The sequence below is a fragment of the Cyanidioschyzon merolae genome, chromosome 16, assembly GCF_000091205.1.
Source record: "Cyanidioschyzon merolae strain 10D DNA, chromosome 16, complete genome".
NCBI classification, from domain to species: Eukaryota; Rhodophyta; class Bangiophyceae; order Cyanidiales; family Cyanidiaceae; genus Cyanidioschyzon; species Cyanidioschyzon merolae.
The window spans coordinates 90,248-202,404 of record NC_010142.1 but is presented as its reverse complement, the minus strand read 5'-3'; the positions used below and the strand labels follow the sequence as shown (position 1 = coordinate 202,404).

Genomic DNA, 112,157 nt, shown 5'->3' with positions numbered 1-112,157 from the left:
TTGGTTATCGAAAAAGTGTCCATCGTGCTGTACCCCGCCTTAACGTTCCATTACCCATACGTCCTCTCGGATATACTGGTCGTTTCGTGCGTTCTAACTTGCGCCGAGTACCTACCGTGAGCACCCGCCGTAGTGCCTAAACTACTGGAGCGGATGCATCATAGAGACAAAATAGCTTTGCCATACCAGTGAGGGCATTGGCTCGAAGCGTCGTTCAGCTGACTTGGACTCCGAGTGCATAATGACTCTGGGAGCCAGCAAGCTGCGCAGACATACGTACTGCCTGCGGCAGCGCGAATCAACATACTAGGAGTCCACCGCGAACAGGATGACGTCCAGACGCAGCATAACTGCCTCTAGTCCCAGAATAAGCCGCTTTGGAGACGAGATACGCAGGCATTGCAGCGGCATCAGCCACGTTAGAGGCACACCGGGCACCAGGCTTGCAGACTCGTCTGGCTCGAGGGACCTTCCGCAGACAAGCTAAACTTTCCACAATATGGAAATCTTTTCGCCCTTTTATCGTTTACAGTAGAGACGGAAAGAAATTATTATTTCGTTGCTAGTTAGGGGTTGGTTTATGTTCTTTTTTCTAAATAGTGCGGTGGATAGCGCTTCTTGGAGATCAGGGCCGCAAGAGATACGGCGTGCAACTCGCCTTTGCATGGAAACGCGATCATGATCATTCGTCGACTTGTTGTTCTAACGTACAAGTTGCATTTGCTTTTAAGTCGTAGCAAAGTATAGTTTTCAGATCAATTATGTTTCAACCCTCAAACAAGTCTAGTCAAGTGCTTTTTCGCAGTACATAACAGAAGGGTTCAAAGAGCGTTCTTTTTAAAAAAACTAAAAAAGGAGAGTTATGAAAAAGCTAGTCGACGATCCTGGAGGCCCAGTGTCGCCGGCTGCCAGAAAAAAACAAAAAAAAATCCGAGTCCAGAAGAGCAGGAAAAGAAGTAGAAGCAAAAGGGGTAGGCCCGACGTCAAAAGCTGCGCGAAAGACAACTGTGCGACGAGACGGGGGTGAAAGCCGGTCTTCTTAAACATATCAAAAATCCGTACAAGGAAAAGTTGCGAGACGCTATCAGAAACCGTGTCGATTCGTACTCCAAGAGTTTTGTCAAGGCGTCGTCAGGACTGATGCATTTGGCGAGGGAGATGTATGAAGACGTGACGCACATGGAAACAGTCGAGGTTCCAGACGAGTTGTTCGACACGACCTTTATTCGTCACCTGATGCTTGGCACAGGGGGAACGCGGACGGAAAATGAGCGAGTGCACGCCCTCTGCCAAAAATACTCCTTTTACATCTCCAACGGTATTTGATACAGGGGTGACCGGGATATTTACGACTATGGGGCGATGAAGTGCATCACGAACCTGAAGAACCATTTGACAACGAACCTCGAACGTTTCATGATACGCGCCGTGGTTGCACTCTACCTGGGCCTATCTCGCAATGGGAAATGTGCGATTATCAATGGCGTCACGAAAGATCGTAAGCGTGAAGATGAGGTCGAATTCGTTGACAAGAAAGCGTCAAACTAGTTCACGAATGAAGCTTCTGTAATGCGTGCGGTTATACAAGAGCATCGTGCGGTACTAGGGTTTGCGAATCCAGCAGAGAACGTATCAGAGTTGAAAAAAGATAAGGAAAGATACTATCGCCTCGTCCTGCGCTATTTCCTGTTTTTGGACCGAGAGCTCGATCCCAAGGCAGAGATGAAGCTGAGTGAGGAAAGCAATGAAGAGTGGGAGAGACGGAAGGCTGTCCTAATGGGGAAGCGGTTCAACATGGTTCCAATGTGCAACATCAAGTCACTTTTTATGACTATCGACTCCAGAATCCTTCACGGCATCATGAAGGAGATCAGTCCGGAGTTCAGTGTCAACAGGGAGGAATTCTCCGGTGAAAACCGGGAGACGCACTGGAAGAATATCTTCGATTTCAAACGTCTCAAAGTGAGCAAGCAAAAGGTATTCACTGGGATCATCGAAACCGATGGAGTAGCCTAGTGTGTAAACTATCGGCTGTTGAAGAAAGGTCGTCCAGTTCCGCCCTCGGCGAACCATGAATATGAGAAGGAGGCGGATCCTGCGACACAGGAGGTGCAGGATAACGACCATGTCGTTGACGCGGCGAAGCATGATGAAAAGAAGGATTCGGATCCTGCCACACAGAAAGTGCAGGATAACGACTTTGTCGTTGGCGCGGACCCCGGGAGCACTAACATCATTACCATCGCAGTACCCAGGAGTGCGGAAGCTCGTACTGACGGCAACTTACTTCAGAAAGACATGCGTCTGTTGAGGTTCTCGAGAGCGAGATATTACCGAGAATCCCGTATATTGAATACGACGAAGAACATCGAGACTTGCAATTCAGGAATGAAAGAGCACCTGGAAACTTTGAGCGAGGTGACGAGCCGAGGAGCGGACTTTGATGCTTTTCGGAAAATCATGGAAGTTCCTGTTGCTCACTGGAAGCCGCTGTGGGAGGAGTATACAAAGCCCCGGTGGGCTCGTTTGCGAATGAAGCTATACTGTGGTAAGCAGCGTGCATTCGCGAATTTTTCAATCAGTTGAGTGCCTTCAAAGAGGATCAAAGTCAGAGGCTCGTTGTGGCATACTGAGCAGGGCGTTGGAAGACCCAAAAAGGAACTACGCCAGCTCCAACGACAAGAACGTACAAGGAGTGTACACGGCGTTTCGTTATGATACCGATAGATGAGTTTCGAACGTCTTATACACACCATGAACTGGGTTGTACACTTCAGAGAGTGGAGATGGAAAAGTGTCAGCGGAACCCTGAGGATATAAAAAAATACGGACCGCTGACGGAAGAGCAAATGAAAAAGATGGCGAAAGTTCGTGGACTACTTGCATTAGTACGTACAACCAACGGAAAGAAACGGATTGAGTTTGTGAATCGTGACTTCAATGCTGCGATCAATGTAAGATCTGCAGTGCTCGAGAAAAGACCCCGAAGGTCCACAAGAGTGAACTTTATTGGACAACCTCTAAAAGTGGAATTATATGAGAAGAAGTTGGAAGCAGTAGTGGGTGCCGGTCGAGAAAGGCTGGGAGGCGTCTGCACGTCAGTGGCAGACGTCGTGTTTACGGCGGGTTTCTCGCCACTACTGTACTGCCGACCGCAGCGTCTCGACTGTGCCGCCAGAAGCATTTGCAACTGGAGCGCATGCGAGCCACTGCATGCGTCAAGGGATACTTGGGGTTCTTGCTAGCACCTAGGCTTACGACGACAAGGCCAGTGAGCCAAGGCCTTGTTCGGGGACGACGAACAGCGTCTGTGCGGAGCGAAGCTCGCACTGCGCGACGAGTCAGCCGGGGTACGCGCTTGCCGTCTGCTAGAAGCACGTTTCAACAGCTTCAAATGGTTCGTACGGAGTCTGCTATGGTTGAACTCGGCACGGTTATGCCGGCGTTTGCTTTACCCGACGTAACTACAGGAGAAATCGTGTCTCTCGATTCGCTCTACGCGGACAGTCCGCCGCCGAAAGCCCTCGTTGTGGTGTTCTTGGCTGCGCACTGTCCTTTTGTGAAGCACATTGCTGGCGAGCTCTCTCGGTTGAGTGCAGATATTAGTTCTGGAAAGTTTGGCCCGGTGAAAATGGTTGGCATCAGCAGTAACTTTGTCGGAACACACCCGGACGACGCACCGGAGCGTATGGCGGAGGAAATCAAAACGCGTCGCTATCAGTTTCCGATTCTCTACGATGAAACACAGGATGTTGCTCGTGGCTGGAAAGCCGCGTGCACGCCCGACTTTTACCTTCTGGATCACGAGCGCAAGCTGTTCTATAGGGGGCGTTTGGACGGCAGTAGACCCGGAAACGATATTCCTGTGACAGGTGAGGACCTCCGGAACGCCATCCAGTTATGCGTGAATGGACAGTCACCTCCGGAAAATCAACTGCCGAGCATCGGATGTAGTATCAAGTGGAAGCCGTCGTAAACACTCAAGTGGAATGATACTTTACATGGATTGAGCGCAAACGCCAGGCGGCTGCACACGACGTGGGTTCGAAGCAGTCGCAGCACGCGTCGGCAACGTCTTGCACGGCGAGCGTCTGTCTCGAGAAGGCTCCCGGAACGGTACGCGAGGCCAATGGTGTCGCTGATACTGTTTGAGGATATGTCCTAGACAGGTTTTGGACAAGCTCGACGTACTGGTTCCGTGCAGTTCCGGGGCGAGTGTCGTGATTGAAACGTAGGTGCGCGAGAGCCCCCAACGAATGTGCGTTGGAAACTGCTCACAAATGCTGGTGCTTTCCGCAAGCACCTGATTGCATGCAAGACACTTAATCGAGACAAGGCGGGCTGCTCTCGTCAACTCGGTTGGGAGGTTGGCAGGTTGCGGTGCGCGCTAAGCTCAGCAGTCAGCAGAGCAAGCCGGCGGCCGGCTTGCTGCTCGTGTGCGTCGCAACCCGTTCGTGACGCGTACAAGCCACCGCGACGTTCGCGCTCCACTCAAAATCGAGCGCTCTACTATACAAATGCTACATACATGTGGGAACGATATAGACAAGTACGAATAAAGTGTACAAACCGCCGTTCCAAGGCTATGTGATCCAAGCGCACCTTCGTCTCTGGTTGCTGAAGGACACTGTGTTCTTTTCATTGGATTTTTCGCGAACAATGCAATTATGAAGCCTGAACGCTGTACTGTACACATGAGAATAATATACAATCGAATGCCGCGGTCTGTGACCGCCTCACATGGCGACCATCAGCAACACCACTTCGACAACGTGCGCGATCAGACTCCAGTGCGAATCATCGGGAATGAGGTTGCTTCCGACCAGCTCCTGGTACATGTCCAATAACACGGAGAGCACTGCAAAAATGGGGTGCCGAATAGCAAGTGGCCGAATACCCAGCTCGCCGGCCCATCGCGCAAGACCTTCGGCTCGCGCCGGAGCCAGAATCATCGTCAACAATAAGGCGTACATGAGGAGTCGCCGGCGGCGCGTCTGCAGCAAAAAGCTGAGTGCACGCTCTCCCATTTCCCAAACCGTAGCCGAATCGTTCACCTCATGGTGCTCTGGATTAGGTCGCTCGACGCTCTGTTGCATCGGAGACGCTCGTTCCCAGATCCGCTCCAGCTGTTCTCGAGAAGAGGGCATCACTGCAAGATCATCGGGTGTTGTGGAGCCGCTTCGAGGGCTCCGCGGATGCAGTGATACCGAGATCTGCATCTGATTCGATTCAAAGGGATGATCCGATTCGGAGCTTCTCGTACCAGTCCGGTTCCATTTTCGCTGTCGGAGGATGTAGCGAAGACGCGCCACGCGTTGAGAGACTCGACGAGCGTACTGGGACCTCGATCGCACACCTGACGGGAGCAGCGCCAACAAAAATAACTGAACTTCCAGCGGCACCAGTCGTGCCAGACGTGGGGAACGTGGCAACTCACCATGTAACGCTGAACCTGGATCGCTGGAAGATGCTGAAAAACTCGTATCCAACGGCAGCTGGAGGTTGTCCTTTTCGCCGCGATCAGAGAGTACATGAGACTCCGTCCTCAAGTTCGCGACCCGATTGACGCTTTCGGAACAATCTTGCTGCGTCGAACTCATAAACCAGCGGACACGTAGACTGCTGGCGCGCACCTTCGTATCGCTGTTCGGGGCCGTCAGCGACGACCGCGCCACCTGCCAGTACCTCGAGACCAATCGACTACTTAAAGCGCGTTCCTCGGTTACCGCAGATCCCAATTTCGCAGATCGAGTCCACCCAAGCGGCGTCACTGCAAAAGCGACCTCGAACGGAACACGCTTCACTGCGGGATCGCACGTGACAGCGTGTCCACAACGGATCGTGTTGCTGCCCGAGTCGCTACTCATCTTCAGCAGTTCGATGCGCGTGTCCGATCTACACAGCGTTCAACTATACAACACGCTCTTGCAAGCCCTTTTATCAAAGTGTCTTTCCAGGTCAACTCGTCACTATAGCAGTAGGCGTCAAGGATGTGTCACGGGTAGAGTACAAAGAACCGCCACTCAAATACTTTGGAGCGCTTGCTGGCGTGCATTGCCACGCGCTCAACATGGACACGTGTCCGCTACACGTGCGATCCTGCAGTGGCGCGTGCGTGCTTCTGCGCGCATCGGCACACTGCCGCGGGCGCAACGGCATCGCGCCTGATACGGCGCGCGTGACGATGGCAGCAACGACGTCATAGAGCATACCATTTTCGGCAGCATTGCGCACGTGTGCCTTCCTTCTTGGGGAGGTCTATGATCACGCGATCGCTTTGGGTAAATTGTTTTCGGCACGTGTGCCTCCTTTCTTGGGGAGGTTTATCATCATGCGATTGTTTTCGGTGCATTGTTTTCGGCATGTGCGCCTCCTCTCCCAGGTTGCTTTTCCATCACGCGATCGTTTTCGGTGCATTGTTTTGGAAAAGCATCCTCCGGAGGACACGCTAGCCTCTCGTTGCTTGCAGTGTTGGTCAGCTCGGCTGCAAGTCGTTCTCGATATGGACAGCGCCGCGGTGCGGCCTTGGTATCGATGCAGCGCACCGAGCGTGCCATGTGCCGCCACGCCGGTGCTCCCGCAGCTACCGCATTGGTTGGCAGGGAACGTGCGTATCGACACGCTTCGACAAGCGCTCAACATGACTTGGGATGGCGCGAATGCGTGAATGCACTAGCAGCCTTGCGCTTCAATGTGAGGCGGTCGACGTTATCGCCCTGGCCGCTTCCATACAGGCAGTGAATCCGTCTGGGCGATGCAAGTCGGGAACAGCGTGCGTCTGTGTTCGTATCAGTGCGATGCGGGCTGCGGCGAGAGTCATCAAAGTCCCGTACCTGCGTTTGCCGCTCGTACAGGTCAACGTGTTGCTCTTGGACTCGTGTAAAAAACGTGTTACAGGCAGAGCCCGAACACCTATTTTCATTGGTTCATCTCGGTGCACTAGAGTGCGCTTCCCTGGCGGGACCTGGTAAAGGTTTAGCCTGTTTCCGTCAAGTCCCAGCCGCGACTTGCGTAGCATACTTCGGGGCCTTCTGTGCTTCTTCCGTTGAACGCGTTCGGACGCGCAAAGTACTCGTAACGATCGGACGACTGTTTATCCAATTGGTCGACTCCCATGCGACGCATTTCCGTGCGAGACCGGAGCGGCTCTGGGCACTGGACGTGAACCTTTCTTTGCAATCTTGCATGCGCTGCCCGCAACGAACATCCAGTCCTCAACAACTCTGCTTCTATCCCAGGGTTCCGTATGGACGATCGTGCGATATCTCCGTGGATGTCATGGCAAAGCATGATCAATCCAACACACGGACAAGCCCTACGCCCGTGCGTACCTATCAGACGATAAACGCTTCAGACTTGCTCTCGTTATCGGATGTGGGCGTCGACTCGACAACGCGGAGCACAGCGCGGTATACGCGCAGGCGATGCGGTTCGAACTCCCGGTACTCGCCATTTGCGTGTTCATCGAATATGACGAGTGTGGAAGGGCGTCCCTTGGCATGCAAATGCCACGGCGGTATATAAAAATACCGCTGCGTCGGCTGGCCATGGCCCACTTGCTCAATCGGTGCCTCCTGGTCGCCCTGTCGAAGAAAACCGTTTTTCGGCATAGTTCCGTGAACTCGCCAGTGGCGCCCGCACGGTTCTCCGTTCATATAGATCCATCCTTTTTCAACGCCGCTTTCATAGAGGTCTAAAATGATGCCCTCGGTTTCATCAGCGTTTGGCGGGGGTATCGCTAGCGATGCGCGATACCAGCGCGGCCAAGAGAATCGCCTGCCGCTGAGCGCGGCTTTCTGAGGTGTCCACAGATACGGATACGCGTCTGCGTCGCCCTCTATGACACTCCGAATGCGCTCTCCGCGGAGACCGGCAGCGAAGCCAACAACGAGCGCATCCCGCCACTCGTCATCTGCGAAGGTGACATCGGAGCGGTACGATGCCCGGAGAAGGCCTTTGCGTTCACGAGCCATGCCGTATCCCGGTGGCAGTTGCCAGTCGCCCTTTACCATGCCGAGAGAGCTCACCAGCACGACATATTCCTCGTGACAGTCGATCGCACCGACCTCTACAATACCGTACCCGTACTCCGTGGAATTCCATGCGTTCGGAAAGCGATCCTCTACTGGCGGCTCTGGGCCGGCGGCGGCCCACTCGAGTGGCTGCCGCTCCGCGTCGTCGCCTTGATCGACCGCTTTCCGCCTCCATACTCGCCCGAAATCGGCGACCTCTAATTGTAGTAGACCGCTGCCTTGCGCTGTAGGGCATCGCAGTATGTACCAGGCATAGTCGCTTGTGCCCGCTGTAGCGTCCACAAGATCCGGTATCGTAGCCAGCGTAGCCGATGTATCGGATAGGGCTGCTCGCAGCGGTGGTGGCTCGGGGAGCATCCGCCACCGGAGGTCTTGGCCGGTATCCCTACTCGCAGCGTTCACGATAATCTCCCGCAGCTCCAGAGCGAGGTGCACGCGAATGTCGGCCGAGTCAAATACACACCGAACACTTTCTTCCGACCTGTGATCCGCATCACCTGAAACCGTTGATCGTTCATAGAGGATGGCGCGGCGTTCGCCCTCGAACACCTTTAGCTCCAAGCGGCTCATATCTAGAACACCATCGCGGTCGCTTAGGAAAGGTTGAATGCTTTCGTGCAATCGTCGCAGATGGCGGCTCTTGGTCGTCTCCATGACATACTCATTCAGTGGCGCATCATAGTCATAGGAGGTAGCCTGCAAGTACATGGTGTTCTCCCGGCGCCAATTGGTACCTCCAAAGTACATGTAGTAGTTAATGCCTGCACCGCCTGCGGCCAAAAAGCGCAGCACGGCGTACGCGAGGTCTGCCGCGTCGCGTCGATGATGCGGCGCTCCCCAGACGTCGTACCAGCCGGTCCAACATTCTGTCCACAGTAGTGGTTGCGGATTCGCCCCCTGAGCACGCCTTAACGACTCCACATGCTCATGTGCATAAAAAGCATTGATGGTCTCGATGACGCGTCCAGACTCTCGCTGGCTGGCGCCGTAGCACATAACCAGCGGGACACCGAGCGCCAGTTGGTTCGCCAACGAGGCGATCCAGTCGAGGTATTGCTGACCATCAGGGCCGTAGCTCTCGGCGATCATGGCGTATTCATTTTCGATCTGTGCCAAGATCACGGGCCCGCCTTGCGGAGCGAAAACTCGTGCAGGTTTCAGCACATGATCCACGAGATACTTGAGCCAGCGTTCCACCTGCGCGCAGTACGCTGGATCCCAGGTTCGAAAGCGCACCGGCTTGGAGCTACCCTTTTCACATACTTGGCGTAACCACCATGGAAAGCCTCCATAATTCACTTCCGCACATACATAGGGGCCCAGCCGGAGGATCGCGTTTAAACCGTGCAACTTTGCGCAGCGGAGGAAGCGCACGAGGTCGCGCGGTCCACTAAAGTCTGCTCGCGGCTCCGCGTCAGGCATCTCTGGAGGCTCAAACTCATGATCACCCCAGAAAACATATGTCTCTACGGTGTTTAGCCCATCCCGTCGCATGCAGCGGAAGATCTGCGGCCAAGCGGACGGATGCGAACGCACATAGTGCACTGCCCCCGAGAGGCAGAAGAACGGCTTACCGTTAATGCGCAGCGACCTGGAATCGTATGTGATCTCGCGTCGCTCACTATTCCAGCTCATCAAACGCGTTCCCTCACTTGAAAAAACGACGCCACGCTCCTACAAGGTCCAGGCTTAGCATTCGCTTGACCGCGAGATAGCGGCTGCGGGATCGACCGCCACCGACGACGGGCGACGCAACAGCCACCACACATTACAGCGCGCTGGAAGCGGCGCTGAGACTTTTGTGCCTGCCACGTATACGCAAGGCAGATGCACTACAGCGTTATTGTATCCGCACGGGTGCATGAGAAGGCAAACATGTATGGAATCAGTGTCGCTGTCTCTTTTTGGTATTAGATCGACGAAGCTGACCAGATGGCAGCGATGCCTTGGCGCTGTCGAAGGCACGTAACGAGACCGTCGTGCTCCAGCAGACGCCTGTCCGTCTCAGGGGCTCCCGTGCAGTCTTCTGGTCGCGAGCTGAGGTTTGACCCAGCGACATATCGCCGTGTCAGCTTAAAACGGAACACTGAACCGTTCGCTCCGTCCCTGCCTTTTGATATGTTTTCTAACATTTTGAGATATACAGCCACTGCTTTCTAATTGCGGCAATAGGTGCTCGTGGACTCATGCGTCGTTTTAGGATTCACGGTGGTGTTTCCGGAGTGGCCCTTTTCGACAGTTTGCCGCGGAAGTTCGTTATTTGACAAGAGTAGAGAGGATTCCCTTTGCCTTCGAGCGAGCGTTCGTAAAATAAACGATAACCTCATCCCGTTCATTCGTCCAAGCCTCGACGCATCTTGCTTCTTAAGTGTAGCATGCTCAAATCAAGCATTCTTCAAGCTTTCGATTCCTTTGGTCTCACGGCAAATTGTTGAGGCAGTACTGCGGGATGCTGAACTGGCGACAGCACATAATCTCGACGCTGTCCTTTGGCGACTTGTTCACAAGCTCATGCCGAGCGTTTACTGAACTTGTCAGGTCAAGTAATCTATTCTGTTTGAAAGCCGAATCCTCCTCTCTTTGAGGGTTTTAAACGTGCGGCACTCGACAGCAGCGTAATACCTCTCGTGGGATGTGCACCCAGGGGCTCCTGTATCTTGTCTTTCCATGGAAAAGGCCCTTGATCTTGGACTTGAATCATCGCAGCGATCGCTTGCAGTTGATAGTGCGTCACCGCTTTCCGTGAAGGAAGCGTAGACCGGTCGAAATTTTCTAGACCGTCTCCAGTCTTGATTTTCCTTCCGGTACTTGTTTCATCATGGAGAATGTCGCTTTCGAATTATCGTCTATCGGCTGGGATAGCATGCGCATCTGCATGCAACGAACAGCGCACTCGCCGAGGAGATCGCACCGAAGAAGCGCTTGATAATGGGATATGGTACCGGGCGCGGAAACGGAGGAATGCATCGATCGGGACCTGGTGTGCCAGAAAGGGGCACGCACGGAGCGATAAAGCAAGCGTTTATGCGCGACAGGGCTGCACTTGGAGGACGAGGAAGCATGGTGGACGTATGGGATCACCTGAGCAAAGTCAAATGTCGCTGATGGGCATCGCCCACGGTGACTGTTCAGAAAAAAGAATAACATGGAAGGCGAAGCATACATCGCAACTTCCGGCTCCACGTCAAATGCGTAGAAAACACTCGGATGCGGGGAAATAGTGACCTGGAACGCTACCATCATCACCCAACAATTCCTGAAAACCGTGCTGCAGGGAAAGCAGAGAGCGGCCCAGTTAAAACCAGAGACAACAGAGAAAGAGGAAACAGTCTTAGAAAAGCCTGCAAAAGATGTTTTTGTTGGCAATAAGAAGACACACAAACTTTTCTGTGTTCACCAGAGTTCGTCGTCCCGTTCCATTTTTTCTGATATGGGCGTCGTTCCTCTCGGTACCGAGCCTACAGCAGACGCACCCTCCGACCCTGGATGCGTAGCTGCCGCTTTGCTCGCCCGGAGGCTGACTGGGCTGGCAACTATCTGGCGGGCATCAGCTCGAGGCAGTCGTCGCTGCGAGCGCGCGTCGCTTCTGGAGGCCTCTCGCCGCGACGCAGCACTCGGAAGAACCACGAGCTCGCCTCCAGCCGAGCGCTCGGAGCCAGTGTAGTCCGCCTGCGGTGCTCTTGTCCATACAGTGTTTTGTGCAAGTATCGTTCGTCCCGCGGTGCTTCCAATACGGCGTTCGCAGAGAAGGAACTCGAGCTTCCTCTTTCAGCTAAGAGCCGGCCGTCGTAACGCAGCGGTGAGGCACTGTGTCCCGTGCATCGCACCCGAAAGGTTCACTCCATCAGGCCTCTGCACGCTGCTGTGCTCGCAGGGTGAAAGTATCTGTGGTAGACGTTATCAACACGGATATATCTTAGGGAACGTTGTGCATAACGCGAGACCAGAGTCACGCAGTGTACCAATACAACTTGTTTATCCAATCAATTGCTGCCGTGTATCCCTTAGGGCGTGTAACGTTAGATCGTACGACCCTAGAAAACAGCAACGCTCCCTGCTTTGCGTAACCATACGCTCGTAGAATCTTCGTGTAGCGTCTTACAATCGAAACACCCTCCACCGTCTCATGCGTCCCTCATGGGCTCGGAGCTCTTCGACGATTCTCTCGCGATGCCGCTGTGGCAAATGCGCCCGAAACGCCGCAACCGCACTCCCGCCATCACCGCATTGCAAAATTTCGACTCTTCCAGCGCTCGTCCAGCTCAGGGCGCGGCAAACAATCCCCGCCGATCCGCTGTCAGATGCACCAATAATGCGGCGCGAGAGATGCACGTGCGCGTCGCGAAACCGCGGCACAGACAGTGTGGCCGTGTTCAAGAGAAAAATTCTTCTTCCTGGAAAATTCTGTTTTCTGGGCAGAAGCGCCCCGCAAGCTTCCACAATCTAAGGATTACTGAAACAAACCCTGCGCGGGATTCAACTTGAAATACAGCGCTATCGCAATGACAGGGAGGAAGTCCGTACGACGGCTTCTCGTCATATTCTGTTCGTGCCTAGTGGGGTTTTCCGCGGTGCTAACTATTTGGCGCCAGTCGTTCTTTTTTTCGGTGCGAAGCGGAAAAGCGTTCATTGCTGGTCCGAAGCAGCTGCAGGCACGAGCAGAACCCGCGGCTAGGGCTCCTATGCTATGTTTTGGCGCAGAGTTCGAGCACCACGGCTTCACAACTCGTCTCTTAGCAAGCATCGACGAGCCTGTGAAGCACGTAGTCGTCGTTCTCGCTGGAGAAGATCCCTCTATCTTGGAACTGGAACAGACGATACGTCAGGACTACCCATTTTGTACAATAATTCGCAAGAAACAACGCATCGGTAATGTTGGCATCTGGAATACGTGCATGCGCTATATGCTTGATGTAGCGAAGGTGCCGTGGGCGCTGCTTCTGAACAACGACATCATGATGCCACCCGGTTCCCTAGGAAATGTTTCCGTGGAAGCGCAGAGAGTTGTACAGAATCCGGAGTTTTGTCTGGGGCCCACAAAGTTGCGCAACGTGAGAAAAATGCTATGGTCTGCGCTGGTTGTCTCACGAAGAACGGCGCAGATTGCCGGCTTCTTCGATGAAAACATTTTTCCTGCGTATTACGAAGACAATGAGTTTAGTATTCGAATACGGAAGATTCACGAAAGCGGCACACCCTGCCGCCTCTTTCCAGTACGTGTCCGTAATACCTTCCATCACGGTCCAGCGGACTCGCCGGATTACATTTCCGGTACGGTTATTTATTACAACGGCGGTGGCGACCGATCAAAGAAGGTCATACAAGATCGGGCAAATGCGTGGAATCCGCACTATGTGGCTCTTAAATGGGACTGCCCACTTTACTTGTGGGAAAAGTGCAAGAACATGCATCCGTTCGGTCGAAGTGATTTGTCTCCAAAAGATTGGGCTTTTGATCCGGGTTATCGGCATTGCCTTGAAACGGGCGAGTCTGGTGGTCAGTTCGGCTGCCGCTATAACGTAAGTGTATTGCCGAGAGAGCCGGCTTCCTCTCAAATTTCGAGAGTGAGCTAGTTGCGCCCTTTCGTTTTGCGTTATGGACAACGCCGCTTATGTAATGCCACTGGTAGCGTCCATGCTATCTTAAAGTATGCAGGAGCACACACATTTGTTTGTACTGGTCGTGAAATTTTTTGAATCAGGCCTGAACTTGAAGCACGTCGTTCGAAATGAGGAGGGAAGGTTCGGTGGGCATCACTCAGGCCAGTATTCTAATGTATGAAGCGGTTATTCCGGACAATGATTCGGTGGTCTGCTGCAGCGTTGCAGTCTTTTCGTAGGGCGCGCTCACCCGTGAGCGATGCTGGAGCGCGACTGCGGCTTCGGTTGCGGCTGTGAAGCATCCTCTACTTGGCCATGCGCAACGCCAGTGAAGGAATATCGCCTTCCGCGACCTGACGGCCGTTGCGGCAGGTGCACGTGCTCGTGTTTCTTGTCTGGCCTATCAGAGACTCGCTCGCTACCAAGAATGAAGCAGCAGTTTCCGTGCTCCTGTGCTGCTTTTGCTGGAACATACAACGCCGCTGCGCACCCCAGTCGCCGAACAGACAGAGCACGCGCTGTCTCCTGCGACAGCACATCTTCACGTGTACACGCTCGGCGGCAGACGACGACCTTGCTCGCGACGCTACGCCCAAACCGTCTCTTGTGCTGGAGCAGAGCTGCGCACTTCCGTCATCCACGTCGAGCCCGACCAGACGAGTCTTGCCAAGAGCCAGCTGTCGAGTACGGAGACACTTGTCCGAGGGTTCCTGAACCTACAAATGTCCGCGGAGGGACTGATGCATTTTCCCTGTTTACCAGCAGCGTAAACGCTGTCGACATAACCCGCTCCTATCGAATGCTTATTTTCAAGGAGTTCGCTGCGCTCCTGCTTCCAGCGCGGGCATGATAAGCCTAAATGTGTCAGCGTTTCAGGGATCTCGTCTACACAGCAGGGACAGTGTGATTCGCTGCCAATCGGTTGGGCGAGACGCGGCGACGCGGGACCCGCTGCTTGTTCAGCTAGGCAGACATAGCGCTATTCGTTTGTTTTCACGCAGAGCGGTGGACTTCTGTCCGAAGATGCGAGGCACTGAGGATCTGAATAGGTTGGAAGACCGACTCCCGGAGATTCTTGAAAAAGTAAACAAGTTAAAGGAGGATGCAAACGAAGCGTTCAAGGGTTGCCGCTTCCAGCACGCAGCTCAACTGTATACCGAGGCAATTCGAGTTATCACAACAGAGGCTCTCAGCTGCGAGTCCGAGTCGCAAGCAGTAGCACTGTTGAGCGAAGGGCTGTACGAAAACGAGCACGCAGAGCCCACTGACAGCGCTACAGCAAACGGTCAGGTGAACGGCAGCTCCGCCGCGAAATCTGCAGATGAGAGCAGCCCGGCTGAGACGCTCCGCTTTCTGCTCGTTGTTCTCTTCGCGAATCGTGCGTTTACACACCTGAAAGTTGAAGCACACGGATTCGCCATCAAAGATGCCGGCTTGGCAATAAAGCTGGCGAAGAAGCCGTACCCTAAAGCGTTCTATCGAAGAGGTGCAGCGTACTTTGCCCTTGGTAAGTACAAGCTAGCTTTGGCGGACTTCCGGAAAGCGGCTGCGGCTGCACCAACCGATAAAGACGTGCGTTTGAAGATTCGCGAGTGTGAGCGGCGCCTTCGTGAAGAAGCGTTCTCAGCAGCCATCGACAGCTCTCGCGACACGCCGGCGTCGCTGTGCCGCAATATCGACGTATCAGGCATTGTGGTTGAGGATTCCTACGATGGCCCGCGTCTAGTAGCGACGCATGAGAGCAATTCCGGTCGCATTGCTGCGGGTGACGGCTCCGTCACGCAGCGGTTCTGTTCTGACCTCTTGGGACACTTCCGAGCGCAGAAGCGTCTGCATCGCAAGTATCTCTTACAGATCATTGGTGCGGCCTACGATCTGCTGCGCGGCTACCCGAACATCGTGAAGCTCAAACTAGACTCCCACGATGGGAGCACTGACGCGTCGGCAACGAATGCGCAGCAACACCGAGACTCGTTCACACGGCCTATTCCGCCAGCTGCCGCCGATAGCAACTCGTTTGTAACGAGCTCGCCGGTGCATGTTGTGCCGCAGCTCACGGTATGCGGCGATACGCACGGTCAGTTCTTCGATCTGGTCCGCATTTTCGAATTGAACGGGCTACCGAGTGCAGAGAATCCATATCTGTTCAATGGCGACTTTGTAGATCGGGGTTCCTGGAGCGTGGAGGTCGTAACGACTTTACTAGCGTTTATGGTGTATGATCCACGGTGCATGCACCTTACTCGAGGTAACCACGAGTCGCGAAATATGAACAAGATCTATGGATTCGAGGGTGAGGTCCGCCACAAATACTCCGAGCATTTTTTTGAGCTTTTCGAAGAACTTTTTCAAGCGCTTCCGCTAGGCTATCTGATCGAGGGTGCGAATCAAAAACGGGCGCTGGTCGTGCACGGGGGCCTCTTTTCCCGCAACGGAGTGAAGCTGGACGATCTGCTCCGGCTGGATCGATTTGTTGAACCGCCGAGCACTGGTCTGTTCGCGGAGCTGCTTTGGAGTGACCCGCAGAAGGAGCATGGCTGGGGTCCCAGCAAGCGAGGCGTTGGTGTCGCGTTCGGGCCTGATGTTACCAAGCGGTTTCTTGACGACAATCAGTTGGAGCTCCTGATCCGTAGCCACGAAATGAAAGATGACGGATACGAGGTCGAAGCAGACGGCCGCCTAATCACGATCTTCTCTGCACCAAACTATTGCGATCAAATGGGGAACCGCGGTGCCTTCATTCGCCTGAAACCTGACATGAAACCAGAGATCGTGCCGTTTGAGGCAGCAGAACACCCCGCAGATGTGCGTCCAATGATGTATGCGTCGGGCGGTGGAGGCCTCTTCGGCCTCGTATGAGACGCGTCAGCGGGCAGCCAAGGGTCATCGCCAACCTGCAGCAGCACACGAATAGATGAAACTCGATTCGTTAAATATTGCATAGGCATACGGTCCAAGGACTCTGGTGTGAACCTGTGTGAGCGCACCAGATGAATAGAAAGGCGACGGCAACGGACAAGACTCAGGGCACGTTCCGACGCCGCACATTCGCCCCATGGTTCCAATAAATTGGGCAATATGCTGCGCCCCTGCTGATACGTGAACTGCTCCTGTCGGACGAGCGACGACACGCTTGTGCCTCGTTCGCGGTGAAGCTCTTACGTGAAACATGAACATGTACGCGCTGGCGTCGACGTTGCGGCGACTTGCGGCAGGCAGCGCAGCGTCACATCTGCAGCTGCGTTGTTGCGATTCCGAAAGGCACTTCCTTTTTACAACACGCCACGAACGACTCGATCCGGTTGTCGTGCGCGCCCTCGTCGGGGCAGAGGCTCGAATTTCCAGATTCCCGTTCCGTGGCAGAATCCCGGGGACACCATGCGATGCCCTAGTCCTCTTTGTCAATCTTGGAACACTTATATCCAGATTTTCGTTCTCAAATGCGCGTCGCCGTGTCCCCGCCGCACGGCGTCTCGTGCGTTGCGCACCGCAGCATATTTGATTTCCCGGACGTTCCAATCTCACCGGACGGCTGGTTCAACGCAAGCGCTGCGGAGTCTGCGAACGTTGCCGTTTTGGTGCACGCCGGTCGCTGCGGTGTCTTTGAAACCATCTAGCTACTGTGAACGGAAAGCACTGGTCGAATACCGAGCTCACGTGGTCGATGTCGGAATCCGAAAATAAGGAGAACCTCTCTGGTCAGGCAGCGTCGGCGGCCTCGTCAGAACTGGGGCGCGCCTTTCCATCGAAAGTGTTTACAGACCAAGCGCTGGCACCACTTACGGATACCCAGCAGGCGCTTGGTGAACGTAAGGTTGATGACGATGCAGCATGTCTGGCAAAACAAGGCCAGACACCTGCGGAAAAACTCGTGGTCTGGGAGGCGATAGACGCCCTCCCGCGGAACACCTTTGTACTGTTGAGTGTCTTGAGCATCTTCCCTGACGACGAGAAACTCGTGCAGGCATCGCTCACGCAACTGCTCGAACTCAGTGTCCAGATTGGCGCGAACCAAGCTGGGGCGTACAACGCAGCCGTCCCCGAAGAGCAGGTCTCGCGAGCGCCGACAACCCCGTCGACAGCTGCACTGGGACTACTGCGAGCGCGCCCGTGCATCATTGCACTTGTCGAGACTTTATTTGAGTCCTGGTCGGGAAAAAACGAGCGGATTCCCCGTCTTTTATGCGGATTCATTTTCGATCTGTCAACGGTTGATGCTGGAAGAGAGGCGCTGGCGGCGCGATCGCGTCTTCTCGAACTGCTCTGCGAGGCCGTGACAACTGCATCCGCGGTGCTCCGACATCCGCTTCCGGCTACATCGGATCCGTCTGCTCGTAACGATGATCAGCTCTACTCGCTATATTATGCACTGGGAGCACTAGGTAATATCGCAGTTGCTGGTGCGCTTACACAGATGGTGCTTCAGCGTCAGATCGATCAGTTCTACCTCTGTGTCCGGGATCGCGTCGCAGAGCTGAGTGGCGTCTTCGAGGAGTCTCAGCGAGAGGTCCATTACGCGTCATCACTGGTGCATTTGGTGCTCATCGTGAAGATTCTTCGGGAAGCATTGCGGCTGCTTCTCAATCTTATGTATCATGCAGGTGCGCAGGCCGTACCACGCCATGTCCAATCCGGACTCATTGATGCCCTGGAGCAAATTCGAAGCTGGCACGTTGGAGATACTTCGATCATGTCTCTGGGCCTCGAATCAACCGCTTCTTTAGAGGACGCAACCGTATCCAAGGCGTCAATGCCGCCAGTGTTGTGGCAAGCAGCTGCTCGCATGATGCCTTTGGTTTCGCGCCTTCATCGACTTGTTGTCGAGCTCCAAGGTCAGACCATCATCACAGAAGCTGTTGACGCTGCCATCGATACAACTGCACGTGAACCCAGCACCATCCCGGTTTCCGGGGTCGATCAAGAAGAATCTGCTCCCGGGGTCTGGGGTGCGCCCATTCTCTTCATAACCATCTTTCTCGGTGCGGCAGTGCATGTGGGCGCGCATGTTCTGCGTGATCGTTGAGGCTTGGTTTTGCTGGAACCTTTCTTAACGTCATAGATTCGGCCCTGGTATTCTAGTATCCATCAGATGTTCCTAAAATCGAATCACTCGCGAACGTCATTGCGCCTGTGCGTCTTCTTTCTTCTCCTGTGCGAAACTGTGCAGATTTCCTAAGCGTGGTGGTGCGTGGTGCGCGCTAATCTTTTCTTCAGCTGCGAACGTTCCTGGTGACCCCGATGACTGCGGACCATGCGAATGAAAGGCTGCCTTGTACCACGAAACTGGTGTCTGTCGCTATCCTGTGGATGTACCGTTCCCGAGCGGCCGTCTCGGTACGTGCGTCTCTGTCAGGCCCTGGCTATCGGCGTGCCTACAGGTGCGCGACACGCCTTGTCGCAGACGGCGCTCGACCTTCCGCGAATTATGAAGCGTTTCTTCGGTCAATCTACGCTTTTCCCAATGACCCGTCATGCAAAAGCGCTACATGCGGTCTGCATACCGGAATCCCTAATCCACAACAGCCATCCGAAAGCTCATGAGATGCGCATCGCGGCAGGCGTCCGCCATCCGCACGCATCCACTGGACACGTCACGCGTTTCACGCAGCGCCACGCATCGCGGTAGGCGTCCGCCATCCGCACGCATCCACTGGACACGTCAGGCGTTTCACGGTACAGGCCGGAACAGGGACCTGCCGCATACAGTGTCATCGGCAAGGCGCGGATGCAGGCGTTGCGGGACGCCGTGGAAGAAAAACAGACAGGTTTGCAGGGCAGTTTCGGAACCGTGCAGGCAGCCGCTCTGGAGCAGCGTTGTCATACGTTACTCTTGGAGGCTGACAGGCGCGCTGTTTATGCGCTACGCTCGATGTAGTCCAACGAGTTGTTGAAGTATGCGTTCTTGGGGCGGCTACCAGCGCACCCCTGCCAACGGCGGATAACATTCTCCGAGTTCGATATCCACCACCACTACCACTACCTGCTGTGGTGACTCTTTTACGCAAGGCGTGGGATACGGAGACACTCAGGTGCGGGCTCGAGTCAAAATAAGGCCGCGAGGAGACGTCGCGGCAGCCACCAGGCCGCATCCAGCGCCGAGGCAAGCCCGAAGAATCCGAAACAAAGGAAACAGATCCATTGCAGCAAAGACGGATCCAGCGGTGCTGGAATGTTTCGCTGTGGCTGGTTTCGCGCGAAGAAGAGCATGAGCGCTATGAAAAAACCACAGGCTAGATTAAGTCCTAGGGAGGCGAACCCTTCCATGACTGCCAGGAAGCCGCGTGGGTTCATCACCGCGACTAAAGCGATGAAGCCATAGAAAAGCACATAGAGCGCATAACGCAGCGTTTTGGCGCCGGGTCGCGTCCGTTGTCCATTGGACGCGATACCCGCGCTGCTGGAGACGCTACCGTCAACCATGTTATCTACGACGCGATTCAGCGGTGCGCTCGAGTGCGGAACCGTCGGCGACCCCCATTGTCCCTGGTCTCCGTCGCCAGATTCCACTGGAAATGAGTCATGTTCCCAGGACTTGCCGTGCTGCGATGGGAGATGTGCTCCCACACTGGTTGCCTCTTCCGAAACCCGTGCGGGCTTCTCAGAAACAAACCGGACGCCGGCAACAGCAGCCGGGCCGTCCCCCGCAAACGTCGACAAGGTTTGACTTTCCAATACGCCGTCCTCGTTCAGCGTTTGGTTCTTTGCGCCTTGCTCAGCAGTTTGATGGAAGGCACCAGGCATGCGCGCCCAGGACGCCACCACTCCGTCAATCATGTGGCGCAGACCAGAGCCGATCACCAGGAACGAAACCGTAATCGACACTGTGATGAAAATATTCACGAGGACCGCAACCGCTGGCGCTGCCTGTGCCCGATGCTGCTCCAGAGCTGCAATCAATGGCACCGTACTGATCTCGCCGAGCGCGTTCGCAGCCTCGAGGGAAACGACCACTCCCTCGCTACCCTGCGATGGAGCATCCGGAGTGGCCTGAGGCACAACAGCCAAGACCGATACGCACCAGACGATATTGAGAAAATAGCAGGTGATGAGGCCGGCAATCACTGCAGCGCGATAACGACGCACTCCGCTTGCGCTTGGCTGCTCGCCCAGACGAGCGTACGTTACCGGCATGACCGTGGTGAGACCTCCCAGCGCGACAGTTCCCATGAGGAACGGCTCCAGAAAAGCGCTCCATTGGTTGCGCCAGGGATTTGCGATCTCTGCTCCAAAAACGCCCACCACGAGCACGATGACCACCAAAAGTGTAGCTTTGATTCCCGTCGCGATCGTTAGCACCGGCAATACTGCACCCAGGCAGAAAATAAGCAACGCGGTACCAACTGCACAGAAGAGTGCGATCGACCACCTCGGTGCAATGAATGCGTTCATGAGCGTCTGTTTGGACAAACGTCTCAGCGACGGTCGAAAGAGTGCAACATACGCTTGCGGCCCCGCAAGTCCGTACGATATCATAATGGAAATAAAATGGAGATAAACAGCCGCCTGAAACAGCAGTCGAAGCCAACGTTTCTGAAGGAACGCTAGCGCCATGGCGGAGAGCGAAGGTGTTGTGTGCTGCGTATCTCTATTGCACGGCGCTGTATCGACGGCCTCTTCGGAGCGGTTTGGCGACGAGGCCAGTGCACCCGTCCGGTCTGGCTCGAGGGCGCGCACTGTCGCATACGGTGGATATGCAGCGTTTCGCTCGACAGCCGGCGATAGTGTCAAGATCGTCTGGTCAGTGGGGCTAGCCCTGCGGGCCGCGGAGAGCTCCTGCGACACTGTCGACGTGCTGCGACTTCGAGTCTCCTCCGTTGTGTCGTAGTACTCCATACGATCGTGCTCGAGACGGTGCTTCGGTATCGTGGAAGAGGGAGGCATGTGATCGTTCTCAGGCGAGCCGCCCGCTCGATACTGCGTACCATGATACCTGCGAAATCCGTCCTGAGCGTGGTCTGTGTGGGTTCGACGCTCGAGTGCCAGGCTCGCCTGAGTTCTTTGCAGAAGCTCAACCGCTACGACGACAGCGCAGGCTTCTGCAACCACTGTCACTGTGAAGAACACCAGAAACGGAGCTATACCACAGCGATAGAGCGAAACCGGAAGTCCGAGCACACCTGTCCCCAAAACTGTCGCGATGCTCATGAAGTACACATAAAACCAGGTTGCAGCGCTACAGTTTGCATCCGCTGTGCCGATAAAGTCACTTGTTGGTGAAGCTCTGGCAGCGTTTCGACCGCTTCGTCCAAAGCTCTGGAACCAGGTTGGGAGCCATCGCACGCCGCCTTCGCTGCCCACTGCGTTGGCTCGGTCGCGAGAAATCTGTTCGGGAGGGTCGCATTCACGTTCTTGAACGACGCTCTCGTGGTTCATGACCTCAGTTCCTTACGCGAAAACGTCGACAACCAGACGCGACACCAGGTGCGTCCTTGTGCGCACCAGGTTGTCCCCTATGGAACGTCTGTTCACGAGGCGGCTTCCCTGAGCGCAAGTGGGCTCAGTGAGTCCCAGTGTCTCGCCAGAACGCCGGCTCTGTTTCCGGAACCTGAGGAGCGTTCAGCGCGTCTACCTTCGAAGCGTTTATTACCTCAGTCCAGAAGCCTGGACAATCGACGAGTTGCTGACTAGATAGGCCTCCGTTCAGTGAGTACGGGATCCGCTGGTGGCGCAACGCTGCGATTTCTCTAGTATTTCAGCTCAACTGTGTTGCATTCCCCAGGTGCGTGGATTCAAGTGCTTTTTTTTGCGGTCTATAGCAGAAGCGTTGGAAGTGCGTTCATTTTGAAGAAATGAAAAGACCAAGGGAAAGGTATGGACATGCAAAATCGCGGATCCTTGAGGCTCGGTGTTGCCGGGTACCCGAAAAGAAACGAAAAAATCCTCTTGTCCTTTACCATCGAGCGAAGAAGAGCAAATGTCGAAGAAAAAGAAGGAAGACAAGCGAGGAAACGTTTTTGGCCGACGGAACGATGACGAGACTGCAGAGGCGCAGAGGGCAAGAGTTTGAGGAATCCTTACACTGAGGCGGTCAACCAGCGGCAATGCATGCATGGACTTCGTGAACCGAGACTTGTACACCGTCATCAATATCAGACGACGTCTAGCGCTGAAGACGAGACCTGCGGAGCTGACGTGATCTGACTTTGTGGGCCGGCCTCTGCTGCATGAAGTGTTCAGGGAGACGCCGAAACCGATACCTGGGGGCAGGTCGAAAAAGCCTGCGAGGTGTCTACGCGTGGATATTAGTTTTCACTCGCAAGAACAGATACTAGTTCGATCCATTCTCCGTAGTCCGGCCGGCTCCATCCGCGCTGTTTTTGATGGAGAAGGACGGATGCATCGAAGCGGATGCTACCGAGTACGCGACTGCTGACGATCGCCAGGCACCATTCAACAGCTCTGCTTGGAATACCGTGATGCTGTATCCATTTAAGAACGGATTCTCATCTAAAAATAGAGGTTCAATCAGTTTGGTGGTCTTTCGGGTGCCGAGCCTATCGCAGGTTCTCGCTGTGGTGGTAAAAGCTCCTCCACTGCCGCTGCTTCTGAAGCCAGAGTGACTGTGCAGCGCCTCGACGTCCGTCTACTCGGAGCGGATCTGGGTATGGCGCATGCGCCACAGGGTGTGCGCTACGCTCATGTTCGAAGAAAATGCAATAGGTACACTGACACGCTCGAACACGTTCAAGTTTTGGTCTCTTCCAACAGACATCAACACCAGCCTTTGCATGCTTTTTTGGGACTGCTCCGGTTTCCCGTCTCTGGTCTCGGGCTTTGAATATGCTGAACGCTTTTTCTGTTTCAACACCGTGGTCAGCGGTCGAAGAAATGTTGATAGCTACGTTGAAGCACCGATTTTATTGCTTTCGGCTGTTGCCGCTGCATTTGATGTACAGGCGGAAGTTGCGATCCACGTATAGTTTACCCTTTTCATCTTCTTTGTATGCTGCATCGGTGCGCGCTTCGGAGCGGTGACACCGGGCTGTGTTCGGCTGCTCCGCCACGTCTATAACCAAACGCTTTCTTCCGCGGGCGCATATTATGCCATGGGGATACATGTTTCATCACTCAGTGCATGCCCTCGAAGGGTGCAGAAGGCTCCTTTCGATGCACTCTTCTGTTTCCTCGCCCGACGCCGTCGCTTAGGATCACGGATTTTTTTCTAGGCTATTCACTGGGCGAGTACGCTGTCCGCTGCATACACAAACACATGTTGTTCCATTTGACACGGGATTTTTGGTGCACGATGCTGTCTTTCATGAAATAAGCATCGAACGAAAAATCCAGGCTACAGAACAAGTCGAGAAATTCCGCCCGGTATACACTCCTTTCATTCAAAGCGGTGACGCACGCTCCACTCAAAGCGATCGCTGCCGGGACTTATCTACGAGCCCAAGACCCTTATCCATATAAACAGAAGAGACGGGCGCCTATAGGGGCATGTTCTGTAAGAAGCATCGTGCTTCTATGGTGGAATTCTCTTTCGTTGGCAGCCACCAGGAGAGGACCATCCGTCTTTCGATCGGAATCGATTACTTGACGTGGCAAATTCATTAAACGCTCGGCATCAGCCTGTGAACAAGATGATAAGGCTCGACCTCGAGTACTTTTTCGCATTTCAATCCAGCGACGCGAATTTCTGCGCACACGAGTTACCCTGGAAAAGAAGCATTGAAACAATGAAGAATACTTTATGTGGCGATGCTATACACGAGGAAAGGAGCAGCGTAGAGGCTTGCAGGCATGGACTGGATGATGATATCACTTAGTTTACGGACCCTGGTTCGAACGCGTCGCGAATCATCTTGATTCGGATGACGCAACGAATCCCAGCGGCACCGCGGCGAGGGGCCACTTGGAAACCACGACCGAGAACACTTAAAATTACGTACGAGCACGGTAAGCTCGAATTACTGGTCTTGGAATGTCGAGTGTGAAGATCTAAAATAAAGTTCGAAAAAATGGCAAGACAGGGGAGGGCGAGCGTTTCAGCTTCTAATTTTTATCAGACACGGGCATAGCCCGCAGGGCTAACGTCCAGAGCGGATGCTTTTCGTGCGGCCGGTGTGCGACGCTTCACGCAGTGCTGGAGCAAGTTTCTCGACATTTCATGATATATCTGAAACTTGCGAAAACAAGTGACTGGCTTGGATGCAAGACTACCCTAAACGAGTCCCAAGCCACTGTCGCTGGGGCCGCGAGCACCACGCCTCGTCAGCGCCCAACAGACTCGTTTTCCTTATGATTTCTTCTTCAATGATATCACGCAAATTGCGGAAAAGATGTGCCTGTTGCGTCCCATGACCATGACTTTGCGCCCGTCACAACCCGAAAACATGCTTCCAGAACATCACATACTTGTCTGGAGGTGATATGGCGATGCCGCAAGTGCGTCGAGTGCCCAGGTGCTTCTCAAGGATCCGAGGCAGCGCATCGCTGTATTGAGCAGCATCATGAAACAGAGACATTCCACGTTTCCACCGCTCGGTACGGACCACGTATGTACGTGAATGCGATGCCAAGTAGAGCTCGTTCGATTTGCGTGCTGCACGGAAAGCGACGCGTCAAGCAAGCATGTTGCACATGCGTTATCCCATCAGCGACAAAAGACCACAAGCAGCGACTTCTCGCTGCACCTCTGCCCTGTTTGCAGGATGCGCAGCACGTAGCCCGCCTCGCATGTGAACGCTGAGATCGGTGCGCACCTGTACGCGTCATGCAGGTGGTGCAGATCAGGGCAAAACTCTAGATACATCATTGCATCCGGTTTTCCGGTGATTTTCACGAAATCCACGCCAGATTCACGTCCCACGCTCTGCGGCAAGTGGATTCCAGAGGCATATGGCGACGCGCTTGACCGCATTGCTCGCACGCTAGGGAGAGACTCGTCTTACACGGGGATTCCATCCACTTCGCTAGCCTCCGACGCATATGCTTCATCGCGCTCTCCCTAGACCCAGTGAGCGCTTTACCAGCCTCCAGATTGGAATTGAACGACGGACCTGCCAAAGTTCTAGCTCCACCATAATGGATCTCCAGCATTGAGAATGCCCATCAGCGACCCGAGCGATGCTCTGCCATGGCATGCGATGCCATCATCCGATCCCCGTACGGAAAAGCTTTTCTGTCGTCACCTTGTATCCGCACTGGCGCTATGGACGCGAACGCGGGCGCCCGAGGCACACACTCGGCGCACGATAGAACTTGAGCAATAACCAGTACCCTCGAGGGGAACGTATCGGTAGAGGAACTTGAACGTAGTGTGAAGCATGATGGATGCTTTCCCGAATGCCGGAGCGCATCCCGCAATCGGGGATCGCTGGTCTCCGCTGTGTCTACGTTCGATGAAACAAAACAAATGCGACATATATAGACGGACATACCCTCCAGCGACGCCATCCGCGGATCACCCGAAAAACGGCGACACGGCGGGGCATGACGGCGTCCGCGCATCGATCACTGTACCAGCGGCGCTTGACCTGAACATCACTCTTCGTGTGTGTTTGTGGGTGACGCGTGCATCTGGTGTTCACAGACCGCAGCAAAACGCAGTCAGTTCGAGGACGTCCAGCGCGACTGGCGTACTGAACAGCTTCGTCTTCATTTCGTGAAGGACAGGTAACCTCATTCAAGACGAAAGTGCGCTGGTTATCGAACGGAGTCGTTCTCGTTGGAATTCGACGTTCCGGTTGACGCTGCCAACGGAAGCGTACGTTACAAGTCTGACGCTAAAAATTTACGCTGCAACGATCACGCAAAGTGCGTGACGCATACGCAATTCGTTTCAAGAAACAAGTCTCTTCTGTTCAACGAGCTTATCGCAATGAATTCTCACGTCGACGGTGCCTCTTTCGCAGAGACCGAACGGGCTGTGAATGGCGGCTCCGAGTGGTCGCACCTGAACGGTGACGTCCACGCCAGCACCTTCGCAGTGAAGGTCGGGTTGGCGCAGATGCTCAAAGGTGGTGTCATCATGGATGTTGTGACCCCAGAGCAGGCACGAATCGCAGAGAACGCCGGTGCTTGTGCAGTCATGGCGCTCGAACGCATTCCGGCGGACATTCGGGCACAGGGACAAGTTGCGCGCATGAGCGACCCCGGCCTGATCAAACGAATCAAAGCAGCAGTGTCTATCCCGGTCATGGCTAAGGCACGCATTGGGCATTTCGTGGAGGCCCAGATCCTCGAAGCTTTAGGAGTGGATTACATCGACGAGAGCGAGGTGCTAACCCCCGCCGATGACCTGCATCACATCAACAAGCACAAGTTCCGTGTGCCGTTCGTCTGCGGATGCCGCAATCTCGGCGAGGCTCTCCGTCGAATTCAGGAGGGTGCGGCTTTCATTCGCACGAAGGGCGAGGCCGGTACCGGAAACGTAGTCGAAGCGGTTCGCCATGCGCGGCAGGTCGTGGGCGAAATTCGCCGGTTGCAAACCATGGATGATGACGAGCTCTTCACGTACGCCAAAGAGATTGGGGCAAGCTATGCCCTGGTGAAACGTACAAAAGAAATGGGCCGGTTGCCCGTGGTCCAGTTCGCAGCTGGTGGCGTCGCAACGCCCGCGGATGCCGCGCTTATGATGCAACTCGGCATGGACGGCGTCTTCGTCGGCAGCGGCATCTTCAAAAGTGCAGATCCAGAGAAACGCGCACGTGCGATTGTGAAGGCGGTGGCCAACTACAATGATCCCAAGATTTTGGCGGAAGTGAGCGAAGACTTGGGCGATGCGATGGTGGGCATTGAGATGGACAAGCTCGTACAGAAATGGGCAGCTGATTCGCGGCACAAGGCACAGTGAACAAGCAGCTGCATGCATGCATGCAGGTACTACTATTTTCGTATCCCACTGCAGACGTTGCGTAACTTGAACGCATAGTGCACAGCAACCCAGACTGGTTTCATGCGTAGCATTCGAGAATCACCGCCGGTGGAGGCAGCGAAGCGGATTCGCTACCCGGGAAAGGCTGCGGGTACCGGCGCGCATGTGCCTTGAGCACGCACGCGGTGCCAGGTTGCAAACGTGGCAGTCGGCGTGAGCGTTGCCCCAAAGTCGCTGAGGGATCCAGCATGCACGAGTGTCGGGAAAGTACGTCCATCTCGGTTGAAAGTTGTAGACAAGATAAAAGGCGATTTAAATGCTCCGGGGCGTTTGCTCAATGACTAGGTGCGTTTATCGCGCGTGCCAGAGCGCCACGCACTGGCTAGGCTCGCTCCAAGGTGTCCACGGCGCGAACTTCTCCAGCTTCTGCTGATTCTGGGTAATGCTGTAGGATACGCAAGCGCACTTCACGGATGGTCTCCAGTAGCGAGGCATTTCTGCGGGCTTGCATATCATTGGAGAGCAACGGTGACTCTGGATAGAATCGCTGAAGCAGCTGTCGCCACCAGAGGTAGCAGCGATAAGCGTTCAGGTCGGGGTGCACTTCACCCCACTTAATCTCCGAGACATCACGCGGCACCCGTCGCGTTCCATCTGGAGTAACGAACTTTTCCAGAACGCCGAGAAACTGCAGATTCAAAGAAGCGGCACGGTGTGCGCTTCCCCGACGGCTAATGCGACGTGGATCCATATGGCGCTGCCATTCGCAACGGCACTGGAACTCCGAACGAGTACCTACATAGATAGCGATTCGCGTCCAGAATCCTTCGGACTCGGTGTATGCACTGCTGCGGCCTCGTTTCCGGGAAACCGCTGGTTTGCCGTTTCCTTCGAGAACGTCCATCGTTCGTGGATCTGTTGTGCCATCGAGTTGATCCGGACGGGTCGTTACATTCCCAAACTCCGACGCGGCAGCGGGCGCTTCACCGTATTTGCGCATCGCTTCAAGGAGTCGACGGCGCTCGTCAGGGGACCATCGGCCTCGCAGGCGGCCTCTGCTCTCAAACGACTGCCGCCACTTGTCCCGGCATGAGGAAGCGAAGCGGCCCACCTCCTCTGCGACTTTGGACCAACAGGGACCGTGCTGTTCAACAGCACGCTCCAACAGAGCCAGTTGTTCTTCGGTCCAATCACCGAGGTAGTTATTTCCAGCGTAGCGGCGGCGTGCCGTATCGTAGACCTGACGCCAGCTGCGACCAGGCACAAAAGTCGCGACGCGCTTCCAGATGCCACCCCAGTTGCGAAGCAGAACCTCTGAACCGGGAAGCTGGTGCGCACATGCTCTGCGAACTGCACGGGGTCGCGTCGCCAGCTCACTGAACTGTTGCGGGGTTGCTGGGAGCCCCAGCTCTGTGCAGACCGCTCGTAAGCCGTCTTCGAGTTGTTCCAGTTCTCGGTCCGTGAAGCGACCTTGCATACGAGGCCGACTCGCCCGCGCTTGCGAATCGCGTTCCTGTCTTGAGTCGCTGGGCTCGCGGCCCGTGCAAGCGTTATCAGCTGTCATGGCAGAAACCCGAGCGCCAACGCCTGGTGCGTGTGCTTCCAGTGTTGCACGTCGGCAGCGGTGCCGAGGCACCGTGCACTGCAGAGTCCGCCCCGAGGCACTCTCGCTGCGAGCTGCGTCTCTGGTGCACGACGAACCGCTCTTGGCGCGACACCAGCGCTCGACGGAACCGACGGGTGTACTTTCTGCAAACAACAGGCGTCCTGGTCGCTTCGCTTGGTTGTAGTGGCAAAACGCAGCGTGTCAGCTCTGAATACAAGCAGCCTCGCCCGCTTTCAAAGTTGCATGCTCCCTCACGCCGTTAAACGTTGATCAGCACGACACCCAACCCTGTCGTTGAATCGGATTCGTTTAGTGTGCCTGCTGCTATGAGGGCTTTTGTCCACTCGCGCTCTCCGCAACGTGCGTAGCCCCGTAGACAGCGGCTGCGTTAAGTTGCATCCCGCGGCTGTTCCGCTTTACTCGCACGCCAGCGCTGCTGAGCAGCATATGCGAAGCGCCTCTTCGTCGTTTCTCCCAGGACTTGCGGCGGCGTTTGAACGCGAATTATTAAAAGATCAGGGGTTTGTCGTCCTGAGAGGGTTTCTGGAACCGAGCACAGTGCAAGCGCTTGGAGAGGAGGCGCTGTTTACGCTTCAGTATGAAGCGGATAGTGTGACGCACACTGGCGTTGCCGGGCACGGCGGTGTTATCGCGTGCTATGAAGCCTTGCCAGCGAGCACCATCAGCGCCGCTGATTATATCACGAACTTCCGTTTGAATCCGAATGCAGACTCCACCGAGGTGCTCAGCGTGTCGAGGCGACTGGCGGCTCTGGCCGCTGAGGCGCTCGCCTGTTGCTTCGGCTACACGGCGCTAACGGAGGTGTTTCTCTACAATGAGCAGTTTATTTGCAAGCCGCCCACACAAACTATTTACTCAGCGTTCGATATTCATCGAGACCGAGATTACGATGTTGAGGACAAGTTTGCGTCAGTGGTAGGCACTGTTGCGGTCTGGGCGCCAGTCTCTGGGACGGTGTCTCGCTTAAACGGTGCGCTGTGCATGGTGCCACGCACGCACGAAGCTGCGTTTCTGGCGTTCCTGGAGCGTTTGGGCGGCTCGGCGAGTCGGCCGAGCGCTTTCGTGACTGAAGCGCTCTGCAAGGCGCTGATGACAAGTGCAGAGGCGCCAGTGGCGGCATCGCAGGCGTCACTACTTATGCTCAGCCCGGGCGACGTTGTCGTTTTTGCGGACGACGTCTGGCATTGGTCGTTACCTTATCGACTGGAAAGCGGCGGCCAGGTGCCAGAGTGTCCACAAGCACCCCGTGCATCCGTTCTCCAGTCTCGTGTCGCTTGGATGGCTCAATACTCAGGCGATGTCATTCGCTCGAGACGTCGTGGCGGTTCTCCAGCGGCGCTTGCCGTGCGCTTGCCGCTAGGCTGCGGAGAATCGCCTCTGCCCGGAAGGAATGAGGATGGATCGAGCCAGCACCACTGTACGAACGTACAGACATAGACAATTCGATGAGAACATTTTCAGGCTAGGAATTTCGCATTCACTTACAAACAGAGGACTATTTAGGGAACTCTGGATCATCGGCAGAGACATCGACTTGTCGTTTGCCCGCACGACTCAGTCTCCGCAGGGTCACCTGTTGATGACGCCACTCTCGCATTGGCATTGCCGGGAAGCCAGCGTACACAGCATGACCCGGTGCATTGCGCGTGAGCACGCTATTCGCGGCCACATCGACATGGTCACCGATTTCGAGGTGATCAACGGCTCCGCTGCGTCCTCCGAAGCGGCAGTACCGACCGATTTTGGTGCTCCCCGCAACACCGGCTTGCCCGCAAATAAATGTATTTGCGCCAACTTGAACGTTGTGACCAATCTGAACAAGGTTATCGATTTTAACGGCATCCTCAATCAACGTGTCACGCCAGCTGCCCCGATCAATGCACGTATTGGCCCCGATCTCAACTTCGTTACCGATGCGCACACTGAGTTCTTGGGGCTTTTTCCGGACTTTGCCGGTCTGTTGGTCAACTTCGAAACCAAATCCGTCCTGACCGATAGCTACCCCGCTATGAATCACACACCGGTCACCGATATCGCAGTTCAGCAACGTTACGTGGTGGTAGATGCAGCAGTCAGCGCCGACGGAAACGCCAACGCCAACAACGGAGTGAGCACCGACGCGGGTCCGAGGCCCGATCCGTGCACGCGCCATCACGCACGCGAAAGGTTCTAAAATAGCGGAGTCATCCACTTGCGCTGTTATGTCAACGACTGCATAGCTGCGCGTTAGTCGGTACTCTCCCTCCATCCATAAACGAACGTGAGCCCGTGTCAAGTCCGCGGCAATAGCTCGAGCGCAACCGATGGCCTACGCTACACTGCGCGATCTGGGGTGCCGACGCGGCCGCCGCAATGACTGCAAGTCGCTTCTCCGGGCGATGATGAGGTATTGGAAGGAGAGCTCACTGGGAGCTAGGCAGGTAGGTAGGCAAGTAGACGGACACTGAGACGCTGGAACGTCGAAGTAACCAGTGACGCGGATTGCGTATGATCTGCAGCGCTGTAGGTGTCAGTCTTCTTGTGTATTGGGCGTGTGCGCTGTCGCTGACAGTTGGCAAAATCTGGAGTACGCGACTTGACGCGTGGACCCGGTATGGCGGCCTACGGCACAGCGAAGACGATACCCTGGACCAACGGAAAACGCAAAGGCGTTGGGGCACGCTTTCTCGTGCGCAGACTTTCCGCGCATTTTACTTGGTAGCCTTCATCTGGAACGGCGCTTTGCTCTACCACACACGACTTGCGAACCTCTGTCGATATAGTGCGCGAAGAGAACAGGTCAGCTGTAGCTGCGCAACTGCGTATGGTTGGGTAGCGACCCTGTTCCAAGTGCACACCCTGCGACGTCTCGGTGAGAGCTATTTTATCCATAGCTTCACCGAACAAAAACTTCCGCTCGTCCTTACTGCCGCCGGGCTATCTTTTTACGTATCTCTGCCGATACTCTGGGTGTGGGGTCGGAGCTGCTGTCATCATCATGGCCAGTGCCTGAGTGATCTAGATCTGCTGCCGGCGCTGCACATGCGGAAGCAAAGCACAATACCGCTCACGTTGCTTCTCATCTGTTTCAGTGCCGCCAACTTTGCGCAATTCTGGGCACACTACGAGCTTGCTCGAGTTCGCAAGGCGCACAAGCGCCCACGCTCTCACTACGCTGTACACGACGCTGTGTCGTGTTCTCCGAAGTACGCGATTGTGACGCGGGGGTTATTTCGCTGGAGTACGTGCCCCCATTATCTCGCTGAAATACTGATCTATGGCATTCTGATCGGCTATCTGGTCGTTTCGGGGTGCGTGGGGCTATGCGCCGCCCTGCCTGGCATGGTGATGCTTTTCGTGGCCACCAATCTGGGCCATACAGCGGTGCTCAGCAAGGAATGCCTCAGGCGACGTTATCCGCTCGTGGAATTTGTTCAGAAACGTCCAGCGCTGGTCCCGTGTCTCCTCTGAGTATACCCAGTGGTATCGAATCATGGGATACCATCATGATGTAATCGTTGCTCAGGGAGATCGTTCCCGATGTATAGATAAATATGGCGCTCCAGCTTTGCGGGACCGTTGACTCGTGGTATGCGATTACCTTGCTGCAAGCAAGAATCCGGCACCTTTTTTCTAGATACTGATGTTTTTGCAGTGGAAGATGCCAGTGTTTCAGCAGAATACGAACATTAAGTACGAAACAGTTTTCTCGAAAAAATCGCTCGAAACCAATCCGCCGAAAGCTCCAAAAGTACGAGACATTTCCGAATACTGATCGAGGCGTTCAAGTATCGCGGGAGAAGGCGCTTGTGCGCATGGTCTCTGGTCGAATCACACCATAGCAAGCCTCTCATCTTCAACTGCATCGCCATCTGATGCTCGATCAGCGTGCCCTTCGCAATCTCGTGCATCCAGCTCTGTTTCACTGTTCGCTTCTTCTCTTCCTCTTCCAGCATGCACAAGTGCTCGTGGTGCGTGTATGGCGTCCTGAACGCATCGATGGAAATCTTGCGGAATCGATTCCTCCACTCTTGGTACACTCTGGTCAAAGGAGCAAGAGTGCAGCCCCTGAGCGTCACCGCACGTCCAGAGCTATAGTCTGTCACTGAACGACGCAAATTTTCGGGGACTTCCTTTTCCAGCTTATTGAATAAGACAACGAATGCATGTTCCTTGCCATCGAGCAACCGCAACCGATCGCCACCCAGCACGATCTCATGAACTCCTGCCAAGCATCGTACGCATGCGGCATTTGGTCGCTCATTTACGCTCTGAATGAAGCGTACAGAGCGTACGGCTCTCCTCGATTCGGTTTTCAGTGCATCGAGATGAGTCCTGACGCCATCATCCCACTTGTTGGTGTGCCTCGTGGCGTTCATCATGCTCGGAACTCGATGATACCGACCTCTGGAGAATCAGGTCGTTTTGCATCTTCTGTCCCGAGCGTCACTTGACGCACGAAAACTTGATGAGAAAATTCCGGAGAAATGTGTAAAGCTGGCAGCCCTACGTCCGCAACGCATGCGAACAGTTGGTTGACGAGGTGTGCCGAGGCGCGGGAAGCCGGACGAGCCTTCCTCGAGTGAGCAGCTCAACGGCTCGCAATGATGCCATGCACCTCACGTTTCGGAGGATGCTCCCAATATCTTTGATTCAGTAGAGGGTTCTTGACACCGGTTCCAGGCTGTTCTTCCCGCTCAAACAAATCTTCCTTCCTGTCCCTCGTTGTTCACTTTTCTGAAAATTCCTTCTCCTTCTCCATCTTGCTAGCTTTCTTCTTCACCCGCCAAAGTGACACAGATGTTGTTGAGATACTGGATATCCGTTTTATGGGATTCAGACGCTCTGGGAAAACGTTGGGACTGAGCCTCGCCTGCCCTACGTACGCATCTTCGATTCCTCAAGTACCTTTACATTACCTCCTCCGTGGGCAGCCCGAACTTGAGCGCATGCGCGCCTTGCTGCTGCCTGCCACGCACATGCAGGACACATTCTTTTACGTAGAGTTTCATAGGATCCATTTTGGGTGCACGACATTCTCGCTCATGACTACATGAAGCGTACTTCATCCACCTGCTGACCGTAGAATGACGCACATTTAAATGCCAGGCCGCTTGTTCGCATGCGGGCAGCGACATCCTACAGTCTTTCAGCGACCTCTCTCCAATCTAAAGGATAGATTCCTTTTATGGAGTAACTGCGAGAAACACACAAGTACATGCAAAAAGTGCATGATGTTGCAGGCGTTCTGCGGAACGCACGGCTCCGAGTTTAACCCACGACGCCTGCAGACACTGTGACCACTGTAGACTTCGGTGCCGGAGCCACCGCTCTACACCGTGTCTGAAGCTAGTTCCCAGGTGGTGGAAGCAGTGAACATGTGCTAGGATCAACTGCCGTAGCCAGGGTGCTGACCCATCTCATACCGCATGCCCGGTAAGTGCTGGCGACTCTGCCGCTTAGGCTTACGAGCAAATCGCTCCAAACGATTGCACTCGGTTGACTGGCAGGAGCGATATACACGAGCACCCCAGTGACGCCCTTTTCGCAGCGAGGTCGCCGCAGTCGTCGCGTGTACACAGCCTCGTATCAAGCGGATCCCATGAGCGCTATTGGCGATGCGGTCTCCGAAAAACTGGTGTCCCCAGGCGCCTGCAGATCGATCTCACGAAGCAGCGTTGTCCCGATCATTTCCTTCCGATCCAGCGGCTGCGCCATTCGGATCAGAAACTCTTGAATGATACCCAACGCCATGTCGGTGCTGAGGTCCACTTTGCCCTCATCGAGATGGCTCTGAATCCATAGCGGCAGTTTGCTCCGATTCTGCGCCCGATTATAGCGACGATCTGCCAGAATCATGAGTCCGTAATCCACTTTAGAACGGATAACCCGTCCCATGCATTGCGCAGCCTGTCGCATCGCGTCAAACGTTAAAAAGTCACCCTCGCGTATCTGCAGGTGCTCGCGAAGAAACTCCAGCCGAGCGCGCAGGACACGACTTTCTGTGTACTGGAACGGCACGCCGATTATGACGACGCAGCGCCCATAGTGTCGGTCAAAATCGATTCCTTCAGCAACTTTTCCCCGAGCAACGCAGAGAAAGATCGCTCCTCGGCCGCTATCACAAGCTCGTCGGTAGTTCTCCAGCGCAACCGAACTCTCAAAAATGTCCGGCGTCTCGATGAAGACGAGCTTGTGCTCTAGCAACTTTTGAATAATTCCCATCTGGTGCCACATCTGCACGACGCTTTCCAGATAAATGTAACTCGTGAAAAATCCAACGACGCCATCTGGTACGACGCTGGCCAGCTCGACCAGTAGCGCACCATAGTTGCGAATGACGCTCGGATCTCTGCGGCTATCGTATTTGCTGCTGATCGCGATCTGGTCGGAGCCGCGGGCGATCACCATCGGACAAATGGACGCCCGGTGCAGCGATATGTTCAGCGAGTGTGCGACCGCAGGTCGGAAGCCCAGGATACGCGCATAGAGATCCAGGGGTGAGATCGTTCCCGAGGTCAGAATCACCGACTGGAAACGGGTGAAAATTGGTCGCATCCCGATAGAGGCATCCAGACAACTCAATTGCAAGACAGGATCCGGCACGTTCGGGGCGCGCTCATCGTACGGTTCCATGATCACGGAAAAGCCCTGCGAATAGGTTCCAAGCAGCGTTGCAAAGTGTGCAAGCTTTTGGAGCGACACAAAATCGCGAACATTGCTGATTTCCAGCGTTTGCAGCAGTGACGCAAGCCGATCCGAACAAAACCGCAACGGTTTCGAGTCAGGGATCTGAACTGACGGCATCAGAGCATGGAGGAAATTCCGAGGTGTATCCTGGGTCACTTGCGTCGATCGCATTCGTTGTCGGAAGAAATCGATCAATCGAAGCAGAAACAAGAGAAAGTGTTCACCTCGTCGGATATTGCCCGGGATGGTCTCCTGCAAAACATCTTCTGGAATGACGGGCGAGGCTTCGATTGTGAAGGCGTCCACGTCCGCGGGCCGTCGAATGCCTTGTAGGATGCGACGGTATTCCTCAAGGAGACGCCTTTCGTCATGTGTTCGAATTTCTTGGATCCGATTGCGCAAGCTTACAACGTTTGCTTGAGCACGTCGCAGGTCGTCCAGTCGAAGACTCACGCTCAGCGCATCGATGCAGACATTATCGATATTGTGTGCCTCGTCGAAAACAACGATACACTCACGGGAGAGTTCTCGCGAAATGAGGCCTGCAATCTTCGGATCCAGCAGGTACTGATAATTGTACACAATCACATTGGCGAAATTCATGGTATGTCGAACCGTGTAGTAGGGGCACCAGCCCCGCTCTCGACCGATCTGGAGTACCTTCTCGAGCGTGTAGATCCCCGAAGGTAGGATCGCATCGTTGCCTTCCCGTCGATAGCCCTCGTAGAACTGGCATAGCGTGGTGGGTAGGTCTTCAAGGTCGGGGTTCTTCTCAAAACGAGCGATTGCGGCCGAGTGAGATTCCCGAACCCAACTCGCGGTGAGTGATCGGCAGAGCGAGTCGGCCTCTTCGCGACTCTCGGCCTTGGAGACTGCCGACTGCAAACACAGGTTCCGTCGAGTTGTGAGGCCTACCGCCAAGACCGCGGCAGCCTGGTCGCGTTTCCCTGCCTTTTCAAGTTGCGCGTCGCGGTACCTGATTACGACCTCCAGCTCAGATAGGACTTTCTCCAGTTCTCCAACAGTGCGCGTGCAGTAGATCAGCTTCCTAACCTCTCTGTGGGCAAGCTGGTACGAGGTGATGAACGATAAAAGGGTCACCGTCTTTCCCGTGCCGGTCGGCATTTCAAGAATGCAGTGCCCATTCGAGTCGAGCGCACGCTTCAACTCGCGCATATACGCGTACTGCTCAGGATAGACGTAGTCGTAGGGAAAGTAAACCTTGACATTCTCTACATTGAAGATCATCCCGCAGAGAATGCAGGTCTCTATTTAGAGCCTTGTTGAGCTGGTGCATAAAAGCACAAACGACGCAGCATGAAGACCAAGTGTGCAGCATAGAGTCCGCGTGAGCCGCACGTCCCGCATGAAGCGCGATTCGCTGCGTCCACGAGTGGTGTCTTGGAACGGATCCATCGAAAACTTGAAGAATGCTCGATTTTTAGCGTGCTACATATACGAAAAGGAGACGAGTGGAGGCTTGCAGGTATGAAGTGGATGATGCTATCGGTTCCTTTAAGCGGCACTGCTCGAGGGCGTCGCGAATGATGATCTTGGTATCGGAGACGTCACGAATTCCAGCGACAGAGCAGCATGGGAGCTCCTGCGACTAGACGACCACGAAACCGAAATCTACGCATGATTCGGCAAGCCCATATATCTGCACTTGTAGTATCGAGGCTGTACATCGGCAAATATTTCAGAAGAGATGCGCAAGCCACGAACTGAGCGAGCAGGTCGGTATTCCATTTCAATCTGACACCAATGTGGATGCTCCCTGACGCTTCTGTCATTTTGCGCGGGTCGCTGCGCACAAACATCCACGGCATCGTCTGGCGAACAGACGCACGTGAACATCCTCTGCAATACCGTTCGGCGATATTGGTCTTTTTGATACCCAAGGCTGTGATCTTCTGTCGCGAACAATCGCCGTTTCAAGTCCTGCTTTACGCTCGGTATCCTGTGGACTGTGAGCGTTTCTCGGCAACGCGGCGCGGGCAATGCAACCTTGAGCACGAGTCCTCGCGAAGCCGGCCAAGTCATTGGACAGCATATCACCTGCACCTGTCTTTGGATGCCTTGAATGGGCTCTCGGTGACACGGTCGCTTCCAGAAGATCTGTCACCACAGAGTTGTCATCCAGCTGCTCTAGTCATGATTCAGTCGCTCGCCTTTGAATAAACTTTCGCTTTTTTCGTCTCGATGCAGATGCCTTCACGTGGGACGCTGCAGAGTGCTAGTGATGGCGTTTTCGTGCCGTGCCACCGCAGGGATCCCTCGTGCCGACATGCGCGCTTCCGGTGCGACTAGTGCCTTAAATGGCGCCAACGAGTACCGACGTGTCGATCGCGAAAGCACGCAACAAAATGGGAGAACTTTAGAGCATATAGACTGCATATGTACGTCAACGTGTATGAGACATGTCTAGACAAAGAGATCCCGTAATCGATTTCCATTCGAGCAGTGGAGCTCGCCGCATCGAAACCTTCAACACTGCGGAGGTTCCAGGACGATGCATCTCACCAGAATCCGGCTGGATATTCGATGCCTTTTAGTAACCGATAAATGGATCAGCAATCCGCCTTCCATCCATGTACGCTACACGAAGCACAGATCAGACTTGCCTCCAGACTAATGGTCAGGTCAATACCATATCGCGGATCTTCCGGGTGCAGAGCCTTTCCTGAACGCCCGCTGCAACATTCTATGCGACGCCGCTGCGGCGTTTGTCTCACAGAGACGGAGCGGCTATGCGGAACCTTGTCGGTTGTCGGCTCAAGCAAACGCTCTGTGAAAGAGCCGCGTACCGGCGCGTCTTTATGCACGAGTGGTGGGCGCACTGAAGATACCGGCGGCAAGCTCAGCGAATTGTCAATCCAAGCTGGCATTGTGAGGGCGCCCGCAAGCCTCGGCCACTACCAGCCGAGCTCTATTCAACCAACAAAACGGTTGTACGAAGGAGGAATCCCTGGTCTGGAGCCTCTGTATTCTACGTAATCGACTTTTCGTTTCTTTTCATCAGGAATTCTCCATCCGGAGCTGCCGAGCTCTTTTCAACCAACAAAACGATTGTACGAAGGAGGAATCCCTGGTCTGGAGCCTCTGTATTCTACGTAATCGACTTTTCGTTTCTTTTCATCAGGAATTCTCCATCCGGAGCTGCCGAGCTCTTTTCAACCAACAAAACGGTTGTACGAAGGAGGAATCCCTGGTTTGGAGCCTCTGTATTCTACGTAATCGACTTTTCGTTTCTTTTCATCAGGAATTCTCCATCCGGAGCTGCCGAGCTCTTTTCAACCAACAAAACGATTGTACGAAGGAGGAATCCCTGGTCTGGAGCCTCTGTATTCTACATAATCGACTTTTCGTTTCTTTTCATCAGGAATTCTCCATCCGGAGCTGCCGAGCTCTTTTCAACCAACAAAACGATTGTACGAAGGAGGAATCCCTGGTTTGGAGCCTCTGTATTCTACGTAATCGACTTTTCGTTTCTTTTCATCAGGAATTCTCCATCCGGAGCTGCCGAGCTCTTTTCAACCAACAAAACGGTTGTACGAAGGAGGAATCCCTGGTCTGGAGCCTCTGTATTCTACATAATCGACTTTTCGTTTCTTTTCATCAGGAATTCTCCATCCGGAGCTGCCGAGCTCTTTTCAACCAACAAAACGATTGTACGAAGGAGGAATCCCTGGTTTGGAGCCTCTGTATTCTACGTAATCGACTTTTCGTTTCTTTTCATCAGGAATTCTCCATTCGGAGCTGCCGAGCTCTATTCTACCGACAAAACGATTTGCATGACGAGGAATCCCTGGTTTGGAGCCTCTGTATTCTACGTAATCGACTTTTCGTTTCTTTTCATCAGAAATTCTCCATCCGGAGCTGCCGAGCTCTATTCAACCAACAAAACGATTGTACGAGGGAGGAATCCCTGGTTTGGAGCCTCTGTATTCTACATAATCGACTTTTCGTTTCTTTTCATCAGAAATTCTCCATCCGGAGCTGCCGGTGATCGCCGCGAGCAGCTGCGATCCGCAGAACGGTTGCCGTGGCCTGCGGCGCTCGCTACGAGCATCGGCTCGAAGGCGGTTTTACAGTCTCTTGTGGTACACGTGTACGAACGTAAGTTTTGGCTCGGATTGTATCCCTCTTCTCGAACAGGTGTCTACTGGAACCGATTGAGCCTTCTTTAACTAGGTATTACCGGATATTCACTTGAACTGAGGCTCTGTAGGGTACTCTTCAGCGTCTAACCGGACGAAACGATATAGGTTCAATTCAGTGCCTCGCTCCGGCACGCAACACCAGAACTCACTCTCGACCGCACAACGTCCATGAGTTCAAAAGAGAATAAAAACGCCTTTACGAAGACAACTGGAACTGTCATTGCAGTCAGCGCCGGAGCTGCTACGACCACTGGCGTTGATGCGCTTTCGCAGCTAACGTTTACGGAGAAGTTGCTGGCAGGGTCCTCGGCTCGTGGTGTTGCGCAGACCCTGCTGCACCCAATAGATGTGGTGCGTACCCGACTTCAGGCCCGGGGTGTTCGTCGAGACTGGTCACCGCGGGTGTTTATCAAAGGCGTGATACCGCAGGTTGTTCTCGCGGTGCCAGCGGGCGGCGTGCAGTTCGTTGCGTACGAGTGGTGCAAACAACGCCTCACCGAGCTGCTACTGCCGCCAGCTTCGCATACCAAACAAGCGTCAACAAAAGTTACGTCTTCTGGTCGCAATCATGCCTGGCGACAGGTTGTGGTGGATTTGGTCTCCGGAGCTGCCGGCGCTTTCGCAGCATCCTTTATTCGAGTGCCGCAAGAAGTGCTCAAACAGCGCATCCAGGCGGATCTATATCCTCACATCGGGGTCGCGCTGCCCACCATTCTCCAGAAAGAAGGATTCGGTGGCCTATATCGTGGTTACTGGGCAACGGTTTCTCGTGATGTTCCTTGGAACGCGCTTTCCTTTCTATTTTTCCTCCAAGAGTCGCGCCTTTTCGAACGGATTCAGAAACGCGCTCCGAACCGACAAGAAAACCTCGTCCTAGCCGCAATAGGAGGTGCAACTGCGGCCTTAATGCTCACACCCGTAGATGTCGTGAAGACCCGTCTGATGACCCAAGGCGCTGACGGCACGTATCGCGGCATTCTGCCAACTTTCCGCCGCATCATTGCAGAGGAGGGTCCGGCAACGCTCATGAAAGGCTCCGTTCCGCGAGTCATGTACCTCGCACCGCTCGCAGCGATCACACTCACAATCTACAATGCCATCGGTAGGAAACTACTTGAGGCGCGGAAGCGCCGGGTGGTGACGCTGGCTCCCCGTTTCCGCGGAATAGGCCACGGGTACCAGGTGGCCTGCGCAAAGCGATCGCTGTTTGTCTTTGAAAGGAATTTGCCACAGTGTTCAGCACAAGTGAGCTACACTCTCTAAACGCCTGCGCTAAGCACTTGTATCGCAGGTGTGCGGGGTGTCGCGCTCGGTCGTTATCCGCAAGAAAAAGCGATTACCTGAACTGGACGGCGTCTGCTGGACCAGAATGGCCTCGGGCATCATCGAGGTGTACCCACGATTTTAAAGAGTACCAGAAGAGAAACTCGCGTTTCACAACAGCGGATTCAACCGAATGCTTGCCTCAGTGGGTGCTTCCACGCACCACCACGACACTTGTCCGCATCGAAGGAGGCAGTCGCAAACACGCGTTCTGTTTGCCGGTGTCGAGCTAGCTGCTGTGCGCAAGCCGTGTTCCAGTGTGTCCCGACGCCAGTGCTCGCGATTGTCCACAAAGTTTTGACCTCTCCGGCGGCTGATGAATCGGACAACCGCAACGGTTCTTGCGCCTGATCAGCAAGACAACTGTTGGTGGCGTTTGCCAGCACGCAAAGCAATGCACAACGGACTCGGAGGCACGTGCTCAGGAGATCCACTCCATCGTACGGTTTTCGTTCCAGCTCCAGTCACTTTCAGTCCTATGCATGAGCCGGTCGTGTTAGATAAAAAGAAGCCAGTGACTAGCTACCGAAGCAGAGCGCACTGCGTCGAGTATGCGTGCTGCTGTTTTCGCTCGAATCGGCCTCAGGTAGAGTCGCACGGTGGCAAGCGAGAAGTATGCAGCTCGATCATCTGCAAGCCGGGACGATGCGTTTCATATCGCTTGAAAAAGTCCACGGTTCATCCAGAATCCAAGTTCCGTTCCAGCCGCAGGAGTAGCCCTCAAGGGAAAACGTGCCTCGTTCACGTGAGAATCGTCCAGGTCCACTCGGGAAAGGGATACCTCCGAGGCGCACCCCAACATCCATAACTTCATAACCGACCCAAAATGGTCGAGTGGCCTTCGTCGCCCATCCCTTGCCGCCGGCATCCTGGCTGGAGCGACGCCCTCAAAACCCTTGCGGTAACATCCTTTCCGCAAAAGAGCATCCCGCCCCGCTGCAGACCTCGCCTCGATCCGCGTGGAAAGCTCGTTTCGAAACCAGCCGCAAGCGACGGCATTGGAGCACTCCAGCATCTTTCTCAGAGTCGTTGGTCTTCCGTGCGGTGCCCTGCAGAGCCAGCAGCTCGGTTTGACGGCATCGATTCAGGTTTGCGCTTGCTGCCATCGCCGCGGTGCCTGTCCGGTCACTAACGAATACACTAACACACTCCCAATGACGAGAACGAGTCCAGCCACTACGTACGCAGGGCCAGCACCACTATCCCATTCCTCTTTGCCTAGACCTTGGCGCAGTGCACGGCGACGTCGATAAAAGTTGATCAATCCGTACATCACATAGACGAGTGCAACCATCCATATCGCTAGACAGAGCAGGATCTTTCCGGTTCCAGGTCGACCGCTATCGTCAGAATAAAAGCTCAGAATAAACGTTCCCATCGCTCCGATATGAAAGCCAGTAAAGAGCCACTTGAAAAAAGTGCGCTCGTTGGCCATATGCGTCTTGAGGTCGTCCCCTTTGACTGGCTTGCGTGCAGACTCTATCGTATCATAAGGACACGCTTCAATATCGTCGACGTCGCGCTCTTTTCGTTTACTCTTCTTTTTCTTTTTCTTTGCTCCAGCGTCACCGTCGTCTCTTCGATCGTCTTCATCGGTGTCGCGAGTAAGCTGCGTGCTGTGCTCCGGTGGCGTCGAACTCGTTCCTGCGATAGGTGTGCGACTTCGCTCGCCCAGTACAAAGTCCGTTACAGTCTGGGCAGCGCGTTCCACGAAGCTCGATCCAGTCGAGTTCGGCCCGGTCTTCGGCCACATGTGCTGGGCGTGCTCGGGATTTTCGTCGTCGGAACCTGCCTCAAGGTCGTCCTCCTCGAAGTCGTAGTCGAGGCCGCCTGTGATCTGGGCACTGGCGGCTCGACCAGGGGCCGCGCGTGTACCTGCACCCTCCGGAACGCCTTCTGGGCTACGTTGGCTGAGCAGAGGCGTCTGCTCCGACATGATCGCACGCTCTGCTACGTCGCTATCCGGTGCACAAACTCACTGATAGGAACCGTCTCCCAGAAGCACCGCCACTGGGTTGAGGGTCAAGGTGCGAGCGCCACAGCGGGCGCATCTCGGGCGCTGCAACTCGGTGGCAACGTATCCGGCTGGCGGCTTGGTGTGCAGCACAGCAGTTTAACTTCGGCGACTCGTTGAGGATGCAATGCGTTTACAACGACAGAAGAGACAGGAAAAGCATGTCAAGTTTTATGCGACGCGGTTTGGGTACCGCCCGCCTTTTCGGGTGATCCTCGACAGCGCGTTCCTGGGGGAGCTGGTGCAGCGCCGCTCGAGCAAAGCGCTTCCGTCGCTGTTTATAAGGGTGTTCGGGAAGAACCAGGTACGTACCTTGGTAACTACGTGCACGATGCGAGCGATTTCAAGGAAAATTAAGATTGCTGATAGAGAAAATCAGACGGGTAAGGTTCCGCACTCCACAGGTGGAGGCGCAGAGGTCCAGCGTTCGTCTGCTGAGCAAAAACGCGTGGGCGATCACTGGCGACGGGTCAGTTGGCTAGCTCGTCAGCTGGAGCTCCTCCCATGTGGACACCCGAAACACAAGGAGCTTGATCCTGGTCAGGAACACTTTGAAGCGGACTGCATTCAAGCCTGCGTCGAGCGTGGCCCCGAGACTGCGCAGCAGGCGGGACTGACACGCTCCCGAGGCCGTTTTGCGGTAGCGGCACTGGATAGCACTCTGCGATCGCGCTTGAAGGCGACGGCTGGTACGATGTTGCTCCAATTGGCTGTTTTCAGTGGTGGCTTGCACGTCCAGATAGAGCCGCCCTCAACGGCTTGTCTTCAGGAGGCGCGCGAGCAACATCAACGAGTGTACGCGGCGACACCGGCCGAGGTAGCGGCTGCGCATGAGGCTCAGCGGGCGCTCCAACAAAGCAGCAGTCCGGCAGCGTCTGGTTATAGGTTGTCACTTGCAAAGGTGAACGAACCCGCAGCGGCTTCAGAGCTGCAGGTGCGTACTGGCGAGTTGGGCACGAATCCCGACGCTTCGCGTGCGCTCCCGGACTCGGCCAACGTGGCGCGTGTTTCACGTCCAAAGAGGACAACAAAGCTGCCCTGGATGGACGCCAAAACGAATATTACGAAAGCTTTCAAACGAAACAAGTCGCGGGGCCCGAATCCGCTATCGCGAAGAAAACCGCAACGGAAGACTTGAGCGATCTCTCTCGCATCCAAGGGTAGCTGCGCTACAAGCCGCGATGTACGTCCCGCCACGCTGAGCAGCTTTGTGAATGCCGTCTACATGCTGCGTGTTTCTAAGGTCACGCGAGTTGAACTGAGTCCTGAAGCCGGCCAGAGAAAACGCCATCGCAGACGCTGCACATATCAAAACTTCGTATGTGCTTCAAAGGTGCTGCGCGGACCTCGGAGCAGTTATCCGGATACGGGACATGTTCATCTGGCATGCCAGTATGTGCAAGATGGCGGCAGCATCAACGATCCTTTTATCTGGTGTTTTTTGCATCGGGAACGGGACCAGAAGACAACGCTTGAGCCGCGCACACCAGAGCATGCGTACCACCACAAGTTGCATGCTAGGGGCCTGATCGTAGCGATATCGGCTGAGCACGCTTTCCACAGGAATGGTGTATTTGCAGCGGCGACAGGTATTCCAGCAAGACGCATGCACGCTCGCCCGTTCTCGTATCCGGTCAGGCGCTAACGGATCGAAGACCACGCCTCGCTGGATGGACATGCGGCAGGAACGTCCCATACGTGCCTGTTTGGCGCTAGACCCGCTGGCATCGCTGCAACACACACACACACACAGAGACAAGCTGACGCCTGGCGAGCAACGGAGCGCTCTCCGGCTGAGCGTGCAGCGCGGAAGCAAGGCGCAACAGCACCGCGTGCGTGCTCGCAGTCCATGGGAAGCGTTCGCGTTGAATTCATCGATGTTACGCCATAAGCAAAGTGCTGCATACGTGGTCGCTGTCCATAAAGTTCATCTGTGACCTATTTCCCTCCATTACCCATTTGTGCCGACCCGTCGTTCAGACACCCGTGAACGCCCCATGGAGGACGCCTGCTACCAGACAGCGATCGCGACAGCACCGACGCATACCCCATCTCAGCGAGCATGTGCAGTGAGCTCGGCTTTCGCAGGACCACTGGATCAAGCTCTCTAGCCCAGACGAGTAAACTGAATTCCACTCACTGCAGCGTCGAAGCAGCTACGGGGATAGAGGTGCCTCTACCGCGGGTTGTAGGCTGCAATCGTGCATCCGGGGTCATTCGGATCCATGCAGGAATGCGACACCACGAACAAGGCACCGTGCTGCGAACTTACATCGTACATGGTCAATGGAACGAAAATACACCACGAATGTGTAAGGCACATGAATAACTAGGCGCAGACGCATACCTGTCGTTTTCGACCAGCCCACTGCTATTGGCATCAGTTTCTCCCTGTTCACTTCGAGCCGGAGAGATTGCCCCGCAAAACTGGATCGCGTCAGCCCCGCGGGTCCTGTATCCAGCACCGAACATCGTCTGATATTGATGGCGGCATTAGAGGCTCGATTCACGGACTCCATGCGTTTCTTGGCCCCGTTGGTTGTACTAACCCATGCGAGTAGCCCTCGAAGTTTCGCCCTCCTTTCCATTTGCTCTTCCGTCAGCGGTCCGTACTTTTTTATAGCCTCAGGGCTCCGCTGGCACTTTTCCACCTCTGCCCTCTGAAGTGTACAGCCCAGTTCATGGTGTGTAGACGACGTTCGGAATCCATCTACAGGTATCGTAGCGAAACTCCTTGCACACCCGTTATACATTCTCGTCGTTGGAGCTGGCGTAGTCCCTTTTTGAGTCTTCCATCGTCCTGCTCCGTATGCTACTACGAGCCTCTGACTTTCATCCTCTTTCAAGGCGCTCAACTCATTGAAAAAATTCGCGAATGCCCGCTGCTTCCACTGTATAGATTCATACGCAGACGAGCCCACCGGGGTTTTGTATATTCTTTTCACAGCGCCTCCCAATGAGCAACGCGAACCTCCATGGATTTCAGAAAAGATTTCAAGTCCGCTCCGCGGCTCGTCACCTGGCTCATAGCTTCCAGGTGCTCTTTCATTCCTGCATTCCACATCTCGATGTTCTTCCTCGCATTCATTATACCGGATTCTCTTTAGTCTCTTGCTCTCGAGAACCTCCACAGACGCATGTCTCTCCGACATAAGTTACCCTCGTTACCATCTTCCGCACGCGTGGACACAGCGATGGTTATGATCTTTGTGTTTCCGGGGTCTGCGCCAGCGACAAGTCGGTATCCTCTATGTCCTGCGGCGAAGGACCCGCCTCCATCCCATCTTTATGCTTCGCCGCGCCAACCATAAAGTCGTTCTCCTCCACCTCCTGCGTCGCAGGATCCGCCTCCTTGTTTTCTTCATGGTTCGCCGAGGACGAAGCCGAGGGCCGAACTGGACGGTCTGCCTTCAAGCGCCGATAGTGTCGACATATGGATACCCCATCGCTTTCGAACATCCCCGTAAATTCCTTTTTCTTGCTCGTTTTGAGAAGTTTGGAATCGATGATACTCCTTCAGTGAGTTTCCCGGTTTTCGCCCGTAACCTCGTTCGTGCTGACACCTAACCCCGAACTGATCTCCTGCATGATGCCGTCAAGGGCTCTGGAGTCGACTGTCACAAAATGTGACTTGATCTCGCATAACAGAACGACGTTGAAGCGCTTCTCCAGAAGCTCAGCCTTCCGCGTATCCGACGCTTCATTTGCATCCACACCCTGCTCATTTTCGGCCTTGCGTTCGAGTTCTCGGTCCGAAAAACACGAAATAGCGCAGCATGAGGTGATCCCATCTTTCTTCATCTTCTTTCGATCCTGATACCTTTTCTGCTGGGTCGACTAGCCCCAAGACCGCATGATGCTCTTGAATAGCCGCACGGATTACAGAACCTTCATTCTTTCTTCTGCGTGATGTCTTCTTTTCGACAAATTCGATCTCCCACTCATGCCTACTATCGATCGTGATGCCACCGACGATGGCCCGTATCCCTTTGCGAGACAGGCCCGGGTACAGCGCAAAGATGGAGCGTATCATGGAGCGTTCGAGTTTCACGATCACGCGATTCTCCAGGTTCGTGAGGTGCTTCATCGTCCCGTGTTCGTAAATACGCGAGTCAGCCTTGTATCGAGCACCCTTCAAGCGGCATTGGGCGTAATTTTCGTGGAGAGCGTGCACATGCTCATTTCTCCTCGACGTTTCCCTGTGCAAACCATCAGGTGACGAATAAAGCTTTCGCTGAAAAATCCTCCGGAGCCTAGACTGTTTTGATATCCGTCACATCGCGATTTATGTCCTTCACTAAATGCATTTCTCCTGACGACGCCTATATAACACTCATCGATTGCGACTCGACACGGTTTCTTGTGGACTCTTGCAACTTTTGCTTGTACGGATCCTTGATATGGCCAAGAAGACACGCTTTCACGAACATCTCGTCGTTGTGTCGTCGTTCGCGCAGATCCTGACGTCGGACCACCCCACCCCTTTTTGCTTCATGGTCTTATCTTGTTCGTCTTTGCTCGGCACTGTTTTTTGGTTTTTCTGGCAGCCGGCGATACTGCGTCCCCAGGATCCTCCACTTTGATTTCCAGAACTTTCCTTTTTTATGTTTTTGAAAAAGAACGCTGTTCGAACGATTCTGCGGTAAACCGCGAAAAAGCACTTGAGTACACAGACTTGGGGGTCGAAACACAATGGAACTGAAAAGCTAGACTTTGCTACGACATCAGCGCACATACAGCTTGTCCGTCAGAGCAACAAGCGAAGTATCAAGATCGCGTTTCCTTCCAGCAGCGAGAGGCGCGTCGTATCTCATGCCTTCTAAATACGCAGTTCCGCTCATCGACCGTGCGATACAAAAAAAGCAGAAACTACCTGTTAACTACCGACTTGATGACAATTGCTTTCCCCTATATGCTAAACCGTAAAACGGGGAGACGTTTTCTCTATTTTCGAAAGTTTATCTTCTTGGAGGAAGGCCCAACGAGCCGGCCGACTCTGGTAAGCTTCTGCTTTATGCTCTCGAGATTGGCGACCGCTGTAGCGAGACCTGAACAACTCGTCCGAAACGCAGCTCATCCTATGACCAGGAGCGAGCATGCTGCGTCTGGGTGTAGCCTATGTTCCAGTTATATCCTAGTCTATCGATTCGCGCTGTCGCAGGCAGTAGGTCTGTCTGCGCAGCACGCTGGCTCCTAGAATCGTAATGAATCCTGATTCCGGTGTCAGAGGCACCACGCCTCGAGTCGACACCTTCAGCGGTACGACAAACCCGCTCTGCATCCGTGATGAATCTGCTCCAGCGGTTTAGGCGCCAAGACGAGTGCTCAAGGCAGGCACTCGGCGCACGATAGATCATATGAAACGATCAGTACATCCGAAAAATTCATGAGTCATCGAACGCGGAGGTCGGATGCAGTTTGATGAACGCGTACCAGCGTGTCAATACCCGTGCCGCTGCCTGGGATCCGCGCTCACCTGAAACGTTTTCTCCAACGCATCGCCGAAGACGAGGCGCCAACGCTCGCACGCCGCGATCCTGCGAGATCGCGGCGCTCGCTGCTGGACGTCGCGCAGCGATGCGTAGCGGCGGGTGCAAAACCGCCCCTCTCTGAGCACGCGCAGCGATGCGCGGATCGCGTGCGCCTCCGCCGGGCGCCGTCCATGAGCGGCGTCAGTGCCGACCTAGCGCCTTCCGGGCGGCAGACGCTTGAAACAAGTGCGGATACGAACGACCTTCATGATGCGGCGTGCTTGTTTTCTAGCGGGACCTTATGCACCCCGAACTCGTGATCGGACAAGCTCAAGTTGTCTGTGGCACAAAGACCGGCTTGCACGGATGCCAGTTAGTAGACGAGGGACGGAGCTTTGGCGCACCGCTGCTCGGGCGCCGCGACTCTGCCTATCCGCTGAACGTCGCGGCGACTTCAAGGTCGGTGACCGGGTGCGTGTGACGCAGTCTGTGATTATGTACCACACGCCGATGAGTAAGGGACAACCACATGATGTGCGTGGTCTCGAAGGAGTCGTAACCAAGTTCGTTGACGAGTACCAGGGGGTGCCGATCTCAGCGACTCGACCTATCCAGGTCATGCTCGAGGGTAGTAAGAAGTTTATCGCTCATTTCGAAGCGAGTGAACTGGAAAAAGTTGCTTAGGAACTACTTTTTCGTTACAATTGGGGAAAGCGGGTTCGCTGTGCACGCTGTTCAAAGCCCTGCTGACTAGGGGCGGGGCTGGCGGCTATCGACTTGCCTTTGGTAGCACGCTAGGTTGCCGTGCGCTTGTCCGTGAAACGGTCCGACGTTGTTGTGTCTGCGTCCGTTTCCCGACCGGAAGCAGGCGGCTTAGGCTCATGGTATGCGCTGGTTCCGTTGGGTACGTGCCCGTTCGCAGGCCTTGATGCAGCAGTCGTACGAGCACTTCGTCTATTCGCAGTGCCGGATGCAGCGTGGGACTCGCGGTGCGCACGCAGTTTCGCGGGTGACAGACCGGGACCCGACTCAGCGGCAGCCTGTCGTCGCCGTCGTCGATTTTCCTCGGAAATACGTCGTGCCTTTTCCTCGTGGTTTTCAGGTCGAAGCACTTCGTGAAAGATGGCTTGCGAAGCTTCAGCGACGATCGACGCAAAGTGGCGCAGTCGAGCACCAGCACCGTTCAGGGGCGACGCGGACGGTTTCCGAAGATGCCACGCTGCTGCTGCTGCTGCATGTTCCGCTGCCACCGCCGCGGACGTCGTCATCGACGACGAAGGCGATACGAACGACGAGGATTCCCATGACGAGTCCGTTGTCGTTGCGTTTCGATTGGCGGCTGGTGCAGACGAGAGCGCCGATTCGGTTCGTGATGTCGCGTACGCTGCCGTTGCGGGTGCAATGGTGGATCCATGCACTGAGCTTGTCACCGTCGCCGTCGTTGGTGCTGGGGTTGCTCCTGCTGGTGATGTAGGAATCCAAGGTTGCGTTCCAGGATCCCCTGATAAACTGTGTTGCTCGAATCCTGGTCCAAGGACTGGTGCTAGGAACACCAGAGGCAGGTGATTCCATTCCATTGCCGTTAGCGGCCGGTCTGGATCGAGGGAGCTCCTAATTCTCTGCTCAACTATTGTGATCTGTTGCAAAATATTCTGTAGCTCCATGCGGCTTAGCGGACTTTTCTCCAAAACCCACTGCTCCAGCACACGGATAACCTGGCGCAATTCAAAGTAAGCACTTTCGATCACCTCTCCTACCAGGCGGATATCTTGAGTGAATACAATATCATCCGTCGTCGATGACGCTGTTGGGATCTGTACCTGCAGGGCTGCACTGCATTTCTCGCACAGATTTCCCAGTTCGATGGTGGCCTCCTGGAAGCGGCGGAATACATCGCGTTGGAAGAGGCCGCGTTCCTCGATGTACGAGCGCAGTGCCACGATCATGATACCCAGCTCAGCGGCGATGACGATTGCCCGACCAGCAAGTGCTACTGCTGCGTTCTTCGAGAGCGCGAACGGGTACGTCGTGTATGCATACGACACGGTGCCGCGCAGTTTGCGCAGTGGTGCCAAAAGCGACAAGTTCGGAGCTGCCGCCTCTACCTCTCGAATACGTATCAAGTGGTAGTCGCTGCTCACAAAGGTAAAATGGGAGCCTACGAGTTGCTCCCCGAGTTGGGTAAGTATCGACGACATGCAATCTCGCGCGTTCAGATGCTGTTCCTCTAGGATAATCGCTACTGAATCGAGGCTGATGCTAAATTCTTCGCACACATGGCGAAAGAACAGGTATCCGGCAACGGCTTCGCTGACCAAACTATCGGGATGATCCCGGCCGCCGGTAAAGCATACTGCTGAAGGTTTGATACGTCCTGTAACCATGTGCCGGACGAGCGTTAGAATACGCACAGCGTATTCGTAGGTTATCTGGTCACGCACGAGACGCTTTCCAAAGATGACCACTACTTCGCGGAACGGTGAGTTCTGGACAACGACACTCCCGCTAAGCGACTCGCGATACGCTGCGGCAGCGGTCGGGGCTTCATGCTGGCTGCAGTTGGCTCGAGAGGCCGCGTTCTCGTCCATAGCATGGTTTCGGACCTGATTCGTGCCGTTGTGCCTGACTCCCCCCGGGATGACATCTTCGACCAGCGCGGAAACCGAGACAGGTTCCTGTAAGATGGCGCGACGCTTTGCGAGCCACGCCGCTGCTGCTGGTGCACTCGGCACCTTGGCGGCGCCCTGGTCCCAGCAAGCCGCTGGTGCTCCGCCGGCGCTCCCGTTACGTTGGGATCGCAGTAGCCTACCAGTACGCCCCGTGAGCTCTTGTAGAGAGATTCTCGGCGATACCCCGTTCGTCGGCGTGATTTTATGGTTCGCGGGCGGGGACGCGTTTTCATTCGCGCCCGCTGGTAACTCTTTTGCAGCCTCGTACTTCAAAGAAGCCGACTGCTTCTGCTCGCGACTACCAACAGGCGGCTCGTTTTCGTGGCTAGCGGCACCTGCTTGCAGACGTAGCAGTGACCTCGACGACGACGCACGCGGCTGCCTCGAGTTTGGACCAAGTCCGCTCCAAACGAGGAATGCGACCGTGTCTGCCCTCATGGCCAGGTTTCGTGCGTGCTAACTCGCCAATAGAGACAACGAGCGAGCACTTGACCCTCGTCACACAGAATACGGAACCAGTAGCTGGTCAGCGTCCCGAAACTCCGACCAACGCTTCAACAGTGCCCTCAGAGCGCGTGTTGGAAACGCCCCAGCGCAGTCCGCATTCTGTGGCCCAAGGCAGCGTCAGACGAGCGCGTTTGTGACGCGACATGCATCGCTGGAAACCGCCGCCGTCAACACCGCACGCGCGACGCGTGTCGCCCCCGTGTCCGCCTTGTCCGCAAGGTCCTACTTCGTCCATGTTTCAGCCCCGTGCCTCGCTGGCACGAGATCCCGATCGTCGATCGCGCGGTAGGCCGCTGCGCACCCGCAATGATCCCCACCGATGCGTCTCGGGCGGTGGATGCATCCTGGGCGTGGGGCACGGTTGCCGCCCCAGCCAGCATCGAGCGCATACACACCACCATTCGACTGCAGATTCGTGACCAGGTGTGGCGAGCATCGCATGTGGCGAACGCGGGTCAGCGGCGCCCTGGGTTCCATTTGGTTACCAGCCTACGCAGCCAATCGTTTTGAGCAAGCCGCTATTCGATCGGTGGCATCGAGGCAATACCAGGCACTCCAGGAAACCTGCGCATCGATGATAGCAAGCTCCATCGAGCAGCACAAGAGCATCTCACGATCCGTTGCTCAATTGTGCGCGGGCTCGTGCGGCATCGGGGCAGGCAACGTACGATGAAGCATCAACGCCAAACCTCTGAGACCGACACGCATCGGCTTGATCCCGCTTCATGTGTGTACGTGCCGGCCTTGCATGCACGGCTTCTTGTTGCTACGCGGCGCGCAAGTGCAAACACATATGTCTCGAGTACGAGATACCTTCTCCAATTATAGGGACCATGTTCGCAACCTTCCATTGCAGTGACAGCTTCTCCTGGAAGATCTCCAGGTACCGAAAGTTCCAAGCGTTCGTATGAGCGGCAGCGCTCGGTCAGGGGAAAGGTGTACGCTTCCCCAATCTCATGCAACGTGACTATGAAAGCATTAAAATACGTTTCATCCATCCCAGGTCGGCGTCGAGCGGTACCTGCAAAAGACCTTTGCTTCTCACTCTTGCTGCGTCGGTTTGAAAACCACCTGGTTTTGCGATCTGTTTCGGGAGCGCTGTGCCGCAACAAGTCCCATCCGTTGCCACCACCCTGTGCTCCAGAGGCAATTCTCTCTGAATTCTGACCCGTGTCTCAAGAAACTCGAATAGGGTCAGTGAAATGGCCAGCGTGTGGGAACTGGGCGCTGAATTGAGGCTTCGCTCCATTGCCTACTCGAAACTCCATAGGGCAGTCGCTCCAACCAGCACTATGCTCATCTCAGTGACCGGTGTAGGCAGCACGGCACATCACCGGCTTGAAACTTCAGAGTCAAACGAAACGGATCCCCGAACTCGACTTTTTCTTTTACGCAACGCGGTGCCTCGAAAGAACTCACAGCACTCCAAACCGTTACAATCCGTTTCCCGGATATTTTGGCGGCTACATCACAAATTGCCCTGCTGGCCGTTGCGCAGATTCATTCATTCTGCGCGTGTTACGCAGTTGCTGGCTGGCGATTGCCGCCTCTAGTGGTGCATCGAGTATCTGGACACGTCCCAGACACACGCACACACACCATATCAGCATACAGTGGAACGGGCTCTACGAAATTGGTCGTCCACTCTAAATTTTCGATATCTTTCAACCGTTAGGAATATCAGACTTTGTGGGCTTTGCTTCCGACTGCTTTTTTATATCTATCTGGTCTCCGGCGTGAGCGATGCCGGGCTCATTTTTTTCCACCAGCACCCTTGCCAGCGATCGAAGGATGTTGATGGCAGTATGAACGTCCCGTTTTCGCTGCGTGTTGCTCTTTTCTACGCATTTCATTCACACGTGCAGATTTCGATCTACGTTTTGTTTCCCATTTTCTTCTTCATTGAGTGCAGCCTCGATGCGCCGTTTGGTAGCAGTGACACTTGACTGTGGTCTGGTGTTCTCGTGTGTCCACGAGAGCGGGTGCTCTGAGCGCCGCCCCGTGGCACTAGAATGCTCGCTTCATCGCTCGGTAGTACATGCCCCTGGCGGGTAAAGCGTGCGCACCTCGATGCCGTCCTCCGTTTTCGCAACCGGTGCCGTACCCCACGATAACAGACTTCTTCTGGACGATCCCGTCGGCGAGTGCACTGTCCACTGCACACGAAAGCGTGCGTTTTCGTACCGAATAGATGATTGGCAGAACACAGTGCTATCCAGGATGAAACAAGTACCGGTCAAAGTATCCAGGCTGGTGCCCGAGTCGAGAAATTTCAATCCGTCTACCGTCCCTTTCATCGGTGCGATAACCCAACTCCGAATCCAAGACCGTTTCCCGTCCAAACCGAAGAGACGGGAACCTCCGAGAGCATCTCCCGTGGGAGGTACCGTGGCGGTGCTGTGGCATTCCGTTTCGTCTTTGGCGTCAAAAAGATAAGGATAGACTTCTGGATGGAATCGATCATTTGACTTGAGAAGCCCAGTGAACTCCTGGCATCATTTGGTGAACAGGTCATCCAGGAACGACATCGATTGATGGTTTCGTCGTCAATCCGACCGCGCGCTTCGCTGCGTCCACGAGTGGTGTCTTGGAACGGATCCATCGAAAACTTGAAGAATGCTCGATTTTTAGCGTGCTACATATACGAAAAGGAGACGAGTGGAGGCTTGCAGGTATGAAGTGGATGATGCTATCGGTTCGTTTAAGCGGCACTGCTCGAGGGCGTCGCGAATGATGATCTTGGTATCGGAGACGTCACGAATTCCAGCGACAGAGCAGCATGGGAGCTCCTGCGACTAGACGACCACGAAACCGAAATCTACGCATGATTCGGCAAGCCCACATATCTGCACTTGTAGTATCGAGGCTGTACATCGGCAAATATTTCAGAAGAGATGCGCAAGCCACGAACTGAGCGAGCAGGTCGGTATTCCATTTGACGCTGGTACGAGCGCAGCTGCCGCACAGCGCCGGACCCGTAGCAGCCTGCATCCGCGGATGACCGAGAATGTTTCCTTACCATTTTTCTGGTTCGAAGGAACGTTCACACTGGACCAGGAATTCCCAACTGAACGCTTGAGAGCCGCTCGCGGTGAAGCATATAGATGCAAGATGCCGCTCGGCGACAGTCCTGTAGCTGCCACGCCCGCGCGCACGCCCTCCAACGCATCGGGCCACACCGCAGACACAGTGGCCAACACTGTATCACTCTTCTGGTATCGTTTACGCGAACAAAACACACTCCCTACAGCGTTTATCAGTACCACCGGTGCACCGTTTGCAAACGTCAATGTCGGTATGCGAGCGGCTTTGGACCGGATTCTGTCCAGTGAACCGAAAAATTGGCCAAACTCTCTAACTTCAGTTAACGCAGTTGCTGGTGCCTGCAAAAGGTCCTCGGAGGCGGAGAACCTTCCGTTCCGGAACCCCGACGAGTACATCGCCTTCTTCACGCAGCTCGTCGACATAGAGGTATGTAGTGAGCTCTACAACGCGTTTGATAGTGTTCTGCGGACACTCTCCGCAGCGCTGACGCCAGAAAAGTCTGGCCTCGTGGTGCTGGTAAGCACTCGAGGCGATCCAGTTCCAGTGGAGCCACGAGGCGCCACCAAGGTATCAGCAGAGCCGGTTTCAACTCACGACGAACCGGGATCAAGTGCACTAGTGGAAGTTCCCATTAAGATTCAGAGCAAAGAAACCATTTTTGATCATGATATTCTGCTGTTGCTTCCGTGTACGCGTGAGGACCAGCGCCTTACGGGCGCTCAGCTACGCGAGATTCGGCAACAACCTCTTCTGGGCATTGTCCAGCACCGGGCGGGCTCACCGCTGATGCTACGCATGCAACGTGCACGTGCCGAAGCCTGGCTTGAGCAGCAGCAGCAGCAGCAGCAGCAGCAGCAACGTCAATGGGAAACAGCTCGCACAGATTGCTCATCAGGTCCCTTGAACAGCGCCATAGGATCCGAAAACGCCGCATGTACCCCGCCGACGCCAGCAATACGTCTCATGAGCACGCTGAACCACGCACGCGAGCTTGGTGCGCTCTCCAGTATCGCAGAGATGGAGCTGGCTCCTGTGATACTGGATCCGGCAGGTGCTGCAGCGGAGCAGCAGCGTGAGCTGGCCCCTGGGCCGCAGCGATCCGAACTGGATGCATATCTCGCGGTGATTTCGAACCAGCGAGGTCTCAATCGATCCCAGTACGAGGCGGTGCGGGCCTCCGTGCACCGTCAAAGAGGATTCGCGTTGATTCATGGCCCGCCTGGTACCGGGAAAACGAAAACCTTGCTCTCTTTGCTGAACTTGTTGCATATGAGCAAGTACCAGGAATATTATGACGCGTACTTGAGCGCACTTGGATCTCCAGCGGCACAGGAAGAAGAACGTCCCAGGACCTCATGCGACCAATCGACGTTGCCGACTGCCGGGACGGACTCGACACCAAAACCCATTCTGGAACAGTTACTGGATTCGGTTCGAAATACCACTGCTGCAGCAACCGCAGCAGTGAAGCTCAGCGCTCTGCGCACAGCTCGTCATACTGCTGCATTGCAACGCAAACCGCGCCTGCTTGTCACCGCACAATCCAATGCTGCTGTGGATGAAATCGTTGTCCGTATCATGCGCGAAGGATTCGTCGATGGGAAACTGCGCACCTATTATCCTGATATCGTTCGAATCGGAGCCGGAGCCCGAGTTCATCCCAAAGCCCGAGCAGTGACTGCCGAGGCTCGTGCAGAAGCCTTCCTGCAAGCGCTGGAAAGTGCGAAACATTCCGCAGAATGGATTCAACACTGGGAACAACAATGCAGAGCGCTGCTGGGGCAACTTGAGACGCCCGCTCCACCGCAGCACGACCTGGAGGCGCGAGGTCGCCTGATGCGGCTCTGGGATCGCCTGGATCGCCTCCAACGAGACGAGCGACGCTATCGCATGGCAACCTGGCCGGATCAACGGATCAGCCGCGAGCAGCGCATTGCTTGGATTGCCGGAACATACCTCGAAGAGGCCGAGATTGTGCTCTGCACGCTCAGCGGTGCCGCCCTGATAAAGTCGTGGCTGCGGGACGCACCGCTAGCGAGCGAGGCGCGATCGCTACCGGAGCGCTCCGGGGAGAGCGTTTCCACGCTGGATGGTGCGTTCCAAGCACGCGCGAGCACGTTCCCCATTGTCGTCATCGACGAGGCCGCACAAGCAACGGAGCTCGCTACCCTGATTCCGTTGCAGTACGGGTGCGAACGCTGTGTGCTAGCCGGTGACCCGCAACAGCTCCCGGCAACCGTCTTCAGTCGAGGTGATGCAGGCGTGGCGCTCGCTCGATCGCTCATGGAACGTCTGCTGCAAGCCGGCTGGACCGGTCACCTGCTTGACACCCAGTATCGTATGCATCCTGCGATTGCGACGTTTCCGACACGCTGGTTCTACCAAAATCAACTCAAGAATGACGATTGCGTACGCAGCGAGCTCTATCGGCCAGCTTTTCATCGGACTGGGCCACCGCCGCCGCTTCTGGGCCCGTACTGCTTCGTAGATATCGCCGAGGCTACAGAGGAGCGGGACGCTACGACAGCGTCGCTGAGTAATCCCAAGGAGGCGGCGTTTGCGATGCAGCTTGTGGAGATCCTCTATGAGCGCTACTGGAAAGCATCCGATCGGGTGTGGCATCTTGGCATCTTGACACCGTATCGAGCGCAGATGCGTCTGCTCCAACAGGCACTCGACCAGAGCGGCCTCATTCTGCCGGGGCAGCAGATGCCCTGCACCATCGAAATCGATACTGTGGATGCATTCCAGGGTCGGGAAAAGGACGTCATCATATTCTCGGCTGTGCGTACCGCGCAACATCGCAGTGGTATTGGCTTTGTTGGAGATGTTCGTCGCCTGAATGTGGCCTTGACGCGGGCCAAAGTATCTCTCGTGGTGCTGGGTCATGCGGCCGCTCTCAGAGCGCACAGCGCCGACTGGGATGCACTCTTGTGCGACGCGGAGCAGCGCGGTCTCTATTTTGAGTCCTCGAGCGACCTGGTCCAATCGTGGCTGCAGCGCCACAGGAGCAGCGCCACAGCGTCCGGTTCCGGGAGCGGAGCGGCAGGCTCGATACCCCCGAGGCCGTCATCGACCAGGTCTGTGTCGAGCGATGCCATGGATACCCGCGACGGGGCCGCAACGCCGGCGGCAGCGGCGTCAAGCCAAGCACCAACCAGCGCTGCGAGAGACAGCTCCACAGGTGCCGCGTCGACGGCTGCAGTGGCCTTTGCAAGTGCGTTGGATCCGCGACTTCAGCGAACCGCTGCTGTATATTCGATTCGGAACGGAAGCGATGCACCGATAAGCGGGGGTGTCTCGGGGCAGTCCACCCCGCAGGTCCAAGCTGCTGCCATCGATGCCCGATCGTTCATGATCGCTTCGTTGACTGCGGGATTCTCGTTGCCCTCTGTGGTGGCTGCAGCCTACCAGGCGTTCCCACACGAGGCCGATCAGGTAGCGCAACTCGCTACCGAGCTAGCAGCGCAGACGGGTGCCGTACTAGCCGCGATGGTGACCAACGCCCCGCAGCATGCTGTGGAAACCGTTGGTCGTGCACGGCGCGCTTGCGCTCGACGGAAACACAAGGCGACCGGGCTGCGGGAACGTACCGCATCGAAACACGGGTCTGTGGGGAATCCCCTGCATCAGAGGCATTCGGGCGAAGGAGCCAACGGGGCCGCCTCAGAAGCAGCGTCGACATCAACGCGCTCACCGCGGTAACGTGCCTCCTTTCCGTGCGTCCATCGAAGGTGTCTAGTCGCCAGCGCTCAAACGACGGGAACCCTGGGGTTTTCGGGAGTCCAACGCTGGCTACGCTTGAGGTGCTCCAGCCGAATACCAGGTCGAGTATGGCATCCCGAGTCGTGCCTTTTCGTCCCGCAGCTGTTCACTTGGATGCCCCTGTGCGGGAACCACGCCACGACTTTGAGCGCGCATTGCTGTGCATCTCGTTGCGGAGCTCGAAGCTTGCACCCTAAATCGATGAAAGAAACGTTTTTAACTGACGAAGCGACACAGTGGTGCCGGTCTCTCCCCACGCTCCCGTTTCCCTGGACGCATTTCCAGGCAGTACAGCAAGCAAAGCGTTCACGGGCTCTGCGTACGACAGCGTTCTCGCGAAAAGAGCAGATGGATGCTGGAAACGATCATCTCCGGCCGGTTTACGGGCAACGGCTCGGTTGCGTGGACGCTTCCTCAGGCAATACAGAGCGCAACGAGTTCGCTGACGCGCTCATTCTCAGAGCACACAGAGAGTGCGAGCTGTATGCCCGATGGAAGAGATTTGGAGAAACTTGCACGAATCAAGAGCCGGAATCCACCGAGAAAGATCCCCGCAAGCAGGAGTTCATGTTGCGTTGCGCTGCTGGATACCGCCAGCGAGTCTCCGCAGGGAGCCATAGCCAAATAGTCGGCGACGGCCTCGACGGCTGTCGCCACCGTCTCGTGCGGCAGGACGTAGGTCTCGCGTACCGTCGCAGCCGACGCCTCCATCTCAGACCAGACGTTATCGAAGGAATCCGTCAGCACAAGCGGCTGGATATAGTCCTTGAGTTCCAGCTCGAGCTCTTCCAAGGTAAACGTATCGGGGAAACCCTGCGCATCGAGCGGCTCCTGGGTCAAGGGGTCTACTTCGCTAACGCGGTAGACCAGTTTCGCAGGTACCACTCCGAAATCCGGTACAAGCAGCTCAGCGTCGGGATCGGGGCTCTCCAGGATGACAAAGCACCAGCTAGGCTCATTGTAGCGAACGAGAGACGCTGGAATGCTCTCGCGAATCTTCAAGCTTGTGAGCTCTTTGGTATCCAGCTCCACGCTACACTCCTGCAACATCTGATCCTCAAGGGTATTCAGCACTCGAAACTGTAGAACGAGCCCCTGTGGATAAACGTGCTTCATGGCGACGACGAGGAATTCTGCGTCGGTATCCGTCAGCGCGCAAGTCGCAGACGACTTGAACGGAGCCGTTCTATAACCGAGCGCATGGAGTGTTTCGTTTGCCAGGAGCGCCCCACGGAACTCGCTCCGCTGGATGCCTTCGGTATCGGTAGCAGTGCACGCTGCTGCCGTTGGAGCGACTGCTGTTGCTGCTGCTGTTGCTGTCGTCGCGCTCGACAGGCGTTCACATGCAGTCGCTGCTGCGCCTGGTCTCTGCGTTGCCTTCAGGGCTAAAGAGCGCGCTGCATTCACGTCGAACGCGCTGTGCAGATACAGATCGTGCCCCAAGTATTCGACCAGCGCCTTCTCCAGGCTCTCCAGAGGCACATCGAGCGGTGCCGGTTGCAAGCGCCTGTATTCCGTGACAGATTCCGCGTCCGAGGAGGCGTCGGAAATCGACTCGGCTGCCTCTACGTGATCACCGAGGAGCTCCAGAGCAAAAGCTGCACGATCTCGCACCTCATCGTCGGCATCCAACAGGCACTGGCGCAGCAGCATTCGAATCGAGGAAGCCAGCTCCGGTACTGATGCGAAGCGAGCCAGCGCGGACACCGCCGCTGCTCGCACCATGGGGCTCTCCAGGATGATGCGGTTGTAGATCGTTCGCACATAACTAGAGGGCGTCGGAGCTTGTGGACCCCACTCGCCCAGCATGTGCAGTACCTGAACAGAGAGCATCGGGTATTCACAGTCCTCAACGAGCTCTATGAAATGACTGAGACATTCACTCCTACAGTCGGGAATCCTTTCAATCAATTCCCGCAGCGTATCCACGGTTGCCTGCTTGAAACGAAGGCCTCCCTCGCTGCGCAGAGCCTCCCCAAGAAAACGCACCAGTGCCACGTGCTTGTGCGGGTACTTGAGCGTCAGCGTCCGAATGGCCTGGATCACGGTCACCCGGAAGTCGTCTCCGAGTTCGTGCAGAAAGCGACTTACGGACTGCAGTAAGCGATCGATAGAAGTTTCCGTGCCGGTCCGTAGCAACGTTGTTACTGCTGCAGTTGCGACTGCCCGGTTCGGATCCGCTACGAGACTCTCGATATCACGGTTCAGAGGTGCAACCGCAGCCGGCTTCAACGAGGCGACCTGGCAAAGCGTTCGAGCGGCGGCGTACCGGACGACAGGCTTCGGCGAGATCAGGAGCATCTGCAACGCGTTTGCTGCAGTCTGCAGCGTCGATTCTTCAACCGTAGAGACTGCCAAGAGCACTCGAGCAGCCTCGACAACCACCAGTTCGCTGCGATGGCGAAGCATCGATTCCAAAAAACCAACGTACTGCTGCCTGAGACCATCATCCAGCAGCGTGTCTGTCTCCAGGATTTCACCAATATATCGTAAGAGTAGCATCGCACTCATAGGCGAACGAGCGCCCTGCCGGGCTACGTCCTGCACCAGTTTGGATACCGCTTGTCGATCCCGGTGTCGCATCGTGTACAACAGCGACAGGGCGTGGTACTGCACGATCGGGTGGGGGTGATTCAGGGCCTGCGTAGCTTCGCTGACCCAACGACGCACGACAGCTTCCGCTTTGCCCGCACGGAGAAGCGTCTCCGCACTCAACAACGCAGCGCTGGCAACGTTCGGGTTGCGATCCACGAGCGCCTGGCGAAGATAACGCTCCACTTGCGCAACCATCGTCGCATCCATAATCTTACATAAAACTCGTAAAGCGTTCGCTCTTCGAGTATCCACAGTTGATGTTATATCTTTGGTGAGGCAGTTCACGACGATGATAACTTCCTCTGCGGTGTGCGCGAGCGCCTTGATAGCCAGGTACGTCATACGCCGCAACGCAGCGTCATCACAGGAAAACAGCTTGGTTGCGGCGAAAAAGACCTCAGTTGCTTCTGATGAAGTCAGACGTTCACCCCTGTTTACCAGGAACATGAGCTGGGTGAGTACTTGAAGGCAACGATCTGGTCGCAAGCGCGTCTCGTTGAAAACGCGTACCTGTTGGACGACCCGCGCCTTGTCGAGAACGACCAGTGGGTTGATGCCGTCATCCTCGACCTTGGTACCAAGGCTCCTCAAAACGCTTCGAGCATCCTCCGCAAAGTCTTTAAGCGTATCAGAAACAGACATGTTCGGGCTTCTCGTCGATAATCCGGCTCCAAGCGAACAGCGACGCCACGGCTGAAGCGGAAGCTGAGACGTTTCGGGTTGAATGTTTCTCGCAGCGCAGGCGGCGCGAGCAATACCGCTCATGTCAGATTCAACATAGGACAAGTTGTCGAGTACGGGTGGATACTCAAGTCTGGGACTTTTTTTTCATGGCCATCAACACCAGCCCGTGTTGGATTTTTGTACGGCTGATTGGTTTTGCCTTCTCTCCTGTGTCCGACTTTAAAGATGTAGGTCTCTTTTTTTCGCTCCGCCTTTCATGTCGGCAATCGAGGGATATTGCTGGCAGTGTTCGAGTGCGCCGCTTCCGGCTATTCTCGACGTGCTTGATGCACATGCGGTATTGGTGATTTAGGCTCTGTTCGCTATTTTTATCTTCCTTGTATACAGCAACGGTGCGCTTTGCGCGTTGGTGACACTTTCCCGTGACCAGGTATTGCCCACATGTCCAGCACGCGCGCTTCTGCCGAGGCCATGCTGCAGCGCGCTTGCGGGCTCGCCTCATCGCTCGGGATATGCCGTCGCCCCTTGACGGATACAGAAAGTCTCCTCTCGACGTCCTTCTCTGTTTGCGCTCCTGGTGGCGTACCCTAGGATCACGGTTTTCTTCGAGGTGATCCCTTCAGCGAATACGATGGACGCTGCAAGCGCAAGAACAGGTTTTTGCGTGCGACAAAAGGATCTGTGAAGAGTGGTGCTGTCTAGGATGAAACAAATATCGGAAGGAATATCCAGGCTGGTGCACAACTCGAGACATGACGATTCGTTTTCGCTCACTTTGTGCAAAGCGATGAGGGACTAGCTTGTGGAAGCAATCACTCGGATGACTCGAGTCGAAGACGCTTTTCCATGTGAACACAAGAGACCGGAGCCTCTGATAGCATGTACAGCGACGGGTATCATGCTGCTGCTGCTGCATGCCGTTTCGACGATGGCCGCAGAGCGAGGCGGATATGTTGTTCGGATCGAGTCGGTTATTTCAACGAAGACGCTACGTGAAAACTGCATCTGGGAATCTATGCACAAGTCGATAAGATTTCGATATCGAGTTTTCCCTCTTCATTCCAGCAGCTCGAATCGCTGAACCTACGGGATGCTTCGAAGCAGCAAGGTCGACAACTTGATGAATGCGTCATTAGAGCATACTATACGAAACGGCAGGAGAAGCGTACGGGGCATTCGCCCATGAATCGAATCATGGTGTCGATGATGCTATGAACGCTCGTTCGAACGCGTCGCGAATCATCTTGATTCCAGTGACGTAACGAATTCCAGCAGAGTCACAGGCTCGAAGCAACTCACCCTCCCGAATGAAACACCGAGCGGTGCGGAACGACGTGTGGACATGTAAGCTCTGTTCGCTCCACTCGAAATCTCGAAACTGTACATCTATCCTCGGGATCGAAAAAATCGACAGGCTGGAACAGAGCCAGCACTTCAGTGTTGCATTCTAATCTGGCACAGGTATGGGAGCCGCGAGCTCCTTGCGTCGTACTCCAAACGTTCAAAAACATCCCTTCAGAAGTCGTATGGAGATTACACGTCTTCCCGTGGTATGCTGGAAAGCGCGTCCGCAGTGCGGTGCGCAGCGTCGCCCCCAGCCCACATGCATTGTACCCGTTCCGCACTTCATTCTCGTCTTTGAATATCTGGGAGCATCCATGGTCCAGTTTGGTGAACGCCGTTCATGAAAAGCTCCGCCCAGACTCTCGCTTCCGTGGGTTATCATTTGGAACAACTTGATGCAGTGGACTGAAGCACCAACGCAACGATGCATACCTCCGTTGTCGAGCAACACACACGCATACACGTGTCTCTATCAAGGTTCGGTTTCACGATTCCTCGAATGCTCCTAGTTCACGAGCAGACAATCTCAAACCCGAGCTGCACAGAAACCAGCATCAAGATCGCTGGGTTTGTTTCGCGGTCGCCATCGTCTCGGCTGCATCCGCTGAACCTGCACTTTCACGTTGCTGGCCTGCGCAGCCTCCGTGGCCGTCCCCGGGCCCTTTGGCGGCTCGTGGTTCGCTGACGAGTCATCCCGAACGAGCTCACGAGCACGTTGTACAATGGCCGCAACAAGCCCACACTGCTGGGCAACCTCGATCCCGAAGGAGCGACTCGCGGCGCCCCGTTCAAGGCGATGGAGAAAAACGATAGCAGGCTCGACGTTTCCAGTTGGGTAGCGCTCAATCACGGCCATGTGAAAGCAGGTTATATTGGAAAAGGCATGCTCGAGCTGTGCCAGCTCATGGAAATGGGTGGCGAAAATACCCCGGGCTCGCACTGCCTCGCTTACCAGGTACTCGGTCACGGCCTGCGCAATCGCTAGACCGTCCGCGGTTGAAGTACCCCGTCCGACCTCGTCAAGAAGAACAAGTGAGTTTGGTGTAACGTGGCGCAGAATGGTGGCGGTTTCCTCCATCTCCATCACAAAGGTAGACTTTGCGGCGGCGATGTCATCGGCCGCTCCGACTCTGGTAAAAATGCGGTCTGTGAGCGCCAGTCGAGCACGTTTCGCTGGCACGAACGAGCCACACTGGGCCATGATCTGAATCAGAGCGACCTGGCGGAGGAAAACGCTCTTGCCTGAGGCATTCGCGCCCATGAGGAGCACCATATCAACGGTTCCGTCACCTATACGCAGCGAGTTGGGCACAAAGCGCTCGTTGGGCGGCAGCGTGCACTCGACCACCGGATGCCGCCCATCCTCGATGTCCACGAGTCGACCGCTTACCGGGTCTGACGAATCCACGACCTCCGGCATGGTATAGTTGCGTTCGAGGGCGATTTCAGCGAAACCCAGCAGTACGTCCAGCTCCGCCACCCACGACGCCATGCTGCGTATGGTGTCGATTGCAGCACCGAATTGCTCGAGCAGGTCGTAAAAGAGGCGACACTCTAGCGCAGCGACTCGTGCTCGTGCACCGAGGATCAGTTGCTCCCGTTCTCGAAGCTCGGGTGTGACGTACCGCTCAACGGATTTGAGCGTCTGTCGACGCACGTAGTTTGTGGGCAGCGCAGTCGGTTGCGAGCGGCCGTTTTGAGATGTATTCGAGGGGTTCGTGAAACGACTCGGGATCTGGATATAATATCCGAAGACATTATGATAGCTGACCCTCAAGCTTGCGATTCCGGTGCGTTCACGTTCCTGCGCTTCATAGGCAGTGATCCAGGCGAGATCGCCTGCAGCTTGTTCGCGCAAAAGATCCAGTTCCGCGTGGAAGCCGCTGCGAAAGATGGGTCGATCTTCAGCAGCACTCGGCAGACGGACTGGCACTCCGTAGGGCGGCGGTGGTGAAAGCGCAACGCCGCGTGGCTCGCGACCTCGCAGCGTGCTGCCAGCAACAGCGCTTTCAGAGGCGCTCGGAGAACCCTCTTCCTTATCCCGCGTCAGAAAGGCATCGAATACGACTTGATGGGCGAGTTTGATCAGATCCTTGGTAGCGCTGCTCGCCGCTGCAGGCCAGCAGGGAGCTTCAGCAGAACCAGTGCCTGCGCCTATTCGCGCCTCAACCTCGGAAAGAAGCGTCGACAACCGGCAGAGAGATGCGGCGAGAGCATAAAGTTCCCGGGGATTCGCTCTCCGGGTGGCAACTTTTCCCGCGAGGCGCTCTATATCGGCAACACCGCGCAGGAGTCGACGCAGGCGTTCACGCTGGAGATGGTCGCGCTGCCACCGCTGCACCTGCTGCTGTCGATACCGGATGGTTTCGAGGTCCCGGCTCGGTCGCAGGAGCCAGCGACGCAAGAGTCGGGCACCCATAGCGGTGACCGTTGCATCCATCGCCCAGAGCAGTGTGCCACGGCGGCTGCGACTGTCCCGGGCCGGGTGCACGATTTCCAGATTGCGGAGTGCTGTTCCATCGAGCATCATGCTTCCTTGAATCTGGTAGGGCCTTGGTGGCTGCAATGGAGTGAGCAGGTTTCCCGAAACAATAGGCTCCAATGGTGTTGCATTTGCTGCTGTTTGGGGCATTGCAAAAGCGATGGGTGCTTGGGCGCGCTCCAGGGTTTCGTTGACAAGCGCGAGGAGCGCTCCGATCACCCGAATTTGGACGATACTCTTGAGCTGCCTCTCATCAAAGACGCTATCCAGCTGGGATCCAAAGCGCTCCTCGATTCGTTTCCGGGCACATTCCAGATCAAAAAATGCGCGGGGCCTCCGGGTGATCGACGCTCTCCATCCATTCGTGGTGAACGTGCGCTCCAGAACACCCTCGAGGCAGCTGGAAACCTCTTCAGAAATATCATCGGTTAGCAGCACCTCTGCGGGATGCAGTCGTCCGAGCTCCGCCTGAAGATCCTCCACATCATTCTCGACAGCGGTCGATCCGAAATCACCCGTGGATACGTCCAGGTATGCGAGGCCAAACAACCAATTGGTAGCATCCGCTGTACATCTACTGGATTTGGAGGGCGATCGGCGATCCACGTCGCCCCGTACTGATGTCAGGCGCTGGCCCCATAACGCGACGAGGTAGTTATTGGAGCGAGCATCCAGAAGGCCTTCCTCGAGAACGGTGCCGGGGGTCAGCATTCGGGTAACCTCGCGACGCACGAGAGCGCCATCACCACCAGAACGCCCGTTGGCTGGCTCCACCTGCTCAACGACAGCGACGTGATATCCATGTTCCAGGAGCGCAGCACAGTAGCGGTCCAGAGAGGATAGCGGGACACCGGCCATGGGCACCCGACCGACCTCCTTTCCCGCGTCCTTTCCAGTAAGGGCAAGCTCAAGTTTCTCATGTAAAACCACCGCGTCATCGAAGAATGTCTCAAAAAAGTCACCGCACTGGTAAAGGATCACTGCGTCGGGAAATCGATCCTTTACCGAGAGAAAGTGGCGAAACAGCGGGGTAAGCTGGGCTCGATCCACTTGTCGCCACGATATAAAGTTCGGTGACGAGCGCGAGCCGCTGGACTCGCCGCGTCCACCACCAGTTCCGTGCTCGTCTTCGTCTCTGTCGACGAACGACTTCAATTCATACTCGCTGCAATCTTGACAACACAGGAGCAACCCCCGGCAGCGTGCCGGTGCAACAGGCACTCGTTGCCTCGAGTGCCGATTCGCGTCTGGAAGCGGCGGCACGTAGCGCCTTCGTTGCCGACGTTCTTTCCATAGATGCTTTCCCAGATTTTCCACGCTCAAGCTGTTTCTATATTCTACGTTTTCTCCGGTGTTCCTGATCGCCCTACTTGGCACCACAAAAGTCGCTGGCGGCCTGCGCATGACCCCCTGCAAGCCACACAGACACTGTGCTCGACGTTTCGGATCGGAGCGCATCGCTCGACGGCGATCAACACCGTCGAAAATCGGGGATCCCGTGCCTCGTTCAGGCGACCCTACAGCACCGTCAACGTTCTGGAGTGCAGCGTTGGATACCGATACTTATCTCGCATCTTATGATCACGCGTTATGGTAACGACTCTGATCCCGAAAAGGAAATCCAAATTTTGCCGCACAAACTGACGAGGACTATCGACTGCGCATCAGGGGCATCGCATGTGGAGCCGATGCCCACCAGCGTGCGGCAACGCTTACCCACCACCTGCGTGCTGCGTCCGTACCAACGGTGCAGGCGCTGGTGCAGGCGCTGGTGCAGGCGCGAACTGCTTGCACACGGTGCAATGTAGAACGTACGAAACGACCAGTATATCGGAGAAAACGTACGACCAATGGAACTGGAACATAGAGTGCAGCATGATGAACGCTCTTTCGATCACCGGTATCCATCCCACAATCTGGGATCCATGGTGCATGTCAACGTCCGGTCCATCAAAAAAAATCATTCAGCGGGGCCTCCTCTGCAAACCGCCGTTCCTGTGTACCAAGAAGTGCTCATCTGGCGCCTACCGACGACACTGAAGGCGGCGACTGCGGCGATACCGCAGCTTCGCGCACCAGGCAGCCGGTGATCGACGCGCTCCGCCGCCCTGAGATAAAACCGGGGTAGGGCACGCGCGCAGACCTGCTGACGCATCAGCGTCGGGGGTTGCATCGCATTCGGTGGGAACCGTTTCCGTGAACGTGGGTGTGCGTCTGTGTGCGCGTGTGCACCGATACGCCTCTTCGCCGGTTGTTTGGGTGGAGCGGTACTGTCTCGTATGTTTCTATGAAACCCAGTGTCGAAACGGAGCCGGTCTTACACCGGCGGTCGCGGAGCACATCTGCGCAGTCGGCGCTCACTGGTACCGAAGTGAGTCGGCAGCCGGGTTTGGAAAGCGCTGGCGTTCTCGTTCGCAGTCGTTCGCTCTCTCGGAGCGATTTTGCGCTCGCTGGCGACTTGCTGAAACCCAAAGATTCTGGACGAGGAGCGGTACTCGGAGCAAGAACGAGTCGTGCTCCTGTACGGGGGCGGCAGCGCACGCAGCCCTCAGGTCACGTCGCCGATCACACCGACGTCTCCGTGGGCTGTTCGGCGAGCACTGATGTGCTCGATATGCGCACCAATCCAAGCGTCTGTGTCGGCGAGCGAAGAGCGAATCTCTGGGTTCTCGTCACTGCGGTAACTGCGGTGCTTGCGCTCGGCGTCGTGCTGCTCGTGCTACACAAACAGGTCGCGTTTGCGTTTTCTGCGGCTGTATCTTGGATGCGAGGTCTTCCATGGCCACTGCGACTTGTTAGTTACGCTTCCATGTATATCATACTAGCCGCCCTTGAGTTTCCTGCCTGGCTCATGGCGATCGGCGCGGGTATGCTCTTCGGCCTCGTCTGCGGGATTGCGGTTGCTCTGTGCTGCCATCTGGCCGCTGCGCTGCTCTGTCTGTACACGTCTCGCTATTATCTCCGCGAAAGAATGGAGCGCCTGATTGAGAATTCGGAACGGCGCAACACGTATTTAGCGGTCAATCGGGCGCTATCACGTCAGGCGTTACGCTTCGTGACCCTCATGCGGCTGAGCCCGCTGTTTCCGTTCGCCTTATCTTCCATGGCTATGGGCGTGTCGCAGGTGCAGATTGGCTCTTTTTGTCTAGGTACAATTCTCGGCATTCTGCCTGGCATCATTTTGCTTGTGACGATCGGCGCGCAGCTGCGTTGGTCGACGAACCCCGCGAAACAGAACGGTGCAGACGTTGTCACTGAAGCCGATGCTGCACTGGCTAGGCACCGCGGCCCCAAAAATCTCCTACGTTTATTAAGTATAGGTTCGATGATTTTGTTGATTATGATGATTACCAGAGCGGCACAGAGAGCAATCCAAGATGAGTTGGATCATGAGAGCCTTTCAGAAGCAGAGGACTGTGAGCAGGCTGTCGACGACGAACAAGGCCGCTTTCCGAACGCAAACGATGCGAATGATCAAGGTACTGAATCCATGCGGCTCTCTGCCCCGTGATCGCAACGCTACATGACATTTTCTAGCGTTCATCTTGTTTTCGGGTATGAATCGCTTACCTAGTTCTATTCGATGTGTTCAACGATCGTTTCGTGTCACGGAAATGACACAGCGGCTACGTGCATGTTCTTTGATCGCATGTTGTTGGGGGCGTATTTTTAAGCGATAATTCACGTCTTCATGTCGAGCGTGCGGCGCTCGTCGCGATGGGTTCCCTGTCGTCTCGGGTGTAACCACCAATGCGTCACATTTGTGCGTGGATTCGGGCGTGTAATGCGTGTGCCCGCCGCGCAAGAGCTCCACAATGCCGCGCTCTCTGAATCCGCCGAGCAGCAGGTTCACGAACGATCGCGAAGCGCTTCGATTCGCTGCCTGCCACGTGTGTGTCCAAAACGTGCCCTTCTCCTCGACAGCAATAGCATGCATGAGCAGCAGCTGTCGAGAAAGCGATGCGCTACGAAGCACCCGACACGACACAGTTGTTGCCGATAGCGCGTGCAACAAAAGTAGCACCAACAAGAACAACAAAAATAGGCACCTTGATCGTGCGGAAGCTGGAGCGCATACCCCAACCGGGACCGTTTTGCCGAGCTACCACGCACCCAAACCAGGGAACGGGGCCTTTCTGTCGAACGCGTTGCCCTTCCGGCCAATGCGGTCGGATGCCTGCGCAACAAATCGCTGCACTGCTCGATTCCTCGAAACGAATCTCCTGCAGAGTCTTCGCAAACGTGCAGCTCGTCTGACACCTGCAATACTAGTCTATCACCGATGCTGCCTTCATCACGAGCTCACTGGCTGCTCGCCCCAGTCACGCTGCTCACGGGCACTCCACGCGCGCCTGCACGCTGCTACTGCCTCCTTCCAGGTATCCAGCGCATTCGTCCGTTCCGTTGCCTCGGCGACTGCAACCAGCAAGCGCTCTACGGTACTCGGCTGCCATAAGTACAAGGTGTGTCGACTCAGTCGCGCATCCAACAGATGACTGAAATGTACGCTAACCGCATCCGCGTTGTTCGCGAATGCAGCCGCCAGCATATCAGCGATCGCGTCGATCGCAGCGAGTGCACGCACCACTCGTGCGTGCGAGCCGCCACGACGTGCGTGTAAAAAGTGCGCCGCCAGGATCCCGTAGTCTTTGCGCAGTCGCTCGACCATGCGCCGATCGAGGTTGGCGACTGGGTGCGCGTCACGAAATCGCCTGCCCTGACGCGCATCCTCGGAGCCGGCGGCACGCACCTGGAGCAGGCGGCTGGAGCTTCCACCAGCGATGCGCTGCGCGATGCGATCGCGCGATCTTGGACCAAGGAGCGGCGGGGTGGCGCCCGCTGGATCCAGCGCCTCTGGCGATGCACGCTGGGCGTCGCCGACCTCGGGCGCAGCCCCCGTGGCACCCAGGTAGCTTGCCAGCGCCGCTGCGTAGCGATCGGCAACGCGGGTGGCGCATTCGCTCCCGACCAGCGCACGATCAACCTCCACGCGCAGGTACGTGTCGATGTCGTGGAAAAAGTCGTCTACAGTAGCCACAATGCTATTGGCGATCTCTTCTTCGCCCGAGATCCACGCTGGTGTGTACAGTCTTGGCCATAAACCAGGGGCATCGTCCATATCCTCGAAAATGACGTTGCAGACGCGCGTTGCTGCAAACTCGGCTGAGACTGCAAACTGAGCGGCGAGGTTGTCCACTGCCAGCACATAGGTCGTCTCGTTCAGTGCCTCTGACTCGCGAGCACAAGCGGTACCTGGCGACGGACCAGGCACCTGTGTCGGTGTCTGGGGCGTCGCGCTCGTTTCCCGTTCCCAGTCGCCGAGGCCGTAAACCGCCTGGTTTAGGATCGTGTGACACCGCGTTGCAAACTGCGCCGCCAGCGACTCGCAGCGTCGATGGTTATTCACCGTTGCGCAAAATCTCTCGAGTGCGCCGTCTTCTGATTCCGTGCCTTCAAGTGCATCCAGAGACCAGGTGCGGTAATCGAGCAGAGCCGCACAGCACGCATCGCTGATGCATTGAACAAAGCGTGGGTTGCCCAGCTCGAGGCGCTCCTGCACGATGGTCATTTCGTCGTTCACGATGCGGAAGACATCCAACGGGCCTTGCGTGTAAAGCGATCCATCGTCATCACGAACATCGACTGGACCCTCGGTGTCCACCTTGATACAGTTACGAATCCATCGACGCATCATTTCGAGTGCACGTGCCGCATAGCCTTCGATAAGTCGCTCAGCGGGCATGTCCAGGCCGCGCACTAGTGTCTCCTGGTGGGTGCGATCCCAGACCAGTGCCCCGGCTGGCGACGCAGAGCCCTCGGGGTCAAGCATGGGAAAGGTTTGTTGGAGAAAGTCGCGATAGCGATGAATCCACCCCAGCAGGTCCAGGATATCTCTGCTCGGGATCAGACTTGCGCGAGTAATGATGCCCCAGAAGACTGCGTTCATGATTTGGTTCGTTTCCAGGGCGTACCAGCGATCCAGCGGAAATGCTGGTTCCCCCAACGCTGCGACATGCTTCTGCACGATCCGTATGTCTTCAATGAGGAGCTCGCATCGCTGAAGCATTCGAGCAACGAATTGCGGCTCTTCCGGTTCCCGCGAGACCGACTCGAGAGACAACCTGCTTGCCGACTCTGATGTTTGCGCTTTCGATGCGACGGCAGCGGCGGCGGTGCCATATTCTTCTGCGCGGCTAGGCGCGCTCCGTTCTGGGCTCGCATTCTGCTCCGAGGTGTTCCTTGCATCCAGGTCAGCGAGCACCTCCCGCAGCCAGTGCGCGCCTGGCGAACGCTCAGGAGCGCCGGTCTCCGCAGCGTGCTCCGCTTCCGACGCTGCACCAACGATGGATCGCTCGTGATGATCAGCTCGCCGGCTGATGGCCTCTCGGATCACGTCGGGAAACAGGTGAGCGAGCAATTGAGGTTCCTCCTTGAAAATCGCGACAATCACGTGAATATCTTCCGGATGCTGCTCTAGGCTGGGGACCAGATCTCGCAGCCGCCAGCGGCACGCCTGCTGTATCCTCGCTGCGATTCGCTTCTCGCACCTTTGTGTCAGCACCGTTTGGAGCTGCTCCCGCTCACTTTCCGTTTCATTCGTTGGCGCTGAGCACGATACCGTTGAAAACTCACATTCAATCGCCAATTCTTCGGCGAGCAGTTCTTTCTCCCGGTGGAGCCGTTCCCAAATCTCCCATGCGCTTCGCAAGTCGATGCTGCCTTCTGCAAGCGCCCGATCAAGCGTATCTGCTTCCTCGCTGAGCACACCGAGGTGCTCAAAGTATCCGTGCGCCTGTTTTGCAATTGCATACAGGCGGAGCAACCTTCGTACAGCAGACCCGAGCGCCTGGTCCGGAACGGCGCTTCCGAGGAACCATCGCGCTGTGTTCGCTCGAAGGCGCTGGAATGCCTCAGCGGCTACTTGAAGCGAGTCCCCGAGCTCCGTCGCAGGGCATAGCCAGTCGTCTTCTAATACTTTGACGCTTGTATTGAGCTTGGTGAGGAAGCTTTCCAGCGTCTCGCTGGTGAAGCTGTGGAGGTCTGCGGAGCGCGGCTCGCTGTGCTCAGCCTGCGTGCGCGGTGAAACCGCTGCTTCTGTCTGGTCCAAAGGCCCTGTCAGGTCACAAGGTTCTTCTGTGGAAAGCTCATCACAAAGACGGGCGAGTTCCACGGACCAAGTGCTCTCTGGCACGCACTCGAGTAGGCTCTGGAACACCGTCGAACGCACCGGTGTCTCGTGCAGTGGCTGTCGTGGTTGCGTCGTGTCCGAGCGACGAGCTTGCGGTCTGCTGCCGGCTAGCGACGACATAGCTGACCGCAGGGAACCGGTTCCGGGCCGGAGATAGACAGTTCTCACAAACGTCAGCAGCTGCTGCTGGTGCCGTGACTCTGAATGATTATGAGGAAACGGGTAGAAATTGATGGATATTGCGGCGGCGTCACGTTGCAGCGGAAACACTGCCGAACCTGAGGATATGTTTGGTGCCGATTTGCGGTGAGCGGTTTCGCCTTGTAAAAGCTTTTATGTACAAGTAATTCCGCTGGTGCTGGCAAGCGGCACGTTATCGTTCTTTGCGAAAATCGTATGGCCAATCCTCGAGCTGTTTTCCGCAGTGAAACACTGTCCACTTTGTGCTAACGAACGCGCAATCCAAAAGCGTTGTCGCGCAGACCTCAGAACAGAGTACGCTGGAAGGACCCGATCTCGTACGCGCTTTGTGTTTTCGCTTGCAGTTCTCGCAGGTATGCAACAACATGAATGTACCCGTAAAGTTGGAGAACGCTCACTGACAAACTTTACACTGACAGTTGTAGCTTGCGAAAACCGGCTTTAACTGTTCAAGTCAGTCATTCTACGGTCAGCGGGCGGATGAACCAGCCTTGTGGTCACCCTGATCCTGAATGCCGTGCATCCAAAACAGAACCGCTCTCACTATATCATCATGATAGACTCCTCGCAAATCCATCCCCTGGTATACTTCTATTCCAAGTACAACGAAAGAAGCCATTGGATGTGACGTTTCCGTTCCGACGATACCAAAGTTGATGACAAGAACCGGGTCGCCCGCGAGACAAGCGTGCTTCCATGCGAGACCATTGTGCCTGAAAACAGCACTTAATCGATTTCATTCTGTAACGGGACTGTTTTATAGGAATCACGGGTGTTCATGTCACTAAATGAGACTTGATTCGGGAGAAATGGTCGGCGTGTACGTGAGTACACAAAAAGAGGGGCAATCCGCTGTTCTTAAAGAAGAGCCAGGCGAGCATGACGATAACAGGAGCTCTAGCGGTGATTCAGTCGGACGCCCGTCGAGAAGTCACCAGCAAGACGGGATCGTCCATCGTCTCGCCCGTCATCGAATCATTCCTCATGGCTTCTCCTGACCACATTCTTCGCTCCTGGTCTTGGAAACTGCCATAGAGCTTCATTCAAAAGGGGTCACGGAAGACATAGCTGAGACTGTCTTTGAACTCCTCTGCGTGTATGCTCGCTCTATGTGCGTCAATCCAGTTGCAGGCATCTATTCTTCTGACAAACGCGAATTTGACGCTGACGTATCAATAGACGAGTCGTTTGCATCCGGTACACCAAAGTTCTCCGACGAGGCTTTCTTTCACTTCACGATTACTGAACTGGTCTCTAGCTACCCGCCCGCGTGCACGAGAGAATGGAAAGGCGCGCTTAGGTCTGCGGGCACGCTCGCGGTGCAAACGGTGCCGACATGCTACCCAAGGAATCGTGGATGCATAAAACAGAAATCGAACTTGAAAAGGCGTCCATCCAGCGCGTCCGAAATCCGAGAAAAATGGGTATGTACAGTACAGCGACCACATCCATGCTATTTGACAAAGCAAAGCAAACGCCTTTCAAAAGAAGAACGTTGCCGCCAGCGGTGTTCAGTAGTGGCGAGTGACCCGCGCCCTAGACAAGAGGTCTCCGGCTGACGCGCAGACGCCTCCCAGTATTTTTGGACCGGCTACCTACTACTGGTTCCAACTTTTTCTCATATAATTCCACTTTGAGAGGCTCCCCCACAAAATTCTCTCTTGTCAACTCTGGGGGGTCTTCTTTCGATCACCGCGCATCTCCTTATATTGATAGCGGCGTGAAAGTCTCGGTTAACAAACTCCATACATTTCTTGTCGCCGCTTGTACGCACTAGTGCAAGCAATCCTCGAAGTTTCGCCCTCGTTTCCATTTGCTCTTCCGTCAGCGGTCCGTACTTTTTTATAGCCTCAGGGCTCCGCTGGCACTTTTCCACCTCTGCCCTCTGAAGTGTACAGCCCAGTTCATGGTGTGTAGAGGACGTTCGGAATCCATCTACAGGTATCGTAGCGAAACGCCTTGCACACCCGTTATACATTCTCGTCGTTGGAGCTGGCGTAGTCCCTTGTTGGGTCTTCCATCGTCCTGCTCCGTATGCTACTACGAGCCTCTGACTTTCATCCTCCTTCAAGGCGCTCAACTCATTGAAAAAATTCGCGAATGCCCGCTGCTTCCACTGTACAGATTCATACGCAGACGAGCCCACCGGGGTTTTGTATATTCTTTTCACAGCGCCTCCCAATGAGCAACGCGAACCTCCATGGATTTCAGAAAAGATTTCAAGTCCGCTCCGCGGCTCGTCACCTGGCTCATAGTTTCCAGGTGCTCTTTCATTCCTGCATTCCACATCTCGATGTTCTTCCTCGCATTCATTATACCGGATTCTCTTTAGTCTCTTGCTCTCGAGAACCTCCACAGACGCATGTCTCTCCGACGTAAGTTACCCTCGTTACCATCTTCCGCACGCATGGACACAGCGATAGTTATGATCTTTGTGTTTCCGGGGTCTGCGCCAGCGACAAGTCGGTATCCTCTATGTCCTGCGGCGAAGGACCCGCCTCCATCCCATCTTTATGCTTCGCCGCGCCAACCATAAAGTCGTTCTCCTCCACCTCCTGCGTCGCAGGATCCGCCTCCTTGTTTTCTTCATGGTTCGCCGAGGACGAAGCCGAGGGCCGAACTGGACGGTCTGCCTTCAAGCGCCGATAGTGTCGACATATGGATACCCCATCGCTTTCGAACATCCCCGTAAATTCCTTTTTCTTGCTCGTTTTGAGAAGTTTGAAATCGATGATACTCCTTCAATGAGTTTCCCGGTTTTCGCCCGTAACCTCGTTCGTGCTGACACCTAACCCCGAACTGATCTCCTGCATGATGCCGTCAAGGGCTCTGGAGTCGACTGTCACAAAATGTGACTTGATCTCGCATAACAGAACGACGTTGAAGCGCTTCTCCAGAAGCTCAGCCTTCCGCGTCTCCGACGCTTCATTTGCATCCACACCCTGCTCATTTTCGGCCTTGCGTTCGAGTTCTCGGTCCGAAAAACACGAAATAGCGCAGCATGAGGTGATCCCATCTTTCTTCATCTTCTTTCGATCCTGATACCTTTTCTGCTGGGTCGACTAGCCCCAAGACCGCACGATGCTCTCGAGTAGCCGCACGGATTACAGAACCTTCATTCTTTCTTCTGCGTGATGTCTTCTTTTCGACAAACTCGATCTCCCACGCATGCCTACTATCGATCGTGATGCCACCGACGATGGCCCGTATCCCTTTGCGAGACGGGCCCGGGTACAGCGCAAAGATGGGGCGTATCATGGAGCGTTCGGGTTTCACGATCACGCGATTCTCCAGGTTCGTGAGGTGCTTCATCGTCCCGTGTTCGTAAATACGCGAGTCAGCCTTGTATCGAGCACCCTTCAAGCGGCATTTGGCGTAATTTTCGTGGAGAGCGTGCACATGCTCATTTCTCCTCGACGTTTCCCTGTGCAAACCATCAGATGATGAATAAAGCTTTCGCTGAAAAATCCTCCGGAGCCTAGACTGTTTTGACATCCGTCACATCGCGATTTATGTCCTTCACTAAATGCATTTCTCCTGACGACGCCTATATAACACTCATCGATTGCGACTCGACACGGTTTCTTGTGGCCTCTTGCAACTTTTGCTTGTACGGATCCTTGGTATGGCCAAGAAGACACGCTTTCACGAACGTCTCGTCGTTCTGTCGTCGTTCGCGCAGATCCTGACGTCGGACCACCCCACCCCTTTTTGCTTCATGGTCTTATCTTGTTCGTCTTTGCTCGGCACTGTTTTTTGTTTTTTCTGGCAGCCGGCGATACTGCGTCTCCAGGATCCTCCACTTCGATTTCCAGAACTTTCCTTTTTTATGTTTTTGAAAAAGAACGCTGTTCGAACAATTCTGCTGTAAACCGCGAAAAAGCATTTGAGTACACAGACTTGGGGGTCGAAACACAATGGAACTGAAAAGCTAGACTTTGCTACGACATCAGCGCACATACAGCTTGTCCGTTAGAGCAACAAGCGAAATATCAAGATCGCGTTTCCTTCCAACAGCGACATGAGCATCGTACATCATGCCTGCCAGATATGGAGGTGCGCGTATCGACAGCGCTATCTAGAAAATAGTATAGAAACTATCCACAGACTAGCAACGAGATACCGATTTGTCTCGCCCTCCACGATAAACTTTGAAAAAGGGGGAGAAGGTTCGCATAGTTTCGAAAGTTTACCTTTTCGGCGGTAGGCACCGCGAGCCGGACATGTCTCTCAAGCTCGTACGTCAGGCCCGCCCAATGCCTAGCGCTGGAGCAAGAGCTGAGCAACTCGTCCACAACGCAGTTCATTCTGGGACCAGGAGCGGGTATGCTGCGTCTCGGCGTCGCCCTGCTTGCCGTAGTATCTTCGTATACCGCGCCGTGCTGCCTCAGGCAGTAGGTATGTCTACGCAGCTTGCTGACTCCCCGAATGATTACGTACTCCGATTCCGTGCTGATTTAAAGATACCTCGAGCCGACACCCCCAGTGGTACGGCAGAGCATTTCCGTCTCTATGATGCATCTGCACCAGCGATATATAACCGCTCCGGCGGATGCTCAGAGCAGGCACTCGACGCTCGATATTACGTACGAAACCACCAGAATATCCTAGAGCAAGAGTAAGTAATCGAACTTGAAGGCAGAGTACAGATTCGTGGATGCTCAGAGCAGGCACTCGACGCTCGATATTACGTACAAAACCACCAGAATATCCTAGAGCAAGAGTAAGTAACCGAACTTGAAGGCAGAGTACAGTTTCGTGGATACTCAGAGCAGGCACTCGACGCTCGATATTACGTACAAAACCACCAGAATATCCTAGAGCAAGAGTAAGGAACCGAACTTGAAGGCAGAGTACAGATTCGTGGATGCTTTCCCCAGCGCGAATATCTACCCCACAATCTGGGATCCATGGTCCACGTGAACGTTTCGTCTTCGAGAAACTGCCCATCATTGGACAGCGATCGCACCAGTGCCTGCCGCTCCGTACGCTGCCCTGCGGATGGCGCGGCTACTGCTGCTGCTGCTGCTGCTGCTGCTGCCCGGCGTACTCGCAGCGGCGGCGGTACACCGTAGATGCCGGATGCCTCTCAGCGCATGTCTGCCGGGGCGCTTCTGCAGTGATACGCGTTGGTATCGAAGCCAAGGGCTATTTTGTTTACGTGCGTACGTACGTGCTTCGTTCTTTCTTCCAAGTGTTTTGGTACTGCAGTAAATCCACGTTGACAGCGTTTTGGCGGGCGACTCGATCGTCGGTCGTTGCCGGGCGCGCTGCGATGCGTTCCGCGCTCTACTGTGGGAGCGTCACGCACTCACGGCGCTACCCGGCTGCGTACCAGTTCTCCTATGCACTTTTTATGGTTTATTTGGACTTGGACGAGTTGGCGAGGGAGCGTTGGCGGTTTCCTTGGTGGCCGCTTTTTAGTGCAAGGCGCTGGTTGCCAGCAGTGGCATGGTTTCGCAGCAAGCACCACCTGCGAGAGCTGGGCCCTGAAAAGTCAGCACTTGGAGCTGGTTCTGAAGCGGAACTACTCGCTGTTGCTGTGCGGCGCTATGTGCAGCGTGAACTGCGCCTTGAAAGTGCCCCCAAAGGACGGGTTTGTTTGCTGACGCACCTCACTTACCTCGGCATCGCCTTCAACCCGGTATCCTTCTATTATATTCTCGACGAAGACGGGAAAAATGTCGAATACATTGTGGCTGAGGTGAATAATATCCCATGGTTTGAACAGCATGCATATGTGCTTCGTGCGAGAGAATATTCTTCAGTTGCATGGCCACCGTTTTCGCGGACGAATAGTCTCAACGATGCAGCCCAGATGCCACCAGACGACGAAAACGAGGATTGTATCCAGCCGGCAACCGATGGCGATCGTTATCACAAACTCGCTGGCAACGAGAAGCGGCACGCGTGCTCCTCGGTGACAACAACGGCAGCGGCAGTCGAAGGGGCCTCTTCGCAGGAGGTGGCGGCGGCGGCCTCCACGGGCACTTCTTCCGCCTCGGCTTGGCGATGGTGCCCGCGACCCATGTCGCGAGTCGATAGCGGTGCGTCGCTGAACGGGGGCACGCCCTCCTCGCCGTGCTTTGTGATCAGTGTCGTGCATCCGAAGGAATTCCATGTTTCACCGTTTATTGCGATGGAGGGCATCGAGTACAGATGGTTATTCTCTCAGCCAGGGTGCCGGCAGCTGCGAGTCTTCGTTGAGCTCCTGCAGCGGCAACCGACAGCGAACGGAGATGCATCCGCATCCCCAAGCGGATTCCAAAAGTTTTTTGGTGCCAGTTTGAAACTACATCGGGTTGAGTTGACCGCAATGAATATGGTCCTCTGCCTGCTCGTATATCCGCTGATAACCCTGCAGGCGATGGTTGCTATTCATTACGAAGCCGCAAAACTGTACTTTCGGGGATTTCCGTTCTATCCGCATCCGCAGGGCACGCAAACATTGCTTGCGCGGCTCATTGCGCTTATCGTTGCTATTGCGCAGCCAGGCATATATCTGGTCAACTTGTTGCGGGCGCTGGTGCGTGTTCTGTTGCGGCCTGTGCGACTCGTAATGCGTCGACCGCGGGGACGGCGCGCTCGCCCACATGAGGTGCCCGCGTCGCACATGTAAACACTTTCGGGAAATATTGCATTTTCATTCCAAGTATGTACAGCGTACGTGTGTACGAATGCATGCAGGCGGTACCGCGCTCGACACTGCGCTGCGGTGCCAGCGATCGAGCCAAAAGCGCCCCAAGCTGCACACGAATCCTTCGTATGCGCATGCCCGGCTGCCGTAGCCTCCAGAATCGAGTTGTTCACGAAAACGATACATTGGCTTGCGAATACGCTATCTCATCAAAGGAGTGAGAGAGCGCCAAGTTGCAGCCTCCCATCCGAGTTCAGGTACTGTGCTGCGGAACAAGACTGTCAGGGCGCGCTGCAGTCAGACCAGCCCTCCATACCGTGAGCACGCGTGCATCCCCAGGACTGCATTACGCGTATCGCGGAGACTGCACTTGACATGTGCGCAAGTCCGAACGCCTGACTCCCGCCATGCGTACCGGCGTGCTACACAGCGTCTCGCGGCTCACGCATGGGTCACTACGCTGGACCTCGTCGGACAGAGTGTTGCGAACGACACCGGCACACTAGCTCGTTGAGCTGTCGAGCGCGCCGCGCTCTCGGTACCTGGCTACGGTGGAGACTCGGGGCTCGCCCCCCAGGCTCAGTACGTTTCCAGGGCGCGAAAAGACGATTTGCAGATCATCTAACGTCCGAGTCGCAAAGCCCGCCTCGCAGTAACTCAAATAGTAGAGAAACTTGCGTATAAATGCCTCAGAGAATCCTAGCTGGCGAACTCGACCAAGGTTTTCCATGAAACGCTGCTGCCAAGACGCCAGCGTTGGTGCGTAGTGAACACCAATGCTCTCGACATCGACTACGCTGAGCGCTGGTGCAGCCACTGCACAGGCATGAACCAGCGCATGGAACGAAGGGCAACAGCTGCCGGGGAAGATATGCTTGTTGATAAAGTCCGATGACTTGCGGTAGCTTTCGTAACGCACTTCCGGCGTTGTAATGACTTGCACCACAACAAGTCCACTCGGTGACAAGAGGCGATCACATGCGGCGAAAAAGTCCCCGAGGAATTCATGCCCTACCGCTTCAAGCATCTCGATGCTGACTATCCGGTCGAAGGTGAGGTCGTGGCGTCCGTGGCCCCCGACGGCTGCCGTCTTCATCAGGCCATTACGCGAATCCACCGGGCGCCCAGCTTGTGCGGCGTCGCCACGCGCCACTTCCTCTTTTGGCATTCGGGTCAGCGTTCGATAATCCTCCAGACGGAAAGTGACACGATCAGCGACACCAACGCGAGCCGCCCACGCCTGCGCGTGCCGCAGCTGTTCTCTGGAGAGCGTAATGCCCAACACACGCACCCTGGGATACTGGCGGGCAATCTCTATCGCGAGCGCACCCCAGCCGCAACCAATCTCCAGCACAGACTCCGCGGTATCGAGGCGGAGTTTCTCGATGATGCGCTGCAGTTTGGCTCGCTGGGCTTCGTCCAAATCCATATCGGGACGCGCCCACAGCGCGCAAGAGTATACCCAGAGATCGCCTAGAAATGTAGCAAACAAGTCATTGCTTAAATCATAATGCGATTCAATGTTCTTCTGACTGCCTCGGAGGGTATTCCGTCGCCATACAAGGTGCAGGGCTGCGTTATACCACATGCCTAGGCGCGCTGCGAGACCGAGTTTGGCGGGAGAAAGCGCTCCCTCGTCCCGATTCAGGATAAACAACTTGAACAGACGCACTAGCTCGGTGCCAGCGCAGGTGTACACAGCGCCGTGTCGCGACGTCCAGCCGCCGACATCACAGTCGCCGGCGATGAAGGCCTCGGCGAACCCGATATCGGCACCGGAGACAACGCGCCAAAAAAAGTCGTATCGTCGGATATGCACGCGCACGGGCGACTCGTTCAGCCCGTATGTAACCAGTAAACGGTGAAGGTGCGGGTTATCCGATGCGCTAACTTTGAGCGTGCCACAAACATGCTCTGTACCGTCAGGCAGGACCACAATGAGTGAACCGTAACGTATTGAGCGTTGGAGATAGCTGAGCACGTTTGCGTGAACTGCTCGACCAACGGTGCCGGAGAGAGATACACGTGCCGGGGGTAATGCACCCTGGTGATTGTTCAACGCTCGCCGGTGCTTGTTGTCAGCTGGCGACGCGGTTTGCTTTAGCAGCGATCGCATCGGCAGCTCTGTGATGCACTGTGCCACTTCCAGGCCGGATGTCAGGGCGTCCTCGTGGAAGCCGTAGCCGCAGTACGCCCCTGCGAAATAAATATCTCGTTTGCAACCGTCTCGCAGAAGCGATTCGCGATACTGAGTCTGGGCAAGAACCGCTTCCCGCGTCAGCATCGGATGCGCAAGACGCAGACGAGCGAGTACCAGCTCCTCTTCGGGCGGAAATGCTGGGTTGAGTGTCTCGAACAGAGGCGGCACGTCTTTCGGCAGATTCTGTAAACGATTGAGCAAGTACGTGACCTGGACCTTGCATGTTGACGCTGCCTCCACTTGTGCGCGGCCGTCCTCCTGTGGGACAAAGTTCCACGAGCTCCACAGACTACGTCGTTGGGGCATGAAGCGCGCGTCGCGGTGGATGACAATCTCGTTTTCGACGTATTCGAAGGCGGATAGAAAGGCGCGTTCCTCCGGTGTCGCCCATTCTGCGAGCAGTCGCAATGTTTCGTCAGCGTGCGTGGCGAAGATTACTCTAGAGCCGCGCACAACTTGACCATCCTCTAGCTCGACGACGACGACAGCCTTATCCTGTTTTCGTTCAAGCACGCGGGTCACGCGCGCGCCCAGTCGAACTTCAGATACCACACCATTGGCCTGTGATGGACTGGTTAAGGCCTGCATCACTCGGCTGGTGTAGGCCTGACTGCGGCCGCGAACGGTGCGCCATTGTGGACGCCCAAAGATCCGGAGGAATCCATGGTTCCGGAAGAATGCCAGGATGGATCGCGCAGGAAAATGCAGCACTTCACTGGGGGAGCTCGACCATACGGCAGCAACCATTGGCGTCAGGTACCAGTCCCTGAATGCGTCAGAATAACGTCCCTGTGCCAGGAACTGTTCGAGCGTGAGCTCTAGCGGTAGTGTCTCCAGAAGCGCAATAGCCTCCTTATTGAATCGCAGCAGATCCCGCAACATGCCGTAAAACTGCAGACATAACACGTTGCGCCTATCGCCGAATAAAGTCCAGAGACTATCACTCGACCACTCCAGACGAGCGCCGCCGGTTGCTCCGCGAGGTACTGACACGGAGAACGACATGTCCGAAGGCTCCGTCTCTACGCCCAGCGCGTCGAACCAGGCGACCAAGTTCGGGTACGCTTCAGTGTTATACACAATGAAGCCAACATCTATAGGTATTTGGCTGGAGCCCGAGACAGGCACTTCCATGGTGTAGGCGTGCCCTCCGAGGTGCGTCGGATCCGCCTCCAGCACGCACACGCGGTGTCCAGCATCGTGAAGCGCCCAAGCCGCTCCAAGACCAGCAACACCGCCACCAACCACTATACAAGGAAGCTCTGACTCCATAAGTTCGAATAAAGCGAGTTTCAAGCGTTCAGCAGATACCCGTGTGTTGTCTTCACTCGTACGCGCTGCCACCAATTGTCCCCCCAAATGAGCGACGATGCGGCAGTCTTTCGGCAATCCGCCATTGCTTCGCAGACGAACGGCCGATTGGGCCACGGCGCCTGTGATTCGCGCATCTGCAGCACGGCGGGCGCTGCTCAGGAGTTACAAGCGGTATCGGGTGCGCTGATCGTTCCTTCGTTAACGACTTCACGCGCCTGCATCGTTGATGCATCGAGCCTGGTGGGCGTCTCATATCGATGAGCGTATCGAGGGTGCAGTGCAACGTGGTGAAGGTGCTTGCTGTTTAAAGGTATGCGCTACGGGCTGTGAGGCGTATTGATTTGGGATCTGCAGTGGTGACTCATCGACGGAAACCATCGAGCATTTGATGCAGTTCTGGACTTGGACTGCTTTGCAGGGCACTTTTAGAATGTGGCATTCCTCTCACTGCAGAATGAACGTCGGGAGCGGCCCGCTCGAGGGCTGGCGCTCCGTGTCTACATGAAGGAAACGCGTACTGCGTTATCGTGCGCGTTGATCCGCAACGCGCGGAACGCAGCGCTCAGTTCTTTTTGCGAGGCACGCGCTATTTGGCGCGTCACATTCACGATGGCAAAAACTCGCGCTGCACGAGATTTTCTGGGTTTATTCCAGGCGGATTGATTTCATAGTCGACAGGGTTCAGTAGAAACCAGCTACTGAACACGATACTGGTATAAAAAAGCAGAGGATCAGCTATCAACGGAATCACGGTCTCGCTTCGCTGCGGGCTGAATCGTGTCTTGGCGAGAGCGCAACCGTTCCATCTTGGCTATACATGAAAGTGGAGGCAGAGTTGGAAACCTGAGGTTATGGTTGCCCTGGGTAGCATTTCCCGTGCGTCAAATCGTGACAAATAGGCAACATCGCAGGCGGGAGTTTCCCGCAGGCTGCGGCGAGATCTGGTCCATCACCACAAGGGCACGCGTGCGCGCGCGCTTCAGCAGCATCATCGATACTGCGCTCCATCTCGCTTACCTAGCTTGAAGGCGAACGAGGCGCGTGAGATGGAGAATGTTGACGTAGACGAACACCACGCAGAGTATGCCGGGCTTCTCTGGGTTGATCGTTGTCGACCAACCACTTTCGAGGCCTGTGTCGTGCACAAGGAGTTAAACGAACGGCTTCGGCGCCTGTCCGAGTCGCCAGCACACCTGCCTCACCTGCTCTTCTACGGACCAGCAGGGTCGGGAAAGCGTACTCGAGTTCGTCTCCTACTTCGGGAACTTTACGGTATCGCAGTCGATCACAGTCACGTAGAGCACCGGCTTGTGCGCGTCGGTGATCCTCCGCGCTCCCTGGAGTACACCACTGTGAGCTCCGCCTACCATATCGAGCTGAATCCCAGTGACGTCGGATATAGTGACCGCCTCCTTGTACAGGCCGTGATTAAAGAAATCGCGGGCAGCAGGCCGCTGCTGAGTTCTGCGGAACAGGATGCCATGGTGGAAGGTGGTACTTCAACGGAAACAGCTTCCAAACGGCTTCCGTACAAGGTAGTGGTTCTGCACGACGTCGATCGCCTCACACGGGAGGCACAACAGGCTCTAAGGCGTACGATGGAAAAGTATGCGCAAACGTGTCGTCTTGTGCTGATTGCCGACTCGGCAACACGAGTGTTAGAACCTCTTCGTTCGCGCTGTCTGGGGATTCGGGTGCGCGCACCCTCTGAAACTGAGTTGCGAACGGTGCTGAGGCAGGTATGGCAGCGTATGGTGCATTCCGCGGAATCGCCGCCCGAAGCGCTTCTTGATCACGCCATTCGGGCAAGTGATGGCAACCTTCGCTCAGCCCTGCTGTCACTAGAGGCTTCCTACTGGACCAGCAAGGCGGGACGGAAGGGCTCGGCGCTCCCAGAGCCGGACTGGCGAAGCATTTGTGATGAAATCGCTGACCAGATCCGCAAGGAGCAAACGCCGCCGAGTTTATTACGAGTCCGAGCCTTGTACTACGATCTGTTGACGCACTGCATCCCAGTCGACATTATTCTTTCCATGGTTCTACGAAGGCTATTGGAACGAGTGCCCGTTGCGCTAGGCCAGCAATTGTGTTTCTGGGCTGCGGAGTACGAATATCGGGCGTGCATGGGCAGCAAGGCCATTCTGCACCTGGAAGCATTCGCTGCGAAATGCATGGCACTCATACGCATGGCGCAGACAGCCGGTTGAGGAATTCACTTGAAAATGGGTTATGACCTGACCGCAAACCCATAGGATGGGTTTCGGAATGCTGCTGGTATAGTCGCCGCCTCGGCCGCGGCATGTGTCGCGGTTGTGCTGCAGCGCTTTGGCGCTATTGCAGGTACCGAGACGACTCGGCCTTTGCTTCATTTCAGGAGGCATGTGAATGAAGCGCCTCTCAAATGGTTTCTCGACCCTTTGCTGGATGCGCTAGTATTATTGCGTCCGCGCTACCAGCGCATACTTTTTCGAGGTAAACAATGGCTTTTCATCAGGAAAGAAGCGAAATCCTTAGCCAATACACTTCCGAGGTACATTGTCCCGTTACAGATCGTACAAATGGAAATCCGCCTTGCCTCGGTCTGATGTCGTCTCTGTCCATGCCAGCGTCCAAAAAACGCTCTCCGAAATCGCGAAGCTATCGCACGACGCCCACTTGTACCTGGAGACGCCGACGAGCATCATGCCTGTCACTGCTCAGGGCCTTCAGGGGAGGTCCAGAAGTGCCCCGCGCGGATTCTGTGCGTCGCATGAGCTCGGTCAGGCTGCTCAACACATAACGGAGAAAGAAGAAACTGTATTCGCTTCATTTTGCTGGATGATGAACTAAGAAATCCCCAGTTGCTCCGGAGTTATGCGCAAAAACGACTGCAATTCGATGGAGAAGTAGCGCACGGCCCTGACAGTTCTCGCGCGAATCCTAACAGATCCGATGCAAGGAGCAATGCCTATGCGTTCGCTTCCACAATGGACTGATCTGTGATGGCTGTTGCGACCCTGGTTATTTTCCGGGAGACCTGCATGCCCAGGATACATCGAATGAAGGCGAAGACGCTCCGTGCCTCGTTCGAGTTGATATCCGGAATCCTATGATGACCGTCAGCGAAAACCGCCTGTTCACGAGGATTTCTTGCGTCGCGTCGCGGTCTCACCCATGTACCGGATCAGAGCCCTGATAGCTTGAAATTTCGGAAGTGCTCAGTTATCAACCGTACACGACATGGAGATAGCTTTGCGCAGGCATCGATGATGGGAATGCGCGGCCGCTGCGGCAGGATCGACGCTCTATCGCTGCATGCTCGGCTGCACGCGTGCATACGTGTCCATGCCTCTGCGTGCATTCGAACGCGTCTAATGAGGAATCTGCATGCATGGATCATCACGTATCGAACGCGTCTAATGAGGAATCTGCATGCATGGATCATCACGTATCGAACAACGTTGCGTGTTTGCGTGCGTGTGTACTGACCAGCTGTACAATTCAGCCGTATTCCAGTGGTGACTCGAACAAGTGATGCACCGAGACGATCCGTTTTTTCAGTATCCACGGAGAGACGGCGAAGGAACGTTTCTGGGTATCCGCGGTATCCCTGTAACCATGCTGCGTGCAGAACTGGCGTCGTTCTCGCGACATCATTGTGCGCTTCGCCGGGGGATACGCCAGTCCGCCCACAGATCGAATCGGCGTCGTCGCGCGGATGCCTCGCACGCCTCCAACTGCAGTGCTCACGGGGGTGATGGTGATGGTGGTGGTGGTGGTGGTGGCGGTCGTGTAGTCGTGGTGGAGGCTTCGAAGCCCGAACGCGCTCGCCCGTATAGCACTCCTGCAAGACGCTGACGACTTCGTCGCGCGTGCGGATCGTCTTCGACTCTTCTTCAGCGGAATAGTGGGGAAACCTCACTCCATCCCAGACGATGAACGGTGTCAGTGCCGGGAATGGCGCCCTTGCACCGGGGCGTACCGAGTCTACGGAGTCGGCGTCTCTGCAGCGCTTTCCTAAACTGCGCTTGACGCGTTTGGCCGCAACCGAGTGTGACTTTACGCTCTCCGATACCGATATCTCCGTTGCGAATGCGCTGCGTCGCGCCATGATCGCTTCTGTGCCAACTATGAGCATCGATCTGGTCACCATATATGTCAACGATAGTCCGCTGCACGATGAGTTCGTAGCTCACCGTCTTGGTCTGGTTCCGCTGCGTTCGGACACGGCGGAGTATTTCAACTACAACCGTGACTGCGACTGCACGCAGTCTCGGATCGCAGCACTATCGGGGAACCCTATGGAAGCAACGAACTGCGAAAAGTGCAGCGTTGAGTATATTCTCGACGTGACCTGTCCCCCGGACGGCGAACTCGAGGAAATGAACGTAACGTCTCGCCATCTGCAGATGGACCCGCGTTACTTTGATGGACCTGCATACGTGCGGGCAGTGGTGCCGATCCACCGACCCGACCAGCCTTGGGAGTTGGCGCCGGATTCTAGCAGGGACCGCACCTCCGCTGACGCAGGCATCGTTATCTGTAAGCTTCGTCGGGGTCAGCGATTGTATGTGCGCTGCATCGCTAAGAAAGGAACCGGCAGGGAGCACGCCAAGTGGTCCCCTGTTGCCGCAGCCTCGTACCGAATGGACCCGAGTGTGCGCCTTGATTTGGGCCGCATAAACGCGGTGCTGTCCAGTGAACAGAAGCGCCTCATCGTCAAGATGGGCGGGGGTGCGCTTCGAGTCGAGGCGAATGTCGTCACCGGCGATGTTGAAATCGTTGAAGATGAGGCGTATCTGCGGGGTCGCATTGAGATCAGCAACGACTGCCTGCGCGAACTGCAGTTCGCACTCGAGGAAGCTGGTCAAAATCCATTTCAGCTCATTACTCTGAGTCGTGGTTCAGACGCCGAGGGCCAGCGAACCTTTTATTTCACCTTGGAGAGCACGGGCGTGCTCCCACCAGAGGCAATCGTTCAGAGCAGCTTTCGCGTGCTCATTGAGAAAATTCTCTCTCTGGTGCCCTGCCTGCGCGACGAGGCCGAGAGCCACTCCATTGCGCTCAACCAGGATCTGAGTTATCTTCTGCTTTCCTACGAGCAACGCAGAAATCAACAAGAGCGACTCCAAATGGCGATCTACGGCAACTTGCCCGGAGGCATGACGCAGACTGTTGGGGCGGCAGGGGCCTTTGGAACCACGCAGTACGCCGGGCCATTCTCGACGCCCGCTATCGCCACAGGCAGTGCGACAGCGCTGTATGCCCAGGGTCAAACTGGCTATACTCCGCGATACGCTGGGGAAGCGGTCGCTGCTGCCACACCGTACGCTGCATATCAAAATCTTGCTGCAGGCGCGTGGGGTTCCCAGGACCTCACAGGTACGCTTCGGACACCGCAGTTCGGAGGCGCTGATGCTGCTCGCTGGTCCACCGGCGTCACTACAGGAGATCAGTTCCCGATTTCGGGGAACAGCGTTGCCGGCGCTGAACAGGAGGATCAGCCGCCGCCGCCGCCGCCTCCGCTGCCGCAGTGAAAATTGTGCTTGTCATCGTCGTCGTCGTCGTCGTCGAGCAAGCGTTATCGTCTCGTCGGGGTTGCGCACGACCCGTGAAGCGGATGCGCTCGAAATGACCCGTACATGACAGCGTGCAATTGCTGTAAATCATGAAAAAAGAGGAAGCGACGCATGCCGCTGCCATGTTTGAAAGCACGGAGCCTCTGGGCGAGGAACGGGACAGCACCAGCTTTCGCTTGCCTGATGGCGCACCAGTACGCCCAGTAGTGGTAGTAATAATAATCGTAGTAGTGGCGGTGGTGCTAGTCATGCGACAAGCACTCCCACCGTTCGATACACCACAGCAACGGTGCAACGGTCCCGTAACTTGCGGCGACGTACCTGGAGACCGCTTCGCATCGTCAGCACGGCCTGCGAAAAGACGTGCTGGATGCGGATCCTATCCCATTGTCGACAGCGACCATGCTTCACCACTGGGGCTCGAGTCAGCGCGATGCCGCTCATATGGCAACGTTTACGCTGGTCCAGCGAATCACCTAGACGCCGTCAATCCAAGAATCGAACATCGTTATCGCTCACCAATTGCCCAGGAATTTCGTTTCTGGGGTACATATGAGGCGCCCCAACCTTGCCTGTTTGCTGAACCGCACCATATCCGTGTCTTGCTCCAGGCGCGCGTCCCATGCCCTCTCTCCTTGCCATGGCTAGCTGCACACTCGCCTGGCTCTTCTTCACGAACAGCGGTTTGCCGCGCTCTGAGAACCCATACACAAGTCTAGGGTTTTCACCGAATAAACGCTCATCACGTGAGACGAATCCCCGTCCCTATAGTCAAACCCAGTCGCATTCCAGTACGACATCGATGGCGTGTTGTTCAGCACGCTACGATCCACAGTCGAAGCGTACCTGTTTCTTGGCCCATTGCGTCTCCTCACGACTGTTCGCATGAATTGTCCGGATACTTCACATCCTACGGCGTCTCTGTTCGTATTTCATAGAGGTCGTATAGACTGGTATGGATTGACGAGGATACCGTCGTGCAGATCCATAATGATACGTGCTGTTTTCATGGCACATGTCAGGTCGTATAGCGACCACGAGACGCCAGACTCATCCATGGGCTGGCCCTGGAGCGACTGACTTGTCTCAAAAAGTCGTTTTCTTCACAACCGAATCCTACATATAGCAAAAATCCTTACGACGTTTCTACGCGCCACTGGATACATGCCCTTTGCTGAACACGGTCGAGAACAGCAAACAGACTTGAAAAATGTGCGAACTGCCTCAAAAGTTGCAGCCTTCATTGCGTTGACATTTACCCAACGATACCAGCTGTGGCAAGCGTCGCCCGTGCCCAGACTTTACGTTGCGCATCCGTACGGATCCGGGACACGCGCAAGCTCTCGCTCAGGAACCGCTGATGCCTCCCCCGTGCCATCACCTGTGAACCGCTCCGGTAATCCTGAGCGTGCTTCCGCATACGGAAGTAACTGCAAGGCATCCTGGATCCGGAGTAGATCGCGAGCCTGGCGTTCTGCGTACGCAATGAGTGCGTGCTTCAGGTTGTCGATCGCTTCTGCTCTATAACCAGCTGCCTGCAGCAGCGAACGTAACCGATACGGTGGATAATGGACGCGGAAGACGGCTCGCAGCAGCAAATGACCCGTGAACGCCGTTCGCCGCTGCGCGCACCACTCGCGAGCATACTCGAGTAGACGACCTACCTCGGAGGGCTCGTGCAACGCTCGTACAACCGTTTCGACAGCAGCGATATGCTGCAGCGGGCTCTGCGCAAACGCTCCTGACCCCATTTTCTCCAGAATGAGGAAAGCTCGCAGCGGCTGCTCGAGTTGTATGGCGCCACGGAGTGCCTCGGTGAAGTTTCCCATGGCAAGCGCTCTTTGCAGCTCCTGGTCCATCTGCAGCCTGGCTTCCTGTTCCACGAGCTGCCGCGCTCGCTCCTCGGCAGACACGTCACGCCAGCAGCGGATCCTCCCGTCAGCGCCTCCGGTTACGAGAAGCGAGCATCGACTGCAGTTGTTGCTGTCGGTGCTTGCGCTTTCGAGATGAGTGTCTCGAAGGTCGTGCTCGATCACCAATAACGACCACAGACGATCCTGGTGGGCGCTCTCGTGCGTTCTACTACGGATGCTGCTGCTGCTGCTGCTCCGCTGCGGCACTTCCATCGATCGACATCGATAGATTTCCCCAAGCAGTTGACCAGAACGCCAGTGCCATTGATAGAGGGCGCCTTCCGCACTTCCGGCGACGATTCGCGAATCGCCTGCCAAAAAGCTGCAGCAAAGAAATGAACCAAGGTTAGGCGCTCTGCTAGAAAAGGCAGCACCGCCAGCTTCGAGCTGCCGCAAACATTGGCCGTCGGCTATCGACCACACGCGAATTGTGCGATCCGCAGACGCTGAAGCAAGCACCGGCTCATTGTGCCCGAAGCAAACAGCCCAAACGCTCCGCCGATGGCCACTGAGCATGCGCCAAGCGGTAACCTGAACGTTACCATCGGGGTCGCTGCTAATGCGCCACAGTTTCACGGACTTGTCCTGGGACCCAGAAGCGAGATACGGGGCATTTGGTGCCGTTGCCAGGCAGTGTATCTCGCCATCGTGGGCGTGTGCAACGGTGCACCAGCACTCGAGCGGCGCATCCCGTCGCATGCCTTGCGTAGCTAGGGCATGATCATTATCATGATCCGCTACCGATGGTAATCCTGGAGGCGTCCACAGTTTCAGCGCACCATCATCGCCCGCGGAGGCAATCCAGAGGCTCCAGCGATGACGTGTCAGGATCCATCCACAAGTAACAGCGCTGAGGGCTGCAGTGTGCCCGCGTCCAACACCGCAGCACACACCCCGATCGACATCCCAGAGGCGCACTGTGGTATCCTTCGAAACGGATACTAGTGTCGCATCCGGTGCATACGCAAGTGGACCCACCTTGGACGTCGGTGGCAGTGCTGGAGGCACACACAGGCCCAGCACTGCGTCGCAGTGACCCCTGAGCATGCGCTGGAAACACAGTGTCTCGACACGATCGACGCCGATGATTCTGGCTACGGCTATGGCATGGGCGTTGGTTGCAAACGCCAGTGCTGGTGCCCGTGAGCCCGCTGAACGCAGGCGCAGCGGGGCGAGGCTGTACACTTCATCCAAATTGGTCATCACCGAAGCGACGACATGTGCACGGCAGACTCGGTTGCCGTGGCGGTCGTGGTGCACGCTGAGCTCGATCAAGTGCAGGCATTGATCGGAGGTCGTGATGAGCACCCGCTCTATTCCGGCAGGCTGCGCCAGGCCCCCGGATGTTTCATGCGATCGTGGCCAGGGCATGAAACCGAGCACCGTTACCGTGTCGGTAGATGACGTCTCGTCTGACGATTTCGACGGGAACGTCGTACCTGGTTGGGTTTGCGGTGACGAGTCGATCAACTGAACAGACCCGCTTTCCATGCGCAACAACGGCACCAAACGTGCGGTTCGATTCGCAACTTGTTGATGTCGTGCGTGCGCGTCTGGTGTATCAGCGCCGCTGAACGGCAGCAGGTACACGACACCACTCATGGTGGCGATCAACCAGCCGCCAAGGTGCACTCCCCTGTGAATCGGTAGAAGCGCGGTGATCGCCTCTCCTACGGGTACGGCGCCGTGCGGTCGTCCGAATCGTTCATCCCACTCGAGCAGATACGTATCCAGACCTGCGCTGATGACCCGACGATGTGAAGGATGCACGTGCTGGTCGCCGCCGAGCACCTGCAGGTGCAGCACCGCACTCGTGTGTTCGTGTACGGAGCGAGGACGCGCTCCCGGTGATCCCGGCAGTGCCCATATGGTACCGTCCTCGCAACCCAGCAGCAGCGAAGGCCTCGGGAGCGACGGCGGAACGCAGGTCTCGCGTTGCCGCACCTGCTCGGAGGCAGCGGTAGTGGATTTCTTTCCTTTGAACGGCGAACGAGACGACGAAAGCAAAGCCTGCGGATGATCCCCGGCTACATCGACTTGCGAGCGGTCGACTGTCATGCTGCCGGGAACCGCCGGCAACGACGCTGTAGCGCTGACATCTGCGGCTGTCACCGCATGTTCGTCTGGTGCCCCTGCGCCGTGCACTGCTTCAGTGTTTCGCTGCTCCTTCTCCGAGTCCGTTGGCATTGCGGTTAACCGCGTCCCGATCGACGTATCTGTGGCCTCGTGACCTCGTAATAAACGTAAGCAAGTCACCATGCCGTGCCCCTTGGTGCAACGGAAACGTTGGACTACTGTCCTCGTAGGTAGATAATAGAGTCGCACTTCCCCAACAGCGCTCGCAACGGCCAAATACTGACCAGTTGCATCGAACTCGCACGCTACGACCACCTGGGTATCCGTACCAAACGGCAGCCAGGTCCAGAACGGTTCCTCGATCCGCGGTGGCTCGCTTCGAGTTCCCGGGGTCTTGCGTGCCGCTACGTGCGTTTCCGCGAGATCGTGGTACCGACAGAGTTCACGAAAGAGGTACGCGTAACCCGATCGGGTTGCGAGTACAGCCTGATCGCCGTCTGGTGAACACGCCATTGCGGTAAGTGCCTCATCATCCAGATCATCATCGTCGTCGTCTTCAAAGGCATCATCAATGTAACCAGCGGCACGAGTAGTGTCGTGAAGCTGGTCCCTAGTCCGCGGTAGCGTCCGGAGCGCAACGACTGGCAGTAGAGAAGCACAGCAGGGAGGCGCTTCCCCTGCGCCCTCTTCTGCTGACGCAGTCCGGTCGACGTCGCTTTCATCGCACGGATCGGCAGTTAGAATGCATCCAAGCGCTCGATTGGCTTTCTGGGTGAGTAACCCTACCCACGAGTGAAACTCGGGAACGCGGCTGTGTCGCTGCTGCTCCGGCGTCGCTGTGGTGCCCTCTTGACTGTGGCGCTCGATGGGCCACGGAACGACTTTGCCACCTGTGTGTAAACTAGAGAGGGCGTATGTTATTTCCCAGGCGCAGCTGCTAGCATGTAATTCGCTCCGATCCATTCCTTCAGAGAACGAACGAACGAACGAACGAACGAACACCTCGTGGACACGGGTTACGACTCGTCGGCGATAACCTGCCGAGCGGCCAGTCTGGCAACACCTGGTAACGACATTTCAAAGCGCTCTTTCCAAGCGACGTACTCAATAGACTCGTCTAGGTCTTTGGTGTCCGTGCGGAAGTTGTACGCAGCTTTCGGGAGCATGTTAGTCTGTTGCATGACGCTTTAGAGACGGGAAGCAGTACTTGATTGACCGGTGCTGAACGCTTCTCTGTCTGGCGCTGCTACTGCTGCTGCTGCTGCTGCTGCGCTTTGACGGGCTTTCGTGAAGCTGACAGCTGCGCCTGACTGCTCCACTTCCTACTGCGATGATGGACGTTTCCTTTCGTTTCTGATATAGAGATGGGCGTTCATGTGCAGTCGTACCGGATACGACTTTTCGGGCGGAGTAGTTGTCTTGGTTGCGTTTGAGCTGGGCACTGCGAGGATGCTGAGCGCTCGCTACTCACCAGAGCCCTGTACTGAGTATCGCAGAGGCGGCAAGGCGCTCTCAACACCGAGCGCTGCTGCTTGCACCACGACTTAAAGGGAGGTGGTGTCTCGGAAAACCACGTACCTGAGCGTGCGACGCCGCTGGCCTCTCGCGGTGCACCGGATACACGTGCCGCCAAGCACGACGCAACACTCACAGTCTCTTCTGTTGCAGCTGATAAACGCTGGGGATCGTCGCGCTCCTCAGCGTCAACACTGAACCCGCAGCTACGCCCGATACATAGACAATGAAGCACGCCACGATTGACGCATGCTCTTGAACAGCAGCTGAAATAGGCACCGGGTAGCTCAGCATTCGCCAGCGGCGACACCGCCGCGAACCACTCCCCCGTAGCAACACCGGATGCAAGTATCATCAAGCACATCACAATAGACACATACTCCTAAACAATATCTGATATAATTTTCTGAACCCAATCCTACACCAGCGTCGACACCCGCTCCGTCGCACCTCGGTATCCTCGGTCGTATCGCGGAGAGGCGCGGCCTTGAGCGCCCGGGAACAACCCCGCAAATCACTCGTTCGATGTGGTGCTCCATGCCTAGAAGCGACGTCTGTGTACGAACTTTGCTTCCTTTCAGAAGCACCCTTTAGGTGTTACACCTATCGCTGCACTTTCATCTGGATACACTGGACTACTGTGAGCCTCTAACTGCCAAAGACTGAGAAGTTTAGGCGCTTCCATTTGAAGCAGGACCCAAAAAGCTTCGCAGCCGCAAGGCTGGAGCGCTCACCTCTAACCCCGGTTCAGCGGGTGCCGCTCTGTGCACTGCTGCCCCGTTTTCGTCCAGAATGCAGCCGTGGTTGAGTACGAGCTTGTTTTACATTGCAGAAGCACCAGCAGTGCTTTTTTTGACGCTGTACCTGCTGGTCCGTTACCCGACACGGCTGCCTGGCCTTGGTACACCGTGGTACGTTTACACGACGGTAGGCTTAGCGTGGTTTCTCTCGTTTCTTGCACTGATCCTGTTACCTGCTGATCTCGCGGAAACGCTTTTCCGTCGCTGTGAGTACCTCAACAAACGAAGTGGCGAGGACCTCTCCCTGCACCTGCGGAACTGTGCTCCACCGAGCTTGAGTCCGGCAGCGCTGCTGGCCACCTGGCAGGCGCTCTACTGGACCTCACTGGTGCTTGGCTGGATTCTGCTGCCTCTAGTTCAGTCGAACATTTCTCTGGAACACCTCCCGCTCCGAGAGCGTGTCCGCAAAGCGCTTCGCCCGCAGCTTATCGCCCTGGCTGTGCTCGCTGTCGTGCTGAGTGCCCTAGCTGCAGCGGTGCGCTCTCCGCGGCATCACGGCCTGCAACTGGAGACCTGGCGTGCCACGATTATCGGTTTGAATAATGCATTCGGTCTCTTTCTCTTGATGATCTTTCTGGGTTTCGGACTCGTAGAGCTACCGCGCACCCTGTGGGAACGAAGCGATCCGCGACGTCGCCTCCGAGCCTACGCGATCCGCATCGCTGAGCTTCATGCGCGGCACCTTGAAACACTCCAGAGCTTGAGTCGACTCCGCCTGCAAGCAGCGGTGCTAGGCATTGGCTGCACCGATGACCAGACCTTGCAGTCACAGGAGCAATCACATATGCCTGGACATGCACGCTCCGCGACACACGCTTATCGACAGGAGCTCTGTTCTCGTATAGAGACGCTGTTGAATTTGGTACCGCTGCATTCATCGGATCTAGAGATAGGCCAGCAGCCACAAAAAACATGGAGTTCGGCCACCCCACGAGCGACCCGAATGGCGGAATCGGCATCCCTGGGGACGCTCTTTGTCGAGGTGCGTCGCGCAGTGCTCGAGTACCGGCGTATCGAGTACCTGTGGCAACGGATCTCGCAACGAGCGCTCTTTCTGCAGGATTTGCTTCAGTGGCGATCGGCGGGATGTAGCTCGAGCGCTGCAGCGAGCTCAGCATGTGCCGGAGTGCTTTCCACGGGATCCGTATCGACCAGCGACGTGGACCGGATGCCGTCTACACTGGTGTACGCTTGCAGGGCAGGGGAATCACCTGGAGCAACCGCTAGCCGTATGGGCTCGTTTCACGACGCCGGTGAAGACTTGTCTCCGGAACGGAGCATGAGGATTGTTCACGACCGAGCGCTTTCGAATGGTGATGCGACGAGCATGCCCCATCTGACGAAGCATGCTACTGGTGCTGGAGCTGGCTCGCCCCAGCGGATCTATATCTCCGAATGCGAACGTTCCGTGAATGCCGCTGTCGGTACCAAACGTTGGATCGACGGCATGCAACGGTCTCTGGCCTTGCGCTGGCGAGCGTATGGCGAGCCGTTCTGTCTCCGCGTGCAGGCGGTCGTGTTGTTTATCGTTGCAAGTGCGGTGTGTCTCAGCGAGCTGACCATCTGGACTGTGCTGCTGACGCCGCCGCGCAGCTTCTCTCCCTTCGCTCGGGCACTTCATAGTCTACCGCTGTCGCCGTTGGGCGTACAAGCCATGGCACTCAGCCTTGTCTGCACGCTGACCTCGCTGGTGTACTTTGCTGTGTTCCACCTGCAGATCTACCGTTGGTATGAACTGGTACCAGGATACGTCGATGGTCAAATGCTTTGTCTGAATGCGATGCTCATGAGTCGTTTCCTGCTTCCTCTTTGCTACCACCTGATTTTCTTATTGCACGAGAATCGAGAAGCTGTCGCGAGGCTGCTCCTGTATCAATACCCGCAGCTGATGCGGCATTCGGGACAAGACTCGTCGACTGTTCCAGTTACCGCGTTTGAAACGCTCATGGGTTCTATGCATATTGTTCCTCTATTTGGTAAGGCTTTCAATTATTTCTATCCATGCTCTTTAGTGATTTCGGCGCTGGGAACGTATTTCCGTCTCTGGGGACGTCTGCTTGATCGGTTTGGCCTGTCGCGCTCATTAGAGTTCGCTGAGGAGACTATTTCCGCTGCTGCGAACAACGAAGTCATCGGGAGGCAGCTATTGCAGCGGGAGCGAGCACGACGCCAAGAGGCAAGTCCCTGCGGTCTGGAACCAGAAACGCGGGAACGCTGAGTCGCTTGCAACGTGCCGTGGCGCTGGGGAAGCAGTTCTCGTTCGGCATTTCGGGTGCAGTGGGGAAACCGCATACACCCGTGGCCGGCGACCGGCCAAAGGTGCCTGATAGACCGTTGATCCTCGGCATCTGCTTCCGCGTGCATGCGGTGCCTAGCAGGGCGACTCGGTGCAGCCGCTGACCAGTTGCTCGGAACCATAACTGTAAAGGAGCTGGTATTTTCGGGGACAGTTTGCAGTTCAAGGATGCAGTCGAAATTTTCGATGGATAGTGCGCGGATCGCAGCGTTCAGTCGGTGGTGAAGTGTCATGGACGGCGACTGGGACGATTCCACACTGGAAGCCCGCGAATGCTCTTCGTGGAGCGCACATGAGCCCTGCGCTTTAATCTCCATAGTACGTGAAGGCGTCCATAGCATGCGTCGGTGCTTGTGCAGCGTTTTTGCACGAGTGAGCACTACCACCAAAACCCAGTCGTCGTCGAACGTCATCGATGGAGGCCTCGTTGAGCAGGCCTCCACCAAATCCACGCTGGCGGAGCGCCATGGCGGCAGCGACTTCGACAGGGTCGAGCCTGAGTCCACCAAGCGTGTCCGGAAGCACAGGTCCAGAACGAGCAGCAGGCGAATGGGCTCCGGACGCCGCCTCGTCCTGTTGGAACGGACTCGACTGGTCCGACGGCACCGGAGTCGTATGCTCTAGCCACGGCTGCGTAGCGTCGTCGAGGTTTACAGTAGCACCCGCCATTCGTTGAGCCTCTGGTTTGCTGGGCTTTTGGTCCACTGCCTTGCGCGGCGGCGGTAACGATGCAAGCAGAGGCGCTGCATGTGCAGCGCAGCCCGTGCTCTGCTCACAGGGCTGCAGAGCGCCGCGTGCCATGGAGAGGGCCTCTTGGAGTTCCTCTCGCTCGCGAAGAACGCGTTTCAGCTCGTCCTCGAGCGAGATGCACTGCTGTTGGGCGCGCTGACAGGCAAGCTGCAGCCGTTGCCACGCGTCATGTGACCAAGGCGACGTCGCCCCTTCGATTCTGCTATCGTCTTTGTCGCAGCCCTGCGTGCCCTCCTGACGCTTGACACTGGAACTTTTCGAAACCATCTGTTGCCCAGAAACGTATTTTGGAAATGATTGAGCGTCGTGGGAGCTTACGGCTACCTGTTCGCGGCCTTGCGAGTTGCTTGCAGCACGTCTGAGCCGTCGCCGACGACGTCCCTTGCAGTGCAACCACAGCCCAATACCCAGAACACTCAGTACTCGGAAGGCTATGTTTTGTAGGCCCACTGTTGTATCCGACTCATAATCGCTGCTCCAGTTATCCATGGGTATAGAGCATTTGGTGCGGAACGACAGCTCGTGTGCAGCAAGGCGCTCAGAGCGGAGCATCGTTAAATGATGGCGCGCGATATGATGCGCGCGCGCGCGCGCAAATCCTATCAAATAGATTTTCGCTTTTCCGAAACGCGTTTCCATGGATCAGGGGATCCCAGATTGCCGGATGGACGGGTATTGGCATTCGGGAATGCGTCCAGGATGCTGCAGCCTATCTCCAAGTTCCATTGCTTGTACTTTCTCTCGGAAATACTGGTTGTTCTGTGGGTTCTATCGTGAGCAGAGTGCCTGCGTCGCTGCTCCCGCCGTAGCGTCTATATCGCTGGAGTGGATGCAGCACGGAGATAGAGCTGTGCTTTGTCGTACCACTGAGGGTGTCTGTTCGAGGAACGCTTCACCTGAAACGGTGTCGGGATACATAGTGAGTTTGGGAGCCAGAAAGCTGTACAGACAAGCCTAGTGCCTGCGACAGCTCGAATTGATATTCTGGGCGTCCACTGCGACCCGGGCGACGCCCAGATGCAGCGGAACTGCCCCGAGTCTCAGAGTCAACTGCGTTGCGTACGAGTTGCTCAGATCTCGCTAGAGCACCGGGCACGGAGGAGAGCATGGAGCACGAGCCTGGCAGACTCGCGCGGCTTGCAAGATCTGCCACCTATACGGTAAACTGTCGACAATATGGAAACATTTTCCCGCTTTTAACGTTTATCTTAGAGGACGAAAGAAATCGTTGTATCGTTGCTAGTGGATCGTGCGTCTCTGTTCCTTTTCAACCATGTGGATCATCGCTATAGCTGCACATCACTTGCTTTCGCTCTCCCGTTGTTAGACGTGCCGTTCCGTCCATCACGCCGATACCGTGCGTGTGTATAAACCGACGTGCAGACGTCTAACAGCCTTTCTCGACCGGCCGCCTGTTCCTGGCTTCAGTTTCTCTCATATAATTTAACCCTGAGCGGTTGCCCCAAAAAGTTGGGTCGCGCCAGCTCCGCGGGTCTTGTATCCATCGACGCACAGCTCTCTTTATTGACGACTGAATTAAAGTCACGATTCACAAAATCCATCCGTTTCTTGCCGCAGCCGGTTATATACACCAGTGCAAGTAGACCTCAAATTTGTGCCCTCCGTGTCCCTTCCCTTTGCTCTTCCGTCAGCGCTCCGTACTTGTCTATATCCCCAGCGCTCCGGTGGCACTTTTGCATCTCGACCAAATGACGTGTACACCCCCAGTTCATGGTGTATATAGGACGTTCGGAACTTATCTATCGGTATTGTGACAGAACGGTATGCTCACTCCTTGTACTCCCTGCGTCAACGGAGCAGGTATGCTCCCGTTTTGGTTATCCAGCGCCCTGCTCCGTACGCTCTTACGAGCATTTGACCCTTGTCTTCCTAGAGGGTGCTTAACTGATTGATGTAGTTAGTGAATGCAAGCTGCTTGCCTCCGTCCAGGTTCATTCGCTGATGTGCCCACCAGAGCTTGATATACGCTTTCCACCGCTCCTGTTGATGAGCAGTTTGAGGTTTCATGAATTCCCGAAAAGCTTGAAACTCCGCACCGCGGCTCGTCACCTGGATCACAGCTTCCAGGTACTCTTTCACTCCTGCATTCCATGTCTCAATTATTTTCCTTGCATTCATTTTTCCCGATTCTAGGTAATATCTCGCTTTCGAGAACTTTAAAAGACGCACGTCGTTATGACGTAAGTTGCCGTCGTTAACATCCTCCGCACGCTTGGGTGCTGCGACGGTTACGAGATTCGTATTCTTAGGGTCCGCGCCAACGACAAAGTCGCTCTCATGCACCCCCTGCGTCGCAAGATCCTCCAGTTTCTCATGTTCATGCTCCGCCGTGGGCGACAAGGAAGACGGACCAGTACGATCAACCTTCAACCGCCGACAGTGTACACACTTCGCTACTCCATCGCTTTCGATGATGCCTGTGAGTACCTTATTCTTGCTCGTTTTGAGGCGTTTGAAATCGAGGATCTTCTTGCAGCACGTCTCCCAATTTTCACCCGTAAACCCCCTGTTGCTTAGATTGAACTCCAGACGGATCTCCTTCATGATGCTGTAAAGGACTCTGCAGTCGATGATCACAAAATGTGATTTGACGTCGCATAATGGAATGACATTGAAGCGCTTGCCAAGAAGCGCAGCCTTCCGTTTCTACGACTCGTCATGCTCTTCCACACCTTGCTCCATATCCGCCTTGAGTTCGAGCTCTCGGTTCGGAAACACGAAATACAGCAGGAAGAAGATATAAAATCTTTCTTTAACTCTCTTTAACTCTGATACCTTTTCTGCTGGATTCGGCAGCCCCAGTACCGCACAGTGCTCCTGTAGAGCCGCACGGATCACAGAGTCTTCATTCTTTCTACTGTGTGATTTCTTCTTGTTACCGAATTTCATCTCTTGTTCATGCTGGCGATCGTCCGTGATGCTATTGATAATGTTCCATATCGCTTTGCGCAAGAGACCCGGGCAGAGTGCGAAGACGGAGCGTATCATGAAGCGTTCGAGGTCCATGAACATATGGTTCTTCGGGTTCGTGGGGTACTTCATCGCCCCGTACTCGTAGATACGCGAGTCACCCCTGTATTGAGTAACCTTGAAGCGGTATTCAGTGTAACTTTCCTGGAGGGCATGTACTCGCGCATTTCCCCACGATGCTTCCCCTGCGCCAACCTTCAGGTGATGAATGAAGGTATTGTCTAAAAATTCCTGCGGAACCTCGACTGTTTTGACGTTTGTAACGTCGTAATACATCTCCCTCGCCATATGCATCAGCACTAAAGAAGCGTTACGAACACTCTTAGAGAAGGACTCGACACGGGTTCTGATGGCATCTTGCAACTTTTCCTTGTACGGTCCATGATATGTTTAGGAAATCCGGCTTACTCCGCAATCTCGTGGTACTGTCGTCTTTCGTACAACTCCGGACGTCGGGCCTCCCCGTTCTGCTTGTTCGTCTTTTCCAGTTCCTGTTTGCTCGGCTCTGCTTCTCATTTTTCTTCGGCAGTCGGCGACACCGGCCCTCCGGGATCCTCAAATTCCAGTTCCATAACTTTTTTATTTTTGAAATAAAAGGCACTTCGAAGGTTTCTGTTGTAAGCTGCGAAAACGCATATGAATATACTATTTTGAGAGTGGAACACAACTGAATTTAGGGAATACACTTTGCGATGGCTTTAACGCAAGTACAACTTGTAGGGTCGAACACCTTGCTAATTATCCTGATAGCGTTTCCCTTCAACGGCGAGATGCGCGTCGCATCTCGTAACTACCAGATATGGAGGTGCGCGTATCGACCGCGCTATGCAAACAAAGAGCAAAAACGATTCACCAACTAGCAACGATACAACGATTTCTTTCGTCCTCTGAGATAAACGTTAAAAGCGGGAAAATGTTTCCATATTGTCGACAGTTTACCGTATAGGTAGCAGATCCTGCAAGCCGCGCGAGTCTGCCAGGCTCGTGCTCCATGCTCTCCTCCGTGCCCGGTGCTCTAGCGAGATCTGAGCAACTCGTACGCAACGCAGTTGACTCTGAGACTCGGGGCAGTTCCGCTGCATCTGGGCGTCGCCCGGGTCGCAGTGGACGCCCAGAATATCAATTCGAGCTGTCGCAGGCACTAGGCTTGTCTGGACAGATTTCTGGCTCCCAAACTCACTATGTATCCCGACACCGTTTCAGGTGAAGCGTTCCTCAAACAGATACCCTCAGTGGTACGACAAAGCACAGCTCTATCTCCGTGCTGCATCCACTCCAGCGATATAGACGCTACGGCGGGAGCAGCGACGCAGGCACTCTGTTCACGATAGAACCCACAGAACAACCAGTATTTCCGAGAGGAAGTACAAGCAATGGAACTTGGAGATAGGCTGCAGCATCCTGGACGCATTCCCGAATGCCAATACCCGTCCATCCGGCAATCTGGGATCCCCTGATCCGTGGAAACGCGTCTTTTCAGCGCGAGAGGCGCAACGGCTGATGAATGCGCACCAGCGCCGGTGGTGCAACGGCCGTGTCCCGATCATCGACGCCCTGCCGTTGCTGCTGCCCGTTCTGCGGTTGCGATTCGCGTATGCGGAAGCGTAACTGCCACCGGTATGGTGCTCGCTTTCCGCCTCACTTGCCTCCGTTCTTCGGAAGCGCTTTTGATACGTGCACGCTGCGAACTTTCAGGCAAACCGGCTCTACCTGTACATGACTTGGATAGTTTGTAACTGTTCCAGTCGGGGACAACGGACCAGGGTCCAGCAGCAGTCGCTCCAGAGGCACCGACGGTTATCCGTTTGTCAATGGTCAGGCTCGGGGCTCGGCTACGGGTCGTCTGGGAGCGTCTCTAGTCCAAGAACGGTGCCTATCTCGTTCCGTGTGCGTGCGTGTGCCTCAAATACTGGAGAGCCTCCAGAGCAGGATCATAACCACGGCGCTGGTGCTGACGCGAACACTCCTGACAGCTCGAGGAGGAGGAGGAGGAGGTCGCAGCGACGCCACGCAGGTTACGAGGCACACGTTCGCGAGCGTCTCCGTGACTGGCGCGCGTTCCGAATGCAACTCTTGCGGCGAGAGCTCGAATACGGTGACGCATTCGGTACAGTCGAAACTGAAGGGAGTGCACCGGCTGAGTCACCTGAGAACGCTGCGACCGAGAACCGTGCAAGCAAAGCAGGCGAACTGCTTGACCCCAGCTCCTCGACCGGGGACGCACTGCACGCTTCACCGCAGCGTGTGCAGGAGACACCTCGCATGAATTCCATGGAATGGACTGGTGCTGATATCGACATGCGCTGGGTGCATCCAGTTACTGCGATCGAAACCGGCAACATTCTGGTTGCGTCCCCGAAACATTTCCTCAATGAACAGCAGTACTTTGCACAAACAGTGATTCTCGTTCTGGAGCACGGCAGTGACGGTACAACGGGGGTCATCATGAACCGCCGCGCAGCCCAGCGCATATCATTCGTTAGCTCTCTGGCGGGCACCGACCTGGGGCGTGTTTTTGGCAGAGAGGCGCTCTACCTGGGTGGCCCGGTTGGTCTCGATTCCCTGCTGGTGCTCCATGATGAAAGCTCTCTGCTGGCATCGAACGATCGTCAGCAGCTGCCGGGGAGCGCAGCTGACGAAGTTGCGTACGAAATTGTGCCGGGGGGCGTCTATTGCGGTGGACTTGGTCGCCTTACTGAACTGGCGCGCCGCGGTTCGCTTGCTCGCCCCGATCGAGTTCGTTTCTTCTGCGGTTACTGTGGCTGGGAACCTGGCCAACTCGAGAGAGAAGTTCACCAAGGCGTATGGTACGTAGCGTCAGCGTCGGCGGAGCTGATCTTAGGTCCGCGTGTACCTCCACCGCCTTTTGTTGCAGAGTCACCCGAACGAGACCTGGACGCCAGTACGAGCGCTGGCAAAAGCACTGCATGGCGTGAACGGTCTCGGTTCTCCTGGAATATCTCGAAGCGTCTTGGTGAGTATCGAGCACAGGCCGTATCGCAGGGTGCAGAGGGCCCAGTCGCACTGTGGCGAGAGGTCGTCGACAAGCTTGCCATCTATCGACGTTTCATTGAAGGATTCCCACACACATCAGACAGTTGATCAGCGAGCAAACGATTGGGTGCAGCGTCTGGAGGCAGTTGCTCGCTTGCTTCCGTACCGATCGCAGCACCTTTTTGATCACAGAGAGTCGTCGCGGTGGCTCGTGAGAGCCTCGTTGGTGCGATCCACTCGAGTTCCGCTGCGATGACTCGACGAGTCTGTGCAGTTCATGGACGTCCAGCTCGTCAGCGACCCTGGTGTACACAGGCATCTGAGCGCAACTCGGTTGTGCGCATGCTTTTTTCTAGTCCTGGGAACGCTTCTTCGAGGTGCCTCGAGGAAGAACCAGATGACAGTCCGACGGCAGGGCGCTGTTTCATGAAAGGCATAAAATGCCATTTCTTGTTCAGAAACTTGGTCGAGTCTGCAGGGGAGCCGGTCCCGAGTCCACCGCGCCGAAATACGATGCCAGAGGCAGCAGATGCTCTTGCGTCTGCCGTCGTCCAGGAACAGCACTTTGTCCGGTGATAGACGCACACCAGCGCTACAACTTTCCACCTCGAGTCCAGTATTGCAGATATTGTGCCTTTCGTAACGCATTCCTAGTCTAGCATGCGGCGGCTACGATGTAATTCGTCATATCGAGTCATGGAACACTATCTTCGTTCATCCTTAGCTGAGTTGAATCCTTCGGGACTGATAAAGTCGGTGCGGCAGCCTTGCTGGATAGCCGAACAGTCCCATATCAGTACCGTGCTCAAGGCCAGAATCCAACGTCGATTCCCCTGGCCGCCGAATCGCTTCATCGTGCGTTTGGTGCGTTTCAACACAGTACCCATACAGCGCACAAAACGATTCGCTCGAAGCAACGCTCGAAACAAAGCTGCTGGACGCTCGCGAAGCGCATGCTATTTCCGGGTCGTCATCGAGGCGTTCAAGTCTCGGTGCAGCGCGTTCTCGAACGTAGTCGGGATGGTGGAATCACCGCATCGCAAGCCTCGCACCTTCGATTGCTTCGCTCTCTGACCTGCGGTCAGCTTCCCGTACATCACATCGTGCATCCAGGCTCTGTTTCGTCCCCGTCTCCACGTCTATTAACCACGGTGTGCACATTTGCCTCCATAGTGCCGATGTCGTGCCGAACGCATCGGTGCGAATCGTGCAGCATCGAATCCTGCACGCGCTGTGCGGGCTCGTAGAGGGAGCACAGGCGCTACGTTGGCGGGCCACAGTACGTTGAGCGCTTTGGGCTGCCACCGAATGACGCATCTTGCGGTTCATTTCATTTCCAAGCACATTGATCAAGTTCTCGAACACATGCATCTCGCCCCCGCATAGCCGATATCGTTGGCAACCCACAGCGTGCTCTCGGGTATTCTTACCAAGCATCGTCCGCATGAGCTGTTTTCGACGCTCATATTCACTCTGAATGAGGCGAACAGGGGATTCCGCTCTGCACGATGCAGTGCTCAGAGCGTCGACTTCGGGGTTTTGGCACTGTCATTCCGTTTGTCGGTAGGTCTCCTGGTATCGATCACGCCCGACTCGCGATCATACCGGGCCCTTAACAAGTTACGTATCGTCGTCTGGTTTCCGTTCAGGGCTTTGCCCCTGCACTGTTGGTTTACGGGTACGGCAACGGCCATGATGTGTTCGGACACGGGATCCACACCCAATAGGTTGCCTTTCTCTTCATCCACATTGAATGGTTGAAAATGAGTCTCGTCGTTCGATTCAGGTCCCGGTTTCACGAGTTTCACCAAATCCGTGCAGATGGATACACAGCGGTCCTCTGGAATCCATCTAAACTTGCCCGCATTTTTGCCAGGTATGGAGCAAGCCTGTACGAGCTCCACAAATGCTCAGAGCAAAGTTGCTCGAATGATTCGTGCTTGTCCATAGAGGCCAGATCCTTCATCGCCTTGTCGTTCACTTCGCGAAATGGCATGGACGGGGTCGTTATACTCTATATCCTTTCTTTCCTCGGAATGCAGACCGACTGAATTGGCGGAGGCTCTGAATCTCACATATCCAGAGTATGTGTCCAGAAGCCATCGAGTCCCGTTCCGTCACCTTAACCGTAGCGAGCACGCCCATGGACCGAAACACACTCTTCCGTTCCGCTGCGCACGAGCAGAAGCGTGAAAGAGCAGCTCCGGGCCGATAAAGGCAGTATAGAACGACATGTCGATGCAGCGTGTCATAGATGTGAATGGCTCGCCCATTGATCAACGAATGTAAGAATAACGCTCGACAACAGAGAAGCTGCCTTCGACCGGTTTGCGCCAGCGGGAATCGGCTGGCACGAGGAGCAGCTCAACGCCAGTCTCAGCCACGAACTCCTCGACCGCTTTAGAGTGATGGACGGCGACGCTGTCTACGAGCAGCATCCAAGACTTTGTGAACGGGCAGCCACGAGGAACGCTTCGATGATGAGCAAGATGCTCAACGACCCTGTTCGTGTAATAATTCGCAGGCGATCCCGAAATTGCATCGCCGCCGCGGGTGCCGCTATCCGCGTGCTCGCCGGTAACGTTGTTCCGCACAGCGCTTCGCGCCTCATTGCGTTACCACATGCAGGTCTAGAATGTTTTGCATAGAGGCCCATTGAGTGAGACGAGCGGCCGTCGATTCTGTAATAAGCGTCCGCATTTCGGAACGATATCGCTCGTATATTGTTCGACGCGCTCTCTCCATAGCATAGGCTCGTCTCATTCCACAGTTTTCTCTTCATTGTTCATCCTCTCACCGGTGGTGAAACTTTCCTTTTTGTGTCATGATTGATAATATTTCTTAGAGCGCGTATGGATTGGAACAGATTCAACAGGCAACGACCGTCTCGAATGCTCTTAATCAGTTTTTTCGTGGAGCACGCCGTCCAGTATACGGACGATGCGAGGGTGGTGCCTCGTCCACCTGCTGACCGTACAATGACGGACTTACTTGTCCACTAAAGTCCATTTTCTCTAGTGACCATGAACAGCACTGAGTCTTTCCAAGATCTTTCTCGAATCCACAGGATGCACTCCGTTCATTGAGTTCTCCTCGCAGGCACAACACAACACAAACGAAAACGGTGTGCTGGTCCGGAAGCTGCCGAGCGCACGGGTGCACCTTGCCCTAGGCCAGCGCCACCGAGCATCCCACAGTCTCTATAGCGCAAATGGGTGCGTACTGCTACCATCCTACACGATATGTGCTCATGGGCGGCATTGCCGCTGGTGCACATAGCACTGTATGCCCGCAAAGACTCCAGTTGCCGCTGCACGCGAAAACAGATGCCCCAAGGCATCGACTCGAAAAGTCGGGCAAAAACACAGGCCCGGGCGCCGATGTCGCGGCGTTGCGTCTCACGCCGTCGAAAGCTGCGCCCCGGCGAGCTTTCCAAGCCACTTGCGCTATCCTGGAGCGTTTTTCTCACAGGTGATCGTGAGCATCGTCTTTCTCGTATACAGCATCCGTTACGTACTTGTTGTAAAAGGTCCTAGGTAGCGCGGTAACGGAGTCAAGGTCGCGGAACACCTGCTGTCGACCTGCATTCGGCTTCATGCTGGCAAGCACTCGGCACGGATTGTGCTCGAAAGACGTCTCGTACGGTTTGCGAGAGGCACTGTACCAGCGATTGACGCAAGGGATTTACCAGGAAAACAAAGGGGGAGTCTCTGAACGCGCGTTTTACTTGATCTGGAAGAGCATCAGAAGCGAGTGAAGTGCAAAGCACGGGCAGGGTGTTGTTTCGCGTCTATTCGAGTTGCCGGAGATGCACGCCGACGGGCTAGAGAGCGGCGACTCGAGAGCCTCCAACTTCTGGTACCAGGCCGTAAGCTCTGTGCTCTATGATTCGCAGCCACGATGGTACTTTCAAGATCCGTCTGGAGCTAGACGCGGCCCGTTTCCAACCCTTTTTCTCGTCGCATGGTGGCGATACGGATTTCTTGATGAAAGGCTACCGATAAGCCAGCAGCCTGAGTCAACCTCGCCGCAGCCTATGAACCGAGTGTTATGGTCGCTGGTGCAGAGAACTGCTGCGGACTTGCAGTGTCGAACTGCATCCGCGCTATCCACAGATGCAACGATTCGGAGCGCAGCCGAGGCGCCCCCGCTGGGCAGTGAGGCAACCCCAGGGCAGCCGCCAGACCTCTCTGTCGAAGCGCTCAGCGTTCGTGACCAGAGCATACCGGCGCCTGGTCCAGCGTCTGGCTCTGTCTCGAGCACGAAACCAAAGCCAGGGATCGCAACGCCCTCGGCGGGGAGTTCGCGACCTTGGCCAGCCGTCCGCAGCAGCCCTGAGGTTGACGCAATGCCCAGAGCGCTGCAGTCTGCTGCAGTTCGCCCTGGACATGACTCTGAGAGCATATCATCTACACTGAAGTGTACACGGGATACCGGTTTTGCTGGGGTATCGACAGACCCTGGTACCAGCGAGGCACGGAGCGTATCCGATCGCGGATCCGTTGTATCATCAGCGATGGTCACCGAGGCAGCTTCGTCAAGTAACCAGAGCGTGGCATCCAAAGATGCATTAGCAGCAGTTGCAGCGGATGCAGCTGGCTCGACAAGCGCTAACGAGCCCCAAGAGCAAGCCGCTGGATCGCGAAGACGTCGCAGGAGGAAGAAAAACAGCACGGATGCCACATTAAGAACAGGAGAGCAGGGAGATCATTCGCTTGGAGACGCTTCGTTGGCTCCGAGCGAGGCCGCTGCCAGCACCACGAGCAAGCTCGAGGGATGGCAGCAGGTAAAGGCCCGTAATCGAGCAGCAGCGACGGGCGCTGATCGTGAGAATCCGAACCCGACGTTGTTGTTGTGGCCATCAGCTGCCAGCAAAGAGATCGAACCTCCAGAGCATGCGTATCTAGAACGACAATTACGGACCAGACTAGCGCCGCAGGACTCTCACGTTCGATTGACTTCAGTGGACGCGCTCGATCAGTTGAACAAGCTGGTGACGAACCCAGGCGTTCATTCAGACACTGGATCCAGGAGTTCGTCCGCTGAGCAGCAGGCCGGGTCGCATCGACCAGGATATCGTAGCGGGAGCGTTGCACGCCCTGCACCATGGGCGTCGAACGCTGCATCGACACTCGCTACTGGCGCTGGCAACGCGCACCTGTCGCTAGCCGGAGCCGCTGCACGTGCTGCTGAGTCGCAGGTGCAACGTGCCCAACAACAACAACGCCCGTCAAGACGCAGTTTTCTCGAAATTCAACGAGAAGAGGAAGAACAGGAGCGACAACGCCTCTTGGACATGTTGCAGAACCGCCCGCGCCTCGGGGAGACGGAGACAACCAGCGCATCGGGTACAGCGCGCTACCGCACCATGGCGGATGTACTTGCCTCTGGTCTAGCTCGTGATCGGGCGTATCGAGGGACGGTTTGGATGGCACCCAGCACGCGCTCCACCGGAGGCGACGGAACTGCCCCAACGACGGATGCCGCCGCTCTTCAGGTGTCGGACAACAGGGAGCGTGCGGCGCCCTCCAGGGCCCCAGACGCACCAGCCCAAGTCACCGATGCAGCGGGGTCTGCAATGCCAGCTGCCGCCGCATCGTTCTGGAATCGAATCGTGCAAGACTCTGGTCGATCCAAAGAGCTCTAGCTATCGAACGTAAACCTCGGTTTTAATGCCCTGGACAAAAGTAAGGAACGGAGATGCGGGTGTCGTGATGATCATTCGGGATAGCGCTGCGGCAGCGGTATCGTCGCTAGCACCCGGGCGGGTGTCGTCGCCCGCAGGAGCAGCGAACTCCGAGTCTGCCGTGCGACACCTCTCCGAAAGCGTTGCACTCTGGTCACTGCAGCGTCTGGGCGCGGTGAGCCAGACGAGCAGTTTGATCGAGCGTCCCTGGTGTATGTGAGTTATGCACCGCGGGCAGCACGAAAGCACAACACCCGCTGCTGCCCCCGCCTGCTTGGCTGGCTGGCTGGATGGTTGGTTGGTTGAGGGCATCGCCAGCAGATGTGTGACAAGTGCGTGCATCCCATGCGAGCGCTCAGCCCTGTGCGCCTCACTACCGCCACAAGTGCTACAGAAGCGCTCGCCTATTACCGATATATTTTTGCTGGATAGAAAACGTACATTGACCATTCATCGTTGATTCCGTGATTAGATATTGGCATTCGGTGAACGTATCCATCATGGTGCACGCTACCTTCAAGTTCCATGACTTGTACTTTTTATCGGATGTACTGGTTATTTCGTACGTTCTATTGTGCACCGAGGTTGCCTTGATGGTCAGCAAAAGTGCCTATACCGATGATTCGAATGCTGCACAGAGACTGCGAGGCATTGCCATATGACTGAGGACGTCAGCTGGAGGTATCGTTCACCCGACACGGCATCGGGATTCATGATCATTCTGGGAGCTGGAAAGCCGTGCAGAAAGGCCTGCTGCCTACTGCCTGCGGCAGCGCGAAGCGGTATGCTCGGAGACGATCGGGTCTCGGGCGATGTCTAGATGCATCCTGTTCGCTGCTCTTCTCAGCGTAATCTTCGTTGCAGACGTTCTGCTCAGATCTCTCTTCAGCACCCGGCACTATAGATGCCTACAAAGTACAATCACCGTTGACTCGTCCGTCTCTAGGGCGCTTCCGCTTTGGCGATAAACTTTCGTAAATACGGAGAACGTTTCCCTCTTTCAATGCTTTCCGTGGAGCGGGAGCAAACTGTTATCTAGTTGCTGGTTAGGGGCTAGTATCTCTCCCTATTTTTCTATATAGCGCGGTCGATACCCGCATCTCCATATCTGGCAGGCATCAGACTCGACGCGTATCTCGCTTTTGAAGGGAATTGCGATCCTGATCATTCGCTGACTTGTTGTTGTACCTTAGGTTCAAGTCGTATTTGCGTTGACGTCATAGCAAAGTATAGTCTTGCGATTCATTCGTGTTTCAGCCCTTACAGTACTCTAGTCAAGTGATTTTTCGTAGTTTACAGTAGACGCTTCCAAAGTGCATTCTTATCATAGCACTGGAAAGTAATGGAAATGGAAGTGGAGGATGCTGGAGGCCCGGCGTCGCCGGCTGCCGGAGAAAAATGAAAAACAGAGCCGAGCAAAGCGGAACGAGACAGGTCGAAGAAGCGACAGCGGGATGCCCGACGTCAATGGATGCGAGAAAGACGATCATATTACGAGATGCTGGTGAAAGCCTGTCTTCTGAAACACATCAAGGAACCGCACAGGGAAAAGCCCCAAGAGGCCATCAGAACCCGTTTCGAGGCGCACTCTATGAGTGTATGAGACGCTGCCGTAGGACTGATGCATCTCGCGAGGGATATGTATCGCGACGTGACGGGCATGGAAACAGAAGAGGTTCCGGAAGAATTTTTCGACAAGACCTTTATTCGTCGCTTGATGTTTGGCACGGGGAAAGCGTAGAGGCGCAATGCGCGAGTACATGCCCTCCACGAAAAATGCCCCAAGTACCGCTTCAACGGTACTCGATACAGGCATGACTCGAATATTTAGTTCTAAGTGCCCATGAAGTACCTGAAGAACCTGAAGAGCCATCTGACCGTGAACCGCGAACGCTTCGTGGTACGCTCTATCTTTGCGCTCTACCCGGGCATCTCGCGCAAAGGGATGTGGGCCATCATCAATGGTACCACGAACGATCGCCAGAGTGGACAGGAGATCGAATTCGTCGACAAGAAGACGTCACACAGCAGCACAAATGAAGCTTCTGTAATCCGTGCGGCTATACAGGAGCACCGTGCAGTTTTGGGCCAGTCAATCCCGTAGAAAATGTATCAGAAATGAAAAAAAGATGTTATCCCGTCATCCTAAGCTGTTTCTTGTTTCGGAACCGAGAACTCGAACGCAACGCCGAAGAGCAGCTGAGTCGGGGAAAAAATGAAGAGACGG

General features: G+C 55.6%; 33 protein-coding genes and 3 non-coding genes across 36 annotated transcripts, besides 13 other annotated features; 20 read left to right on the top strand and 16 right to left on the bottom strand.

Annotated features, from left to right (window-relative positions):
* Positions 1 to 3,159: part of a sequence feature (repetitive element) that runs on past the window's edge.
* A 40-nt stretch (positions 3,160 to 3,199) lies between these two features.
* On the top strand, positions 3,200 to 3,976 carry CYME_CMP081C (hypothetical protein, conserved; the record flags this gene model as incomplete). The annotated part of the gene is made up of 1 exon (XM_005537712.1): positions 3,200 to 3,976. One exon carries the CDS (start codon positions 3,200 to 3,202, stop codon positions 3,974 to 3,976), a length of 777 nt encoding a protein of 258 aa, XP_005537769.1.
* Positions 3,977 to 4,736: 760 nt separating this feature from the next.
* On the bottom strand, positions 4,737 to 5,867 carry CYME_CMP080C (hypothetical protein; the record flags this gene model as incomplete). Its single annotated transcript, XM_005537711.1, has 1 exon — positions 4,737 to 5,867. The coding sequence occupies one exon, from the start codon at positions 5,865 to 5,867 to the stop codon at positions 4,737 to 4,739; it is 1,131 nt and encodes a 376-aa protein (XP_005537768.1).
* Positions 5,117 to 5,783: a sequence feature (possible transcribed region).
* Positions 5,868 to 7,334: 1,467 nt separating the features above from the next.
* CYME_CMP078C (probable beta-galactosidase) lies at positions 7,335 to 9,668 on the bottom strand (the record flags this gene model as incomplete). The annotated part of the gene is made up of 1 exon (XM_005537710.1): positions 7,335 to 9,668. The coding sequence occupies one exon, from the start codon at positions 9,666 to 9,668 to the stop codon at positions 7,335 to 7,337; it is 2,334 nt and encodes a 777-aa protein (XP_005537767.1).
* Positions 9,669 to 12,535: 2,867 nt separating this feature from the next.
* Positions 12,536 to 13,606, top strand: CYME_CMP077C (hypothetical protein; the record flags this gene model as incomplete). The annotated part of the gene is made up of 1 exon (XM_005537709.1): positions 12,536 to 13,606. The coding sequence occupies one exon, from the start codon at positions 12,536 to 12,538 to the stop codon at positions 13,604 to 13,606; it is 1,071 nt and encodes a 356-aa protein (XP_005537766.1).
* Positions 13,440 to 15,128: a sequence feature (possible transcribed region).
* On the top strand, positions 14,657 to 16,492 carry CYME_CMP075C (protein phosphatase 5; the record flags this gene model as incomplete). The annotated part of the gene is made up of 1 exon (XM_005537708.1): positions 14,657 to 16,492. The coding sequence occupies one exon, from the start codon at positions 14,657 to 14,659 to the stop codon at positions 16,490 to 16,492; it is 1,836 nt and encodes a 611-aa protein (XP_005537765.1).
* Positions 16,493 to 17,297: 805 nt separating this feature from the next.
* CYME_CMP074C (hypothetical protein) lies at positions 17,298 to 18,656 on the top strand (the record flags this gene model as incomplete). Its single annotated transcript, XM_005537707.1, has 1 exon — positions 17,298 to 18,656. The coding sequence occupies one exon, from the start codon at positions 17,298 to 17,300 to the stop codon at positions 18,654 to 18,656; it is 1,359 nt and encodes a 452-aa protein (XP_005537764.1).
* Positions 18,046 to 19,148: a sequence feature (possible transcribed region).
* Positions 19,149 to 19,379: 231 nt separating this feature from the next.
* CYME_CMP073T lies at positions 19,380 to 21,147 on the top strand. Its single transcript, XR_002461521.1, has one exon. It is a non-coding gene; the product is annotated as a hypothetical transcript (transcript).
* On the bottom strand, positions 19,676 to 22,006 carry CYME_CMP072C (hypothetical protein; the record flags this gene model as incomplete). The annotated part of the gene is made up of 1 exon (XM_005537706.1): positions 19,676 to 22,006. The coding sequence occupies one exon, from the start codon at positions 22,004 to 22,006 to the stop codon at positions 19,676 to 19,678; it is 2,331 nt and encodes a 776-aa protein (XP_005537763.1).
* Positions 21,843 to 23,165: a sequence feature (possible transcribed region).
* A 3,291-nt stretch (positions 23,166 to 26,456) lies between these two features.
* Positions 26,457 to 27,431, top strand: CYME_CMP070C (stress-inducible pyridoxine biosynthesis protein SOR; the record flags this gene model as incomplete). The annotated part of the gene is made up of 1 exon (XM_005537705.1): positions 26,457 to 27,431. One exon carries the CDS (start codon positions 26,457 to 26,459, stop codon positions 27,429 to 27,431), a length of 975 nt encoding a protein of 324 aa, XP_005537762.1.
* Positions 27,432 to 27,834: 403 nt separating this feature from the next.
* Positions 27,835 to 29,016, bottom strand: CYME_CMP069C (MYB-related protein; the record flags this gene model as incomplete). The annotated part of the gene is made up of 1 exon (XM_005537704.1): positions 27,835 to 29,016. One exon carries the CDS (start codon positions 29,014 to 29,016, stop codon positions 27,835 to 27,837), a length of 1,182 nt encoding a protein of 393 aa, XP_005537761.1.
* Positions 29,017 to 29,505: 489 nt separating this feature from the next.
* On the top strand, positions 29,506 to 30,516 carry CYME_CMP068C (hypothetical protein; the record flags this gene model as incomplete). Its single annotated transcript, XM_005537703.1, has 1 exon — positions 29,506 to 30,516. The coding sequence occupies one exon, from the start codon at positions 29,506 to 29,508 to the stop codon at positions 30,514 to 30,516; it is 1,011 nt and encodes a 336-aa protein (XP_005537760.1).
* Positions 30,517 to 30,574: 58 nt separating this feature from the next.
* CYME_CMP067C (UDP-3-O-[3-hydroxymyristoyl] glucosamine N-acyltransferase) lies at positions 30,575 to 31,327 on the bottom strand (the record flags this gene model as incomplete). Its single annotated transcript, XM_005537702.1, has 1 exon — positions 30,575 to 31,327. The coding sequence occupies one exon, from the start codon at positions 31,325 to 31,327 to the stop codon at positions 30,575 to 30,577; it is 753 nt and encodes a 250-aa protein (XP_005537759.1).
* Positions 31,328 to 31,566: 239 nt separating this feature from the next.
* Positions 31,567 to 32,529, top strand: CYME_CMP066C (hypothetical protein; the record flags this gene model as incomplete). Its single annotated transcript, XM_005537701.1, has 1 exon — positions 31,567 to 32,529. One exon carries the CDS (start codon positions 31,567 to 31,569, stop codon positions 32,527 to 32,529), a length of 963 nt encoding a protein of 320 aa, XP_005537758.1.
* A 2,118-nt stretch (positions 32,530 to 34,647) lies between these two features.
* On the bottom strand, positions 34,648 to 36,996 carry CYME_CMP065C (DNA excision repair protein ERCC2/XPD; the record flags this gene model as incomplete). Its single annotated transcript, XM_005537700.1, has 1 exon — positions 34,648 to 36,996. One exon carries the CDS (start codon positions 36,994 to 36,996, stop codon positions 34,648 to 34,650), a length of 2,349 nt encoding a protein of 782 aa, XP_005537757.1.
* A 3,083-nt stretch (positions 36,997 to 40,079) lies between these two features.
* On the top strand, positions 40,080 to 41,174 carry CYME_CMP064C (similar to solute carrier protein; the record flags this gene model as incomplete). The annotated part of the gene is made up of 1 exon (XM_005537699.1): positions 40,080 to 41,174. The coding sequence occupies one exon, from the start codon at positions 40,080 to 40,082 to the stop codon at positions 41,172 to 41,174; it is 1,095 nt and encodes a 364-aa protein (XP_005537756.1).
* Positions 40,177 to 41,739: a sequence feature (possible transcribed region).
* A 579-nt stretch (positions 41,740 to 42,318) lies between these two features.
* On the bottom strand, positions 42,319 to 43,170 carry CYME_CMP062C (similar to TGF beta receptor associated protein-1; the record flags this gene model as incomplete). Its single annotated transcript, XM_005537698.1, has 1 exon — positions 42,319 to 43,170. One exon carries the CDS (start codon positions 43,168 to 43,170, stop codon positions 42,319 to 42,321), a length of 852 nt encoding a protein of 283 aa, XP_005537755.1.
* A 205-nt stretch (positions 43,171 to 43,375) lies between these two features.
* CYME_CMP061C (hypothetical protein) lies at positions 43,376 to 44,386 on the top strand (the record flags this gene model as incomplete). The annotated part of the gene is made up of 1 exon (XM_005537697.1): positions 43,376 to 44,386. One exon carries the CDS (start codon positions 43,376 to 43,378, stop codon positions 44,384 to 44,386), a length of 1,011 nt encoding a protein of 336 aa, XP_005537754.1.
* A 1,319-nt stretch (positions 44,387 to 45,705) lies between these two features.
* Positions 45,706 to 47,700: a sequence feature (repetitive element).
* A 141-nt stretch (positions 47,701 to 47,841) lies between these two features.
* Positions 47,842 to 48,687: a sequence feature (possible transcribed region).
* Positions 48,688 to 48,986: 299 nt separating this feature from the next.
* CYME_CMP058C (similar to ferredoxin-thioredoxin reductase, variable chain) lies at positions 48,987 to 49,403 on the top strand (the record flags this gene model as incomplete). Its single annotated transcript, XM_005537696.1, has 1 exon — positions 48,987 to 49,403. The coding sequence occupies one exon, from the start codon at positions 48,987 to 48,989 to the stop codon at positions 49,401 to 49,403; it is 417 nt and encodes a 138-aa protein (XP_005537753.1).
* A 110-nt stretch (positions 49,404 to 49,513) lies between these two features.
* Positions 49,514 to 51,826, bottom strand: CYME_CMP057C (hypothetical protein, conserved; the record flags this gene model as incomplete). Its single annotated transcript, XM_005537695.1, has 1 exon — positions 49,514 to 51,826. The coding sequence occupies one exon, from the start codon at positions 51,824 to 51,826 to the stop codon at positions 49,514 to 49,516; it is 2,313 nt and encodes a 770-aa protein (XP_005537752.1).
* Positions 51,266 to 52,888: a sequence feature (possible transcribed region).
* Positions 51,545 to 53,365, bottom strand: CYME_CMP055T. Its single transcript, XR_002461520.1, has one exon. It is a non-coding gene; the product is annotated as a hypothetical transcript (transcript).
* A 1,527-nt stretch (positions 53,366 to 54,892) lies between these two features.
* On the top strand, positions 54,893 to 58,645 carry CYME_CMP054C (probable tRNA splicing endonuclease positive effector Sen1p; the record flags this gene model as incomplete). Its single annotated transcript, XM_005537694.1, has 1 exon — positions 54,893 to 58,645. One exon carries the CDS (start codon positions 54,893 to 54,895, stop codon positions 58,643 to 58,645), a length of 3,753 nt encoding a protein of 1,250 aa, XP_005537751.1.
* Positions 58,646 to 59,119: 474 nt separating this feature from the next.
* CYME_CMP053C (coatomer protein complex, subunit gamma) lies at positions 59,120 to 61,942 on the bottom strand (the record flags this gene model as incomplete). The annotated part of the gene is made up of 1 exon (XM_005537693.1): positions 59,120 to 61,942. The coding sequence occupies one exon, from the start codon at positions 61,940 to 61,942 to the stop codon at positions 59,120 to 59,122; it is 2,823 nt and encodes a 940-aa protein (XP_005537750.1).
* Positions 61,943 to 63,854: 1,912 nt separating this feature from the next.
* Positions 63,855 to 67,214, bottom strand: CYME_CMP052C (DNA mismatch repair protein MutS, chloroplast precursor; the record flags this gene model as incomplete). Its single annotated transcript, XM_005537692.1, has 1 exon — positions 63,855 to 67,214. One exon carries the CDS (start codon positions 67,212 to 67,214, stop codon positions 63,855 to 63,857), a length of 3,360 nt encoding a protein of 1,119 aa, XP_005537749.1.
* Positions 64,842 to 66,745: a sequence feature (possible transcribed region).
* An 883-nt stretch (positions 67,215 to 68,097) lies between the features above and the next one.
* CYME_CMP050C (hypothetical protein, conserved) lies at positions 68,098 to 69,321 on the top strand (the record flags this gene model as incomplete). The annotated part of the gene is made up of 1 exon (XM_005537691.1): positions 68,098 to 69,321. One exon carries the CDS (start codon positions 68,098 to 68,100, stop codon positions 69,319 to 69,321), a length of 1,224 nt encoding a protein of 407 aa, XP_005537748.1.
* Positions 69,322 to 70,104: 783 nt separating this feature from the next.
* On the bottom strand, positions 70,105 to 73,119 carry CYME_CMP049C (hypothetical protein; the record flags this gene model as incomplete). Its single annotated transcript, XM_005537690.1, has 1 exon — positions 70,105 to 73,119. The coding sequence occupies one exon, from the start codon at positions 73,117 to 73,119 to the stop codon at positions 70,105 to 70,107; it is 3,015 nt and encodes a 1,004-aa protein (XP_005537747.1).
* Positions 73,120 to 74,669: 1,550 nt separating this feature from the next.
* Positions 74,670 to 77,555: a sequence feature (repetitive element).
* Positions 77,556 to 78,475: 920 nt separating this feature from the next.
* On the top strand, positions 78,476 to 79,819 carry CYME_CMP047C (hypothetical protein, conserved; the record flags this gene model as incomplete). The annotated part of the gene is made up of 1 exon (XM_005537689.1): positions 78,476 to 79,819. One exon carries the CDS (start codon positions 78,476 to 78,478, stop codon positions 79,817 to 79,819), a length of 1,344 nt encoding a protein of 447 aa, XP_005537746.1.
* A 520-nt stretch (positions 79,820 to 80,339) lies between these two features.
* Positions 80,340 to 83,309, bottom strand: CYME_CMP046C (probable mycolic acid methyl transferase; the record flags this gene model as incomplete). The annotated part of the gene is made up of 1 exon (XM_005537688.1): positions 80,340 to 83,309. The coding sequence occupies one exon, from the start codon at positions 83,307 to 83,309 to the stop codon at positions 80,340 to 80,342; it is 2,970 nt and encodes a 989-aa protein (XP_005537745.1).
* Positions 83,310 to 84,397: 1,088 nt separating this feature from the next.
* Positions 84,398 to 85,558, top strand: CYME_CMP045C (replication factor C subunit 3; the record flags this gene model as incomplete). The annotated part of the gene is made up of 1 exon (XM_005537687.1): positions 84,398 to 85,558. One exon carries the CDS (start codon positions 84,398 to 84,400, stop codon positions 85,556 to 85,558), a length of 1,161 nt encoding a protein of 386 aa, XP_005537744.1.
* A 956-nt stretch (positions 85,559 to 86,514) lies between these two features.
* CYME_CMP044C (hypothetical protein) lies at positions 86,515 to 87,483 on the bottom strand (the record flags this gene model as incomplete). Its single annotated transcript, XM_005537686.1, has 1 exon — positions 86,515 to 87,483. One exon carries the CDS (start codon positions 87,481 to 87,483, stop codon positions 86,515 to 86,517), a length of 969 nt encoding a protein of 322 aa, XP_005537743.1.
* On the top strand, positions 87,266 to 88,867 carry CYME_CMP043C (RNA polymerase II third large subunit; the record flags this gene model as incomplete). The annotated part of the gene is made up of 1 exon (XM_005537685.1): positions 87,266 to 88,867. The coding sequence occupies one exon, from the start codon at positions 87,266 to 87,268 to the stop codon at positions 88,865 to 88,867; it is 1,602 nt and encodes a 533-aa protein (XP_005537742.1).
* Positions 88,868 to 90,210: 1,343 nt separating this feature from the next.
* CYME_CMP042C (similar to U3 snoRNP component Utp13p) lies at positions 90,211 to 93,861 on the bottom strand (the record flags this gene model as incomplete). The annotated part of the gene is made up of 1 exon (XM_005537684.1): positions 90,211 to 93,861. The coding sequence occupies one exon, from the start codon at positions 93,859 to 93,861 to the stop codon at positions 90,211 to 90,213; it is 3,651 nt and encodes a 1,216-aa protein (XP_005537741.1).
* Positions 93,862 to 95,205: 1,344 nt separating this feature from the next.
* Positions 95,206 to 97,431, top strand: CYME_CMP041C (hypothetical protein, conserved; the record flags this gene model as incomplete). The annotated part of the gene is made up of 1 exon (XM_005537683.1): positions 95,206 to 97,431. The coding sequence occupies one exon, from the start codon at positions 95,206 to 95,208 to the stop codon at positions 97,429 to 97,431; it is 2,226 nt and encodes a 741-aa protein (XP_005537740.1).
* Positions 97,432 to 97,815: 384 nt separating this feature from the next.
* CYME_CMP040C (hypothetical protein) lies at positions 97,816 to 98,748 on the bottom strand (the record flags this gene model as incomplete). The annotated part of the gene is made up of 1 exon (XM_005537682.1): positions 97,816 to 98,748. One exon carries the CDS (start codon positions 98,746 to 98,748, stop codon positions 97,816 to 97,818), a length of 933 nt encoding a protein of 310 aa, XP_005537739.1.
* Positions 98,749 to 98,904: 156 nt separating this feature from the next.
* On the top strand, positions 98,905 to 100,442 carry CYME_CMP039T. Its single transcript, XR_002461519.1, has one exon. It is a non-coding gene; the product is annotated as a hypothetical transcript (transcript).
* Positions 99,886 to 102,625: a sequence feature (repetitive element).
* Positions 102,626 to 102,966: 341 nt separating this feature from the next.
* Positions 102,967 to 104,352, top strand: CYME_CMP037C (unknown transcriptional regulator; the record flags this gene model as incomplete). The annotated part of the gene is made up of 1 exon (XM_005537681.1): positions 102,967 to 104,352. The coding sequence occupies one exon, from the start codon at positions 102,967 to 102,969 to the stop codon at positions 104,350 to 104,352; it is 1,386 nt and encodes a 461-aa protein (XP_005537738.1).
* A 3,700-nt stretch (positions 104,353 to 108,052) lies between these two features.
* CYME_CMP036C (hypothetical protein) lies at positions 108,053 to 109,891 on the top strand (the record flags this gene model as incomplete). Its single annotated transcript, XM_005537680.1, has 1 exon — positions 108,053 to 109,891. One exon carries the CDS (start codon positions 108,053 to 108,055, stop codon positions 109,889 to 109,891), a length of 1,839 nt encoding a protein of 612 aa, XP_005537737.1.
* Positions 109,892 to 111,543: 1,652 nt separating this feature from the next.
* Positions 111,544 to 112,157: part of a sequence feature (repetitive element) that runs on past the window's edge.